Raw genomic sequence first — 144,179 nt, 5'->3', positions numbered from 1 at the left:
ACATGTTGTTTTGTTGCACACCTCCACAACTACTGAAAAAAAAGAAAGTTCTGATTTAAGATAATATTCTGCCTGGGTTCAGGGTATCCAAGAATCTTCACCTGAACCCAAAATATTCAACTATTGAATATTTTATCGTGAATTGACTATTCACTATAGGACACTGAGTTATACAAATTATTGTGAGTCACAAATCTGCCGAAATCATAATAAATTTCATTTATATGTATTATAAAAACCATTCAGGGTTTTGTGGAAAAAATGACTTACCCTGTAAAAAAAAAAATCTGTAAAGTGCAAACTTTTTGTGAATCATACTTGCCAGCTACATTAAATCCTGCCAATGACGCTAGTTTAACCACAAAAGATAAACTGTTGAATGTTGATCTCTTATCAAAACTCAATCAGAAAAAGTTCATTAATGGAGAAACGAGAACTTGCAGATTTTCTGGTATATTATTTTTTCTTTTTTCTTCCAAAAAACACACAGCTTGAGTGGTAATCCATGTAGAAAAGGTTTCAGAAAATACACTTTTGCAGCAAATCAGCATGTCTCTTAGATGCCTAATGCTGTTTCCTGATGCTGTTTCCCCTTGTGCTGTGTAAATATTGCTTGTGGTCAGGGACCCAAAACTAGAAAGAATCTCTTGCTGTCTTCTATCAGAAGTGGCCACTTCACAAATTCCTTGCATACATATATTCATGGCTATTTAGGAATATACTTAGATAGCATGATAACAGAGACATTACTCCTATCTAAGGAAGAATGGCAATAATGTCAAATTCATCCAGAATCAAACTGGGGTGGGTAAACTTCAAAAGCATATTTTAGTGAAGCTACTATCTTCCTGGAATCTTTCCTGAAAGATTTGCTAATGCTTGCTTTGCTAAACAGGACCACTGATACAACTGTATCAGTAGGGAACTTTTTGTGAGTTGTATTATATATTATTTTATATATTATTAGTCCAATCTCGGGTGGCTGCTTCGGTGCTCCTAAAGCCTTACTTCTCAGCACTAACAAGCATCAACAGTCAGTTACTGCTGCTGGAATTTAGCTGCAAAAATCACAGTACAAGGATGAAAGACCTTGAATTACAAACTGTCTGCCCTAATTTCCAGTACTGAGGTCCACAAAAAGCAGAACTCCAGATGTCTTAAATTTTGAAAGATAAATTTAGTTTTGGCTTGAAACCAAAACTTTAAACCAAAAATTGAAAATTTCTCGTGATGTGAGATTTGAAGAAAAACCTATTTGAGTTTGAAAAACTCTCCGCTGTTATCAACCAGGCAGTTAATGATGATAATAATGACAGTTAATCATTATGAAGTGGGACACAAGACTGTGCCTTTCATGGAACAACTCTGTCCATATTGAAACAGCTTTGTCCATATTATGGACTACCAAAATTATTCAGATCTTTTGCGGTTTTCTATCTCTGAATCTGGACAAACAAGTATGAAAGTTAAGAAAAGGAAAAAATCCATCCAGTACTGATACTGTATATTCCTTTTTGTCTTCACCTTCATTTTACTGGGCTCTTTGCCCTTTTGTTTGTATCAACCTTTTCTGCCAACTTTTTTCTTTTTCTATTTTAACACAAGATGGACACTTCAAACCCCACTGAACCGTAGCAGCTGCAGGTGGAATGGCACTTATCCAACATGTACCATTCTGGACTGTTCCTTGTGGTACATTCTCAAATGCTACAATATGTGCAGTATATTGGAGAGTTAATTAACTCACATCATCCCCTATTTCCCTTGGAAAATTATTATGCTGCTAATAAACCTTACATTTATGAGGCTATATGAACTTATAAACCTTGCAGCATTTTACTGTGTATGCACGGCTTTCTCAGTTGTTTCAACGCTTCTCACCTTAGCCACCCTTTCTCCCCGTGAACTCATGCCACAAAATAGTAACTATGTGACTGAAAGCGTACCAGCTTTATGTGCATTTTTGACTTCTATTACTAATTAAAGGGTTTGGGGATTTTTTTCCCTCTTTATGCTAAATGGAGCTATTCTGCCAGCAGCTGAGAGCTGGAGAGTTTGGTGTTTAACATGTTCTTGACTTACTCTTTGATATTCAGGTGAACCACTTAAACACCTAGTGATTTAATTTTACTGACTGTATAACAGAAGTAACAACGATCACGTACATTAAGATGTCTTCAAATGTTCCAATGAAAATACTACATAAAGGCATGCTGTCATTATTTACTGCAAACTTTTGAAGTTTCACAAAGAAAATCACCTGGGGCTATCCTAGAATATGCAGTGAGCTAAAGTTATTTTCAGAATAAAGTCTCTCAAAAGATCTGCTGTATAGTATGACAAAATTCTTACATCTGACTATCTACAGAATGGTTTATAGTTGCAATTCTTCTTCCTATATCCCACTGGGATGGCCACTCGGTAATGGGATTCAAGCTGTTGCTTACAACCGTAAATAGAAGCTGCCATTATGCCACCAACAAAAGGTGCTCACTGTCATGATGGCCTTCATCTACATGATTTCCACCAGTTGTGCAAAGCTGACAAAGTGCAATATTTTAAAATGCCTTTGCTCTCTAGACATGCCAGAGTTCAATTTGGACTACAAAACCTGCTTGTGGTGAGGGATGCGGGAAGTGAAACAACGGCTGCCTTCAGGAACAATACAAATTTTCTTGTCACTAATAGAGTAGAAAAATCACACCATTTGTCTTTTTGCACAAATGTGTAGGTGCTATGTGAACGTCCTTAAAGCTATGCTGCCCAAAGAGAAGTCTGAGGTAATATTATTTTTTCACCAGGGAATCTATTTTGAATTACCAATTTTACAAGACATTAATAGCTAAACAATTATCAAAGAACTTTTCGCTATCAATTATGAAGACTCACTCAAGGATAAAGGATAAATAAATAAATTTTTAAAAAATCCATGAACCAAAGCATTTTGCTCACAGCTGATTGACTCAGCTTACCAACAACCTTATCTTATTTCTACCACCTAAAAGGACATGGTCAAGTATTTCAACACATTGCAAATAAAAATTTCACCCATGTCTGCAGGGACCTTACAGAATAGTGCAAAATAAAGGATCTCAGATAAGTGAGATAAAACGGGAATTGGTCCATAGTTGTCCACATCACATTATCCTTCTTCATCTAAAAATATCCAGGAAATCTGATCTAGATCGCAAGTGTCTTAAGAACAACGCGGTGCTCTAAAGCATCACCCTGTGATTACTCAAGAGATTTTCCTTGAATTGATGATGTGATCATCACATCTTGGACATCTAGTCAATAGGCATAAATTTATTGGAAAATATATTTTTGTTCCATGAATTGTTTCCTTAACTAATGTGAATGTATCTGGCACTACGCATTTTTGAAATGTGGGACTGTTTTTTGTACTACAAATAGATGAAAAAAGTGTATCCAACATGACGCAAAGCAGAACTAACATGAAATTCACTCTACCCAATACATGGATATTTCTGCGTGCTAGACACATTGATTACCAGTGAATTTTGGGGACTTAGGCTTGAAAACATCTGGAATGACAACTGAACAAGTCCAGTGGCACCACTAAAGCGATATGTAGAGCAGAGAAATACATTGGGCTATGTCATTGAGCTATGTCTTTTTCCTACCTTTTTTTCTCTTCTTTGTTTTTGAAAAATAAAGAGATTTCAGAAAACAGATACTTATAATTGTTGCCTTTTTCTATAATGAAACTAATATTGGGAAACTAAATTTTGCTTCAGTGGCTCTTGAAATCAAGTAATACTATATGCCAGTCTGTGAAAGCTACTGTCGACTGACATTAGAAGTGCACATGTCTCTGCAGCATACTCAAGCTTTTCAACCTTTGGGGGATGGCTATAATCCAGACAGAAACTTCAGAAACTACAGAAGCAACATAATATAATAACATAATAATATAACATAAGCAGGCATCATAAGGGACAAAATAGGCTGACTAGTGACAGGGAAGAAAATGGATGCCAGAAACATTCTGTGCTGCAACTGAAGCTTGCAAGGAGAAAAAATTAAAAAAAAAAAAAGCAAACAATTTTCCATGATTTTTGTAAGTAATATATGGTGATGGTTTGCATTATCTTTCTTTCTAGAAGGAATTAAAGAGATGGTTGAAAAATAGAGGACAGGAATAATGTTTCTTTTTTTCTTTTCTTTTTTTTTTTTTTTGGAGTGTAGAGATGTAGTTTTGCCCTCAGAAAAGGATATAAAAATAGAATTTCTACTGATAAAATGATTGTTTCTTCAATATGTCATACTTGTTGCCAGTAACCCATCCTGTACTGAATTTTAATTCTTAGAATTTAGGAGTCCAAGAGTATAGCACATAATTAATTCTTCTGAAAATTATTCTTCACAGATCAAATAAATATTGCTTTTGCAAATTCTCTTATCTCGTGCCCCCAAGAGTAGATCTTTTGCTATCCCTGGCATGTGATTTCTCTCTCATTTCTCTGTTGAAGGGAATCTATTTTAGGCAGTTAAGCAGAAATAGTAACAATTTACTAAACTGAGAAGTTACCTCTAGATTGCTGTTGCTTACCTAAAGCATGGGAGACCTCAGTGGCCATTCCAGACCATCTCAGCTTTAGATTGCGCCTGTAGATTGTCCCTTGAGAAAGAAGGTGTATACCTTGTACAAAAAAAGTTTAACAGTCATATTCTATTCAGCCACGCTGATCACCATACCAATCCCCCACCAGACTGAAATCCAACACATTTAGATGCACAACACAGGCCTATAATGCATACGATAAAGTCCTACCCAGAAGCAGTAGTTTGCAGTTACATTTTTGTATGGCTTATCTAACAGTGCACTGTACAGCAGTGGAATTGGAGAACTTCTGGAAACCAAGAGTTTCTGCCATCCTTCTGGCAGTTGAGGGGGCCAGCCAGCACCATTCCATACCATGCAGTCACCTGTAAAACTAAAAAATGCGAAGTAGGAAGATTTGTGTAAGCTCTAGCAGAGATCTAAAGGAGCCTCTCAGCTGCCATTAGCTGCCATTAGAGACCACCTTTTTTGTACCAGCAGAATGCAAATATGCTCAAAAAGATTTGCGCGCCCCAGAGAATTTCACTGCTGTAAGAACAGCTTATACCAGTGTAAGCCTTGCTCCTACGGAGTCCCCCAGGAATGGCCTGCCAGGGATAGACAGTGTGTGGGAAATTATGCCTGGAGCAAAGGGGCTTTAAACCAGAGCACCTTGGCTGTGCTGTAACAGGGTAATTTGGTACTTTCCCACATGATCAGCCAGCTCTCCTGGCCAGCACAAGAGATATGTAGCAGAAACATCTTTCTTTTAAAGGATTACTCCTAGCTCTGGAGAGGTCTGTAATTTTTGGCAGGCCTCACATGGGCTGCACAAAGGGAAAAGGAACCTCTTTGCTCCCTCTCCCACACTGTAGCAAAGCAAGGCCCAGTAATAATGCAGCTCTTAATAAAGAAGCACAGATGTGCCCTGTAGGCACTTAGAGACTAAAAAAAAAAAAAAAGAAAAAGAAACAAAATGTTCCTGTGTATTTCATAAAGGGTATATAACTATAATGCAACTTACTATCCTAGATATAAAATGAAATATTCTAAAAAGCATTGAATCCTTTGTGAATTTCCTCAGTGGATCGGCATGAAGCTATTTAGCCCAGATGTTTCTATAATTCTGATGCATTAGGAGATACATGGTATTGTGGCCAAGTGTTAACATACTGAACTATAATATAAAACATGTAAAGATATTGGCTTCCAAAGTTATTAGAAGTTTCCACTGTAACCACTCTGCTTCCCTATGCAGCTATATTTCCTTTAGAATACATGCTTTTAGTGCACATGAGAGAAGAACAACCAACCCCCCATCAAAACCTAATTCTGTATGATCTCCAGAAGAACATGAGGGACAACTAAAGGCTGACAAAGTCTTTCACAAATGAAAACTTCAGCTCTGAACAGCAAAATTCATACTACAAGCAAATGCCAGGCCAGCAATCCACAGCTGGATACCACATGAGCAGGTGAAAAAGTGATGGCGAGATACTCGATGACAATTTGGTATCCATAATACAGAGTGAGTCACTGCATGGTTCTCATGTGCATCTGCAATGGATTTAGGTAATTGTAGAGGTAGTTTTAGAGATATTTAAGCAGGTGCAATATCTATTGAAGAAACAGTAATGGGAATACGAAGTAGCACAGAAAAGGTAATGGCATGTGCTCAGGATGTAAGATAAAGAGCGCAAGGAAATAAACTGGCATCCTCCATAGAAGAATAACGCAATGGAATACACTGCACTGACTCGGTTCAGAAAAATATTTGTAGCTATAATTATCCAGAAGAGTTTAAAAATATCGAAGTTCATATCTACATGATTTACCTGCTAGGATGTGAACCAAGAGTTTTGTGTTGCTTCAAGACCTTGTTTACATAAAAGGACAATCATAGTTCTAAATTAATCATAATTAAATCTTACTACAGCTTTGAACTCGCAGTTGCCAAGTTGTTTTAATTTGCATACTTACTACATCTCAGGCAGAAAACCTGCATCCAGTGGTGGAATAACTTCAGCTGGTTTGATTGAATTCTGTTTTTTTTTCTTTTTGGAAACAGAAACACACTGATACTTTAGTTTGGTCTGGAGTTTCGAGTTTAGGCTGTATGCAGTGTAGTAGTGTGATCTACCATGGAACATCACATCAATTGCTGACACGCTGATTATCCTCTATAATAAAGTAGGCCTTTGAGATTTTTGCTTTGCTGCTTAGAAGATAAATGTTTGGTAACCAAATTTCCTGTATGCCATTTGCCAACTATTTTGCTTTTTTCCCTGCGGCTGTGCAACAACTTATCATTAGATTATGTTTCCCAGCATAACTCTTTCAATTCACATTTTTGGTTATTGCTTCTATTTAAAAAAAAATATTGCGGGAGTTTCAATTAGTCTACTGAGAAACCTGTATTTTAACAAATAAGTCTGAAAAGCCATAACAGGTGGCAAAATTTCTCCTCCCGTACAAGAGTCTAATCCCAAACCCTGCATTATTCACATATAATTTAAACCATTCTGTACTTTTCAAGTTGGATACAATCCTTGGTAACTGTTGAACAAAAGCTGATGACATCTATAACCACTAGATAGCTCTCTTCTCTTTAACAACAAAAGAATTATAATGCACTTACGAATAAAGTCAAATATTCGGCATGCAGCAGATAGCTCTACTCTGTTTCTACATTCCTACTCTGTAACTTAAAATCTTTGTCCCATGTCATCTTTATTATTTGTCAGATCAAAGGTTAAAGAAAGGCAACAAGCGTTGCACATTATTTTATGTCATGACAATTTGAAAAACAAACATGATAATGAAAGTAAGCATAGTCTTAAACTATTTCTTTAATTAAAAAATGCTATTGAATAGCCATTAGTGTCGTGTTTATTTGTGAACTCAAAACTCCCAGACAGTTAATGACCTGGATATCATAATAATTATTTCTCTTATCTACTGGGTGCTTCAAATAACTCTGAAATGGATTTTAGAAGTTGTGACAAAAACAGAATATAAAATCATTAGGAATGAAACACATATTATCTGCGGATTTACTCGCTTCTTTCCTGATCTCTTGTTTTATAGTCTTTATTAAAGAAGTCTGTAAATTACTGTTTCCTAAACACAAAAGCTCCATAGGAAAGAATGCCCAAAGTCATGGCCTGAGGCCACACAACTTGAGTTCTGTTGAGAACTAAGCGTGCAGAAAACACAGGAAAACTACTCATCCTGCAAAGGCTACCTAATATGAGGTCTTGAAATTCTGGCCATTTTCTTAAATGTGAGTAGTTCCTGTTCTTGAAAATTAGCTGAAATGTGCTTTGGGAATGAGATTGATTCAATTCCCACAGTTTATCTATGGATAACAAATGCCGTGATCCAATACCTGATTATTTCATGTAGAAATGTCATATATTTTTTGAATCCTCAGTTCCAAAGAAAATCCAGACGAGTGAAATGCCAATTGAAATCACAATTGCTGAAGTATCTCAATTCTCTTTCTTCATACAAATAATAGACTACAAAGACCTTTTCAGAAATTGTCACTTCTGTTATCCAGTTCTGCACTTCATTTTGCAGAGTTATTCCTTTCCCATATAATTCTCACTAGTGCTCACCTAGCACCCAAATGGTCAAAAGAATCCAGATTGTTTAAATAGCTTTAGTTTCTTCTAGAATCCAATTGTTCTTGCAAAAAAGCATTTTCCTCACACATAGGCCAAACTTTTCTCTTCTAGTTTTATATGTGAAACACTAAGCCTAAAGAAAGAGGTTATTATTTCTGATTTCATGTAGTGACAGACAAAGGTATAGCAAAATAACTGCACAGAACAACTCCAACAGCTAAACTGAGAGAAGTTAATTCACTGATATTTCAAGAATACACATCTTGAAAGTATTGGAATGATCACAAGCAGACTCTACTAATGGGTATGCACATGTACCAAAACTTATTTTCTCTCATAAGAAAGGTAAGAAAATTTAATATAACCCAAAAAATACTTACATATGAGGCCAATATCATCTGTAGGCACTAAAGCTCCTGTCTTCATGATAAGCAGGCCTGTAGATTGATAAGTACATAATGGATCATCTTTCTTTTCATTTTCATTTAAAAATCACATATCTCTAGATTTTAGACATTGTTTCTTGAAATAAAATTCACTTAGACTTTACTTGGGTCCTAAGAGTACAAATTTACTCCTGAGGTATTCTACAATACTTCTTGCTTTGTTCATAAAAATGAAATGCAGAAATGATAGCATTGACTTTTGTCAATGCTCCCCAATGCATACATGCAGGAGAGTGCCACTTGTCTTATTAAAAAAAAAAAAAAAAAAGAGAGAGAGAGAGAGAAAAAGAGAAAAAAAAATCAGGGGGAATAACTGCAGTCACCCACCCACAGTGCCCTCATACTGGTTTTGGTACAGTTGATCCTGTCTTCAGGGGGTTAGCTGTAGTCTGTTTAAATCATTTTTTAGAACTTATTTAACAATATCTGACTTGCTTGTACCCATCAGATTCCACTGTAGATATTTTCCTATAAACTACTGATCTATTTTTGTATTTTTGTCAGTCTCAAAACTTTCATAGTACCATTTTCATCTTCAGCAAGGCAAAAGGAGCTTTCATTATATGTATTTATACCAGCAGCAGCCATTTTTAGAAGCATCAGGATACATTTTTATGGATTAGCTGCAATATTAGATCAGATCCGGGATGTTTAAAGTTCAAAAATCTTATACCTCTGTGCTGCTCCAATACATTGTTGCGGTTATTTCTCCCAAATGCTATTAGGGATCTGGGTTATAAAATATTCTGATTAAAAGTGGGAATATATGTCAGAGACACTACATCTAGTCAGTTTTATTTCTTCAGATATACCAACAGAGAAGGTTGATTTGATATAGTAGTCTCTTCTCATTACAAATCCATGCTTGTCACAGAGGTTTCTTACAGTGAAAGATGTACTTGGATAACAATACAGCCAGACACTACGTTATAATTTTTCAGGTTTGACATGTCTTCATTTCCTCTTTCTTGCCGCTGCCCTCTCGGGGATTTTGCAGATCCAGTAGGAGATTGCTCACCTGGAATATAAAATCCAGGCCTGATCGTTCTTCCATTAGAGTTCTTCTTCATATCCTTATTACATGCTAGCTACTGTGTCAGTCTTTGTCCTGGCTTTCCAAGATGCTGTTCTTGCCTCCCCCAAAACTTAGAGTGCAACAAACAGAAGTTGCCTTTCTTGCTCAGCATCTGATCATATCTCTTCCCCCTTCGAACAGGCTTAGCAGATGCTCATCTGCTGTCACATAAAAATCTGCCCACTTCAAAACCTGACACAGCTCTTTCCCCCTTTATTATCTACATTGTCAAGCTTTGCGCTGCCCTGCCCCTTCCAATCCATCTCTGAGTCTATTCTTGTCTATCTGTGTCAAATTGTCCGCTCCATGTCTCACTCCATGTGTCTTTTCCCACACAGAACTCATGCAAGACTCTGCCATATGACTAGCAGGGACTAAAATGGGTGTGTAATGCATATGTGTGTATGCAAGCCTATTAATTTTGGTCTCACAAACTGTATGACTATATTTGACTATGTAAAGCCTTTAGTAGTTATTTTCGTGAAAAGTGAAGGTCTCACCAAGGGCAAATTTCATATCGATTCTAAACAATGTAAACAAGAAGGAGCCAGGGAACTGAAGAGTTTGACAATCATCTGTCAACTGTCTAACTGTCTGCATTAAACTAATAGTACAGACTAGATGACCACTCAAAAATCTCTTAACCCTGACCTCATTCTCCTTAGAAAAATCTGTCCCTGTTTTGGGGTGTAAGAGAAGTTAGGTAACTATGAGTAGAAAAATAAAAATCAGAGTATCTAGATAAGTTTATAGACACACTGACTGATATCTATCTCTCTGCAAAGGGCAAAAACTTGTTCAAGCTAATGTAAGGGCACACACCTATCTTCAAAAGTTTGAGTGGGATTTTATACAGAACCTGTAAAGAACTCAGCAGCCACATGAAAGAGAGAGATTAAGGTCTTCACCCAGTTCTACACACCCTTGGAAGCTCACTTGGTGAAATTTGCCATCTGAGAATGTGAAAAAGGTCACATTTACAAAAGGAAGTGGAAGATCTTACCATATACTTGCTCTACCAGTGTCTTGCATAAAAACTCCCCTTCTCTAGATTGCCAGGCTCTATAGGCCTCATGGCTTAATGAAAAATTTGTGGTGAGTTAAACTAGACTCCAGTGTTACATATCTGGGCAGCATTACACAGTACAATCAAGGTTGAATGCAGCACAGTGTCACATCAAACGACAGAGGTAAATCTCCACGTTATATGGATTGAGGTAAGAAAAAAAAACTTCCGCCGCCTCAGTTCTGTATAATTCTGCCAATTTTCTGTCTTTTTGCCAATATTTAGTATGTGGGCTTAAGGAACTGAGGAGAACCTGCAGAGTTCTGCAGGGACAGTGAAGCTCCTCATGCCATAAGGGGACAGCAGGTATAGAGGCTAAGATATCTTTAACCTTACCAGGCTACGTCCAGAATTGGGAAAACACTCTGAACTTCCCTTCATGGATTTCTCAGTTCCCCTGGTGAGCCACTGTATTCAAGAAGATTTCTGCTATATCCAGTAAAAGGCCTCAGGCTCTGTACTGACCTAGCAGCGCAGGGACTTAAGACTTGTCTGGCCTTGTCCTGGCCTGAACCTGTTTTAGCCATGATGTCACTTTACCACTAGGCCATTGCTTAAGGCCTCACTTCTTTTCACCTAGCCCTGGGAAAATCATGCATGGGAAAGGACCGACACACATGGGTAGTCACTGCCTAACAAGCAGTAGGCCGATGTGTTCTCAGGATGTGACAAGTCATTGTAAACCCAAACTTCTTTCAGAGGAAGACTGAAGCTTTTGCCCTGAGGACCCAGAGAGACCTCGAAAGGGTGAACATAACACCAGAGAACAGTGGTAGAAAATTGGCTTTCTTCTATAATTTTACCATACCATTAATGAGACTTTTCTGTATTAATTAAATATACTTGAATTAAATATACTTACTATAGTAATAACTAGAATGACAATAAGTTTTTGGATCAAGAACTTATGCTGGCTTTTGTGAATAACAGTATTTTGAGTCTTACAGCCGTTTCTTAAGAAAACAGGTAGGTCAAAATACACACATTCATTCATAGTTAAATATCTAAAATAATATCTAAATATTTAAATATTTAAATATCTAAAAGGTTAATTTCTGTGATGCATCTCTCCTTTTCTCATTCAATATCTTCTGCCAAACAAACTTCAGTGACTCATATCACTAAGTTTTACAACATTTTCAGGACAGCTGTGGTTGACATACGAATTTCTCATCACATCATAGGAGGTGTAAGAAAGCTCATTTGCCATAATTTGTCATCTAAGAATGTGAAAATAGGTGAAGTTAATAAAAGAAAGTGTGAGATTCTTATCACGTGTTTTGTCAGCCAATGACTTGTATGAAATCTCTATAAATGCAATGTGAGTATATCCAGATATAGACTATGGGGCAACAGAACTTCAGCTATCAATTATTTAAGGAAAGTCTGCCTCGAGACAGTCATGCCAAGCACCTGAATCCACTTTAATGGTGGAAGTGGACACATATGCTTGGGGACTTCAAATCCTTTATGAGTAACACTCACTTATGATATATGAACAGAGAACAAACTTTAAGAAAGATTGTAGTAAGAAGGTGGTGTTTAAAGGAGCATACAGTTTAACCATCATTACTTAGCATGGCTGTGTTGTGGCTGTTATCATTTAGCAAAGCTTAAAATTTACATTTTGATTTGTTGTTGCACAGATGAAAAGTCAGGACTTTCAAATGATCTGTCATAAACAAACACTTCCATATCACAGTTGCTTACTTTAATAGTACTTACACTAGAAGGCTCAATGAAAAATGTAAGTGAATAATGCTGCATGTGAAAAAATACTCCTTTTAACAAAGTGATTAACTAGAAAGTCTCCACCACCATTTCCTGGAATCATTCCCAGGAAAATCTCTTGTGTTCTGCTGTTCTTCATCCTAGATAAATAAACAAACACAAAACATTACTCAAATACGGAGAAAGTTGTTTTCAACAACTGATAGGAAGCATTTTGATAATACTGTGCTTGGTGTAAAAATAAACATATCTCAACATTTACATAGAAGACACCATTTCTTGTGTTATATTACTCTTAAAGTACTTCAAAGTCCCCTGTTTATTTTTCAAGCCCATCAAAAAACATAATACTTCAAAGACTTTAAATTCATTTGTATTACTTTTTCCTTTATCAAAATACACTACCTTATACCTTGAATTTTATGGCAGAAAAGAATTCTGTTTTGAGTAAATGGAGTTTGAAAACATTCAAGTCAACTCACACTTCTTTGATTAGACAGGATCTAAGTCCTCTGAGTTTCTTTTTCATGGAATATTATACAAGTTACCTGGAAGAAAACAATGCATTTACATTTGCTCTGAAAGGCAATCAAAATCAGCCAAAGCAATGAATAACTGGGGAGAAAAATATTAGACCAAAGGAAGCATCATGCATACACTAAAACTATAATTAAAAATAAATAAATAAAGTAGGCAAAAGCTGCAATAGATGGAACAAGAAAAAAGGGATTTCATAGAAGTGAAAGAGGAAAGACTAGAGAAAAGAGGAAAAATTTAAAGTGAGTGCTTAGAAGCAAAGAAAGAGGTCTGGCAATCCGCAAGCAAAATGCCTGGCAGGAGAAAAGCAGAAAGTTTGGCAGAAGAACTTGAAAGAAATGCCCCAGAGGGAATGAGCTGGGAGAAGGGGAAGGGAGGGGAAGAGCGAAAGGGATGAATTTTAGTCGTGCCTAACCACACACTAAAAACCTTCCCAGCCACATGTGCTGTGATGGCTAGCATGCAATGCAGATAAATATAACTCCTTTAAATTTGTCCAGGCAACATTTGGTTTGTGGGATGAAAACATTTGCAGTTCTTCTAGAAGAATCTAAACTGAGTTAGAATATGAGGGTTTTATTATGATTATGTCCCTAATTTTAGAGTTGTAACAATGGTCTAGGCCTGCCTGATGGTCCTGCTCTTATTCCAGTACAATTATCACTGCCCTTTTTTACCGCTTCCTGCCCTTCTATTCATCACTATCATGACCAGAGTAGCCAGATGCAGGCTCCCTGCTATGTAATTAACTCATTCCATGTTCTGGACTGTCAGATGCTTTCTTACATAAAATGACAGAGTTATGCTAAATACTCAGTTATGCTAAAATGCACAACAGCAAATTTCTCTGCAATGGGGTCTCAGAAGATAAAACTGCAAAAGATACTATAATATTATAAGATGAGGTCCCTTTCTTTAAAAAAATGCCAATCCCGAACAACGTAAAATGCATGTATGCAGAAGCAAGCTAAATTATCAGCGATTAATCTTTGGGATTCTACTACTTAGCTCTATGTGCCCCTCCATAGGTATATTGAAACACCAAAGATGAAAGAGCTATAGAGGTAGTTGATCTTTCCCCAAACACAGATGTGAGGACTGCTTCTACTGTTGTGCTTCAATCCTCCTCCCGCTGTTCCACTTCTGTTACTAGTAATGTGCTCAGTGCATCCTCAGCTTGAAATGTACTTTTCCTGCTCCGCCTGCAAAGTTTCATGGATTAGCCTGGTAACTTCTTGAGAAGCATTCTCCACTCGTATTGGACTATGATGTGTTGTGTTGCATGGATGCTTTTGGAGGATTTTATTGATAACAGTACTTTTTCCTCATGTGCAGTTGAGTAGCCATTCTTTCTGCAATCTTAGAATATGTTGCTTTTCTTAACCACAGCATTATGGAGGAAATTACATCTGCCTCTATGTTTACAGTTTGCTGAGGCTCATAAAAACATAGATGCATTATGAACGGAACATTCCTGTAACTGTACGAGGATTTGTTTGCTTCCTGGCTCCTCTTCAGCACTCAATGGTTAACAGGACCAGGCTGCCTGCAGTGAACACAGGAGATATTAACGGAACTCTTGGCCACGTACCACAAGCCCAATCTGATTCTAGAAATGTGCTGCATTTTGTAGGAGAGTGGGGAAGAAATACTACACTGAAGTCTTATTTGGCTCCTTTTAGTAAAGCTGACAAGCTGTTGTAGGCTGAGTGAATGGAGGCTGAATAAGTTGGCAAGAAAAGAGCACTGTTCTTCGAGCTTGATTCTGTCGCCAGGTCTGATGGGTAGCAAAACACACTGCATAGCCTCTAAGTCAGAATAAAACCCATAAAATGAAAAAAAAAATACACCATGTAGTCATCAAATCTATTCATACATTCAGGACTGGCTGCATAATCAAAGGAAAATTACTTCATTGGGCACAAAGCCCAGTAATGGGCTGGAAAGAGTGAGACTTCTATTTCTTGGATTTAATTGTAGGCAACAAGGATGATGCCTCTACTCCACAAAGCTCATGTTCTTTGAGCAGTTGATTATGACCTTTTTGTTTATCACAGTCCTGTAAATGTAACAACACAAAGCAAATCCAGAAAACAAATAATCCCAGCATCATGGAAAAACTGCACGTTTAAGGAGGAAAAATTTTCCTGATTTTAAACATAATTAATGTTTTGCATTTGCAGATTTTTTTTTCCAGACCACAATGTCTGCACAAGTTCAAGATAGATCAGAATTTTAACCTATATATCCTATCACTTTATGAATATTGCTCAACTTTTATTAGAATGTCTTAGGTCAAATTTGAATTCTTGGCTGAGGCAATATCATAAAGCAGACGTACTCCTTATGAATGCCTACTGTGCCCACTTAGCTTTCCCTTAGAAGAAAAAAGGCACACAGGCAGAGGAGATGCCAAGTTTCCCCAGTTTGTCCCAGCAGATCCTAGCAGTTTCCCCAGTCTGGATAATGAGAGGACAAGCTCCACACTGGACAAATGTACCACAGAGAACACCTACCCCAGAGCATAAATGAGGCCAAAACAACAGTTTTCTGTAACAGTACTTGAAAGTACAGAATGCTAGAAGATGACCTCAAACAGTCCACTAAGTCCATCACCAAGCACTGAGGCGGGACAAAAATACTGCCCAAAATCCTGGTCAATACTTGCCTAGCTTGATTTTAATAATCTCCAAAGAAAGAGCACCCAGGGCCACCTTACGTAGTTGTGTGTTTCAGGATATCAGCTCTTCCTGACATCAAAATATCTTTGCGCCACAATGTTCCCAACTACTTCATGTTTGGGGATGGGCAGAATCATTTAGCACCTTCCTTTTTACAGGCAACATTTCAAAACAGAAAAGCTGTACTTACTCTTCTACAAAAAAAATCAAAATCCTCCTATCTTCTAAAGCTCATACTGCCTTGACACTCTCCTCTGAACTTGTTTATCTTGAATGTTTTTAAACACCAAACCTAAGCTTTTACACTACAGACGACATTTACACAGTTTAACAGTCTATCTATTAACACACTCCACAGTGAAATCTACTGTTTTTGCAACAGCATCACACTGTTCACTCATTTTTGTGACCCATTAAATCTCCATTTTGATACTTTTCCACAGCATCATTCCCTGCACAGACAGCCCTTATTTTACACTTTTATGTTAGGTTTCTCCTTCAGCACCATTGTAACTTATACTTGTGCTTTGTATTTCATGTATTTATTTAACACCATTTCACCAACTTATCTAAAGTCTACAGTTTCATACTCTGAGTTGTTCCAAACCCCTCGTCCTATCTTGATTTTCTCCACAAATGTTTTATATCAGCCTTTTTCACTGGCCATGCTCCAAGTAATTACTGGAAATATTCAAGAGAAGTAGATTCAAAAACACCCTTAGATCCCCACCTGTGATGCCATTTCAGTTGATATCTACCAATTCACAACTGTTCTTTGGGCATATTTTCTCACTTGGTTGTGCATTCTTTATGGTTTAGAAGATGACACATTCCTATTCTGCTAGTAAGACCATTAAAGGAGAAAGATGTCAAAGTTCTTAGCAAAGTTAGAGCAATTTGACCCAGTTTATATAAGATATCGACATCACAGTTGTATGCTCTTGTTGCCAAGGTGTATTCAGTTAGCCCTTAATAAAATTTTACAGGTATCTAAGTAGGTACATCTAGTACAGGCCCAGAGGCAACACACTGGGCCACCCTGTATGTAGGACTTTGATGTACAAAAAGCCAAAGACCTAAATATAACTAGGGTGACATTCATATTCCCTAAATAGGAAATTCTGAACAGCAATACAAAGCAGTTACTTCTTCAATGACTAGAGTTCCCCAGCTGCTCCTTTTTCTTTCCCCTTAACACTAGTTCCTTTCTTTGTCTCAAATCTCCCCAGACTGTGCCAGCTGTCTATCAGTTCTTGGGGACAATCATTAAGTTCTCACAGAGACAGCTTCAGTTAATCTTCCGTGTACCCTACATTTCACTGAACTCCTGACAGATTCTGAAATTGGCTACCCATTCTTCAATGCGTTTTTCAATATTTTCATTTGTATTCTTAAGTCTTCGTTCTTAAAAGATGGTTAAGGATTGTATTTATTCTCAGTGTGCCAGATGAACTAAAATGAATGTCCACAACATGTAACAGTTCTTAAAAAGTAAAACTCAATCCTGGGACCAAAACAAAACGTACAAAAAAAAAATCTCCTCGTTGTCTCTTAATGAGAAACACTGATTATTTTTTATGTATCATTGGACAGTCTTCATCTTAATTAATTCTACATGGCGAAGTTAAATTATTCTAGTTGATGAAGATCATTCTAACTCCAAAATACAGTTATTAAATGAAATTAAAGCGTGGAGCTAAGCAGATAAATGAGCACATGTTACTAGTCAAACATACAAACCCTAACAATGAGATAATGACAGGTATGGTGACAGATACAAAGCACTACTATTTAAAGCTAGTAGAACGCTTTCCTAAAGGTAAAGAGCAATGAAGGTGCAAATCCCTAAAATCTTCAGAAAGAACATCCTTTGCTTTTTGAATTGTGTTTGCTTATATCTCAAAAATAAACATCTCTCTCTATGGAAAACTAAGATGATAACAATAGTAGTTTGGAAGGTTGTATAGTAGTTGGAAGGCAAGATTCACAGGGCTAAAACCATGGCTCATTGTTACATATTGAGTGCAGTTTTCTACTTATGACCAGTACATTTCCCAAGTTCCAGTATATACATCCAGCAAGCTATTTTCAAAAATACAGAAATCTGAATTAATTACTGTTTTCCACTGACATCTGCTAACTCAAGATATATTTGCTAGATCCTGAATCAAGACAATCCTCATGCATGCATGAGAAAAGCAATATGCAGGTAAGCAGCCCCAGCAAAACCTTCATTTTGGTGGCATGAAAATTTCTGATTTGGGCTTCAAAAGCTGTTTTTTGCTCAATGACAAGTGAGATGATTAAAACCAGAACTATTTGCTTTCTTCCTTTGCATAGATTGCTTGGTTCTTTTGTCTCTTGACAAAGTATTTATAATTTTTCCTGGCAAAACTCTGACAAAACAAATGGCTGAAGATTTACCAGTTCAAAACTGGTAAGGATGCAGGCACACGTAAACAATAACTTTGCTCTTATTGCAGCAAAGGAGATTTCTGGCCATAGTGCAGATACTTTTTGCAGGTCTGAGAAGACAGGAAGATACCTACAAGGCCTGTTCTTGGCCTTGAAGTATGAGTTTTGGACAGTAGGACAGGAAGAACGGCAGACATGTATAGCTCCCTAGTTTCTCTAATCACTCTTAAATGACTGGGTTTCACTGTTCTGGCGTATGCCAGAGCCTGCAGGGTTTTAGGAGATTGTACACAAATTCCTTCAGAGCTCAAGAAACCTTGCCTGCCCTAGATGCCTACCTAGTAGGTTCCCCCAGTGGCTGGGACAGTTATACAGTCTCTATAGGTAGCCCACTGGAAGCCACGCTAGGGAACCCATTCTTCCACCCCATACAGGTATGTTCAAGGACTCTCACAATTTAATTTCTTGCATGGCTTTTCCAAAATGAGACATGAAGCACAAAGTGTTATGCGCAAAGAAATCCGGTGGATTAAAGACCTGAATATAATTATTACTTTTGCATACCAATAACTCATGGATTCCTGGGAAGAAAAGGCAAATCCATCTTATGTTTCAGAGAAATTCAAGTCCTATGCTTCTCCTAATATACAAGAGGAAGTTCACCAAAATAATTTGCTCCCCAAAACACATTCCTTATCTCTGTTTTTAATTTTGCATGGGTTGTCTGACGATGTAATTAAATCTAGATCTTATCTTCCAGGAGCAAACACAGGTTATACATCAGAAAATAGGGTAGTGGTGTAGATGGAACAGTTGTTTGTACTGTACTGTTTTAAGGTCCTTCACATCTTACTAGTCTTTTGTGGCATAATGAAGTACACTGATTGCTATGCTTCCTGCTTGGAAGACATGAGAGCCTAAGATGATAAATAACATATAAGAGGACAGGAGACAGATGTAAATTGTTTCCAGTATTTAAATTCACATTTTTAAGTTCAGTAGTCTCATTCCCAGAATAATTTGCATCTGTATAGTTTCAGCCTGCATTTTTGGGTCTCCCACTGACACTCAGATAGAAGTTATAAACAGAGGAACATACAACTATTTGTTTAGATAGTTAAAGAACCTGGATACTTGTGCTTACATCTGTATCTGCAGTTCAGCACAGATATAAATTTTGACATGTCATTTTGACATGTCACATTTTTAATTATATAGGTTACTTGTGTACAAAAGTATAGATCTAATTATTTTCATTCTTTCTATAGGATGGCAGGCAAAATAAAGAGAATGATAGTCAACATAGTTATAACTTTCAATAAATTGTTCCAGGTTACCTTATCTGTTTACAACTAACAAAGTATTATATTTGCCATTTTTAGTCAGGAATTACTTTACACAGATAAGAACTGAAAAAAGATGATTCAAGATATCACTGTTGCTGTAGGTCTCTGATTGCATTCAAATTTTAATGGCATTTTTATCATTCTTGTCTCATTGATTTTCAGAAAATGTGATTTAAAAATCCTGCTGTCATAACACTCTTTTCATCACGGGCACATTCATTCCATCACAGTCAGACTATGCTGTACATTTCAGGAGTTCATATCCAAGCCCTTTGTCATTCAGTATGGGTCACTATTCTTCAAAGTGCACTTTGAACCTAGTGTGGATTTTATTGCTACTGTCATATTTTAAGAACTCATTAAGCTGTAGACTCATGAGAAGCCTGATTTATAATTTGTAGATTTTCCTATATGGTTGACAACACAATCATAAGACCCATTTTTTCACTTTCTGAATGCAACATCTACCAGTTATAAATGTGAAACTCCAAGATAGAAAGGCAGTTTAGAGATGCAACACATCATCTTATTGCTAACTGCAACACATACTTTACAAAAATTGTATGTTTCTATAACCAGCAGTGATTTACCCTGCCACTGTGCTAAATCATTCAGTAAATACAGTGTTTCATATGACCAGAATTCTTTGTAAATACATTATTTGGACAGAATCTTTCTCCTCAATAGTGCCTTAGAATAGCTGAACATAGATCCCTAAGCTAAAGGCCAGCCATGAACTGCAAGTGTAACACAAACTTGTTTTAGAGCCAGTGAGATTATTTGCTCAAGAATGAAAATACTTTTCTACAAACACTCAAGATATTACTTATTAGCAGCATACCAAAGTAAGTTGGGAACAAGGACATCATTGAATTAAAATAAAAAAGAAAACCTACCCAAAATAAAAACTCATCTTTTTCTTGAGATTTGAAAAGTCTAGCTGACCAATAAGATCTATGCACTTACCAATCTTGCTGTTCTTAGATGACTATTAAAGAGCCATTTTCCAAGTTGTCAGCTGCCAGCAGTAAGTAGATCTCCTGGAAGAAGCTCTTTAGGGTCTTGATGTGGTGGGATATCCCAAAGCTCTTTCTCCTCTGAACTGTCCTCTTCTACCAGTTCGAGTGTCGGATGGAAGAATGCAGCTAAGCAACTTCTACAAACTTTCATTCAATAGTAGGGTTCACTGTCATTTTACAAGGTCCACAGAAATAATCCTATGGAGATATTTGTTTCAGTGCCAACTCTTCAATATTTACCTCTGCTTTGTATCCTGAGGAGCAGATGACCTATGCTTATCCATAAAGGTCAGGTATCATTCATTGCTTCCGAGGGCACTGCAGCCTCTTACTGGCCTAAACCAGAACCTAATCTCAGATGTAGATCATTATCTGCAAAGTTCCTGTTTTAATGGAGAGTTTTCACTCTTTCGGTCCTGGAAAAAAAAAAAAAAAAAGAAGAAGAAGTTGAAATTCTAAATTGCTAATTCACCGGAGAGTTGAAACAAAACCTTCTTCAACACTTTCCTGTGAGTAAACCCTTTCACCACAATTTCTCATCATTTCTCTTCCCACATATCCCTCCTTTCTCCACTTGCACTTATTCTTGGGAATCTTCCAAAAGAGGGAATCAGTGATGAGACATTGCAACCTACACCCCTTTCTCTTAGGGACAGAAAAAAGTTGTGAAGACTTAGGGCTAAGCATGTAAAGACATGAAGAAGTCCTCATGGCTTGCTGTCACTGGAGGGTGAGCTTTGGCAACATAATATGGATGATTTATTACGCCAATAAGCTCTTCTATACCCTTTTGGGTGATAACACGACTGCGTAAGGTGCAAAATACCATGGAAGAGCCCAGAATAACTTACACGTGCAAATGTGAGACTGGAAAAGGCTACAACTCAAGGCAGAGTCAGACAAAAACACAAACGTTGAATCCTGGCATACCCAGGCTAAAGCAGGATTTGCCTGGCTCCATGTATCCAAGGTAAGATGTTCCTGGTTCAAGAGAGAGATTGCCCTGAATAGAGGTTGTGGAGCCATTTCAATGTCACAGAAAGATGCTATTTGTAGAACTGTTATCTTCTGAAGAAAAAATGCTGTGGTACTGAAACTGGATCATGTACAAGATGGGTGGTAGCCCACAGAGAGCCTAGAGGTCTATAAGTCTTCCAAGGTTTTACCAGAGTGCACTGCTCTCTGCCAAGATGAAACATGCCAATACAATCAATTTTCCCTCCCAGCATAAGACCAGTTACATTCACTTTGTTCAGGACAACACCTATGTTTTTTTTCCTCCACGTTCTGAACTAGGGGGATTTGGGAGGCACTGCCTCTAGCAAATGCACTCCTCAAACTGTGCTGCTCTGAATTTTTGGCCCAAACCAGCTGAGTCAAGACCTGCCCCTGCGTGAGCTTCAGCGCTTTGTTAATCAATTGGGTGGGATCCTTTTGTCTTTTCAGTAAACCCTATCAAGCTGTTGCTATCAGTTTGCATCTCCTTGTGTCATTAATACCACAAATTCAGCATATGTTCTCAGGTTAAGTACCTGGTGTTGTACATATACTACATTTTCTCTACATGAGGTTAGGCATAAATACTATTGTCACCCAAAAGAAGAGATATATTGAATATTGTAATATTTAGCATGTTCATATAAAGTAAACAGTCATTTGGTTTACTGCAGTACAGCATATATCCCAGTCAGAAATTCCTGTGTAGTATATTGATTTTCATTGAGTTTTTATCTCTAATATCCCTTTCACAGTCACCCAAACTTGTTATTAAAGAACTTTCTCTCAAAAACTTGGATCTGGACATCATGTTTACAAAATACTGTACTACACTGTGATTTGTCTAGTTAAGAATATGCAACAATTGACAGAAATCCATGAAGCTTTATTGATTTTAGGATAGTGGTGCCAATTCACTTGGATTTAGCTGTACTTTTTCAGCTGAAAAACATTTTTTTAAAAAACTGTCCAGATAAACTTTTGACCCCAATGTAAAAATAAAGGAAAACCAGATTGTATTTTTGTGATATAACTATTATTTTTTTTCCTTCTTTCAAACTCAAGACATAAAAATTGTTTTTCCTTTGAAAAAGTTGCTGGATGAGAATGTCTTATCCTTCCCATGACACAGCCGGACATGTTAACTAACTGTTGCAAAAAGAAGAACTAGTGTACTGTCCCTGCACTTCGATTTGAAAACAGCCAAATTTTGTCTATATTTTCTCCAAGAAATTTCCTTTTATTCATTTCAGCTCATCTTCCCTATGCATTCTTGGAACAAAACACAGAGTAAAATATCAAAAAAGGGAACATGAAGAATACAAAAATACCTTCTAGTCAAATGACTTAGATATATCTCACATTCCACTTAGTCATCTGTAAACTGAATCTTTAGTTGTAGTTAAAGGGAAGAACAGATCACAAAACCAGGTCTCAAACTAACCTTTTCTAAAAGCAGCTTGTATTAACAAGATTTATCAAATGCATGATAGCTGCATGTGAAGCCAAATCTTACCTCAAGATCTGCATACATACAGCTGTCCCTGACCTCAAGTGAACAAAGTATACAAGCCTGCAACTCTATTCTGCTCCTGAATAATCAAAATACTAGTTCTTCCAATGAGCATTTTTTTTTAATCTCTGTCAATGGCATTTACATGCTAACATTTAGAATATAATTAATTGACTCGCTAAATTAGGCCAGCGCTTATTTAGAAGTAAAAAAGTTATGAGTTGCAAGCTTGGTCTTTCAGACAATGAGGCATTGCATACAATGTACACTGTATTTTTTGCTAGCTTCAAATCACTGAAAACAAAAAACAATGGCTCAGTACTGCAGCAAAGTTACTTTTCATTTTGAGAGATACTTTTACCTCAAGACAAGCCAAGGGGATGCAGTTTTCTAAGCTATCCAGAGAGCAAACACATCTTGCAGAAAAATTTTAGTCAGAGACCCTATTTTCTGCTATATTTTCAGTAAATTACCCCATCTTCCCACTATGTATAGATAAATCATACTCACACTTCCTTAATTACTGTAAAGAGTGTATTATAAATTGTTCATTTTCCCAAGATCTACAACCTCATAAAATTAAAATAATATGCATCATCTCTCTTGCATAGCTTCTGGTATGTCACATTCAGCCTTCTTCCAGCATAATCAAATACTCTGTGGGATACTTGTAGTAACAGACATCAGTCTCTGTAATGAAAGATGCCTGCAAAAAATACAGCAGCTATCAGATGTTATTTCATTCTACTAAATCCTAATATTTTCCAAGTACATATGCTCTTTTTAATATGATTTAATTTGGCTATGTTTATTTGGCTTATATTAAACATTTCTATATTGGGTCATCGATACGGAAACTAAGACTATTCAGAGAAAGTAGGGATCTTTTATAGACAATTTTATTATTTTTTTCCACCACCAAATAACTGCATAGAGAGAATTCAGTATTTCCCATCAGGCCAGTGTGACTCACCTCTCAGAAAAGAGAAGACAGAGGTTTGTTAAACCTTGAACGACTGTCCAGGTAAATGAGGGCAGGGATCTTTGGGTTAACTGACCCAAATAAGGGACAGTGTGGAGTGGGGCTGCCCTCAAGTGAGATACTACAATCCCTTCTGTTCTTGAGGATGTCAGGACAGATTTGGCTGTGCAAGCAGACAAGTCTAAGGACTTCCCAGACTATAATTCACATGGATGATACCCGATTTTGCTTCAGAACCAGGAGTCAGGAGCTACCATCCATGGACCTTCAAATAAACAGAGCTAAAGGACAAAAAATATGCCACAGCACAGACTAAGAGTCTCATTTTTTCAAGGTCTGACCAGGATCTTGATGTCCTTCATAGGCTGAATGAGAATAAAGCTATAGAAATAAACTAGAAACACCAGGAAGAGGTGCTTTGTTTGTCACCATTCCAATCTCTGACTACTGGAGTGCCGCCAGGCAAAATCTAGTGCATTTGGATAGCCAAGGATCAGTCCTTAGAGATAACTGACCAGGCAATAGACTTTTAGCAACAGGGCAGGGGCAGCCACAGGCTATGAGATGATAGGCCTTAAATTTGAGGTAGAGGTCCAGATTTCTACCACCAGTATCAGTTTCTGTAAGGTCAGTTACAATGAAGGTGTTCACTGGAATTGCAGGGTACCAAAGCACGTTCAGCCCCAAAATTTCTGAAATCCAGATCCAAGCCGTGCTTTAGCTTTCATTTTGTCCAAGTCTAATTTGTGCCTTTATAGGCACTCATATACATCTAAGAAAAGACCATTCAACATTAGAGGAATATTCAATAAAACTGTCCAGAGAAATAGCTCAGGATCTTTTACTTTGGATGCTAGTCAGAAACTATGTCTAAATTACAGATCTCAGCATCTCACCATTGAGAAATGGCAATTAAAGAATACTTTTTAAATTACCTGCAACATACTTATGCATCTGCGCAAGAACTTACTCATTTGCAAGACTTTGCTCATTTACAATGACAAAAGTCTTGTTCTAGGATCCTCACTTTTTACCTCCAACTTTTACTGTAGCTACTCATTATATTCATTCTCCAGCATATTTTAGTGTCCAAATCACCATGCTAGAAACGAAGATAAGAGGAGTCTTTTGAGCTTCTCCACAACTCTGACAAACACCATATTTAATAAAATGACTCTATTGCATGATCCAGAACTTTGTTCTCCCTCTGAGCATGATTTATTCCGCATCTATGTAGTCAATCAAATGCCAAAATTACTTTTCTTTTATTACCCAGGGCTGGCAGAACAGTTTCAGTTAAAATAATTTATATCAACTGTTTCCGGTTAATGGAAATTCAAAGTGTTTAGACAGCCTTTTTATTTCTGGTGCTTAAATTCTCAGGAAAATAGTGAAATATAATTGGTACCACATGTTTTTTATTGTTTTCCACATGAAAGAATCATGATATTCAGTAGATCACTGAATTATGCTGTGGCATTGTGCCAAATCATCAAACAGCAAGGTCACATGTGATGAAGGTACAGCATTCAAAGTGGGAATAACATATATCATGTCTTTGAATCAGAGGTTAATTTCAGTTGGTCTGAGTAAATCCAGCCATCAAACGTTCTGATGTTTTTCCCACTCTCCAAAGTATCACCCTGTAAATTATTAAAACAAGTCCAAGAATATGGGCAAATATTCACCAATAAATAACAGAATAATATGACACTATCATTTCAAAGACTACATTACGTTAGATCTGAGTCAATTGGTTCAATCACTTTGGAAATGTTAATAACCACTGAATATGAAGATATCTATCATATTCCAGGAATATCACTGTCATAGAGAAATAATCTCTTTATCCCACAGTTGTGCTGGCTGAAGAAATATGTTCACTAATTATTTTTAATATTGTTAATGTATGAGCATTTGCTTTACAAAATCAGAGCTACCTTAAGAAAATCCTGTAAATTCTTCAGCTTTGTTTCTAAGGTCTTCTATTTTGTGTGCAAGTGTACATCAGTACTTGAAGCTTTTTATCATACTTTGACTTATTTTGTGATGCTATTTTGCATTCATTTCTGCTGCACCATTACAACCTGATAATTTGCTGGAAGGAGAATATACTCTTCAAAATATATGACTTACATGCTGGAGCAATTGGGTATGTACCAAGAATTAGAATTCTAGTACTAGGCAACAGTCAAAAAGCACGGAGGTTAGAACCACATATTACTGTTTCATTCCTGAAACCAAAATCCTTTCAGATAACATATAAATTAAAAGCTGCTAGACTTGAAAGATATAAGGTCCTTTTTGTCAGATCCAATTACTACTTGGTTCTTTTCTGGTAAAACTCCAAAATGGAGTTTTTCCATGCTTAACCTCCAAAAATTATGTTTTACCTAACATTCTGCCTACATTTTTTAAGCAAAATTGTTTTATAGCATAGGATTTATGAAAAAAAAAAACAGAAATGTAAAAATTGCAGACCTCAGATTTTCAAATGAGTTAAAAACAAACCAACAGAACATTTAAGCACTAAATTATATGAATTTTCTTAAGGTTTGCCACTAGTTGTGATGTCATTATAGTACTTCTAATTTGGACAGTGCTTTACATATAGAAAACAAATTTTTCATTCTCAGAAGGCTTGGTCCTCACATCAGACAACATACAGTCATATATACATACAGGGACGGGTCAGACAACAGGAATGTGTGGAGCTGTCATGACTAAAACTGCCCACAAAGGTTTTGCACATGAGTTTCTCATCATTGTAGCACCTCTTCTTTTTAATATGATTTTAGAAACTGCTTCCAGAGTAATGTATCTAACATCAGAAGAATTACTGTCAGTGGCTAAAGAATTAAAACTTTTAAGTAACAGTTCCCTGTTATGATAAAAATATTATCAATAAAAGTGTGATTGGCCTTTGTATCCAATGGCATGTTTTTGAAGAAAAACAGGAAACACAGCAGATTTTCTCTCTCAGTACTTCTCAGGCAGGAAATTTAATTTTTCGCTTTCTGGAAGAGTTTCAGTTGTAAAGACTTTTGAAGGAATACAATGGCAGTATGGGCGAAATTGATATTTGAAATGAGGAAACACTAAATTCATGGCAGTGACTATGTTATAATCCAGTACCTTGGCCTTTCCTGGAGACAGAACAAACATTGCTCTAGGATTTGAGTGATTCTGTGGATAATATTTGAATCTGTCAGCATAGCTCTTTGGGGCACAGATTAATTTATTAGAAAAGCAACCTCTCTAAAAACCTGAGAAGGCAAATGAGACAGGAAAGGCTTCCTTACTTCTTTCTGCACACAAACAAGATACAAAATGGCAAGCTGGCCATTTTAAAGTTCTCCCTACATTTTGCTTCTGTGGACACGCCATTCAGTTATAAATAAATTAGCAGTGTTAAAAGCTTCATTTACACCAGATCGGCAAAAAAACTTTGCAGAGACTATCTGATGAGCTTTTTGTAATGACAAGCTTCTCCATTAGAAAGAGCTTTATCTGCTGCTTAGGCAAGACATAGAAAGTGGAAATAGTGGGATGAAAAAAAAAACAAACAGAAATATTTTTAGTTGATGTGCATCTTGTAACATTTTTAGATCTGATCAAATGACCTTGTAAATTGGGCAACGCTACAATCGGTGACCTGCTGCTTCTCAGTCAGAATGTCAGATGCTTGGCTGGGTTGGCAATTCTCACTGGAATGATGTGAACCATTTTCAGTCTATCTTGAATCAACTCTTACACACTCTGGGTGCACTGTGTGAAGTGTTCTGCACACATGGGCATGGAATATTTTCACAGCTGTGAAGTTGGCAACCTTCTCTTCCCTACCTAAAGGCCCATCCTACAGCCATCTGACTGAGTGAATCAGAAGAGGACAAGTCATGAGGTTAAATCCCAAAAACACTTCAGAAATCCCAAATCCTGGGATTTGCTGGCAAATGGGAGATAGCTGCAGGATAGTAAAAGGCCCCAAGGCTTTCCATAGCAACAGAAGCAATTACACAACCTAGATATGTTACCTTTTCCTTCTACAGGATGTTCAAAGCAGGAGGAAAGCAAATGCTTCCTTTTTCTTGTGGGAGCAGTAAAATACCTAAGAGTCCTCCTCTTGATGAGAAAATCCACTAAATGTATTCATTCTTCACCTCCATAGAGAAGAATCTGTTGCAAGACGAGACTGGGCAAAAGTATAGCTTTTAGTAGGATGCACATAAGTGAGGTGCAAATCAAAAGTTGATCTGATACTCAATATGTACATGTACCTGTGCAAATATCAACTGCAAATATTTGTTTAATGACTAAGCTTTTACACTCAATACTTGCCTTCATTTTCTGGAATTGGTTGTGAATGCAGAATTACCATTATAGTCATCTTCACTTTACTTTTTCACCCTTACTTTTTAATTTATTTTTAATTACACTTTCCTGGGTATCTGCTTAAGGAGATTTGAAAGTTCTTGAAGAAAGGCAATGCTTGGGTCTTTCTCAACAATGGAAAATAGATTTTTTTTTTTGCTGGAAATTGCTACAGGGGGTGGAAAAAAGGATTGGGTAAGAATCTGAAGTATTTAAACCCATATAAGTCCAACTCCCTGTTGTGAGATCAGCAGCAGTTTACAGTCAGTTTTCATCTGTCTTGCCCTCATTTTTCCAAAAGAATTTGCATATATCTTAAACATAGCTCCAACCTTTAAAAACATAAAAACTTCTCAAAAATGAGCTTATGTGCAAATGCTATTGGATAAACAATAGTCAAGAAAGTTAGACAATGCAACAATACTTACAGATTATGACTACAGTCATGAAATACTTTTGCCACTGGCAAATAAACTAATAATCTTGCTGTTTTATGCCTTCACATCTTATGCAAAATGTTTTTCATTTAATATTTATGTAGCCATGTGCAATGAGATATAAAGCTTTGGATTCTATATAATCCCCTTGGGGGAAGCTTGTAGAACCAACATATCAAGGTTTTCTTTTGATGCTGTGTTCTGTAATGCCTTTTGTGTGTACTTCCTATCTCTATGTATATAAGATTAGAAGAAAACAGATCAATTTTGCAGAAAAATTCTTGCCACGTGGCTTGAGAGGTGACAATGCATATTGTTCCTCAGTGTGCCAGCACTCCACATTCCTTGAAATTTTTATTTGGAGGCAGGTTTTAGCAGCAATGATATGTGGCCATGATGAAGCATCACTTTTGCAACGCATTCCACTCCTGCAAGTGTATTCTGGGAATTTAGTAGGAGTGCCCAGGCTCAATATGCTTTCCAGCCTTGGGGATACACTATTTCTTTGCATTGGCATATATCTATTCTCACAGATAACCTGCAGTCTGTATTCCCACTTGTAACATAAAGCCCATCTGGAAATGCTTTCAATAGGACACCTTTCCTATTTCATTCTTAAGTATACTCAATAGAATGACCAAATCAAGTGGGAGGAAGCACAAACTTTAACCATAAATGAATGATGCATAAGACATTCTTTCTCAGATTTGTGTGGCTTGTTCAACCCCATCTAAGTAGTTGAAATAACAATGTATTTCATTGGATACCTGTGCAGTCTCTTATTTTTTGTTCACTTTTATGCGTATGATTTAGAGTAAAACATTTAAAATATTGTATAAATTTTGTGAAAAGAGCAACAGGTTCATCTTGCACTACCACACAGCCACTGCAGTTGATTAGTTTATTTGCATCATTTTTGCAGCCTGTACTGTAATGGCTCTGGACTGCCAGGCCAAGAGCACGAACGTGATTATCTCCCTTTTTACTTCACACTCTGCTACGAGAATATTCTGAGCCATCTGCTGTCATCAACACTAAGTCTACAGTCCCTATAAGTACGTAAATTAGTGCAGGTCAAAAAGTACGAACAATTCTTTCTCCAAATGGTGGCCACCATGTAGCCTTTCAAGCTATACCCATTACAATAATCTCATCCCAATTATGTTCTATAGTAACAAGTTGCATGGCTCTCAGATCCTAATTATTTAATTTAACTGTTAGGAAGAGCTGTCACTGTGGATTGTTTTGAATAATGAGTGATTTTTCCATTCATTTTTAAATGTGTTGCTGCATTGCTCAACTCTGCTGTAGTATCAAATTCACTTCAACGCAATTAATAAAAGGGGAAAAACTATCCCCAGAGAGCATGGAGGAATTCTTCCCTGCAACTGTCACCCTTGCTAACAGAACTGTCACCAAACAAGTAACCTTTAAATCTGAGCTGGGATTACAGACTCCTGGAGCAGCCATCTGAAAGTACATGATAGACGATATTTTCTACCTTAGCCACACTGTGGTAAGAATAATCCTGGTGACTTTGGCCCCAAACAGTTCCAGGCTTCAGTCAGATACAACAGGCTTAGTAAATCCCAGCGAGAATCTGCAGCTCGGGCTGCTTTTGCTAGAGTTGGTCAGATGGTGGTTTTAGCTTTCTTTTTCCTGACACAGGCAAACAACTATATCCATGAAGTCTACTGAAAAAAGCCAGGTGTTAGGGCATGCCATGCTCACTTTTGTAAACAGAGGATCAATTTGGAAGCAGGAAAACACTCCTTCCGCAGCAACACAGCTTAGCTGAGGGAAATGCAGATTCAGCTATAAATCAAAAAACCACCAAGTTCTCTCTGAAATGGAACTGGATTAGAATATTATCTTGCAATACCAGCGGGGAAGACTATATTAAATTTTGGCACTCAGAAACAAACTCTGCAGCACTAATGCTTTTTTTCTTTTTTTTTGGCTTATTTAGCCAATAGAGCTGCTTCAGCAATTAAATTTTCATTGCTGAGAAGTAATTATCTCTCCTACTTTTATTCATGATCATCAGAACAACTTCCAAACAAGTGCAGAAACTCTTTACAAGATTAATGTGATGGAGCAAATCTGAAATTCAGTGTCACAGTGCATCCAGAAACATCTGTAGGCCCAATGCTGCAAAAAGGAAAGTTCCCCACCTAACTATCCTTGTACTAAAAAAACTACCAATATAGATTGATAAATATATTGTTTTCCTAACAAAATGATGCAAATAAAACAGCTGGGGTATATTTAATGACATATGTAGATGGGATAAAATGAATAGATAAGCTAGAAATACAAAAAAAAAAAAAAAACCTGTTAAGAGGTCCAATTTTTGCTTGCTGGTTTGGGGATTTTTCTAAAGACATCTTTATAAAACTATAAATACCAAATAATGCTGATCATGGAATAGCTGTAGGAGGAATACTTCAATACTGGCACTATCCCATGAGATTTGGAAACTCATTTGATTACACTAATCCTGAAACAGATAAAACAGGAAACCATAAAAGGTATTTATAGCCAAAAGCTTTAGTGCCTGTAAATTGCAAAAGGATAGCCAGAATTCATGATTGCCAGATTGCACTACCAGATTTCCACACTTATACAGAAAGGTCAAATGAGTTTCATAAATTGGATGTTAAAACCTGAGTATGTTCAAGAAATAATTCCTGAGGCCTAATCATCTGAACATGCTTCAACTGTCCTATCATAAGTTGCCAGAAAAGTATTTTATAGCGTTGAAGAGCCTTAAACATCTTGTAGCAGTTCTCAAGAAAATTTTACTTGAGACTAACATCATCCAAAAGGCTTGAAATGCTCTATAAAGTACACAGATAAAACAGATAGATATAAATCTCACCCATTTCAACAAAAAAACATGAACACTTCAAGTAAGTCTACTTCCTCTCCTTTTAACATCTCCTTAGAGACACCCACTACTTACTGATACTACGTTCACAGTATATTTTATGCTGCAGACAAAACACTGCTAGCATGACCTATTGGTAATCAAAATATTTAGAAACAATGTCACAGTTAATACAAGTTGACTGACAGAAAACATTAAGTACACCTTTGCATCTTTTCTGTATTTTATCCATTCCTTTTCACTTAGTAGGGCATCCCCAACTCCAGCAACATCCTTTATTCATACACAGTATGAACTGCAATGGTTATGGTGTCTTAGCCTGAAGTGGAATAAATATCATAAGAAGAGATGGCAGAGGTTATAATTGGGATAATGAAAACAGGATATAAAAATTAAGAATAACAGTAGATAAATAACAAATTGAAGAGTAACTGTCATTGGCTTTTTTGAGGTAAGCACTCTCAGCATAAATTCTATACTCAGTTTCCCTTTTCTATCCACTCTGGTCCATTGAAAAAACATCAATCAATGCTCTTGGTCAGGACACCAATAACAATGTTTCTCCACGTAGGATTCAAGCATCAACATTCTCTTAGCAGCCACTGACAGGCTGCTTGTTTACAGAGTTACTTCATTTTCAATATTACACCTGTTGTCTGCAAAATCATGAATGATGTTATTTTTAAAGAGCAGTTATTGTCCTATCTCAACTCTACCTATAAGAATCTTCCTGAAATCTTTGATAGGAACAGACTTGAGACAACTGAGCACTTCTGTAAATGCCCTGCTCAAAGAAAGGAGGGAAGCACAAGCCACCATAACCACACTAGGAAATATCAAAAACACCTAACCTGTCTGTTGCAGAGATCTTTTCAAAATTAATACTCCAAGCCAGCGAGAATGATAGACAGACTTCTGCGCCCATGCGGAGATGATCACAGAAGTGTGGGCTGCGTTTCTAAATAAATCCTTATGTACTCTCCACAAAGACTACATAAAGCAAGGCAGAAGGCAGGAAAAAAGGAGGAGGGAAGGGGCAAAGAGCATTTTGTTCCATATTCTTCTATGCATATATCCACTTTGTTTTAAATCATCCAAGTCTTCTTTACTTTCAAGTCTTCTATCACCTTTGCTCCAAAACTATTAAGAAAAAGATACAACTATTACCCAGTTTCCAGATGAGCTGATATTGCACAATTTAAGGTTATGATAGGAAGACAAACATTCCTGTTATTACTTTTTTTTTCTGGTATTTCTTTTTTGCTTTTCTGGCAAAATATGGAGTTCACGAAGAGTGGAAACCATGCTCCCAACAGCTACTTACTCCATTAAAAGGCACAGCTCTGTAAGTGAGGAAAATGTACAACGCAGCACACATGGTGCTGCTATGAAAATCTTTCTTTCCTCTCTGACAGGGGACATGTGGGGAGGGAGCTCAACTGTCAAGCATTTGGTAGATATTCTACCAACATAAAAAGCAACTATCATGAAAAAGAATAAACCAAAATCCCATTTTCTGTCAAAAAAAAAAAAAAAAAAAAGTGCCATTAGAAAATCTTCTCTCAGCCTTTACACGGATGACTATGTGCCCCTGCGAGTGAAACGCAGTTGCTTAAGCACAAGTGCCTGGTGCCATTTTAGCAGCCTTAGGGCATGTGAATGTGTCTCCATGGGGCTGGCAGGCAGGATTGAGAGGAAACGCCCCTGCAGGCTGAAATGGCAACTGGAAGCCAACTGGGTTGCTCTAGGGCATCTTAAAGAGCACAATACGGCTATGCTTAGGTAACTGAACCCCACTCACAGCGTATGTCTCACCACTAGCAGGGTCTCTGTATTCACATCTCTTTGACTACTTTTTTTTTTCCCCCTCATGGAAGGGAAGTAACTTGACGAGAGAGCAAAATGTCTAAGTGAGGCACTAAAGGACTAGAAAATACAAAAAGAAGTGAAGAGAGAAAAATAAGCAGGGGCAAAACAAGCATCAGAAGAACAACACTGGAAGATTTACTGAAGTCTCCAGTCCTAAGATTTCCAGACATTGATCCTGAGGCATGAAAACCTCTATGAAAAGTGCTCCTCTGCAGCCATCCACTCATGGATTTGTCATTCACTCCTGCAATTGTCATACACATTTGCACCCTTTCTATCTCGCCTACCGAAGTAGAGAACAGAACAGAATCTGAATGTTGCACAATGGCAACAGGTGGTGATAATCCCATGGATTTCCTCGAAGATATTATGGGAAATTAAATTTTTACTGCCTGGCCCATGCTACTAATATAAAAATGCAAACAAAGAGTAGAGGGGAGAGCTTGGGTGGGGGGGAATGTCTGCTTCTGATTAGAGGAATACAGTACGCTTTGCCTGAACCTTCCAGGGCCAGAAATCATCCCACGTGTCAATGCCTGCATCTCCCTCTGAATTTTAATGGTATTTATTCCTTAGCCACCTAATTCCACTTGTGCTTCCTGAGCAGTGAATGTATGTAGTGTCAGCTGATAGATGAAAAGAGCTGTTCTTCAGACACATGTTGTGCTTTGCACACAGTAATGCCTATCTGCTTTGGAATCGCCGTGCTTTTCCTGCACCTGAAAAAAAATGGAGCGACTTCAGTATCTGTAAAGAATTTATTTCTTTGCTCATACTTTATGAATGATAACACTGATATCTTCAAGTTATGAACAGACTTGTTTCCCAAGAAATACCTTATGTGTTACTTCACAGAATCACACAGAACTACAGAAACGTTAAGGTTGGAAGGGACCTCTAGATATAATTTAGTGCAACCCCCTTGCTCTAGCAGGGACACCCAGAGCACGTGGCACAGGGTGGTGTCCAGGCAGGTTTGGAAGATCTCCAGAGAAGGAGACTCCACAACCTCTCTGGGCAGCCTGTTCCAGGGCTCTGTCACCCCCAGTACTTCAGAGCTTTTTTCTAAGAGATCACCACAGTTTAGAGTCAAAATAAATTTCACACTTCTTTACTGTACATAGGCCCTACATTAAATGGCCACTTTCATCTGAAAAAAACACAGGCATTACATATGTATATGCCATAGGTTCCTCAAATTAATTATTTTTAAGCAAAGGCAGAATACTACAGTCCTCATTCACCATTTCTGCCCATACTGTACAGCATGTATCAAGATTACCTACTGAAGTACAATATTAGCAAGGCAGCAAGAATCCCAGTAGCTACTTATGGAGGCTGGGCAGCCTATCTAGGATACTCGCCACAGTCGCTTTGCATTGAAAGTACCACTAAATTCATTAATGTAGACAGAGGCAGAAAAAGAAAACCACATTTAAAGCTGGATAGCATATGCCAGGGGTTTTACATCCACTTGCAGTGGTATAAAATGGAGAAACAACGATTCAGTCCTTCAGCATGACACCTGCGCTCTAACAAAAGGACCTACCTAACAGACAACGTAACCTCACTGTATTTCTAGCACTGAAAAACATCTTCCTCCTCCAAGGAAAGCATAGAGGGATTTTACCTTGCACAGTGGAGCACACAGCAGACCCCAAAGCTTCCAGTGAGTGAGCTAGCTCCACACCTGGGAAACCATATAGTTGAGACTGTATTTTCTCCAAATGAAGATGAGTAGAAAAGGGCATTTGCTACCTCAGACCAAGAGCTATGGTCTGCTGCTTCTAGCATCAGTGCTAGTTTATCTGTATGGTACTGAGTTGCACCTTATGGCCTCTCTAATTCAAGTCTAGCTCAGAGGTCTTTGTCTTTTTCTCCTTACTATTGCCCTAATTATAAGCCCAAATTCAGAGACACACTAAGCAGCAAGCATAGGGAGTTCATCATAAAGCACTGGACTCAATAGGTACAAATTCTGCTTAGTTCAAGAGAAAAGATGCTAAATTCATAGTATGCTAACTTCAAGTTAAGTAATACAGAAATTATTCTTTTAATGTATCTGTCACAAGCTGTATAAGAATTCTTACAGACAACTTACTAACACGTTCAGGAGGAAAACAAGAGCTTTCTTGCACAGAGTAAACAAAGGCCCACACTTGTACAGAAACATGAAGAAAAGACTTCTTTACATGCATTTCACCCTCTACAATTCCCTATATCTTGGGCATAGGTTTTCAAAGGCATCTTTTCATTCTGGAGTGCGCACAGCGATGTGCAGACTCCAAATACAGTGATACAGCTCCAAATGGGAGCCTCTTCCTTTCCTTACTTACTATCTTGCAAGTCTTTAAACACCAGTTGGCTGCACTGCAAGCCATATCACATCAGAAAAGTTGTCAGCACTTTCCCAGTGCCAAGAAGTTCATCTCAGTTTTTCAGATTGTCTCTGGATAGGAGCTTTTTCCTTTTACAACAGGAAAAAATAAATAAAAAGGAAAAGAAAAAAAAGGAAAGGAAAAAAAAAGAAAAAAGAAAAAACCCCACCTCAATCTGAGGTCTATGTTCCCAAAGTTAAAAGGTAGTCTTTTAAGGTATTCCTCAGTTTTCAACTACAACTCTTAATGCAAAATACCATGCACAAAACCTACTAGGTCAAAATGGTATCCTTAGCTGGCCAGAGACAACATTCTTTAGATGTTCAAGCACATCAGTGCAGTTTTGAGACATGCTTCAAATGCAAGATTATTGCCACTAACATTCAATACTTAAAAAGAGGATTCTATTACTCTACAGAGAAGATGCTACATGAACATTAATGGACTACATAAAGCATGAAAGAAGGAGCAAAAAACCTCTGTTTTTCTTATGGCTATATTTATCCAAAGCATCACACTGGTCTCGGACAGATGACTTTGTCTCTACTCTGAGTAACACTGGAATAACTGTAATTTCTGGTAAGAATAAATATTTATGAGATTCTAACTATGGATTCTGGGAAGTTTTAACTTCATATTCCTATTTTTTTCCATCTCTCTCCCACTGCTCTTTAATTCAATATGTAGCATAAATGGAGATCTGGCACAGATTATCAACACAGCTCAATGTCTAGTTTTTAATTCTAAAAGGGAACACTGTTCTGGATATTTGACAAGTGTGAAGGTCTTCTGCAAAATCCGTCTTTTAATCATTTGTGCAAAACCAAATACAGTGAAGTACTTCAAAAAGGAATCTGAGCTCTAGAATGGTCTTCCTCATTTATTATTATATTATTTCATTATCTGTCTACTGATATTTAATGTATGAGACTGGTGGTAAGACACATTCAGTGCATATCACCAGATCTACAAATTCAACAAACTGATCACAGAAAATAAACAAAAAATCCAGCTGCTGGTAATTGTGCCATCTTCCTCAAACCTCAATCCAGTTAAGAGATTCTGGTTCAGACTATTGCAATACAAAGCATTGATGGTGCTACAGCCAAAAAAATAGAGACATTATTAACTTCATGTCCTTATCTTAAATGCCTTTTGTCCAGTCCTTTGATGTAGATACTAAATACATGTCATTCAATTTCATTTCAGTGCTCAAGTTTACTTTTCTCCTTACTTTACATATAACATATGTTCAGTTATTAGAGTTTTTCTGCATATTACATCACTTTTACTAGTGACCTCATGAACTCACACTGCTGATTCAAAAGGATTAGCGACATTTGTTTGACATTTCTTTGAACTTATGTCTACTGAAGGATGGGCTGTTGAACAGAAGTTCATCCTGCTGCAAAAATAATAGAAAATAGACTTTGGTATCTGTTAAAAACATGTGTATCAGCAGGCAATCTCCTCTTACAACAGGGAATTACTTTTGATAATGCAAAAAACTTTGATCAAACCCTTATACTGTGTAGCAATACATTCACTCCTACTGCCTTACTTGGTTCCAGTGGCTAAGCTACTTCAGATTCAATTACTGCAGCCTGACTCTGATAGATAACAGGATAAAGTAGCTGCAGTAAATTATGCAGAGTTCTAGATTGTCTGTCTCCAAGGTACTCCCACTGAACTTGAGGAAAGTTTAAGGTATTCAGTGGACAACAACCTTCAAACAACTGGAATAGTATTACTGACAACTGAAACATTTCCAGCTTTACGAAGCAGTTAAATACGGCTTCAAAGAGCCACAAATTTTAGGCCTACTTCTGAGTATTAACAAGATCATTCTATTTGTACATATTTTCTAGAAAATTACAGTAAATAAAATACAGTTCCTTTTTACATATGTGGAATTAAAATATATCCATATTTTTGGCCTTGCCTCATCTTTTTTTTAAAAAAAAAAAAAAAAATTTACTTTTATTTACATCCAGTATTTTATGGAACAGAACCCCTCTTTAATCTCATGTTCCAGATTCACCTGTTCACAGACAAGATATATGTTCTGCAAACATATGTATTTCCCATCTTAGTTTATGAGATCTTTAATTCACTACATCATGTTTACTTGACATAGACAGGACCATTAATGTCACTAGGAGAGAAATGTAACTCAAGTGAAAAATAAGCAATGGCATGGCAAGAACAAAAGTTTGTTTTCACACATATATTACAAAGAAAAAAGATAGAAAATGTGCCTTCAGAAAGCACACACACTGTTTTCTCCAATTGTTCACTTCTAGCTCTTGTTTCTCTCCTTCAGGGAAGCTAGAGAAAGGCTACCTTTCTTTTGTGTTCCTAGTTGCAGCAGTCAATGTACTCAAGGCTTTACTGAAATGCAAAGTACAAACAAAAAGAGATGATGGAACACACACAGCCTTATTCAACAATTCTCTAGACAGAGCATTTTTCCTAAAACAATCAGCCTTTTAGTGAAGCATGTACTTTTCACTTATTTGTTATGTTTAACAAAATTTGTTTTAGATAAGTAGATAGGAGAGTGCACTTGTGTGCACACACATGCATGTGTTAATATTAACTGTCACGTCAGTCCAGGAATTTGGCACAAAACAATACAGTACACTATTATCCTATAAATCTAACCCCCCTTGGAAATCAGCCAGGGCTGCACTATTTAAAATACAGTTTGCATATTGTCATATATTTTAAAAAATACATGGCTAATAACATACATCAAAGCCATCTTTTCTTCACATGGGAAAAATAAAATAAAGGAAAAAATAATTGCAAAACCATAGCCAAATTTTAAGTTAACCAAAAAAATCCATAGAATAATCTCTAAGCAATCATAAATTATGTGGTATCCTCATTCAGTTGAATAGTCACCGCTGCATCTACGACTTCGGGTTGCAGGGGGAGTGGGGGGAAGAGCATGCTGGTAGTCGAACAAATCACAAAACTTAATGCATGTCTTATTCTACTCAGTTTATTTGAACAGATAATGTTGGCTGAAAAAGTTACTTCATCCCCTTGGTCAAGTGCTGTCAAGTGCTTTCTTATCATCTACCCTTAGATGCTGCTGGCAGGATATAGGTAATGCCCAGTACTCTGTGCCTCTCTTATTCAGTGAAGGCTGACCAAACTAGAGAACATCTCTTTCCATGCTGAAGGTTTTACCTACCAAGTGTTTCTTCATTTTAATGACTATATAAGTAACTATAATGACAGTGTGCTTTACAATTCTGCTCAGTTTAGAATATAAAAGAAACTTATATTTTTATATATTTCCAGCCCTATTATGTACAAAATAAAAAATAAAAAAATAAAAATTAACAGCACACCCTCCTGCACCCATCCAACCTATTCCATCCTACCCCCCCAAAAAAGACAAAATACAATGAAGCTGTCCTATTACTAATTCACAGATGGACCAACTCCAGTCTTCTGTTTGAAGCTGAGCAAGTTTTGGGGGTAAGCAGTGTCTAGGTCCCTTTGCTTGAGTCAGAGAAACAGATCTGCAGCTAGGAAAAATTCAAAACAATTCCCTTGAACTCCGTGCACACGTTAATTTACTCACTGCCCATAACAAAAGCTGACAGCTTCATTTTGCAATTCAGTCTGCTGAATTTTCTGTCTTTAAGAAAAACTTTTACCCTTTTAGCCTGGATGTAATTTCCTTGAAAATTTTTATAACAAGATGGAACTTTCACAGGCTGTAACTAATCCTAAAGAAATCTCTTAACTGGTAAGGCTTGAAAATATCAGGGAGGGGGAGCTTTTAAAGCTGTTAAGAAATGTTTCAGAATCAAATGCCAAAAACAGGATCAGATCAGTGTTTAGATATGTGATTTTCAAGGCAATTTAACACTTTTGAAATGGCGAGCCTTATAAGAAATGCTTGAGGAGTTCTTTGATCGACTACCTCTTTCTGAAATCTTACTGTGCTTGGCAACTTTGCGTTTCTACAGTGAGATACAACTGAAAAATACTATTTGAAGGAAATGGGTTTGTCTTGAATGTACTTACATCAAAAGATGTCCAACGACAGCTGGAAAAATAATGTCAAGCAAGCTCTGCAAATAATTATGTTTCCACGAGTTTGCTGGAACATGAGTTTGCCTATTACAACATTTGATTTACCACTTTTATCTGTCAAGAGACTAACCGGCAAACAGATTTCAAAATTACAAGCCTGACTATATGAAGAAGACAAATTTTTCATCACCCACAAACACTGACTGTATTCATACATTTATCCAATAGAAAACAGAAACAGTGCCATGTGACTTACCGGAAATTCAATACTATTTGAATTTCAAATATTAGATTAACACACTAAAAACTGCAACCACAAATGCCTGCATTAAGCAGGCAAGAAAAAATATTCTGCCTCACAGATATTCTTTCAGAGGATACATAACTTAAATTACTCAAAAAACTATTCATTATAGATTTTTCATTCAGATCTAGTTAAAACATAAATAACCCTTGAAAATTTAGTTTGTTTTTCCACTTCCTGTGTTATGCAATGCACTCAAGTTACACAAGGCTGTTTTTTCAGCTGGATCTCAACATGGTAGCATTTGCAGACCAGTGCTGATGTTTCATTAATGATCTCCACCACAAGAAGATCATTGTTTTCTTTTATGTAAATGCTGGCTAAATTGCAATCACATCTTAAACATTCTTTTTTGGTGGCCCAGTATCACAGAGAAAACATGTTTCTTACCAGTAAGAATGGTCAAACTGCGTGTAGGCCACTTTAGTACCTGGTGATTAAAAAGGCCACGTAGTTAATGAAGTCTGTCAGTAAAATAAGAAAACTTAGTTGTTCATGTCAAAACAAAAACCTGGTTTGCTAGGTGATACTCAAACTGCTCAATATGAAAAAAAGTTTTCAACAGTTGAACCTCTTCTAGCCAAGCACACAGATCTAATAGCTGACTTAGAAGATTCAATTTCAAATGTCAGCCTTGTCACAAACTTCACAGCATGGTTAAGCCAATTAATTATTTTATTGCTCAGTTATCAACTATAAAATAGGGACAGTATTTTCCTTCCATTTTCTCAACTACAGATCTACACTGTAAGGTCACAAATTAGGAATCACCTCTTTATATGAGTGCAAACAATACCAAGTAAAATGGGATCAGAGACTATGAGCGAGACCATAATGACCACAGGCCACACATTTATGGCCTCGAACAAACATTATATTTTTTAGCGCAACATTTTCAGTTGACAGTCTGCGAGGTTTAAGTTCACAAGACACTCAGGAAACATCTTTTCCCAAATCAAAACCTTTTATCAAGCTAAGAATTATCATACTAAGAAAAATCACACTCTGTACTGTCAAACTTGCTTTCGCACAGAAACCAACACAAAAATGCCAGCTTCTCATGTAATAGCTAAAGACTATCCCAGGCATTCAGAAAAAAAATGTTGCTTTACATTCTAAGCACTAATTTTATGGAACAAGGAAACATGCATAAAACCCCCCCTGACACCCTCATGTGCACAGGCTGACTGGCATTTATAAAATAGCATTTACACAAACTGCAAATGCTTTTGGGAGAAACAGCCACACCAAATATGCCAGACCACACCACACAAATAAAATATCTGCAATGAACAAATAAGTTCTGTTCCCAAAAAAGCTAAAACTAAATGAGAACATTATTAATAAATGCTTTTAATAAATACACCGACAATTAGCCCTTGTCTTTGCTTATTTCATGAGTCACCAGGAATGTTCAGAAAATGCTGCCGCTAGCTGCAGTCCAGCTTCTGGGAAAGCACTCCTACACGGACACAACGTCTAATCACCTGACACGTGAATACCGAGGGCCTCAGCTTTCCTTTTGGAAATATTCAATGTCAGGTAACTAAATATGTAGTTATGAACTAAATACCTCACTACATATGTTCCCACTCACTGCTTAGTCCCATAAAAACATAGCCAGGCTCAAGTATTCTTCTGAATCATTCTGATGAGTTACTGCTCACTATCTGTGTTCTTGCAGCACTGAAAACATTAGCAAAATCTTGATTTAAAAAGAACAGTAGTTAAGCAGAGTTTAGCAGTTCAACGAAACAGCTATATTTACACTCAGGAAATATTGATAAACAGTAACATTGCATCAGAGTTTAAAATATCTTATGAAGTGCCTCAAAAACACAAGAACACAGTATCTTGACTACTAATTACAAACTTAGATGCAAAGAAACTGTAAATTTTTCTCTACAGAAAAACATGCTTCTCCTTATACCTCTTGCAGTCACACTTTCCTAAGTAACATCTTATTCTAGCAGTGCAAAGCAGTGCACGGCTGCATGATCAAGATCTGACAGATGTCTCCAGAGGAAACCTTCCACAAACACTGTGAAAAATGCTGGTTCAAGTTGCAAAATCAGCTGTGAAGACATCACTTATTTTGTACTTTTGTTCTTCCGCTTGGAAGAAAAGTAGATGAGTACATCTTTCCAAATTTCTTGGAGAAAGATCTAAACAATGAGAAAGACAGCCAGAAAGGGAAACGCTGCAACAGCAACAACAACAAAAACAACAACAACAAAAAAAAAAAAAAAAAAAAAAAAGGAGGGAAAATTACTAGAGAAACAAATTTTGCATAGTACCTGATCAGCTCCAAGAATTCAGTCTGGGACTGACCTGATTTACTAAAATTAATGAAAAAAAAAAAAAGTTTAATAGATGTGTGCAGCTAAGAATACAATGGTAAAAACTGTGACTGAAGAATTGTGCTGGCTTTTGCTAATGCTTTTGCAATAGACAAAATTCCAGTTCCGTCTGTATCACGTTCAAAACTATTCCCACTCAAGATGAAATGATGAGTTCCTGTGAGCCTCCCTTCCTTTATTTACTGTCCCGGATACTCTCTCATCAGTTTACATTCAGAACTAGGGAAATCAACCTGAAGTTCAACACGCTTTGCCTTTCTGCCCATAACCTAAGCTTTTCTTAAGAGCCCCTCAGCACATAAGGCTGCATTTGCTTTTACTAAGAGGTTAAATACACCAAATCTGAAACGTCCCTCCCTTAGAAATTGTGATTTGTTAATGGTCTCCCTCCAGCTACAACCACACAAACACTTGAGCTGTTTCTGATATCAGAAAGCAAAGACTGTTTAAACAAGTTTCCCAAGTCCGGGCAGGTAACCCAGTTAATAGTGGCAGCTGGGGCAATAAACCCGAGCTGTCAAGAAAAGAAAAGCCACTCTGTCATTGAACATCTTTATTTCTACTGATTCCAGTGTCAAATGTGGAGTCAAAAAGATGTGGTCATTAGTGGCAGACCAGATTAAAATTCACTAAGATGGGTGATAGTTGTATAAAGTCAAAAAGGCTGCTTTTTTTTTAACCCAAAGCAAGACACCATAGCAAGTCACTTCAAAACCTGAACTACATAGGCAAAAAAGGTTCATTGGTTATCTTTCGGCAGAACCACAGAATGTGAATTACAGAAAAAGAGCTTCACAGGGTATATTTCTGGGCAGAACTGTGCATGCCAAACAAGAAGGCAAAACAACAGAAAAGTAAGAGAAAAGAGTATAAAAGCCAGCAAGGAAGTCAGAGAAAGCATTATGCAATATTCCTGAGATAAAGCTTGCATGGAAAAAAAAGCTTTTTATAATGGCTGGTGTTGAAAAATTCCTAAAACTGAATTCAAAGATATTCCATATTCAGGAAAACACAGAATTTTGCACTTTCCCTGTAATTTAGTAAGATTTCACTGAAGATTTTCTTCATATTACTGTCAGTTTCCAAAACCCCATATGTTGTGCAATATCTTTTGCAGGAGAGCAATAGCACAGAACAACATTGCAGCATTAGAGCAACAACACAGATCTAAGGGAAAAAAAACAGGCTTTGAAGAGGTAAATTTATGTCACAGAAAACATACAACATATTGAAGTAAAAAATTTTCTGCAGAGTTACCAATGCCTACAGTGCTAAACTCAGGAGAGGAAGAAAAAAAGGATAAAAACAAAACAAACCCAAGAGCTAGATCAGGAGCTGGAGATCTCACAGAAGGAAATCAAACTTGTATTTAGATTCCTCTCAGAAGAAAAGCCTGAATGACGAGTTGCGTGGAATAATAAAGCCTCCCTCATTCAGCTTTCTCCTTACGTGATATGATGCCCACTAAAAGGGCTAAAAAGACCTGATATACTCAATGTTCTCCACCAATATGAAGCTAAATCCAGAGAAGTATGGAGCATTTCCGAAAGAAAACCATCTACCTTTTGTACACCCGCAGTGAACTGGGAATTACCACTGACCAAAACTCACCAAAACTGTACAGAAGCTATCTCCACAGGCACTCCCAGATGCACGAAGTTCTGTATGTCTCTGCTGTAACTACAGAAGGTTTATTAGTGGGTTTGTCAATATTATAAGGCCACAGTTCATCAGAATGATTTAGGATTTTCAATGCTAAAAAAGGCCCTTTAGACTGGACACAGATGCTACTGCTTAGTGGTCTGTGGCAGTGTCAGCACAAAACATTAAATATTTCAGGGAGAACACATTATAGGAGAAGTCCATGTCTGACAAAAGCAAGTTAGTACATCACCTGGAAAGAACTCATGGGAGAGATTAAATCCGTAGACCCACCGATATTGCCAACTTGTCAAATATCCAGTAGCTCTGCTGTGCTGCATTTCTGTAGCTCTGAGACCTGACCACACACTCAGTGACAGAGATGCAAATGATGTGGTTGGTAGAGGCAGCCTTTCAGTACATATTCATTTATATCTGTGTGAACTGTGCATTACATGCTGACGTGGTGGAAGGCTACAGAGATTTAGACTAGATTTAGGTGCCGCCTCTCTGATAATGCAGATGCTGCCCCTCTTGCTAGGTTTCATGTGGGCTTGCACATGACTCAGCTCTGTGTAGCTTCTCTGTGGCTTCTCACATCAGTCACTTGGGGCCAAAGAGGAACTGCAGTGCTGAGCTAGGAAGTTTCAAATTGCCAGGGCCTTTGCAAGGAAGCTTAATATGAGGAAATCCAAGACCCATCTTTTCTCTGTTCCCCTCCTTAAATCTGTGCCTAAACCTCCATTCCGTTCTGTTCTGAATCACCAAGGATGTTCAGCAGATCAGATATAATGAGCTTGATTCATTAGTATCTGCAAATCCTGTGTATATCAACAAAAGATGTAAATATGGGGATTATCGGCAAATAGGGCAATTGGTCACCTTGTGCTTCAACTTCCACATCCATAAAATAAGGTAAATGACTCAACTCCACCTAAAGCACAAACAGTCTTGCATGAAAATTGCTGCCAAGGTACCATTATCCCTCTTTCCTACAGACGATGACAGCGTGTCACTGTGTCAGTTGCTCCATCCTGTACTGCCTGGCTGGTTGCATCTCTGTATAATGAAACACACAAGAGCAACCTAACCACTCCTAACCACTCTTTCTTCCATCTCGTGTGTCTTCCCACATGGCTACTTACGCCACCCTGACTGCTACCTCCTGCTTTTTAGACAGCTGTTCTGCCGCTGAGGAAAAGAGGATGAGAAAGCAAAAAAAAACCTTCAGAAAGCATATTCGGGAGTAATGGTGATTGGAATATTATTTTATCCTGCCAGATAATTACAAGGAAATGGCTGCACGTCAAAGTTATGAGTTGGGTAGGAGGCAGCCCTGTTAGCAAATATGATAGTCCTAGCAGGCCACATTCAGCAGCTCTTTTACTGTAAAAATATTATTTCACTGAAGTGAAACATCCAGGCCTTATTCCAGTAATAACCAAGATGAGCTACTGTTGCTTCGGAAGGAATTTTTGCTCAATGTAATGGAAGAAGCCAATGTCTACCCATGAAAAAATTCAGCGGAAGCATCTTTTTATTCTAATAACCCGGGATAAGCCTCAATTTCTCTCTCTGCTGACAAAAAAAAAAAAAAAAAAAAGAATGTTCTGCAAATGGAACCTGGGCAGCAGACAGTGGTTTAAATATATGTTGCACTGTTTGGCTTACTGCCTTTTAAAATAGCTAGACATCTTCATACAGCCATCACATCTGTCTGGTTTTACTCTTCGAGTCTACTAAATTCACCTAAAAGAATCTATAGAGTGCAAAAGTTAGATCTAGTCAGAGGGCATACATTTTACTGCTGGAATCTGCTGGGTAACTTGGAAATTCTGATACTATAACCTAAGAGCATAAGATTAATATAAATAATAAAAATACTTTGAGAATTAGACTGGCAAGATTGTTTCTCTACACACCTGTGCAAATCTGTCAAGCAGAAAACACTAATGGAATACAGTTAGATATTCAAATGTACATCCTAGGCCTCTGCATCAATTTTTTGATGGCCAGGACACTGAATAGGAAACATGGGTGGTTTGTGGAAATAGAAGACAGGCAAGAACTGGTCAGAGAGATGCTGCTGCGCTCTCCCACTTCCTGGCTTGTCACTCACTCTGCTACCTCATATAAAGCAACACTGGGCAACAATTAAATAGGGCTGCTATTCACCACTAACTTTGTAAAGAGAAAGAAATGAAAGAACTTTCCCAGGTTGCAGTAGTTCCAGATTGCCTCTCAAAGGGCTGCATCAATTACTGTCACTTATTTGTCAGCAGTACACCATGATTAATTGTCAAGATCCACATTACTGCATGCCTTACGTCACACACAGCTCTGCTCCCCCATCTGTTTTTATTGGTGTTATAGACCAAAACGTTCCACTCCATGTACCCTGTCAAACCTGTATTAATGTCTCACAATGGACCCAAGCTAAAACAACTTAAACCCCCCCAGATTACCTAAATGCGATGAAAATAAAGATGTAAAGAGAGGTGACTGAAAGATTTAGTAGGACAGCAAGTTGAGGTGCACAAAAAGGGCAACAGACTTTAACCTTTCCTCAGCAAAATGAGAATGTTATGATTGCAGAATAAGGGACTTTGTTGTTAGTACTAAAATATGTGGAAAGGTTTTTATCACTAATTCAGAATAAGCAGTACTTTATAAAAACAAAACAAGGTAATTAGAGTAAAATGTTACTTAGAAATAACAAGTCTGTCAAAACAGCCATAAGTTTCACTTCTTCATATCCTTCTTTTCCTATTTAGGATATGTGTTCATACCTCTTCCTTATATTTTAAAACCATCTGAGTCCTCTGCACTCTCATGGGTGTCAGATACACATATAAATGGTTTATTGATGAAAAGACACATACATATGCGATACGCACAGCAAGACAACATATGATGAAACACAAACTTTTAATAAAGTCTTAATCATTAAAACACTGTGTAGAGATGAATGCACTAAAAATAAGTAAATAAATAAGCATACATTATTTTCAATCTAGCCTTGACAGCTAGAAATATCTCCTGGGAGAGATATTACTACTCTTTTACTAGCTAGGTTAAATATATTTCTGTTAATAGCAGCAAATTCTCCCTACAGCTCCAAGTGCTTTTATAAAAATGATAAAACTTTTATGAATAGAACAACCTACTCTGAACATCTCTGTATTTATTCAGCTCAGAATCCTGGTGCTAAATTGACAGAAGAAAAAAAATAAAACAAACAACAACAACAAAAAAACATAGGTAAGATGACCGGCTTATCAGTTAGAGCTGGCTTTATAGTTCCAGGAGATCCAGGTGATCTGTAATTTCAAATACAACTAACAAAACTTGGCTTGCATTTCTAAACAGCAGGATAACAGTGTCTTCTTGGGGCCAGAAGTAATGGGCTACATGATCTCTACAAAAAATACAAAGCAGTGTACGGTTACTCACTCTCTCGTATTTTCTGATCTTTATTACTGTTATGAGTAGCAACTCATCATAACCAGCAAGTTATTACTCCCAACTTCACTAAAGTCACCTCTAACGTCTTTGGCATCACTTACAGGCATGAGAAAGATCATAGTCATAATAATAATAATAATAAAGTAAGAAAAAAAGCACCACTACTTTTTGACTTATGCTATTTTGGAGGTTAAGAATCAGGCAACATCAGTGCATCACAAAGGCTTGGTTAGCCATGAGAAATAGATTTTCAGTCTTTGAATATTTGTTGTTCATTTCTCAAGAACAGAAAAAAGTATTCTGCAAAAGGAGAGCAAGAAGGCCGAGACACTTGGAGTGTCCGCAGGCCCCACGCTCCTGTGACGCCTGTGTCCCCAAGGGCTGCAGAGAGGTCAGCGTCGCTCTGTAGGATGGCAGGGGGGCCCCCACAACTGCTCAGCCACCCTGCTCTCTCAGTAGGACAAAGCCTGACTCGGGCAGACCTGCTCTTTGTCTGAGGGCTTAATGGTCGCCGAATGCAGGCCCTGCTTTTGTGAGGGTCAATGAGTTGCTCTGGTTTCTCCAAAGGTGTCATCAGCACCTTGGACAGGGTGAGCCCGGGCACCAGAAGTGGCAAATGCAGCTTCACAAACACAAAATATAGACAGATCAAACCCTGCGGCAGTTGGTCTCACTCACATGATGTCTCAGGGACATCTACATTATGACTTTTTTAACCAAATTTTCAATACAGGTCCCAGAAATACATAAAACTTGTCCAGAAGATCAGTTCTGCATGCACCCAAAAAAAGAACACGATTCAAACAGAGTAAAAAAAAAAAAAGAAAAAGAAAAAAAGAAAAAGAAAAAAGAATCAAGATTCTGCCAGTGACTAGCTGAGCTGCTGATGGCCAAGCCTTCTGGAACGCTCCCTGCTACTTGCACACCTCTCTCTAGGAAGCTGAGAAATCTACTTTAAATTTCTACCAGAGAATGCACTTTTCACATTTGTTTTTTAATGTCTGACTTCGATCTTACGCTTGTTATCTCCTCTTTCTTGCCCTTTGGCTATTATATTTCCACATATATGAGCCAAGAGTCAGTGTAAGTTGCCTTGTGTTCACCATTATATTGCCACAACTATACTGTCTGATAGGTCATTTTACATTATTCAAGTTTTTCTGTTCCAGGGTGTACACTAAGAACATACCACAAATCTTTATTTTATAGCAAAATTCAAAGCTACAGGATCTAAAACTGGCTTAAAAAACAGAAACACAATGAGAGTGATCCACAAACTGAGTGACAGAAAATCACAGACCGAATGACTACTTTTTTTGAATGGGAATAAAATGCTTGATTCCAGTATTTTTACATTATGGAGTGTACTTCAGCTTGCAGCTTTACAATTTGGATATTTTCAGTACAGGTAGTGATCCCTGGCCTCCAGCTTTGAGGGTCTACCTCTTCTGCACATACAGCAACATTCTAGGTACCACTACGCAGTACTGGCAAAATGCTATACTGTGAAAGGCTCTGATTTCTTTATTTCATAACCTTAGGAAAATATTTGCAAAGCTCTGAATAAATCCATGCTATTTCATACGTCTCAACCTTATTTCTTAATTCATGTTTCCTGACACAGTCAAATTTGGAAGAGCAACCCTGTGAGAATAAGAGGATGAGAAATTAGAACAATCTGTAAAGGATCTGGCATTCATGTCACTTTAACAAATATGCTTTAAAAACAGAATCAAATAGCTTCCCTAGCCAAAGATAGGTCTAATCACCTTTTAGTCAAACACTATTCTGAAATACAGCAGAATCCTAGAAAATGCAGATGCATATTTTTTCTAGATAATGCAAATTAATCATAAGAACACTATGAAAGACTTGCAGTCTTAAAACCTAGATAATATAAATTACACAGCACTTAATACATTTCGAATCCACGAGAGGGCAGGAGCACAGGTGAACTGGTCGATATGGAAAAGACACACAAACAAGGTAAAAAGAAGCTAGACCATATGTTGCTCAAGACCCTGGTATTCTAAAATATGTGGGTTTTTTAAAAGGAAAATTTTACCACTTACTAGGGGAAACTTGGTTCATAACTGCATTTATGTTCCTGGTTCCATTTACGTAAACATGTAACCTTGCCATATGGTGAAAATATGAACTCTATTAACCAGCTTCAGACAATTCTTCACTTATTCTGAAACTGGCCTGCTCTGGTTCCACAGATAATCAAAATGACCACAATTTTAGTCATTCATATTTGTGCACTGATTTCAGCTGGAAAGTTGCTAATCACTGCCAATGATATAATGCCTTTAAAAGCATGCAGAGGAAGCCTGCATCCCCTTCTTGGCAGTGATACGATCAGTTTGCGCTACAGTTAGTCCCACTCAAACACAGTTGCAACTGGAAGTTTTCTTACATATTGTATCAGAAGCTGTTTGCTAACAGGATTTAAACAAATTGTGCAAAATTGTCCCAAGTGCTGTATGAAGCCTAAAATTAATCTTCAAAGGACATTCAAGCATTCTGGACTACAGCCCTAAAAAGACTTGGTGACTGACATACCTAACTCTTAGAAGTTCTTTCAACCAGCAGAACCTGCAGTCCCAAATTACATGCCAAGTCCCATCTTGTGAAACACATGGAAAGAATTAGATAAGAAAGCACAGCAGGGAAGTTGCTTCATGTAATTAGTATATAGTCAGAAGAAAGATTAGGCTCTTCTTTTTGAAGTAGGTAAGCACAGACTCCATTAGGCACTCTAAATCCTGTATGGCAACCAAGTAAAGCCAAAATTATACCAGAGAGAAACCTGCTCACTACAAATGCTCTGATATCATTTACCATCCAGGCCACAGGGCCAGCATTGCAAGCATGCAACTACCCAGGTCTCAAAAAGCCTGAGAGCAAATGTAGGCTCAGTTGCCACATGCCAATTACATTCCTTTTGCATCATATTTACATGGATAAGTCTCTAGTTTATCTAAGTTTTTGCTACTGGTCAAGCACATAAAAGCATATGGTCAAGTTCAGAAAAGCACTTACAACTTTGAAACTCTAGAACACTTAAAAAAAAAAAAAAAAAAAAAAAAAAACAGAAGTTTTTTTTCCACACTTTGGAAAAGTCTAATCATACGTAGGAATGCTTCTGTCAATCTCTAGATCCAGAATCCATATTCTGTGCCTTTTTAATCAGCAATAAACCTTACCAATGAAAGATCCTTCTTATTTCTGCCAGCTTTTCCTCATGAACACAAGGCAGAAACAGAAAACCCCCAGGCTAATATGCAGACAAGGTTTTCATCCATTCAGATATATATCCAGATTTCTTATATCAATACATAAAACTTAGACTATAAATATAACAAACCTTTCCTGCTGTGTGCAAATTCTGATCTGTTCACATGCATGCATACTTATATTTCTTACATATATTTCTTGTGCCTATTCTAAATAGTGAACTCTAAATATGTACTTGCATACACACTTACTATATTCCCTTCTTTTCCTACATCATTATAAATTAGCTTCTTGAAGTTAAGTTAAGATAGTATGAGATGAGCACAAGAAAACATTTTTAGTTTTCTCACATAGCTTGTCTCTGAATATATTCCCAAAATCTACAGCAGCTGTGGATTCATGTAAGGTAAGTCTGAAACGAAACATAGAGCAAAGGACTCATCTGTGATCTATTTTGCTTTTTTTTTTTTTATTAATAAAATATTGTTCTTTGTGTCTTCTCAAAATATGTCATGAGGGATACTGAGTGGAAAAAGAGATGGCAAAAACAGGCACTTTATCCAGCCAGGATCTGCTTTTAGAAAAAGAAAAGGCTAATGCCACAACGATTTTGAATTCAGAGCAAATATGTAGCTCTAAATTATTTTAGAGTAAATGTCTTCATAAGTAATTTTTATCCTTCTGAAAAGATCTGATATGAAACATGCAGTGACAAAGTTCACTACTGACTAGGCTTTTATATTCACATAAGAAGTTACTAGCAATTATGAAAGAAGTCTGGAAGAAAAAAATAATAATAAAGAGATGTTATGCTTCCTTAGATTTAACGCATTTATTCATCCTACTAGGTAACCTACTACAGTGATTAGGACTATGCTCAGCAGTAAAAATTATGACTAAGGATTCCACAATCTGACTCTCAGTTTTCTTTTTCTGGAAAAATCATGCCTTGTAACATTTTTTAAAATTGAAAACTAGTTGCTTTACTTGATCTAAGAGCTGCACTTCTGCTTACCGATTCTGCTTATCGATGTATGTTCAGGTTTGAATGAGAAAATACCATCTCATGTTGTTAGTCCCTTATAAAGACTAAGGCAGTCCCTTCACCACCTCTTGGTGATTAGTTGACTGGCAGTCAGAGTTTTGTGGTGACATGGTATCTGCTTTCTACCAAATGATTTTGAGAATCAGAAAAACAAACCTAAAGCCCAAATCATGAATTTCATAGTTTTTCCCACTTTAATCCTCATTTGAATTCTAAGACCATATCCGTTTTACTGTAATTGCTAACTTGATGGAAAGTATCAGAGCAAGAAGAAATTAAGAAATTATGCTTTGCAGACATATTTTCTCCACTGAAAAAGAAGGGGCAGAAATTTAACAGATGCTTTGTTTTCTATAGTTCAATGACAGCTGGCCTTGTTCACAGCTTGAACCAATGGCTTGTTGATCTTATGGTCTTTTCCAATAGAGAAGAGCAAAACCCTGCCACCCCACTGAGTGAGGATATACTTTTAAAAGCGATCACCTTACCTGCTTTAGCCTTACTCACAGTTATTCTCAAGGCACAAATGACTTTCTCCTTCATCCAATGAAAAAGAGCATTAGACCAGGGCAATGCGAAGAATCAAAGGATTTCCAACAGACAAATGAAGTAGCACAGGAAGAAATTTAACAGAACAGGTTCCTACTTGAGTCAAGGATGCTCAAATCCCAAGCAAAGGGTATGATAGCTCAAAACCTCAGCTCCCCACCCAGAAAAAATTCAATAATCTTGTCATTAGTGTAAAAAGAAAACAAAGCAAATTTCCTCTGTGTAAGCTGTCCACATGATCTGATAAGATTTAGTTGCAGTAAACTAAATAAACTAAAAATAGTCTAGGTGATAGAGAAAAAGGGAGAAAACAAAGCAAAAACATGATCTGTAATAACAAAACATTTCAGCTCTGTCCTAAGCAGAATTATTATTTAATTTCAAATTGCTACTGTCTTTTCCATTTTGAAATGGTCCGTTACACTGTTTCATCTCATTGGATTCAATCTCCCATCCACCCTCTATGAAACTGAACAAATCACATGCAGATGTGGAAGATGACTTAGAGATTAAACACTGATTTTTTATCTTTTTATCACAGTATAAATTGACCTCTGTTAAAAAGTAAGCATATACCACAAAAAAGAAAAGAAAAGAAAAAAAAAAAGAGGCAGATGAACTTTCAAGTTTTAAAATGCCTACGGGGGGAAAAAAAAAAAAAAAGGCATTTTCCTAATAATTTTGGTACTTTTGCAAGTTGATTTATGATCAGCCTTGAATTTGGCAGTTATCATTTGTTATGGAATATTTTGAAGTTTGAGGCATGTCTTGGATAGAAAACAACTATAATATTAAGACCAAAGAGTTAACTTGGGTAATGTTGCAGTGAAGGTCCCTAATCTAGCAGCAACATTACCTGTTGTAGTACTTCCTCCTAGCTTTGTTTGAACAGCTGTTAAACTGTAAATAAACTTGTGGATATAGGGGCTTATGGTCTTTCTTTTACAGAAGTGCAAAAAATCAAAAAAATGTTTATTAACAATCCCTTTTTGCTAAATGCCCTTCTCAAAGAAAAGCACAAATGAAAACAACCTTTTTTCTGTTACTATTCAGCCAACAGCATAGATGCTTCAAAATGCAGTGAATGGAAGCATAAAAATGTGAAATAATTCTTCACAGTTTACTAATTGCTGGATCCACCTGATGCTATTTGCTGTACAAACACACTGAAAGACACTTTCATTACTTTGGGGAGTTTACAGTCAAAGGCTATGAACACATGACCAAATGTGTTTGAACTGTAGCTGCTGAGGAAGTTAATTACATTGCTCAGCAGCTACACCACCATAACTAAGTATGCATATGCTCTTAAATGCCTAGGAATCTTGCATAGACAGAACAAATATCACATATTACATAAAAGCCCTCAGATCCAGAGTTTTGCCTGCTTTTCTTAACAACACTTTTTTTTTAAGCCATTTCAGACTAGTGAATTTTTGGGTGTTTGCAGTCACATTAAATTCACAGCTCTCAACTTCCCATTTTCCAGTGCGATTCTGATACTGGGTATCAGGCAATGCTCCTATTATTGCTATTAATTTTATTACAGCAACCCATCAAAGACAAGTGCAAATGGCTTAAAGAGAGAAGAGATTTTGTCTTGAAGATCTCTAAGCCTAACAAGGAAAGAGCAGTGATGAGACAAGAAAGCAAAGAGATACAGCAGTTTGTCCAAGCAGTACTCAGCTCACAGCGAAATCCTGAAATATAATACACTTCCTCCCCTGAGTTCCTCACATGACTTCTCTCTTGAGCCCAGTATTTTTTCAGAAAGTGAAAAAGTCTCAATCTGTCTCAATCTTTATATTAAAATATCTTCTCAGAGGTAGTTTATCGTATTTTTAAAGACAAACATTTCAACTCCCTTCTAACCTGCACTCAAGTGCCTCTGTTGACTCACAGAGGAACTGTTGTCCATCTACACTTAGATTTGCTTTGAACTGAGTTCCTGATTACCAGAGCATCCTGCTAAGCAAAACATCTAACAATATAACAAAATCCTGCAATTTGCTTGAATGCCATTGATTTTAAGGAGTAGACAGAGAATCAGGCTTCAGAGCTCTAGAGAACTTCTGTCTCATGTTTTCAAGCTAGACTGTCTTTTATACATCTTATTAAAATAACAGTATTTGCATATTTGTCTATGAACACTTGTGCAACCAGCCTGTTCCGGAAACCTAAGCAAAAACTCTACTACTTTTCTGCCATTTGAATGGAAGAAAGCCAATGCTTTCCTATGATCTGATGTACTAATCTCAGGACAGTGGGTTTTTTTTTTTCTTCTCTTTCAAAGTCATCCCATCTCAGATTTCTGTACACAGAGTAAACATAGTGATCAGTATTAGACGGTTTCACTTTGTATGTATCAGGTATTTCACGTGCATTACTAACTTACGTCTTCTTAAAATTCTATTCCACTGAGGACACAGAGTGACCTAGAGCAATGGGAGCCCTCATCAACATTCAGCTGATGCTGGCTACGACTGCTCATTGCATAGACAAAGCAAAATGACCATGTCGATCAGAATTTCAAGAAAACTGGTGAAAGCTTCTCTTTTTTAAAAAAAAAAAATCTACAGATTTTTCTGAGAGGATCAGGCCCAGAACACATGCAGTGATGGAGATCCAAGAAAGCTTTCTTGCCTACCTCAGCTGCAATCCATGGAGAGAAATGAATCCTCCAGCCTATTTCCTTCTCTCTTCCACCTCTGATATGGGTGATTGTTTCTTTCTGGCTTCTTTCACCACCGCAGGGCAATGAAAGTGCATGCCATCCACAGCCTCTGATCACACTTCTGTTGCCATGTGAGACATTGCTGAGGTTAGCAACTCAAAAATAAATGTTACTTAAACATAACAAATAGGGTATGATGAAAGTGACGCTTAGCATTCACCAAATGCTCTGCAATATCAAGGATGCTAGTGTACCATTTGCTCATATTTACAGGTTATTATAGATTCATAAGGAGCTTACGAGGGAAGGGGAAATAAAATAGATTTTAAAAGACAATAGATATTTAACAGAATTAAGACTATCAGTCCCAGGTTGAAATGTCAAACCAATGATTTTCCAAGTTGAATAGACTGCTTATCAGTGACAGTTTCTCGATTCTTACTGAATATCCTTAAATTACTACATCTTCTTGATATGCCACAGTATATACAAGAGATCAAAAAATAGGTTGACAGAATTCAACTGTGTTCAATGAATATAGCTCTACAGCTGCAACAACTATCAAATTCTGAGCTAGCACTGGCTTCCTAGGGAATGATTATCCACATTACATAGTCAAAAATATATAGTCTATCAGAGAAAAATCACAGCCCTATCCGCGTACCTTTTGGTATATCAATTACCTTTGGCTAAGAGAAGACAGCATTTGTACTGCCTCTGCTTAGGTTAAGGAGCTATGTGGGGTCCTTTCTGCCTCCCTGAGTCATTCTCATTCTCCCCTCCACCCCAGGTATGCATGTAAGTGAATGCAGAGAGGTCTGCGCACTTCTGTTTCCTCAGAAGTTACTTGGCTATCTATTCCTTATTTAGTAGAATTACATTAAGAAAAACAACAGGTAGAGTACAAATCTTACTGACAGGAAAATTCCCATAATTTTGTGCAAGAAATAATTAGATAATTGAATTTTGAATGTTTTAATATTGCTTGGTTATATACTGAGAGCAGTACCCTGGGCTCACCCTTCCTTAAGGGTAATGCTTTGGAGGGACTGATAATGCTATGTTTTTCGAAGCATAATTCCCATGAGTGCCTGCCAAAATAACTGATGGAGGAAGGTCCACTTGCAAAGGATATTTAAAGCAGACACAATAGACCAAAGCATCTCAGATTACACTTGCATAGAACAACATCACAAATTAACTCATAGAACATACAAACATTTTGACTAAACTACATCCGCATGTTCATACATATATATATACGTGCAATATATAACAAAATAAAATGCCATGTTCACTTATCCTATTTTCTTATTTTTCTGATTTCTACTTAGGAGCTCTTACAGTAAACTAAAGTATAAATTAAGTTATTCAGAATCATATACACAAAAGAGAATTATAAAATACAATTTGTGCTTGCTAATGTTACCTGATTAATAATTTGTAACAGTTTTTGGCTATTTATCTGAACGAAACAGAAAGAATAAGGAAGAAGTGTGTTTGCAGCTGTTATGAGTGATGGAGCTCTCTCCAGGAACAGTTAACTACAATGGAAAAGAGAACAAATTGAATGTTATACTCAGCAGAAAATTATATGATGCAGAGGAAAAAAATCACAGCCTTTTCAAATAGTTGTGTCTACATGTTATCTCAATATTGGCTCTAGCTTTTCATGTTATCCTCCAAGACACAAATTATTAAGGAAAAGTCAATATTTCAACTAAAGAGGATTTTTGTGACTTGCCATATTAAACAGTGAATAAACATGAAAATCAGCACTTATCTTTCTGCTAATAAGTTTCAATTTCTCATTTCTCAAAATTGGCTGAAGGGAATTTTCTGCCTTTTCCACAGATCATTCTGAGTGGGAGGCAGTTAATGGAAAGTGTTCTTCAAACTTTAAGAAATCTATGACCAAATAGAAATATATTTTATATTGCTATGCTTTTACTGCATATAAAAGCCAACGTACAGTTCACCATTACCACTCCAGTAATCTGGATCACATTACCTCTCACTGAATGAAATAAAAGCACGGCAGTTCTCATGGCAAGAATACCTGCAGCTGCTGGGACAGGTGCTGCTTCTGCATTAGCTCAGGCACTGCTCTCTAACTGCTTTAGCTCACAAGGTGGGGTTCTGGTAGACTCAATTATAAGTCACCAATTGGAAGAAAGCTTCATCCTGTACATTACTTCCTGCACCGACTTCTTGTGTTTTCCATACGGGTCTTAACCCGCATGCTGATCCTGTCTATCCTTCATTCTGTTGAGGCATTAACAAGATCACAGCTACAGTTAGTTAAGGTGCCACTACAGATTACATTCAGCAAGATTAATCTCAATATACAAAGAATAATTTACCCCATAGTCATTTTAAAAGTACGTTAACTCTCCTGTTTATGTACTTTTTTTGTTGTTTCATTTTCTTCCTGCTGTTACCTATTATTTAGTTTAAATTGATTAGAGGAAAGAAGGAAAAATATAAGAAAAGACAAGTAAAAGAAAATACAATCTCAAACTTCCCACAACTAAATTCTTGATTTTATTGTTATCAAAACAGCAAAACAACAACAACAAAGTAACTTTGTAACCAATCTAATTCTCCTTGCAGATAATTAAGAATGTGTAATTAAAAATTAAAATACCCCGTGAGACATCTCAGCATACAGTATACATTGCTTCTGCTGCTTGAACAGTTTAACATTGTTAACTTTTCTAATAATCATAGGAATACATTAATTAAAAATCTCTGGTCCTGTAAGTATTTTATTCTGATAAATTCTAACAAAATCTCTGCAGAGAAGAAGTATACAGATTTCCAAGCAGAAAGGCAAGGCCTTGAGGAAAAGTCCACATTCAGACTCTCTTAAATAGATCTTGCATTTACAATTATCCTCATTAGTGGTAGGCTTTCCTTTAGTTCTGAGAAAAGCATTAAATAAGCTTATTTTCTGGAGAAGTAATGGATTTGGAATGAATTAATATTGGGATCCAGTACTGGGTCTCAAAATTGAACACACAATGTGTAAATGGCAAAGGTATCCAAACTACCAGTATGGAAAAAAAAAGAGTATAGGCTAAATACCAAATATATTAACATTTTCTATTGCTAACCTCGGTTCCTCTACGATTGAAAATCTACCATGTGATAAACAGATGCCAGTAGAAAGTCTATCATAAGATAAAGAGTAAAAATGATGCAACTGAGCCCCTGGAGTAGTGCAGCATGAAGTTGATTTTTTTTTTCCCATGGAAACCATCAGAATCAAGATGTGCTGTTATGAGTTCATTTTAAAAAACACTGAATGGTCCAAAATGAATGTGCCATTGCAGCAATGACAGAGACTTAATATAAACTGCAGATAACTCAGGAATTGCAAATGGAATCACCCTTTTAAGTTGCACTATTAAGCGTACTTTCAGATAAAAATCTGTGGGACCTGTGGGAACTCAACAAATAGAAAAGAACCACAGCAAATAACTCTTAATAGGATATCTGAAATAATTTGATTGTTACTTAGCTGTAAAGCAGTATTTTTCCCAATGCTCATTAACAGGAATAAGAAAACAAGTTTAATGAATATGAAAAAAACTAGGGCATCTGATTTAGCAGAAGAAAACATCCTGAAACAGCAGTTTACAAAGAAATTAAATACAAGTTAACTGCTCTGTAATCTAGCATAAGTCACTCTTAAAATTCCACTTGCCTTTGCAGTCACAACGATGATTATGAATATATTAGCTAAACTGCTCAATTTTGTACTTTGGACTTGTTTCATGTTATCAGAGGAAATTACAACCTTCTCAAAGCTCATTCAGAACAATTAAGAGAAAAGATTTCTGCAGCTTCTGCACCCACACCTTTCAGCATGTAGAGAACCAATTCAAGTCAAAAAGCTGTAAGTAAAATGAGACAAAATTATGTTACAATAAAACACAGCACCAAGATCTGAATAAATATGCCAAGATGTAATCAGTAGTCAATCTAATGACAATAAATTCCAACTTCAGCATTTTAATGGTGTCTTGAAACATAGATACAGACTTAGACTTGCAAACAGCCATGGGTTCAATTGTAAAATGTCCAAACTTTACAGGTAATGCCACCAATATCTATGCTACTAAGGCTGCAAGTGAAGAGGTGCATTTTATTTAAACTTTTTTTTTTTTTTTTTTTTACAGAAAAGCTTCCCAAACTTTTGTTATCTTTACCTGTTCATTTTCAAATTGATTTGTTACTTTAGGTGATTTTTTTAAAATCAACTAGTAGAATACAAAAAAAAAAAGCAGGAAAATCAATATGTGAAGACATTACAGTTGTTTCTCCTGACTACGTTCACTGGTCAGGTGGGAAACCTGGAGTCTGTACATGTACAAACGGAGCACTTTGGAACATGAGAACTAGTTTTCCTGTGCAAGCTGTAATTAGCTGTCAGTTTCCCCATGTACATTTTCCATGTGCACTTTGAGGTAATCATTTCTTGTAAACTTCTTGTGGCAAAGCTGGCACTCTGCCATCGGGCGATTGGGGTTGTGAGTCAGCTTGTGTCGGATCAGCATCTTCTTCAAGCTGAAGGACAGATCACAAACCTAAGGCAGTTAAGACAAAAGAGGTTTTAAATACTCAATTGCATAAAGCACTCATTATTTTACAACAGTGAGGCCACAGACACACAAATTTGCAACACTTAATCAATGTGTTAAGGCACTGGAAGAATAACTCCTTAGCAGAATACTATGGATTGTTAGTCTGGCTAGTATTTTACAATGTCTTATGTTAAAGTGGTACCACAGACACAGGGTGGGAAAACGGGGAATTGGGGAAGCAGCTCCATTCCTCAAAATATCAATATGCTAAAGTGCCCAATTACATCAGCTTTTAAAAACACATTATTCTATCTGGGATGCTGCAAAAATTATGACAAAGCCACAAAACCTCTGCCAACTTGACCTCAAATGGAACGTTTCCTTCCTGATCTCCAGAAAGGGATCTGTGGGTTCCTAAAAAAATCTGTTCATATTGCTCAGTTACAGGAGGGAAGGCAGGAAGAGAAGAGCAGTCATTTCTTCAGGAGAAAGAAGTCATTTCTGAAGAGCAGTCATTTCTTTAACAAGACCCTGTACCAAAGCCAAAATGAAAAGTTAAGAATAGACTCAGTCAAGAAAGGTTAGAAAGTAAAGTAGGAATGTAAACAAAACAAGCAGTGCTCAAATTATTAGACAAAAATGAAGAGACAGGCTTTGGATCTTAGAATTCTAAGTTAATTTTAGAGAAAAAAAGTCTTCCATAGTGAAGAAAGTCCAAATTCAGCAGAACTGTGGAAAACTTTTGGAAAATCTTCTGGAAAACTCTCCTTCAAAGAGCAGTAACAGGTTTATGAAGCATGACATCTTTCTGCATACATCAGACGGATTCCTATTTCAAAAGGTGTGCATGTTTACTAAGTGTACTTTCACATTATTTCTTACCATTTACTCAAAACACAAGGCAAATGTATTCCTCCTCACTATCAGACACTCCTTCTAGATCCCTTTTTTAAAGTTGTTATCACATTCTTTTTGCAAGAAGACCATCTCAGGCAAGTGGCTAGTCAGACACTTCCCAGGTGTTTCTGAATCAAGGCATATGACTCCGAAGTAAATCCTCTATTTTTAAAGTAAATGGTCTATAATAGTCCTCCCCCACCCTCCCATTTACTATGTTCATCTAACAACTGGCTTTAGTAGAATGAGTCCTGCTTATGCTTCAAGACTCTAAAACATTCTACTACGTATCTCCTTCGAAAACAGCAGGGAAAGCATAGGATCATTACTTCAATATATGATATGTATTGTGATGTGCTCATGTATACAAGTTTTTTTTTTCTTTTTCCTTTTTTTAGGAGTTCACTTGGCATTTTAATTTAATAAGGCAGTTTGCTGTTTTATGCTGGATTTACAGCCATCCTTGCTTAGGCACAATCTCTTCAAAATGATCAAACTTTTGTTCAAGTAGGGAGAATGGAGGTAACTGACACTTAAAGGTAAGTGTAGGGTCAACAAAAGGCACCGTGTAGGTAACATTCTGTATTGGAAATAAGCCAGGATAGGAAGTACTTGACCTTTCTGCCCCCAAAGAAAAATCTGTTGTTTCTGAACTGAAATTCAGAGAAAAAAAAATTAGAAGATGAAAATCAGGCTGGTCTTCAAAGAACAGAACACTAATATTTTCTTTCTCCCACCTGTTACACACAGGAGAGCACTACAGGCCTTGGGCAACTGAGTATTATACGAATGAACAGTAAAGGCCAACTCATGTGCGTCCAAACCCTGAAAAGTAGCAATCTCTGCAGTGTGCAGGTAGCAAAAAGCAAGTGCTTAAAAGTAATTTTGTTGAAAGAAGACATTAATCTAAACTCTAAAAAGTCCTCCAGAAGAGAAGGCACCTAGGAATTCTCAGAGGAAATGCAGTTCTGTGTATACAGTTCCAATTAATAAGAAGGATCAGCAGCAGCAAACAGAACAGTGAACTTACATGCAGCTCTATTTTAAATTAAAGGGAAGGAAAAGACCAAACATAACAAAACCCCCAACTGGGTTTCAGAAAGCATATAGCAAAGCTAAGAGCAGACTACTGATCTTACCTAAAACAGTATGGGAAAAACTTGCACTTAATTGCAAGCAAGCCAATAACAGATAAACAGTACAGCAATCCTAAAACTAAAAAAGTTACTGGCTATGATTTGGAATCAGATAAATCCTCCAGTACTACCTATAGCCAGACTGAGATTATTGCAAAAGAATTTTGCAAATCTCCTTCTTACAATTTCATTAAATTGTTACTATTATACATGAAATTATTTCTGAAATGAATAAAATTTATTCTCAGTGAAACATCACCACTTTTTGAAAGTCAGACCAATTAACAGAACCTTGAAAATTTCATGCCAAATAGTTATTCTACTTTTGCATCTAATTTAGGAAGTTTGTGAACAATGACAACTATTCAGACTGAGCCATTTAGGATATAACTGAAAATGGGTAGACTTCAGAGGACTAATTTATGAAGAACTAGAATCTCAAAACAAAACACCTACACTAATCTTACAACTGGCCCTTCTCTAACCCCTTGAGCATCACCTCAAATTCTGGCAATTGATAATTCTGATGACATTCTTTTAAATATGCAGGTACTTCCTGCATATTTAGCATTCCTACATACTCTCTAATTGTTCTGAGATACACTGTGTAAGGATGGGGCTTGCTGACTGCAAGGTACTTGACAGGAACCTATGAACTATAATATGACATGCTACATTCCAGCCCTGCAAGCATATTTAGTATTACTTATTTCCTCAGTGAATAAAATAAACAACATGAACAGAACCTAAAAAGACCAGTTTTCATTAAACAAATTGGAAACCATAACAGAAGCATTCAGATTCCATGCAATGAATTGATTAACTTCTCCTGTACAGGCTAATCTCCAAACATTAACTTGTCATATAACACCAAGAGATCCCAAATGCCATGAATTTGTACACTGTAACATCCAAATTGTATTAAGAATGGCGAAAATAACTCTTCAGGGATTTAAAAGCATAAAATAAAAGTGTATGCAATGCTCTTGGTAAGTAAAAATGGTACATAAAATTCCCCAAATGGTCTTTCAATAGTTAGGAAATTAAAGACCATCAGAGGTACAACTTTATGCCACAGACAACGGGTTCAAGGCCAATATTCGCATTAAAAATTGCATCTTAATCCTGCACCAAAGTCGAGAAGGCAAAAGGATGGACCAACTCACATCACACTGAAAAGGCTTCTCTCCAGTGTGGGTTCGCATGTGCTCATCGAGGCCGCGCTTCTGACTGAAAGCCTTGTTGCACTCAGAACATTGGTACGGCTTTTCCTGCACAGAATGGCGACAGGGAGTGAGAGAGGGTGGAAGTGAGTGAACACAGAGCACAAGTCATTTAGGAAGCAAAACTCCATGCTACATGGTGCAGGTTTTATGTTCTCTCTAAGGGATTATAGTCAGTGAAAACAACAGAAAAGGAGTTTCAAATGATGAAGTGAAAGCTGGGAAAGCTGTGGCCTGACAGTTTCCACTTCAACACCCACTTACAAATCAATTGTCTGTTCCAGTCTTTCAAATCCACCCATTTCGGGAGCCTGTTTTTCCATATTGTGAGAGGCACAAATAAATAAATATATAAATAATATTCCAATGTACTTTCCTTGATTCTCCATAAAAGCTTAAAGTTAGATGCCTAAAAACCTCAAGCTTGTAAGCAGGTTTCCAAGCGGAGGGAGAGGCGAGGGGAGGAAATGTTGGGGGAGGAACAACACAAGGAAAGATTATAGAAGAGAAATACCTTACTTTGAAAAGTGGTGACAGAAGGTTAATCACAAATTTATTGCAGAATCTCAAAAGAACTGGAGATTGCAACCAAGCCATCTATATTTTTATTAGAACTATTGGTTAGCAGTTACTGTAACACATGATGTTATAAGAGTTGCAAGCCTACTGACCTCAAATAAATAGATATGCATGGGCAACCACTTATATACTGATTTTCTTCCCTTAAAGTTCTTCTTTAATATAGGAAGTTTTGCATACAGTACAATTCATTCTGCATTAACACACTTAAACAAATTAATTTAATATAAAACTTAGTCTTATGGCACTGCCTGCTGTTTCCCTAAAGATTTTGATGCTCTGGAGGCACTGCTATATTTTCATAGTCAAATGTAAGAAATATATTTCTGAATGTATAATGAATATAATTATATTTCTTTCACACTACTTCTTTTGTGTGTTCTCTCATTCCAATTGCTCAAGTTCAAAAGATGTACATTTTAGACAACAAAGTAAATAAGGAGGACTTTAAAGTGACATTAAACTAAAAACAAAGACAATAAAGCAATAGGTAATAGAAAAACTACTTCCCTGAATTAACAAATAATAGGCATTATTATTTTTTTGGGACATGCTGTGTAATCCAAGGATAAGTGCAGGTAAGAACTCAAATCATGAATTAAAGTTATGAAGTAATGAAATTCTCTGGTTACTCAGTGTCCCTATGTAGAGGGCAACGAGGGCTCCTTATATTGCTCAATCAGGTGCTCAGCATAAACTACACAAGTAGTGAAATGGACTCTTAACCAGTGCCATGTAGCCAAAGTCCCAAGTTCTGTCTTCAGGGCAGGTCTCTGCAGCGTTCAGAGATCTCTCCAAGGATAAAAACTGGTCTTTGCATTTTGCAAGTCATTGTGGAGGTTTCCAGGAGGAGGTTTCCTAGAAAAGGAAGCGTCATGGACCCCAATCTCTCAGCTTGTAGTGACAGCAATACTCCAGCTCACCAAGACAAGGATATAAGCTGCGCCCAGAGGGAATATTATTTTTTCCATCAATTTTAATTTTAGATGAAAGTAAGTTAGGACATAAAGTACATTTCAGTATGATATGAGAAAAATCTTTTTATTTAAACAGCACAAAATGACCAGTTGTACACAAATAAACTGGTCTAAAGGGAAGCCAATAATGAAGTTTTCTATATAAAACTCTCCTTACTCAGTGTTTGTCTCATGGCTTTTAATTATCTTAACCTTGTAATTCCCATAGTTCTTCACTTCAGGGGATAACACAAACTTACAGACAAACAATGATTTTTTTTTCAAAATGCTCACCTAGATTAAATCTTTATGTCCAAGAGATTTCTGTGGGACTTTTGTTCATGAAGCAGACCTAGAATTTCTAACAAAATGTATGGATAAACCATATGAAAAGCAAGATTCTGCTTGATTGGTTTTGCATTACAGTCAACATAAGCCACATTTTCTATGAGTTCTCTGAAAAAAAATCTTTACTTTCTGTGTAAGCAAGCACAAAGTTTGTGATCTGTACATCTTAAATACCTATGAAAACATTCATTATGGCAAACTGCACCAGCTGTACTGGCTTCCATTTTATTGTTTTGTTCTACAGGAAACTGATGAGTTAACTCCATTATAATTATCTTATCCATTTCAAAGTTAAATGTAGTTCAGGAACAACTCAATTCCATTTTAGAGAAAGAGCTATAATAATCTCTGTGAAGCTAAAGTCACAAATCTGGGCTGGAATACCTCCCTGTTATTTGTATTATTATCTGCTCCAAAAAGGGCTTCTAACCATCCTCTTGGCATTTATATTTGAATTCACATATGTATTGCATGAAACTTATCCATAGCTGTCTTTGATCTAATTTTAAATCTCTTTACATCTGTATATTCCACTGACTTCAGCAGATGCGCTCTTGATTCACATCAGGCCCTTCTCCCCTCTCTCTCCACTAAGATGCCATTTGCACAATCACAACCTTTACAGTAAAATCAGCAGAGCTGTCTGGCCTTGAGCTTCCCTCAAGAGCTACAGGTCTTTGCTAGCTTCAGAGAGGGTATCAACCTCAAAGACTAATTTCTTCAAAACAAAATATTCTGTGCTTTTTTTCTTTCCTCTTTCCATCCCCTACCTCCGTTCCCTTCAAACTTAGCTTCCATTGCACTAGACTAGTATTTGGAGGGGGCTACATTTGAAACATGGAGAAGAAAATGCTGGTTTGGCATAATTACCACTCCTCTACAGAAAACACAAGTAAAATTCATGGTAACAAGTCTGAAAGACTATTAATGCCACTACAAAAAGACAACAGATACAATGATGAAATTACAAGAAAGCTAGACAGATTTGAAATATGAAGCTAAATGAAAAACCTGCTAAATGTCAACAAAATGGAAGGTCATTGGGAAGATCGTGTATGTCTAACTTCAGAGGAGACTGCAACTGCTGGTACTATAAATCCATTCTCTGTTCAGAAAGCATCTGCCAGACCATGGCTATGGTGACAGGAAAGCCAAAGGATTACATGTGTTTTCTTTTATTGATGACATAAGTGAGGAAGGGAGCAGGGAGAGTGAGAGAGACAGGATGTAGCTGATACTGAAGTGATTTAATATCATACTTTTAAGTATATCAGTTATAAATAGACACATGGAGATCATGTTTTACAATCTTCTGGCCTCTAAGCTAAGAGTGGCCAACCCAGCTGGGACTTGGCACTCGGGGAGATGCTTGGCAAAACAGTAGGCCAATTCCCAAGTTCCAATTCCTTACAGTTTTTACTTCATTATGTTAAAAGCATAAGTGCAATTCAGTGTTTTAACTGCTGTGACAAATAAAACAGTGCCTTCTCTGAATCATGAACAACTATTTTCGATCCTATGCAAACAGTGTCTTGCATTAGAAAAAATTCAGAATAAGACCAATTCTCAAGGACACTTACCACCACCTTTAACAGATTGACAGAACACGTGTACAGCCTATGCTACAAGTATGGCAGATGGAAATACTTAAAAGCAGAATATCTGCACTGCTAACTGTTGCTGCAGCTGCCTACATCTCCCCTAAGACATATAAATACATTCTGTGTATTAACTTGTACACAGAATGTAATTGGCATGCAGGGTTATCTGTAATAAACATACTGCAATTGATTACACAAGATAAAAGGTACCAAAATAAAGGATAACAGGGAAATCTGGAGGTAAACATGAAGTGTTTAAGAAAAAATAAAAATAAGGCTGTGATTGATGGTCCTAGAACTTACATGAGGTTTGTCAGTAAAACCTGCATAAGCATGGGCAGCTCTCAACCTGTTTCTTGGCAAACAGCAGGTACAGACCTTTGCTGGAGGAGATTTATACTTATTAAAGAGCTTTTTTTTTTTTTTTTTTTTTTTTAAATCAGCTTGTATTTTTGATACTGAAATACTTAAAAATGCATATTTTGACAGATCCTCCTTTATTTCATATGGTTTTAATTCTTGCCTGTTGTTTTTAAATTGCTTTAATTGCTCTAAAGCAAAGAGATTTCTTTTGCTGCCAAAGCAAAAGTCTCTTAATGCCAACATGCAAGATGCACATGCAGTAATGCTATCTGGAACTGGCATGGAACTTGAGTGGGGTAACAAAGACAGTACAATACTTTCTGCAGTAAGGGCTGCTTATGCTGCTGAAGTTTAAATTTACATTTCAGCCTTATAAAATCTATTAAGCTAATTAATATCAAGAAAGCCACAGCGGCGATATTTTCAGCTAGGTAGTAACACATCTGCTGTTGAGAATAGAGACTAAGGCACCTAAGATCACAGATGGTGACAGTTAATGGAGTCCAGTGTTGTATCTAACTGTGAAGAATATGAAAGAACTAACAAGATGCTCTCTTAGAAATTACAAATTTTTTGGGAAACTGTAACAAGTAGCTTTCCCACATCCAGAGGCCTACTTAAATGATCAGACTTGCATTAAATTATTTAAGTAATGTTGACATGGAAAGACAAAGTTGATGAAAATTTGTAACTCTCCAGAATTTGCAGGGTATTGAATCTTATGGTGATTAAAATTCAATAAATGAGAAATGCAGTTAATAAAACGCTTTAGAAGTAAAAACTTTCCAACACAAAAATTTTTTGCCCCTAAGATATAACGGAGTTATTTAATCGGGCATGAGAACTGAACACATGCTGATCTGCTCGTGGTAGAACGGTAGCAATACAAAAATATTTTCTCTTTATCAGGGCAAAAAGATCACCAGTCCACATTACAACAAAAAAAAAAGAGATTGTGAAAAAATACAGGTGAAGTAGTATTCAAACATTCTATATTCTGTATACGAACAGGGATTTCACAAGCAAAGAAAGCATACCACTGGCAAAACCATCATCTTCAAGCACACAGATGTTTGGGAATTCAGTTATGTCTCACCTACGGGGAAATATAGAGAGAATCTAATATCGAAAAAAAGCAAAACTCAATCTACACCTCATATATTATTTCATGACAAACTGTCTTGTGCATACAAGACTATATATTTTTAGGGACAGAGTGAGGGGGGAATGGCATGGAAAGTCTTTTCTAGACCATATGTTTTTTAAAGCTTTCTTAAGCCCGAATATTTCCTAGGAAATACAGAACAAAGAAAATTATGACATTCTTCAATATTTTCTTCTTGTATTAAAGATTATTTTTTCTGGAATAAAAAAATCCCATTAAAGAAAAAAAAACTGTCCAATTTCAAATGAGTGTTCTGAAGAGAGCTTTTCACCCAACTCCAAGATGAAGACAGTTTGCTGCCCGTATGATCCTGGCAGCAAACTAAAACACTGACTTGGAAGGAAAACCTTAGCAAAGACTAAGCTCCATGTTCACTTGTACTATTTCCATTGAATTCTTTAATGAAACTCCAAACTAACTCAGTTAACTGTTGAACATAATGCAGTCAGGCCTTCAGTCCTCACCTTCTGTAGATAACTTTAAGCTGAAGGCACTCATGTGTCTGTAGCCTGAGCAGACACTCAGCCACTACTAAGCATAGGATTAAGGAACTGAGGAGCAGGCTCCAAAATATACCCAATATAGGCCACTAGACCAGACCAATCCTTGCATTACAGAGACTGCACTGCTAAAGGTATCCAGGCTGCCAATTTAGAAGGAACCAGTAAAAATAAGAGGTGAAGCCCCTGAAACGGGGTTGTAGGTAAGGATAACTAAAGTATCCAGAAGCTATGTAACAGCAACAGCCTATTAACCAGTCCCACGCAATATACATAGAAATAGGTAGTTAGACGGGTAGATATCAATACTGGCCAAGCATTTCAAATGCGGACAAGTCAGTTACATGATTACAAAAACAGGTTTGTTGCTTCTTTTGCTGGGCAGGAGAAGGGAATTGTTGCTATGTGTGCATTTGTTTTACAACGCACATCGCTTGACTCGATCTATTTCTTATAGAGTAGGCTGCATATTAGGCGTTTTAAGCATGCTGAAACAGATGATTTTCAACCACCAGAACTCTGATTTTTAAACAAGCTATTACACCTTGTAATTATAAAAATAAAATATTTAATTCAAGTGACAAAAACACTTGTAATGGCTTCTATTCTTACAGTTTCCATCACTGCCCTGTAATACCCTTCATGTAATAAAACAACATTTTCAGATGCAAAAACATTGATTTAACATGATAATAATTTTGGATACATATATAGTGTTACATTTTAAAATGTTAACAATTATATTACAGTAAAATACAGTATTTTTTCCTCCATGTTAAAGCTCAAAGTACTTAATATACATAGAGATATACATATATCTTTAAAGCTGACATAGTTTGTAAATGCATTTCACCAAGACATTCAATAAGTTCCACATTTATGTTTGAAATGTTTTACTTCTTTTTCTTCAGGGAAAAAAAAATCACATCTATTTTTATAGAAGAAAATCAGTACTCAGGTGACATTTTAATACTAAGTGGTTGGTATTTTCTTCCCCTTACATTGTCAGTAGGAGTTTTGACTTACCTTCTCTGTTTACTCCAGCATTAGAGCTGACACCTGTGGCCACCCAGGTTGCTCTCAGTTTGGCAGCTGCCAGACCTAAATCAACTTTCTACAATGGTTTTTCCAGCAGCCTCCCCGATCCACAGGATCAAGTTTGGCACTTAATCCCACTGGTAAAATATAGATTTGATCTCTGCAATGACATTTGCCTTGTTGAATGTCATATTTATTACATTTAAGCTACTTCACAATCTGCTGACCAAAATCTTTTTCAAGATTTCTGCTAGTATGGCTGTTGAAGAAGGGTGCTATGAATGTTTTGGGTGTTTTTTTTTTCTTCTTTTTTCCTACTCTGATAGGCTTAACCAATTCAAAAAATATTTTCTGGATTTATACCCTATTCTCTGAATAATTGTGCTGCAGTAGGCATGCGAGAAAAAAATCAAATGAAAATGTAAGTGTAAGAAAGGATAAGAAAAGGAAAATAATAAAACACGTTGTATTTTCCCATTACATAATAATACATAACACTAAGTTTAAAACATTCAATTCAGAAATTCAGAGATGATGCAACAGAATATATTTACATATATATAATCTTTTGAGATTTTATAAGGAATTCTGTGTGCTATACTAAATAGGTATTAAACTAAATTCTGAATCTCCTGTGAACCAGGTAATCCAAATTAAAGATTCTCAATGACCCAATCGTTGATTGCAAGAAGTGGTATAGTCACAGTTTGCTGGATCTACTGAAGAAAAGCATTGCAAATGCTTTGCATTATTATTACATTACGCAGTTTTCTTATGTGGGGAAAAAAAAAAGGGGGGAAAAAAAGGGAATATAACTTAAATATGCTAAGCAGCTATCCATAAGCATATGAAATGAAAAGGAAGTTGCACTTTTCTTGTGCTAGGGAACCCAAGAAAAGTTGTTAATTAAGAACTCCTGTCATGGCATTACCCCTCTACCAGTGAATCTCCAGGCAGCATTAGAGAAACTACCAATTACTTCCAAACTTAAGTTTGGGGTATGATAGGTAATACTTTATCAATGACCTCCAGCTAATACGCTGAAGACTTGGGTAGAATGAAAGAAATTTAAAGAAAAAAACAGCCTTGAACTATTTTTTTAATCTTTGTTTTTTTAATCTTAGCAGTAAATTATTGCATGTGTGTATTAGCATATGGAGACCACTAACTTCAGTCCCAGTTTCCTCATATTCTAATGGATAGGGAACTTGCTGGTTTGGCCTCAAGGCTGCCTTAACTTCTGTAAGCAGTTAACAGTTCCCAAGGGATTACTTGGGATAGCCTTATCCAAAGGATAAAGGCTATAATTTGCTTTTTCTTTTTTCCCCAGTGGGTGAATGGGGAAGCCAGAGGGAGGTAGGATGCAGAATGCAGACTGGCTTTACTTTTGCTACAGATTTCCCTTTATTAAGGGAATTCACAGCTGTCTGCTTAAAGGCAGCTTTCAGTTTCCTTGCTGGAAAGGAATAAGCAATAGCTGAGTGGAGTTGAGATCTTGCCTTTGTCCTCTAGCAAATGTACATGCATGACAAGCTGTTTATTTTAGAACAAGAACCTCTGTTGTAACTGAGACTTGAAGTTCAAGAATGATCTTGGAGACATCTAAAACTTCCCTTTTACTTTGCCATCAGTTAATTCACCAAGTTGTTTTACAGCTTAATATTTGTCATCAATTAATAAAGTATAGCCTTTTGTAGAAAAGCTCACAGTGACTGGATTTGAACAACGACAGTAAGAAACATAGCACTGAATATTCAGGTTTCAATGGTGAAGCCTTTATAGAATTTTTTCCCAGTGAAAAATGAAAACATTTCTTATATGTATAGATGAAGACAGATTACAGGAAGGAATTAGTGCTATTATTATATTACATACAAGAAATTGAACACATTAAAAATAGAAGGTCAGTAAGGAGAAACAAAATCGGAATTTAACAGTTAATGACTGAAATCTTTTCCTCTTCTTTTGAGGAGTATAACGTATCTTGGTTGATACAGCCTTATCTCTATATAAACAGCAGTAACTTATTTCCCCCCTACACACAATTCATAGACAAGTAAACACAAAAAACTACACTTACCCTTCTGTAGGACTTACCCTTGTGTGAGTGCGAATATGCATCTTTAATCCATCATTCTTGCTGAAAGCTTTGTCACAGTAAGGACACTGATAAGGACGCTCACCTGAAAGTAATAAAAGTATCAGAATCTACTTATGCAGCCTCAGCACATGAAGGCCTCGCAGCATGTTATCTGTCAAACTGAGGTCCATGTTCCTGCCCTTGTCTTCATGCTCAGTTCAAATAAAAAGAAAGATTTGAGCACTAGGAAAATTACACAAAAATTCGGGACTGGATCAAAATATTTCCCTTAGCTACTTGATTTTGTCCTAGCAAGGTATGAATACACACAAAGAGAATTTAAATAATACACCAAGCCTTCTACCCCCCAGCCCACAAACCATATTCTGTAGGGGCTTGCACATAGTCATTTTTATGGTTTAGGCATTAACTGCTCCCAAATATTTCTCTTATTTCACATCTGGTCATTATTAGAGTCCTCTGGGCATCCAGAATCCTATTTAAACATAAAATACAGTCTTGTTTTAATGTGTGTCTGACCTAAGTGTGTTAAAAGCTAGTTAATATCTTTCCATGAATGTTTCAGCATCTTTTGTGTCACAATTTATGACTGAAATGAAAGCAGAAGGCACCCAGCACCTCCCCTGCAGCATCCCAAATCTTAAAAGTATTTGGTTTTAATGCTCCATTAAACTGGTGTCATTTAGCACTCATTTTGCTGATCTAATGAAACACACGTCACTGCAATGGCAATACTGGGCCACATATAACCACACAATGAAGAGCTTCTGCGTTTTAAAAGTTTTAAAGTTTTATAAATCCCCGAGGGTATTTTACTTTTGAAGCTTTTAGGCAATGAGATTTTAGGCAACTAGATTTACTAGAATCTAACTCTAGTATCTTCCTGTATACAAAGATTTAAGAACAAATACCAGATTGTTTCTTTTTACAAAAACACAGTTCAACAAGTTAACATACAACTACTACTTTCCATGAACAAAATGGCATCTGTTCTGCACAATGGTATTGCTGAAGGAGTAACAAGCCTTTATTTGAAAATACAAGTGAAACAAAGCCACTTCTACCAGTCAATGCTGAGAACTCTGCCCATGAAAGAATCCTTGCCTATACAGAGATATTTCACATACTCTATATGTCAGACAAACACTAATTAACACTCAATTTCAATCCTGGAAAATAGGTAAGCAAATAAGATTATCTACATTTTACCAATAGTATCACATATTAAGAGCTCCTTCACTGGTAAGGCAAAGATCAGAGTGCAAGGGAGACTAACAAAGATCAGTATTTAAAGCTTCACAGTCCGTAATAATGGGGACACGAGTCTTGGCTTGGAGAAAGGAAGCCTCATCCCTCTTCCCAGCTTTTTTTCAAATGAGCTGTTCCCTCTACGATTGTTCAGTGAGAAGATACTGAATGATTTGTTTCTTGGGAACAAAATGTCAAAGAACGGCTAGAAGCACAGACTGCCTCAGAAACAGTTCTTCAAAAGGACTCAATGTGAATTAAATACAGGTGATACACCAGTAGTCACTGTCTTACTTCAAACCTCCACACAGTCACAGAGAATGCAGAGATTTGAGGGCAGTTGTCATTAGAAGATTATTCAAGTAAGGGATAAAAAACATGTTTTAGTGGAAGATTCTGCTCTTTTATTATCAGAAAACTTTGTTAATGACAGGAGCAGAAAAATGCATAGTGAAATACTTGGGAAATATATTTTTTTCCTTCTTCTGCCATCGTTTTATAAGCAAAATTGTGTGAATTGTGTGAACAGTTACCATGTCATAGTTGTATTCTCAATGAGAAGTTTCACATCTGCTTGAAACATGACACTATCTCTCTTGTGACCCTTGCAGTCTTAAAACCATGCCTGAATCCTTCAAATACTCCAGCAGTTGTCAGTGCTCAAGCATTTAATTAATTCAGCTGACATTTTTATGTTTGAGGCCTTTTGAATGCAGAGAGTAAAGTTTTCAGCAGTTTGTAAGCAGATGAGTGTTGACAAGTAGGAATTGTATCCCCCTCCTCCTCTTCTCTCGCCCCCCATCCCTAACTTTCTTTAAACACAAAGTCTTCTGCTTTCAAGGGAAGTTTTTGAGTTTGTCTGAAGTCCATTAACTATGTTCTTCAGCAATGAATCATGCAGATTATGATGCTGGACAAATAAGTCTGCAATAGCTTTTGGCAGGTGCCAGCAGAAGGCAACACAATGACTTCAGATCAATGTCTTACCTGACAAAAGACTTGCTTGGAGTAGCTATTTTGTACTACAGATTTGATTTTTTTTCTATTGCTCCAGAATTCCGCATTACAATATAACATGTAAGCTCTGGGTTGACATTGATACTTGGTGACTTGTATTTTTCTATATTATGCAAACAACCCCGTGTTAGTAGTAATTGTCGGTAAAACAGCTTAAGGATGATCCAAAATCATTTCACTCTTGCTCTTATTTTTGGTTAATCTCTTTCAGCTAAACTTGTAGCCTGTAGTTTTCATGCCCCATATATACATATACATGTATATATACTTTTAAGACGATCATATCTTCCCCTCATTTGACAACAGGCATTTAAAAGCAAGATGTCTAAATTAAACTAGTTGTTTTGCATTGCACTGAAATCAAGGATGAAAGAAAGTTGGGATGAATTGCTCGGGAATGGACCTAACTTATCTGCCTCTCATATAGCAGAATGAACTGTCTTTTATCAATGCCTCTTTTTACTGTAGAATGAGACTAGGCATCTAGTTCAGATTAGATGCCTAAACTTTTGGACAGAAGATTTTGACAAGATTACAAATTAATCTTGTACATGTTAATTTTTACCAGGGACACAGAAATTAATTTCCATCCTTGCTTTGGATTAAACTAAACAATATTACTCCTTCTACTAGTCAGCTGTTCCAAAAAAAAAAAAAAAAAAAAAAAAAGACCCAATTATCTTTAGTGAAACTGCTTGGGAAGTAGGTGCTTCCCAGTGGGAGTCTTATACGGTCTATCTTACTCTTTGTCTACAAGATAAACATGAGCAGCAGTCACTTTCTCTAATACTGCACTACATGAACAGCACACAAAGACAAGTGAAAAACACGGAGCTGAAATGATGAATCTTCCCATACGTTTTCCATGGTTTGCTGAAGTGCAAAGTTTCATGCAGGACTACTGTAGTAGTCTAAAAATGAGAGGCTTTTGTATTCCAAAGAAGTTAAAATGTGTTGTTATGAAAAATGGGAGAAGTGCAATGTGACACAAGTACTTAGCAAGGTAACTCACCCATCAGTGCTTTCATGTTTTTCAACTTCCAAACACTCGCAAGCTTTAAACCTGACACTTCACATTTGAAAAATATCTGACAGCAAACATTAGCGAGACAATATGAGTTGCATTCCTTGCTATTAACATTTTCTTAGGCTTTCGTACAGTATCGGCATCCAGTAGGCACATCAAATACATCTAAATTTGTCAGTTTGTCCAGGGAATGTAGCCAGAAGTAGTGTTGTGAATACAACAAAAAATAAAGAACAATTTCTATCATTAAAAGCAGCAAAACAGTCAAGTAACACTGTAGTAATAAATGCTATGGCCCTGCAATTACAGTTGATTGTCACAACCCTGATGTCCATGAACAAATTGCTCACCACATTAATGGCCTTTCTGCACAAATATCTACAAATAAGTAATCCTTAAATAAATTGTAGTGGATTTAATATAATTCAAAGTCTAGACATTCTACTTATAGACTTGATATGAATAAAAGCAAAGCTTTTAACATAATAAAAATAAATTTAACCCTAATACAAGGATTATGAATAGCAATTCCATGACTGAAAACCATATGGGAACATGATCTGAAAAGTAAGATGTCATGAGAGAAAAGCGTTTCTTTTTTCAAGCATTTACATATCTAGCTTGAGATTGTTCACAATACTTACTGGACCTTAACAAAGCACAAAAAGTTGAATTTAAACACCAGATTTTTTCATTTGAATTCAAGAGCAACAAAAAAGATTTGCATGGGAAACAGTCTCACAGAACTCCTCCAAACTGTAGATTGGAATTACTTGATTCTGTTAGATTTTGGGTTAAATTAACCACCTCCATGTGTCTTCCTCTGTCACAGGTATAAAATTCTCAATTGTATATGTGAACACTCACTTATGAATCATATAGTTTTCTACATCCTTATTGGAACTAAACTGCTGCATTAAAGAATAGAGAATTTGAGATACACAATGAAACTACTTTTTTTTTTTTAATCTGTGTTTCTGGGTCATTGGGAGGATTTAGCACAACAGGTCTAGGTCAACATGCACTGACATCAAAAAGACTTATCACAAACTGTACTGAACCTCAGATCATAAGAAGGAATTATTTTCTTTCCTTTTAAGAATATTAATGGATAATTACGGCATTTTGGCCCCTCAAAATCTTCTACACACCATCTTCTACAGACATCTAAATATGTTGGTGTTGGACTAGTCAAAACAATGATTAGAAAATGATTTATAAATAAATAACTGAGCCCATTTTTTAAAGTCAGTCTTCAGAAAGTTATGCTGAAGTACAACTCTGTTTAAACACCTATCTTGAGAGCACCCAAATATTGGATGGGGGGGGGCTGGGGGAGTGGATGCAAAGAATCCACCAACACAAACTCCAGTAAAAGGAAGACAGTTCTCCTGAGGAGGAATTTGGAAGCAAAAGGGCCATCTGGATCACACATGCAACACTCCACACCAGGTGATCAACAGGGCAGCCCAGAAAGGGAATTGCAAGAGCCCTTTCTAGTCAGAGATAATCTGGGGTGATGACAGCACTCAACAGCAAGTAAGGATGGGCAAAAGGTTAACGGATAGGACAAAATTATAACCTGTGACATATGCTTTAGAATGTTATCTGGTCATATGGAGCATTTGACAACTTTACACATTTATTCTCCGCTGCTGTTGCTCTACATTTGAGCTCCTATTAAAGAAAAAAAAAAGTTTGTGCCCTTAACAATATAGAGATTCAGTTAATGTGTTATACTAACATTTGCACACAAATAGAGGCAAAGAAACACAAGTAAAATAAATTCAAGAATCAAATTTCTTCCAAATGAAGCAATCTTCATAAGGAATAGAAATTAATTTTTAAAAAAAATCTTAAATAAGAAAGTGTCGCAAAAAATGGATTACTGAGTAAAGACTAAGCATCTGCAGTTAAGGAAAACATTTGGCAAAATACACCATCTATGTGCTGTAGAGCACATCAAATGGATTTAAAGGAGACAGACACTTTCTTTTTCAAAATCAGAAATTTCCTTCCTTGTGCAAGTGTCAATTTTTTAGATACCAAGTAACATTCTCAGAAGTGTTTAATATCCTAGGTCTTTTAAGCATTTCAGAAATTTAACCAAGGACTCCAGGGAGGGTAAGTGATGGGACAGTGATGAAGACTGGCAAACCACAGCAACAAAATGCTCTCTTTAGAAGCACCCCCACACACACACCCATTCCAAATAATGTGGGCTAGACAACACGCAGGAGTGCTCTGCCTTACCCAGAACTCTGGCCTGCTCAATTCAGCCTCAACCTTTAAAGTTACCACTCCTAATTTAGCAGGTTTGAATGCATACAAGTACCCATCCAGGAATAGCTCCCTCACAGCAAGAACTTAATAATTTAATAACTTGAAAGATTAAGTACTTCTGGACCTCAGCTAGGACAAAACCCGGAAACACCAAACACACGTGTAATTATATACTGCTAGTCAGCCAGATAAAGAAGTGAGATTTCTTGCCCGATGTGAGGAGATCAGTCCTGTACAGGCCATAGATGTTGCATGAGAGAAATAGAGGACCAGCACCTAGGTATGGCTTAGAGACGTTTCTTATCCATCCATCCTTCATTTTAAGTGACATTCAAACTCGTAGACTTAAGACATTAATTATTTCTGCATTTGTTCTTCTTCACCGATGATTAAAATCCATCAGCCTGTGCATCATGAATGCTTTCTAACTGAGATCCAACACTTGTGCATTCTTCAGACGCAGGGGAGAACTAGGGCCGGTTTTATGAGATTCAACCAGATGCATTTCCATCCACTCCCAAAGGTCACATTTACCAAGGAAAAAAAATGAACACTATTCTTTTCAAAAGAAAATAAATATAGATTGCTTTAACCAATTATTGTTTTTACTCATCTTTATTGCAATTACTTAGAGGTATATCTTATTCTTTGAGGTATGGAAGTGATACTTTTATAGTTCAGGAGGTTTGTTTACCAGAAGTACCTATTTGCTCTGAGCTATAAATAAAATGTTTGTCCCATATAGTCCAACACAAACTTTGTGATACAATGGTTTTGTCTCTCACTAAAGGAAAGACTAGCATGAACCCTGCAAAATAAAGAAGGTTATCTGAATCCTTACAATGAAACACAAACTACCATTATTAATTAATTAGATTCTTACGAGTTCTAAAATAGTATTAAAAATTTTATTTACAAACAAAAACTTCTCATGCTCATTTAAGGGTTGATTCTTTGCATCTAACCGTGGAATGAAATGATTTTGTTTCACCATGAAAGGAGCATTAAAACCTGCTACTTCAGTGAAGGCAGTGTTGAAACATACATTTTAGATTATGCACATTAACCAATCAGGTAAGAGGAATAATAAATTTGACCTAAGATGTCACTAGCATTCAAATAAGGTATCCCTCGAAAGAACGTTCCTTCATCATTCTTGGAAGCAGAGAACAAGAAGCTGACAGCTGCCTGACACTTTACAGGTACTTTTGAAGAATTAACTCTTGTCTCAAGATAAATAGGACAATGATGTATAAACTGAAAGGTTTAGAAATGCAGAATCCTTACCTTTGAGGCAAGCTTTTCTTTTTTTAGCTCAGTAGATAAGAGAGGGAGATTGTCTATAAGTTATTGAATAGAAAGAACCTATCTGTAGACATCAGCAAGCTGTTCACTGACTAGATACAGACACACTTTTGCACATGCTTCATTGCGCTATGAGAAGTTCCTTCAAGATTCCCTGGCATCTTTTGTTTTTTAAAGTAGGAATACATAAGTTATAATACAATTTGCCAGAAGATATGTTAAATTGAGTACCCCTGGATGTATATCTTTTTTTATGTATATCGATTCATAGCTAGCTGTTCAGATATTAAAATTATATGTATAATATGAGAGTATTGGAAGGAATTAGGTCATGGCTTAAATAAGAAAAGCATTAAATAAAATATCAGTATTTGGGGAAAATATTTAAGACTGATCTAAGTCATAGTTGTTCTATTGGCTTTGTATTGGGGCCTTAACTAAGCGTAGCAGAAAAAACAGACAAACGAACAAAACAAAACAAAAATGCTTTCTTGTTTTTTAACCTACCTTTGTGTGTATAAATATTTTCTGAAAGACTTCTATGGTTATCAGTTGTCCCTCACCAGTCCCTAAACTATGTAATAGGGCAGATAAAAGATAGCATGGAGAGGACAGAACTAGGTAAAATAGACTCAATTCTCTTAGAAAGTGAACAGCAAATACAAACTACCTCACATGAATTTCCACTGCTCTACAAGTTGATGTGCTCTGTGCCAAAGACGGCAGGTATTAACATACAACGAGTTAGGAAAGCAACAAGTATTAGATTAAATGCACTGTTAATACACATGGCATAGACACAGACGAAAATATTCACAAACATACACGAAGGACAACAATTAACAGATTTAAATATCTATGTATAAGACAGCTGATGGAAAAGCATAAGCCACAGGCAGCAACTGTTAACACTGAAAGCTGCTTGAAACATCAGGCAAGTAATTAACCTTTGGCACACAGTTTCAAGCCCAAAAAGCAGTTCACAGAATTTCTTTCAGAATTTATGAACAACCCATGGAATTTATATCACAGACAGAGGATTCTTCAGCTGAATTAACCCCAGTTCCCTCTGACCTTAAAAAGCCATAAAACCAACAGGATACACCAGAGGGAGAATGTGCTATAGTGTTTCAGCTGACCTACAGAGTGCTGCCTCTGTCATTCCAAGGCTGCAAACCCAGATGATGAATTACAGAACAACATGCTAGGTTCAGATACAAAACATCGATGTCTCCCTCCATACATGCACATGCAGACATGCTCACTCACCCCAAACCAACTCAGTTTCTGCCAAAGGCCAAGTACTGCTAGGTCTCATTTACAGAGGTTTACTCTGAGATAAAAAAGGAGGAAAATTGCTTATTAAGGAAGCATGCATACACCCGTAAGTAATGACATTTACGGCCTGGTGCCATGTATTAAATAAGAGACAGAAAAGCCTATTTACACTGAGCTTCTCTTTCTGCATATGGATTGTTAAGCATATTAAAAATATGATTCTAAAGCAGAACAAGGAAAACTCCCAAGAACTCTGACAACCAGGTTTGTAAATGAAAACATTATGTAAAATGATAAAAAGTGATACACAAGTCTTCTAAAAGAACTTGGCCTGGCTTGCTTTTATGAATACAGAACAGAGACTCTATTAAGTGTGTGTGTGTGTGTCTGTGTGTGTGTGTGTGTGTGTGTCCCAAAAAAAAAAAAAAAAAAGCTGACCATGCACACAGAAAGTGAGACAACTCAAAAGTCTGAACCAGGATTCAAACCGAATCAGCTGCAATCACTAAGAGACACCAAGTTTTTCCCAATATCTACACCTATGTGGACTGTTTAGTCTCTTCTAAAGCAGCAGGCTTATTCACAAAGATGAACTACCTCATGAAAATGGACAGTGTTTAGTTATCTAACTTCTGCTCAGGATGAAAAGTGATATTTAGATGTCTGCCCAGGGACAGTTTTGAATTGGTCAGTTCAAAACCACAACATTTAATGGATACTAAGAGCATGAAATATTCAACATAGAATCATTTAGAAAATAAGCTTGTCACTCCATTGTCTGGTGAGCTGAAGACTTCTTATTGTTCAGAAACAGAACAGTTGTCAAAGATTTTCATGATGCAGTGAACTTTGGTGGCTAAGAGCCATCAAATAAATATATATTTTTTTGCAGATGACAGATTCTCTTCACCAACTATACATTCTGCCATGAAGAAAACCATCCCTCAGAAAAGGTCACCTCACTGACCCATTGAACACACTAGAAAAACACAACTTCTCCACATTATGCAACAATTTCTTCCAATGGATTTGTATGCATTTATTATGATTGTGAACAACTTAGCTTAGGTCTTTAGTTACAACACAAGTCAAAAATACCTCTTCAAAAGTGCAATGTAACAATATTTTTCCCATCTGTATTCCCTCAGGATAACCAGAAAGTGGTCAAGAGAACATCATAAGAGCTCATAAGAGAACATAACAACCAACTGTGAAAACATATTTAAGTCAATTCCCACTGTGAAGGATGTGACTTACAAAACTCATCAAAAATGTGATTGGCATCACAATAGTAACCAGACTGGAAGATGAAAGTTTTGGAGTTACATCATTATAAATGAATTTACTGAGCCATTTTTCTTGAATTATGACTTTAAAAGAGGCTTTTATATAAGGTCTTGAAAGTTCTGTTCCTTTTCTTCTCCACTGAAATTCTTTCATAAACTATTTTACAGTAAATATTGCATTAATTCCAACCTGTATCGTCCCCTCATCATCATCATCAGCTTCTCTCACCACATTTAATTCACAAGTTTACTTAAAATCCTGGTTGCCTCTCTACGTATAACTCATCTTAGCCTAACTTAGAAAAACCTAAGAGCACTGAAACATTAAGTGTCACTGGTATTGGCACATGTGTGAAAAGCATTTTCTCGCAGACAGCTGTAACAACTTTTCCCTCAAGAGCTATCTGCTCTATCAGCTTGAAACATGAAGGCGCCTCTGCTCTGTGCAAGTTAGTGTCTAAAATTGGTAACACACAAAAAGTCTACCTCAAATTTAAGAAAAAGATCTGTGAAATATGAAAAAACAAAACCAGTCAACTAGGAAATGTAAAGACAATGACATATGCAACACAGCAGAATGTGAATCCAGAGATTCTAGACAGAATTAGAGTAATATTCTGCTATTCCTTTAAGCACTGGGAAATTTATAAAAAGTCCTAATTTTCCTGGAAATCCAGTCTTGTATGTGAAAATACAGAAGAATTTAACGGTAACATGCTTTCTGATTGGATGACAAAGTGAAGTTAAAAAATTATCCTTACTTTAAAAAACAATATAGCATCAAAACCAAACTTAATACAGTTTAGAAATTAACATAGTCACATTCATAGAAGTGGACTGATGAGCTGAATGGCCAACTAACGATGCCGTCTAACTGCTTCCCTATACTCCTGCCTACCTGGTTCTTGGAAGCCAAGTTAAGGCAGGTGTCTGGTCCTTCAAGAGGACACAGCCCCCAAAGATTCTCTTAACCCTTATTCTACCTGCTCTTCTGTTTGTGCTCTTCTACACTTCTTGTAGACCACACAGAAAAGACAACGGGGCAGGAGACTGAAGAGAAAAACACAGCAGGTGAGTTTGTTCAGAAAGGACTTGGAAAAGAGTTGAGAAGATGAAGTTACAGAAGAAAGAGCAAGCAGAAAGAGGAGGAATGGACAAAACTGCTGCATCATGATTCTGTATCTTGCCAGCTTTGAACTTCAGTTTGGTGCCTGCCATTATTGATTATTGTATATAGTAATCATCTGAACGGAATCTCTATATGTAGGTGTAAATGTACACGTTACATAGAATTTAGCAAAGAGCTAAAGATACAAATCAATTCTAGCCTTTTATCTCGACTGCAAGACGACTAAAATTGCTAGCATCTGTGGCAGCTGTATTCAAATTTATAAAATATATCAAAATGAAACCAACTTTTAATCTTAATAGACTTTTATTGGACAATGTAGAAAGCCAAAAGATTAGAAACACCAAATCTGCCATATCCTTGCAAATCAAATTTGCTTATGCAAAAATAAATAGAATATCACAGCAGGGCTATTTGTCACCTGATGCTTTTTCTGTCAAAACCAAACTATCATAGCACCCCCTTTCAGTTACATCCCATTTATTTGAAATGGAAAGAAACTCAGGTAACAAACTGACCTACATGTCCATTTTTTTTTTCAGTGAGTTTATAGAAACGCATATGTAACATGACGGGGAAACAGTATTACAATCTGGGTCACCACAGGACTATTGCAACAGAAATCTAATTTTAAGTGTACTCAAAGTAGAACATTCTAATCTGGGTAAGATAAAGGCTGTGATAAATGCAGAAGTTACACCAATATGAAACTAGAGTTTCAAGACTTCACAGAAGCCCTAAAAACTTATTTTAACTTTTAAACTTATTTAAACTTATCTTCATTTCACTGACAACTGAAAAGGCGTAGATAAGAGCTCATGATTTGGGTGGTATTCTCATTTTTAGAAATTAATCAGTAGGATCAGTTCTGTAAAACAGCACCTGATTATCTTGCAAAATCTTTCTCTAGTGACTTAATAATGTTCAAACTTTTTTTAGAAAAGCAGAAGCATCACTGTTAGAGTGGATCATCTTTTATCTTCTGGGATAGCATCCATCATCTCTTTTTAACATTCTATAGGAATTACACGACCAATGAAGAAACAGAACCAATGATGCCTTTGCAGCAAAATTATTCATATGAACAGACAAAACATCTAAAATTGATTTCTGCTTTAACTGATATTTTTCACTCAGAAATCACTGATACATATCTATCAGCATACCTTTTAAATACTTATTTTGTATAGCATGCCATGGCCAGCATATGCACTGTCTATCAGTGTTTCAAATCAAAAAAGACAATTCCTATTCATGTCACAGGAGTAAATCTTTTGTGGGTAAAAATAGTCATGGCTCCAATGAAATCACTTAACCAAACAGAATAGGTGGCAGGTTTAAACTTTATGCAACCAAACACAAATCTAACTTAGTAAGTGGCAGGTTCTTGTGAGCAAACAGAAGGATAACCTAACAGAATTTTAACCATCATTCATATATACTTATAGTTGATAATAGAATATGGTTTTACCCATAGAATATCTGAAAAAGAAGGTGCATTAGCCCAATCTATCTTGTAAAATTGTATTTCTGCCTGTAGATAGATGAAGCAACTGTACACACAGTTACCTTTCTATATACACAGAAAAACATCTCCATCCTTCACAGTAAATACGACTGTACCTGTATGGCTTCGAATATGAACTCTCAGTGTTCCATTGCTTGCAAACTTCTGTCCACAATATGGACAAATTTTCTCTTTTTCTCCTGTGTGAGTCTACATGGGATGCAGAAAGACAGGAATGAAAGTTTTAGCACAGCTTTAAAGAAATGAAATATAGAATGGATTAACTGTACTTGATATTACCCATTATTCTCTCCAACAACCATCATGTATTTTATTCAATCACATAATATCATTCTAAGTAACCACACCTGTTCATTCAATTCATTTCTGAACTTTCTAAACCAATCTTATTAACAACTGTGAAATAAACTGGCTTTTGAGTTCATCAGTTTACAATTTCCTGAACAGTTATTATTACAAACACCCTATTCATCTTTGTGTGTTTTCATAATTGCAAGAATAAACCACCTATTTTTCAGTTTGATTTCTGTTATAGAAGTGGCTAAACCAGTGAACAATAATTTGGTTACTTAATAAAATTAACCTTAATAAATTAGATTATTTTTAAAGGATTATATTTTTACAATTATAATTATAAATTTACAATTTATTTAATCAAATGCAGTGGAAAGAGTTTTACATTATTTATTTTAACTTCTCCCATTCTAAGACAGGATTTGAGCTGGATCTTTAAAAGGCCTCTATGAAGATTTGTGCATATGATTTCTGACTATTTCACAAATTCGAAACAGCCATCCACTCATCTAATTTATGATAGACAGTGATCCCTCAAAATGCAAATTTTCAGTGATTTCAATCAATACAAATTACATAATTTAATTCTACCTATTTTGCAGTAAATGCTACAATCAGATTACATATGCAGCATTGATAATGAGAAGTGTATCAAGTCTTTTAAGACCAGAATGCCTTACTGTTTAAGAAAGTACCACCCCAGTTTGCACTCACTTATTTTACAGATATGTATGAAGTACAGGGCCAAAAATACATGCATTATGTTTTCTAATGAACTCTCACAGCCTGCATCTGATGCAGTTGATTTATTCCCAATTCAGTTATTTTCCTTGCATTTTTTTCCTGTTAACATCTATTTAAATCTTACGTGTAAGCAGGCCATTTCTTCCAGAGTTGACCCTGCTGCCAGTCTGGAGTTTGGTATACAGGCATGTGATTAGGGCAGCGCAGCAAGTCCTATCTGCTATATGCCTGATGCTGGAGTACTGCATGGGACTTAGACATATTTACCCCCTACAGATTCTGGCTGCCACCAATAACCCTGTTATTGTAATAAGCATGCTAGGATGTTATGTACTATTGCAGTTTTCGAATGAAAAGTTAGAAATACAGAAGCATCTGGTGATTTTGTTTTCAGTCACGATATTACGGACATAAAAGGAAAGAAGATGAAATTGAAAGAGCTGATTCTACTCACTTTCTTATGGCTTTTTAGAACAGAGGGTGTCACAAAAGCTTTGGCACATAGATCACATTTATATTTCTTATGACCATCGTGGACAACTTGAATATGAACATTTAATGTGTCCTTTCTTTTGAAGGTAGCATCACAATGATCACACTTGAAGGTCCTCTCACCTTATAAAAACAAAAATTGAGGTTTAAAGACACCCGTTTTTTGTCACAATCATGTTAGTGCTCATTATTTCAGAAAAAATGAATATATGCGGCAAGAACAGACAACTGAAGAGCTGGGTCCTGAGAACTGAAAGTGAAGGAACACCACATCAGATAGAAAAAAAAGTCATTAGGAAATTAAGAAAGTGGAACTCACTCATGACAAAATCACAGATGGGAAATTAAGCTCTACAGCCAAAGATGAAATGGAATTTTAAATGGCTGACAGTAGAAAGAAGCACATTTCTCCTGCACCTAGTCACAAAAAATGATGAAATAGTTTTCATCTTCTGCAACCTAAGTGATAAGAGGCATCCTTCTGAATTTAAGAGAGGGTTGAAAGCGAGCAAACTTTGAGTAAACTCTCTCATTCACTTCAGCAAAAGGCAAACTCAGACAAAAAAGACAAAATTTAAGGGCTTTATATACCAGCGTATTGTTCAACCAATGGTGATGTGGTTGAAGGTTATGAGAGAGGCAAGATTAATATTACCAGTTGTTTTAAACTTTAATAAAGTATGTAAGGGAAGCAACATATTGTTTAAAGTTGCATATATTTTTTCAATGGTTTCAGTGAAAAGAAAAAAAAAGAACAAAATCAAAGGCAGATGATGATGGAGGGTAATTATTACAATGAACTTTCTTCTAATCAGTATCACACATGCAGAGGAGAATCTCTTCATTTTTAACTGTTAACTACTAGATTAAGATCACAAATTAATTCGTTCAGCAATCACAGATGCTTAAGATTTCTCCAGAACAACACATGCTGTAACCTGAAAATCAGGTGCCCCTATCCCAGAATACTTTCCAACAAATTACACTACAAAGAAGCACTATAAGAATTATTCTCCACCACTCATTTTTCGCATCAGAGATCCGATTCACATGAATAAGGCAAAAGTTTGTATAAGAGTGCGTACTTTTTTCAGTATAAGTATACACACACGGAGCTAAACTCCTTTTTTCAATACAACTCATGGAAGGATGAAACTGTCCTTTGTCCTAGTTCAATCCAAACTCCAGTGTGAATAAAACTGATTTCTGTAAGCTCTATGTTAAAGCTCATCTGATGCTACATGCTCAGGCACTAAAAACCATATTTTATTACATGTGAAACAAACAACACATAAGTGAAGTTTATGTTGCCCACAGAAAGACCAAAAACACATCAACATTCTCAAACCTATAAGAAAGGTTTTATTCTCCTACAAATCAACAAATCAACCATTTAAAGAAATAAATGTAATGATAATAAAAAACTTGAAATCTCTCATTTATTTTCTGTTTGGAAACAGAAGCAGCTTTTTTTTGGACAAGCCAAAAACGTGCTTTCATGGTATTTAGAGTACAGATTGCCTTATTTCCTCAATACTTCAGTCTAGTTATTAGGAAGAAGAAATTTCAAGATAAATGGCAATACATTTTAGTAAGCTGTTAGGTGGCAGTTCAGTCCTGGTACTGCTTCTAACTGCTGGGTGAATTTCTTCAGTCCTAGTCTTGGGAATACGTGATTACTGTGCTAACTGCAAGTGAACTCATTACTGCTTTCACTTAGGTAATGTGCAAGTTTCGAATACTTCAACAAACGAAAATAAAATACATTTCTTTTAGAAGTTACTTTTTATAAAAATTTCTATGCTTTATGGAATATTTCATTCCAATTGGCCTTTATTTTCCCTCTCTATTCTTTTTCTTACAGAAATACTTATGTATTTGGTATTTGAGTTCTATGAGAGGAACTATCATCCAGCTGTAGCATGACAATGCCAAGGCTCTGAGTTATTTCAAATATGAGAAACTCATTATCATGGCAATACAACCTGTCAGTCTCAGAGTTAGGTCATGAGGGGAAGAGCTCTGCATTTCTTCACCTGAAACAAGCACTTGAAACAGCAGAGTCGCTTTTTTAATCACAATCTTGATCTGAAAACTGTTTATTCTTCTGTTCATTCTTGTAATGACTTGCACTTTGCTAGTGCTCTGTCAACACTTCTTTTATAAAGGGACTACACATAAGGAAAATGAGGGGCTGCAGTAGGACCATATAGGCTTTTTACTCCATATTCCACTGTATAATAGACTAATGTCAAGACAGTTTTAATTACTGGCTTGGGATATTCTGCAAATGAAAAAGTCTAAATCTTTACATGCATGGAACACACTCTGAAAAGGATTTTAATATTATAATTTCATCACAGGATATAGATTTTACAAAATTCAGTATAAATTCATGAAATTACAGAATCACTCTTGTTCCAATAATTTATCTATCAGAAATACTGGAACACTGAACAAAAAAAAAGTTTATCTTTTTAAATTGCACTGGTGCAAATATAGCCAAAAAAATCAATGCACTCTTTTCATAGCTACAGGGATTTCAGATCATGAATAAGTTCAAAAATTTAAAAGGCTGTCATTCGCATGCTGATGATAGTTTAGGGCTCTTTTGATAGTTTAGGGCTCTTTTAATAACAGAGTTCCACAGAAAATAAATATTACTACCACCCAAAAGCAAGGAAAGAGCACATCTCCAAAATTTCTGAAGGAGGAAGAACCTTAAAATGCTGAATTAAGCAACAACATACAATGTCAAGAGCAAGTTACTCATAAAGGAAAAAGGGCATTGGATTCCTCTGGGCAGCTACTTCTATTCTACTGCCAGGAAGCACTATCCTAAGGTCAAACCTGGCCTACGAGACATATTATCAGTTCTAAGCTTTAAAACAGATTACCCACTAAGTAAGACACCTAGCTGTCTTTCCTTCCGTTTATCCTTCCTTAAAATTATGTTAATACTATCAGCTAGTGCAGAAAGAAATGCTTTGTCAACAGATCTCAAATTATCGCTAGATTTTCTACAATAATTTGAATTTGTAATTAAGTGTATTTAAAGACAAGGTTTCAATTTCACCATGAATTTGCTAACTCCCAGGGTTCAGAGATGAATTTTAATTTTACTGTAGCACAGCAAGTGGCATATTGGAGCAAGGTGCCATACATATGAGAACTCAGTTCTTTTTCTTCTCTGAGCTAGCACTTACTATTATGAATTAGCAGATGTCTTTGTAGAGAGAATGGGGTTCGGAACAAAGCCTTGCATTCTTCACACTGGAATGGTCTCTCTTCAGAATGGGTCTGCAGATGAAAAACAACATGTCAGAGGAGAGATCGAGGAAATTACTAGCTGTGCTTGCTACGGTAATTACAGCTAATTTTCCAAACTGGATTCAGGAGGGGATATTAGAGTAATACAAAATATCAGGGGTAAAGTGGAACCCTGAAACTCAGCATAGCAGCAAAACAATATATTTATCATCGAAGTCCTCATAAGTGTTATACGGAGAGTATGTAAATAGAAACAAAAATACAGAATAACAAAGAGGAAAACAGTTTGTTCAGTTCCATTGCTTCATCAGTACTAATACTTGCCTTAAGTACTTAGTAATACTAACAAGCCCCTTAAAATTCAATGTCTGTACACAAAACCTGCATATTTTGTCATCTGAGTTTAAGTACAAAACCGACCCAGTTATTTCAAGGGGGAACTTTAAAGTTCAAATAAAATTTCTCAGATCATGGTACTAGTCTTACACATCCACATCTCAGCTTCACATATTAAAAAATAAATAAATAAATAACAGAAGTATCAGAATTTGGATTTTTGTTTGCTGCAGTAAAAAACTCACCATAGCTGACAAATAGTCCCATCAAAGCCATAAACAAGCCAGAAAGCCAAGCTTAGATGAAATTTGCAAACATGCTGCACAGTTGCTGGAGAAGATTTGTGGATCTTGGGAAAGATCCAACTTCTACTTCACCAAATTTAAAAGCACTTTGCCTTTCATAGTGTTATTATTATCCCACTGTAGACAGTAAACTCATCTTTACAATTTGTTATCTATCCATTTTCTACTCTCTTTCAAAGAAAAGCAAGTTGTTAAAGCATCAGTGTGTGAATACTGTATTAGCTTATGAAGGCCTTAAGTAAAAGCTGCAGTGTCAACGGGCGAATGGGAGGGACAGTAAGTGTTTTACGGTATGTAAGGATTATGTCAACAAAAAAGTTATGCAAATTAGTTAATTTGGTAGCCTAAAGGTACTTATTAGCATTGTATACAAGTTTATAATCCATTTCTGTTTAGAGTAGAAAAGTTCATAATACCATAAAACATTTATAGCTTATTCCTAAAACTGGGTAGAGAAGAAAAGGAGCTGTGGGAAGTCAGCAAAATTAGACGTAGACTCAGGATTTTGAACTCAGACTGTTTTTAATCTAAATGTTCTTTCAAAACAGTACCAAAACATTAGTGTACTTGCAATGGGATAGAGGTTTCAGACTCAAAGTCAGCTCCTTGGCCCCAGCCAGAGGCACTTACAGCAAAAAGGCAACTGGAGTAACTGTCAGATGTGTGGAGTATGCTACATGTTACACAAACGTGCCAACTATTTCAATCCAGCTCATGGTTAACATAGAGGTTTGCGTTAGTTGACACCCTGCTTGGCAGTCTCAGCAGTCAGGCCAACGATTGACAGGACATGAAGAGACTGAACTACCTTCTCACCTCAATAGGTGGTTCCTCCAGAACAGGGTTGAGACATATTGATGAGACACTGTGGGGAAGCTCGCAGTGCTGTTGTCTGTGCTGTACCTGTTCTGTGGATAAATAGAAGGGTTCAGTCTCTAGGGCTGTCAATCTGGCACCTTTCACGAGCGCAAAATTCATGTTGTTTATTTCAAAAATGCCTTTTTTTAGAACATTCACCATTTGAGTGATAGCTCTGAAGAGCACAGTGATTCACACAGATTTCCTTTTTAGTATCCCCTTGTCAGCTCTTTTAATCTTTTGACCAAAACGCAAGTATTCATCTGCGTTTTTTTAAGTTCACTAAGGAGACAAATGCTTATCTAGTTGTACGCACATTTACGGGTACACAGATATCCCAAATCCTCTCCCACTTTTCTGAATGACCCAGAATTAAGTTAGGTCTATTTCAAAAACCCATGTAAATCTTAAGAGCGAGCAACATCCCTCAAACAAATCTATTAACTCTAACACTGTGCTCTTTTGAACCACATATAGGCTCTAGATGAGAGAGGGTTTCCATTCAACCAGAGCAGGCCCGAAAGTTTCAGCTGTCAAGCCATGTCCCATCAGTAAGGCATGAATCAACACCATCATCACATCTTTTCACATTCAGTTACATGAGTTTGGGATGAGCTATTAAGAGTACATTTAACCTATAGAAATCCAGATTACAAAGGTATGCTAGTATTTGCAGTGCTTAAATTATATCTTTAAATTCAGCTAGACAGGTTACTAGAAGCTATTAAAAGAGATGCTATGTTATATAGAATGTTATACAGAATATCCATGCAATCTGCTGGATAAGTTGGTATGTCTGCATCTGATAGCAGGTACGCAGTGCACACACAAACTAGGTTTTAAGTTTTATGCTACATATTTAATATATACATAGCAATAAACAAAGCAAAGAACTACTCTACACTTGGATGATGACATGCCCGATTGTATTCTCCGAAACATGTCCCACCAGCAACATGCCAAATGCAGGGGCCAGCTCTTCATTTGCTATCCTATAGAATAGATTGCAGCCACTCTTCTGTGAGGCACCCTCTAGAGCTGCATTTCACTCAAATAAGACAAAGTAGCCAATACAAAAGTTTGTAGCATCTAAATTCAAAAAGAAAGCGATCAAAAGGTAAGCTGAATTTGCTGTTTTAAGGCCCAGAGAAATACAAGCAGTATGCAACGCCAACAATGCAGTTAGTTTCAATGGCTTGATGTTCTTCAGCTGAGTGAAAGCTTTAGGCATTTTTCTATACTGTTCAAAGCTTTTTCTGCAAGTCAGTTGTGGCTTAGTCTTGAACTACATTAAATGTTTGGACACATTCCTGAAAACCTTTGTAAGTGTAGTAGCAAGAGAAACATTCTATTTACATTGAGAAAATATCATTATATTTTTTACTCTGTTACTGTTTCACCGCATATTTCCACCAAACTGGGACACAGAAAATAAAGCACAAACCAAGAACATGTTTTTACTGCAGTCTTTTCTAGAGCAGGTCTCTACTGTCAAATGAACTGTTTTACTGTTAAAATGCCAGTAAGACCATAAACAACAGCAAAAACAAACAAAAATCCTTCCAGATATACACATTTTCAATGACATACATATTCATTACACAGAAATCAACAATGTTCAATTCGTCTAAAAAACATAACCATATCTTCTCTTTAAATTCTTTTCTATGTTTATATCCCACTTAAATCCCACAGAGCAATCACTTTCTTTTTAAATTTTCATGTTTTCTATCAGGCAACCAGTGACTATGTCGACAGTGTTATGAAAGTGTCAGAATTCTTAGACCCTAGAGTAGGCTCATTTGGAAACAGTGCAGACATTAGCACCTGGCATCAAAAAAAAACTATACATGAAGTGCGATGCCACACAGAAACTATTCCTCTAGGGCTTCAAGGTTTAGTAATGGCTAATTTTATAAGGATTCAGTGCACTTTTTGAACAGTAGCATGATCAAAGCATCTAAGGACACACCCAATGACAGCCTTTCTTACCACAGCCTTTCTGGAAGTTCAAATCCAGTTATTCCCAGAAGAGAAGCTGAGGGAATGCAATTGTTAAAATTCATTATGCTCCCCAGGACCAGATAACCCTAGATTAACTATAAACCCGTTAAAACCCTGTGTCTGCTGACCTACTTCTGCTCACTCGTCATATCATCATATTTTTTTCTCTGAATGCATCCCATACACATAGTAACAAAGGGGCAGATGGAACAAAAGCTCAGTTCTCTCCTGTATAGAAAAAATATGTAATAAACAGCACAGAATATGCACTTTAATCAGTCTAGCCTAGATGAAAGGTGACTGGTGTTATCTGTAGCATAATCCAATGCTATGTGTACTTCTTAATTTCAAATACAACTGCCTACCTTCGCCACAAGAATGGAACTACATTTTTGATCGCTTGGTCATTTAGCCTGAGCTTTTTCAAGATCCCCAAACTAGTTCTGCATTGCATAAAGGTTTTCAGCACTGACACCTCCAAGCTTGTGCCAGAGCAAGTCCATACATGCACCCACGCAGAGCAGCGCAGGGCTCCTGCGCAGAAGCCACGCCTCAGAGCCAGCACGTCCTTCCTCGCAGCTCTCTAGCTATAGTGGCTTGGTAGCCAAGGGCTAAGGTAGAGTTCCTGACACAGTGCTCCATGGAGAAGAGTAGAAGTAGACTCATAGGGAAAACCACTGCCAATCTCCCAATGAAGGCAGCAGAATGTGATAACCTAAACTTCTTCTGCCCCTTTGAAATGATCCAGTAACGCCCAATGACCCAGCAACCTGCACCTCAGAGATGTTTAAAAACATGTGCTGTGGGAGCCAAGTTGCGGGAGCCAAGATTTGATCAACATGTTGAAGTACCTGAGGGGTGATTGTAGGGAAGATGGGGCTAGGCTCTTCTCCGTGGTGGCCAGTTACAGGACAAGGGGTAACGGGTGTAAGTTGAAACACAGGAAGTTTAATCTCCATATGAGAAAGAAGTTCTTTACTGCGTGGGTGACAGGGCCTCTCTAGAGGCCCCTTCCAACCTTAACCATTTTGTGATTCTGTAATTTGCAAGATTCTGCCGCATGTTTTTAACAGTCTTAACACATAAGACAATCACAACATACATGGGAGCAAATCTCATCTTTGAATAGGCTTCTGCATGTTTTCTGTTTTAGGTAGTCATCTCTGCTTCATCCTACTTGAGGCATTATTACTACTCTCATACGATTAATAGCTCTAAGTGCAAGAGATAGTACAAAGATCCTATGCACGATTCCTGGATGGCCACACTGTGTAAAATCTGTTAAGCAGAAATACGTTGGTTGTATCAAAGAGAAGTGGAAGGAAGAGGGAAAACAGGAAAACGAAACAAAAAGAGTTCCAAATACTGCACAGAGTATCACACAGGTAACATTTCTACAGTCTTGTAATTCTGAAACAGCATTCATCGATGCGGCTTTGCTACTGAAAATGTAACCTCTGGTTAAAAGTAATGACAAATACTACAGAAATTATGCCAGGCTGACTTGAGCTTTAAATCAACAGAAGCAGAGCATTGCTTCATGACCATATTCCTCCAGTAATGTGTCTTCTGATGTTGTAATTTGTTACCCAGGGCAAATCCAGTACTGTTTGACAGCAGTCCCTGGTAAGTCCAATAATTAGGAATGACTGCAACAAGACTATACTTAAGCTTTATTCAAATATAGTATTTTTAAAGAAAAAAAGGACATTTTAGATCTGTTAAAACATAACTTGATAACCTAATACTAAAAAATAATAAATAAATAATCAAAATTGGGATTTATGTGATGTTTCTAACAAAGAAACTGTGGTTTGCTTTTGCCTATTCTGCTTTTTTAATAATAGAATTCATTTAGAGATTCATTTGAGATTTTAATTATAACAAAGAACACTAGCAAATGCATTTTCTAAAGCTTTAATCCCATGTTTTTAAGCATGCCAGAGCTTAATGATCAACCATTTAAAGGAAAAATAGCTGCAAATCTGAGGCTGGCAGACCTGTAAACAACAACAGCAGAATGCTTTACCTTCTTGTGATTCTTGTATACATTTCTGTGGGCAAATCCCTTTCCACAAAGCTTGCATTTATAAGGTTTATCTTCACTGTGTATTATTTTGTGTGCAGTCACTTGATCAAGTCGTTTGAAGGACTTATTGCAAACCTCGCAGGTGTAGGGGCGTTTTTCTGCAGAAAATGAGTGGGGGACATTTAATCTCCTGTTTATACAGGGGGAGAAGATGAAAGGCAGAGACAGTCATCTCCTCAGAGAGATTTCTGCAATTAAGTCAACCCAATTAAGATTAAACCAATTAGAAAGACATCTAATGCCCTTTATGTTAGACAGTTAAGTCACTTCACAAAAGATGAGCCATAGTGTATCTCAAGAAATTGGCACATTCTTTGCAATAACCATTGCTAAAACTAAATTCTGATTAATTAGCTTAAATCAAAAGAGAATGACTTCAAAGAAGAAAACCCTGTTTCCAGATTACAAATGTGAAAGAGGGCATGACAGTTTAAATATTTTAAAACTTAATTAACAATATACATATTAGCTTCCAAAACCAAAAGTTGCTATACAAAAAGCCTTTATGCTTCAACTGGTGACTGCAACTTAACTACATTAATGCTCATTCAAAAGTGTTAAAAGCAAGCTAATAGCCTCTGAGATAAAGGTTATGTTATGAGAAACAATTTTTCAGTTTGGACTGATAAAAAGAAAATAATTCAATTACCAGTTTGTGCAGCTGTAAAATCCTGCATTTTTTTTTAAAAAGTGTTAACGTATTTGACCATGTTTGTGTTTTCATTGTGTTGGCTGATGTTTCTAAACACTGGTGAAAGCAATAGAAATGCTAGTTTCCAGCAATTGGAAATCTTGGCCAAGCCAATTTCATCCGCCTGCCAAACCTGCAGACAGAGGTCACTACTGTTCATGGTGACCCGTTCTAGCAGAGGACCAACATGATGAAACGCTTATGTGTGCCCTATGAAACAGTGGATTATGAACTGCTTTTCTCTGACCATAAACTCTATGCTAAAAAAAACAAGTCTAAATATTTCCCCTTTCATCACAGATCTCTCTGGCTGACATCTTACCTCAGCTCCCATCCTTTCACCTTTAACATGAAATTTCACTCACTAGCCTTTCTCCTTCATAAATCAAACAGCAACCTTTTTTCCCATCCCCATACAACTGACACATTCTGCACCAGCCACCATGAAAGAACAGCTTGACAAAGCAGCACAGGGAAGAAGACTACAGCATTACATTTGGATTTCCTAAAGCCTTAAAAACAATAACTCGAATGGTTTCGTCTTGGAACCTGAAATTTGCTTGAACAGCTCAGGACAATGTAGAATACCTCAAGCTGTCTGTAAGAAAATAATTCAGGTAAAATTCAGTAGTCACAAAATAGATATACATATATATGTGTATATATATATGCACGCACACCCTACATAGATTTGTCTGTGTTATTTTTATATTTTACCTGAATGAGTTATCATATGGCGCTTTAGTTGATTAGCTGAAATAAATTTCTTATCACATTCTTGGCATTCAAAGATCTCATGAACCTGAAAAATGAGTGTTTAATGACAATTAATGTGCGTCCAAAACAAGGTGACACTTCTTATACACACAGAAATTCTCTAACAGACATTAATTCTTACTTAGCCAGAAGCTATACCAATACTTCTGGATATATTGCAATTTCTCCAATACTACAACCTTGTTGATCATCCTCTCAAAAAATTAATTAATATCAAGGCTATTAGCACACTAATGTGGCATCTTTGTGGAAACCACAAAAAAAATGTTCAGCTAGGGAATCCACCTAAATAGGAACAAAAAACAAAACTCCAAAAAGTTTCTCCATGTGAATTTTTTCTCACACTTTGCACTTCACCATGATTTGTGCTACTACTTCCAAATCAACTTTAAAGCAAATTACATTTTTTAATAAACCAAAGAGAGGTTATGTCTTTTTCTAAAGCTTCTGCATACTTGTGCAGTTTTCACACTCATGCTTAGCCAAATGCTTAACCAGAATCAGATGGTAAACTCAAGTTAAAAATAATTCACTCTAAAGATCATGCTTACCTAAGTTCATTTCATATTCATTTCTTCTATATGCATAGACAATCTACTACTCTATCCTTTCCCAACAATCTTGATTTTGACTTAAATTTTAAAGTTTGCATAATTATGTAACTAAACACTATCAGAACCCCCCCCCCCCCCCTTACCTCAATTACTTGAAATTGCTTTTTAGGTACTCTCTGGCATGAGATAACACAAACCTATAGAAAGGAGGTTTTTACAACAAACCCTTTCATTTTACTAGCCAGTCTTCTGTGAGTTCCTGCATGACATTTTCTGAATAGTTTCTGAATAGTTCTGCTGGGGTTTATGTTATACTCCCACATTACTTATCAGCCCAAATAATGGCTTATTATAGCTACTGAATAAAAGGACGGAAGATAACACAAAAGAGAACATATGGGCATAGACACAAGGATACTGCTCACCATTAAAAGCAATGATGCCACCAGATTAGTATCATAATTCTTGTTAAAGTTTTGCAGGCATCATGCAGAAGGAGGGTTGTATCAGCATAAATGGCTTTGGAAAACCACTAGAAAGGAAAATATATATGATCTATAGTGTGTGTCAACTATAGAATGAAAACACTTAGAAAAAGGAACTGAACTTTGAAAAGAAAGATGCATGAAGGAAGGTTGAGGCAATTGTGTTTGTACAGTCTAGAAAAGACAAATGGAGTTCATAACAGTTATGCAGAATGCTAATGTGTTATAAAGAAGTCAGTGGATATTTTTTCCCTGGACATTTTCTGCAATAGGACAAAGAGCTATAGATTCAATGTGCAGTAAAGAAAATTTAAGTAGGACATCAGAAAAACACCCTAGCAGTAACTAAAAAGCACATTCAAAAAACACAGTGGTACTAAACTTGGAAGTCAGAAATAAAAATGATAAATATTGAAATGGTAGAATTTTCTTCATTGGAACTTTTTACAAGATGAGAGGGCATTTATCTAGGATGATTCAGGTATATTTTTACTCTCCCTTGTAAAACAGTATGGGCTAGAAAACCCCCTAGGGTCCAAAGGTCTCTCCAGCCCTACATTTACTTGAAATTATTGTCATAAAGAAAAAAAACAGCAAAGGGTTGCAGTAAATATCTGTGTGGTAAATTCAGAAGGGTAAAAAATAATAAGACTAATAGGCAGATGATGACAGCAGAGTTAGAAAGTGAATGGCTAAGAAAGAGCTTATATTTACAAATTTAAGACAGAAGCCATCTACAAGATCTGAAAAGCAAAACGACAAAACCAAAAAAACAACAACAATTTAACACCAAAAATGAAATGAAGGTTCCAAGCCTGAATAACAGACTTGCAGAGAAAGAAGGTAGACAGGATGGCCAAAGAAGGGTTAAGAGATGTGATTAAGCGAAGGGACTATCAGCTTTCCCTCTGTATTCCTACTGCTCAGGATTATTTGCTGTTATCTCATATATCTTACCTTCCTATTTCCTAGTTCTATTTCTTTATATTGTCATTTTTGGATTCTCTCTTTATTTCATTTTTCATCTATTCCTTTCTTACTCTTTTCCCAACCTCGCCCAAGTCTAAATACTTTTGGTGATGTTGGTGATTGCTTCAAGGCACCACACTCCCAAAGCACAATAGTTCAAACACCCAGAAAGCACAAGTCCTATATGCAACTCCCTTCTCTTTCTAATGCAGATTTGTGAATCTGGAACACTTATTTTCTGCATATTTTAAAGAAGGAACGAAGCAAGAAGCAAGATTTTATGCATAAAACGTTCAAGGGGGCTCTTAATGTAAGTGCTCAATCTCCTTACTAATCAATGCCACCAATAAAAGCTGTAAGTTTTTGTCCAAGTGTCTGCATGGAATGGTAACTTGAGACACAAAACAACATTTTCATAAAATGGACACACTTAAACTACGATATTTTGCACTTTCAGGCATCATCACTGGTGATTAAGAACTGTGATGATCTGAGGGTAGGCATACTACGATTCGGTCGAGCATTCACAATGCACAGACCTGTTAGCCAAAAAGGCAGGGTATTTTATTACAAGAAAGGAAAATGCTAATAATAATAAAAAGAGGGGTCCCACCATTCTGTTCACAACAACATGTATTCACTGATATCATCTACATCTTCACTGGATTCAGGTTATAACCAGGGTATTATTAAGGACTCACAGTTAATCTGATAAACAGTACAATGCAGGTTTTTGTAAAAACAGATCTCCTGGGTTTTAGAGATTTATCAAATTAATCTTGCAGGGACTTCCTTTGAGTATAATGGATTCAGAATCTCATACTCATAGTCCACCTGTATTTCTATATGAACTCCCTTATTTCCAATACATGTTTTTTTTTTTTATCTATTAACTCTTCTTGTTCTGGTTGTAAAAGATTATGTACAAAATAAGATGACAATTAAAATTTCTTTTTCAAGGATACAATTTCTATACTACTACATAGCTAAACTGCAAATAACTCCCTACTGCCACATTATAGAATATTAAGAAAGATTGACATCATTTTGCACATAATTTAAGACTCATGGATCATACATTGAATTTGTACATAAAATGAAGGCTATTACTGTCTGCATTATCATATTAGTATATAACATACTTTTACATTTTGCTTACTTTTTAACAATGCAGCTAAAGAACAGCTGGTAACCTTGGTTTAGCATGGGAATGCAGAAGGTAAAACCATTTTTATATTTGGTAAATGACACTCTAAAAATATAGGAAGATTTCTGGCTTAAACACTTGTGATTATATCAATAAATTCACATAGTAAAAGACACTGGTTTTGTAACCATGAAAAAGATTACCCCAAGTTTAGCATTACATCAATTTTCAAGTGACCTAGGCACTACAGTCTTACATCTTAGCTGAGTCAAAGCCTGCTGTGAGTTGGCCTTCATCTTACTGACCTTTCGATGTTCTTGGAGATTTGTTGCTGAGGAACACTTCTTATTGCACACTGAACACATCAGCTTCTTCCTAGAATTTCCTGGAACAGACACAAAATACCAGCAACATCTTAGAAAGGAAGTACTAAGAAAGAATCTAAATATTTCTCTGAAGTTTGTGATTTTTCCACAGGTCATTTGACTGACACAAGATTTTTACATTTGTACCCAATTTTCAAAGTACAGGGTATCAGGAGTTCTCTGTGGGTGTCCAACAAACCAGTTACTGATGGAATGTAAACTCAGGAGAAGTAGAGCAATAAAGCAAGCAAACCTTAAAACAGATATTTTCACATGTTAACAATCAACTACGAAGAGCACAATTCACTTTAATACTAAGAACAATTAACATTAGAACAAAGCTGTTATTTTGTTCAGAAGCAGTCATCTATATCCTCAAAAATATCAGGCTAGTTGTTTAAACAGATTTTTTCGTGATAGAATCAGTGCAGCAATGACAAAAAAGATCCCATACTGAAATCAAAACCACTGTTTCTCATTTTTCTTTATTCAGAAAGCATTAAGCATTCCACTGTATAAAATAACATACCATTAATACTTTTATAATTAAGTAATTTGTATTAGCACCAGATAAAGAATTCAAAACTAGTCTATAACGCAAATTACAAACCATGCTGAAGATCAGCTACTAGATGTATTTTCCTTCCTCTTCACGGTTGCTTTAAAAAGTGACAGAGCATTTAATTGGGTTTGTCTGTTATTTACCATGGTTTCAAATTCATTTTAGTACCCCACAAAGCTGTTTTATTAGAGGTAAAGACACCACTAGGCTAATTCTTTGTTTATAACAGTATGTCTATGCAAGGTATTTCCCAGCTTTTGTAAAAGATTTTCATAATACACTAAAGACAGACGCAGAGGCAGAACAGAGATAAGTACTGCTTAGTCAAAGCAAAGAGGTAGTATGGAACACAAAACTCATGAGACACCCTCCGATTCAGTATTCCAGACTCAGAGTACCCTATATCATTCCTGCTTCTGCTGTCCTAAAGAATTCATACTTATGTTGATTTTAGTTATTTAGTTTTCTCATTAATTCAGAGGGTTTTTTTTTTTTGTCTGATAAAAAGCCTGGCCTTATTTTTCCTTCCCTCAAAAACTAAATTATGTTAATAACACTCTCTCCATTTATCTATTTCAATGCTAAAAAAGTCCTATAAGATCTCATGCATTGCTTTAGAATATAAATTACAACATACGTATGGACAAAATAACCAAATAAACATGGTTAACAAGGCTGGTCTTGAGAGTGCTCAGCCCAAGATGCAACAGTGTACTCAGAACTTTGGTGGATGAAGCAGAAAAGAGGCAGACCGAACAACTGGGACTGCAACAAGTAAGCTTGTGCGCCAAATTCTCATAGACATAATCAAAGGGATATCACTAAACGGCTTCTGAAACTGCAAGAAAGTCATGCAGGACCATCAGCAATTGCCCTGAACAAGGGAGTCTGGTCTTCCTAGACCCTTCACACATTCAACATTGTAGACGTGCTGACTCATGATAGAACTGCTCATTAGAGAAAACCAACGCTCTGTCTTATTACACCTCGTTAGCAGACAACGTGAGCAGATTAGTCACTTTATATTCCTTTGGTTTCTAAAATAAAAGGTAAAAAATACATAGTTTTTTCTTTTTTGCTAATTGCAATTATACATGCAATCCTGTTCCACACGCTCTAGGTGACCCTATGTGTGCAGGGGGATTGGACTAGATGATCTCTAGAGGTCCCTTCCAACCTTAAGGATTCTATGATTCTACATCCTTCCAGTTGGTGATTTTTCCATCTACTGATGCCAAGAGGGTGCACATAAACACTTTGTAAGACTCCAGACTCTTTAATGTTAATGTAAACATTGCTGCTTTTACAAAAGTAATTTTTATGCAAATGCATTATCTTCCAAATGAGACTGGTAAAACACTTTAAATACATTATTTTTCTTGTCAAAATAAAATTGTGTGTTAAAAACTGTAGGAATATATGTAACTATATTTTGCCAAAAGATGTTGAAATTACTTCTAATCTCAAATGAACCATGGAGCCCTGTAACTAGATACAAACATTTCTTAGTCCTCAGGGACTACATCTACAAAACATGTCCTAAACTTCTGTGCTTCCATCTGCTGAAGACTGAGTAGGATCAAACTAAAGCGGCTAAGCTAGAAAACAAAGGTTACGTATGTTGTAGCAATATACCACAGTCTGTAGTGAATGGAATAACTTGTAGAGAATGTTATTAGTTTCTAAACCATCTTAATAAATTCACAGCTTTATTTCCAAATCAAGAATGGTATTTCTGATAAACATTTTATGTAAAGGTATGAAAAAATCTAACAGCATGTTTAAGAACATAGAGGATTTCAAAGATTTTGAAAGCAAACTCAGTACACCCAGCTTAGGTCACACTGTCGCAATGGATCAGACGCGTCGGAAACGATCTTGAAGAAGGCTGCCCATGTGTAGTGAGCAGACAGTGAAAGCAGTATACAAAATATTCCTCTTACTACAGCACACCCAGTCAGTTGGTTCTTCAGTATTTAAATTTGTAGTAGGGAAAAAGAAAAAAAAGTCTATTCCCTTCATGTCTATTCCCAACCATATCTGAGAGGCTATACAAGAGAGGAACTGCAGAAGTTCTACACCTCTACATAACTTGAAAAAAGCTGAACTTAAACAAAACAATACTCACAAATGAGTAAAAATGTTACTGTGGGAAAGAAAGAAAAAAATAGAAAAGGAAAAAAAAGAGAGATAATCTAAGAATAGTTCTGGAATTTCTGTACATTGTAAGAGATTGGCAGAAGAATAACTTCATGCAGTGAAAGCTTTACAAAGCATCACAGTATTCTCATAATTAACTGAAGACTGTTTTCTTTGCTCGTGGGTATTCTGCTGTCCCCATACATACTGATCTTTCATTGACACCGAGAAGGGGACGTGCAGAGAGAGCATAATGCCAGAGCTGAGATCTGCATTTGGACCCGAGAGAAGCATTTTGCCTTTTCATGAAAACAGAGTCAAGTTTGCTTGAAAACTACTGATATGTGCAAAGATATAAAAATGCTAGTGCCTAAAAGGACTAGCACACTGTCCAGTTTGGTTTTCTGCGCAACAGAGGCTGTAGAATTTCATGCATTACTCTCATCAAGCCTAATCATTTGTGAAGCATGTCTTCTAGAAAGACATCCCATTGTGTCCTGAAATTACCAAAAAAATCAAGAACTCGACACTTCCTGGGGTAGTCTGTGCCAGTGATTAATTTTCCTCACTACTGAAATGTTGTGTTTTATCTATTACTTGTCTTGTTTAAACCTCCCTGGATTCCTATCACACTTTCTGCAGTAGACCAATGAGTCATCTGGTGTACAGTAATTTCTTCTTGTGGGAGAAGGAATACTTACTCTTGTAGTTAGTTACTTCTTATTTTTCTCTTTGATACAAATGAATACATTAAAAAGGAAATCAAAGACAATGCACATATCAGAATTTTTATTGCTCATTTGTTTGTTTTTTGAGGAAACATTAAACTGTTTCTTACCACTGTGAACATTTTCCTTATGTTTTTTCAGGGCATCCTTACTCTTGAACCTCTTCCCGCAGCTGTCTGCCTTGCATATGAACCTGGCATCCCCTCTGCATGCCTCTTTGTGCTGTTCATAACTATATGGGATAACCAAAAAGGAAAAACAATGCATGAACATCTAGAGAAATCAAACACGTACCCAGCACTCTGAGCTTAACACATGCTACAGTGCAGAGTTCCAAGGCCACCTCATGCATTACTTACAGCAAATAGGAATGAAAGCATTTGACTTCTTTCACTGTTAGGATTCACATAAACTAACAAGCTTGAAAGCTAGCATGCAAAGGGAGGCCAGCAATGATATGACAGCAGTCCAGTAACTCAGACACAAAACCTCGATTCTGAGCTGAAGGAAGTATTGCAAACAGAACACTGAAAACTTCTTGAAGAGTCTCCTGGGCTGATGTTCTCTGTGCATTGAAGTACACTAAAAAACAAAACAAAATAAAATATAGTCATTTTACAATTTACACAGGATTGCAGTAACTAAAAATGCAGGTCCAGTTCTACAACTCTTTATATAAAAAAAAACAGTTCAATTAATGCTTGAGGTATCCTGGAATTCATGGGGACTAATCACATGCATACACAGCAACGGTTGGAGCCATACTACTGTATTCTTTGTCAGGTAAACTCTGCGTGATGTAAAGATGTATCTAACTGGCCATACTACACAAATCCAAATCCTACCACAGATCAGAAGAAACAAATACATTTTCAACAGAAAATATTTAATTACCATCACCAAATATTTCTCCACAATACAATTCTTTTATTTATTTCCATGAAAGAGCACAGAACTTATAAAACAGCTAATAGTTTTAAGACTAATAATGTTATTTAAATGTAAGAAACAGAAAAATTCATTACAGCAACAGTCTTAATAGCACTCTATGCAATATGAGTCTGTTCCTTCCTGATATGAGAGAATTAAATGTAGTACTATGTATAATTAAAAGCAATATATTCATTTAGTTATAAGCACAAACATATATAAAAAATACAAAACAAATTCAACTACATTTTTCTATGACATCCTCAGCTACAGTACCATTTCCTAATTTTCCATACAGACCACCATTACAGACCAACAGTTCTGCACCAAACAGCTCTGATCTATCTGTAATTTATAATTAAAAAAAATATATTTATTGCATTTCTGTGACAAGAAATTCTCAAGAAATACAGGAAGTCAACATATTAAAAAAGTGAATGTAATGAATGAACTATACGTGTGAGCAATTCAAATAGTAAAGGCAATAGTATTTACTGTACCTCTTAGCCTCTTAAGTATTATGGAGCGGGTTCAAATAAATAGGCATAAAAATTAAAGCTAAAATTATGCATAAGCCAGGAGAAATTGATAACTTAAAAGGTCACTGATAAGCAATCTTGTTCCTACTCACTGTCTCTGTAGAGCTTGTTTAACAGGGAATTTCTTTCCACAGTTTCGGCACTTAAATTCCTTCTCTTCACTGGGTTTTTGGTGCAATGTCTGAAGATGTTCAGCTAGGATCTCCTGGCTGGCAAAACTGGATTCACAGTTTGGGCATGCATGGTCCTCTTTACAGCTGAGGGGATCTGCATCAATGAAGGAAAAGGAGAAAACAATGAGGGGACAGTGTTCACAGAACATTTTGGTTACATTAAGAGATACACTCAGTCAAAAACAGATTATGCAAAATGGTATCATAAAATTCATGACAGGCATTGCCTCTCAATGGATTATCCACACAAAGTGCCAGGAGGTAAAGGGTTAATCTTACCTTCAGTTTTATCAAAAAATGGATGCGAAGTATAAAGACAGATGTGATTTAGGCTGTTAGTCTACACTGATCATCCTGGCTGTAAATTCACCACAGCAATTCAGATCACCTGTCATTTCTTTGACATCTTAGCTTAAGACTGGCTGAACTGCTTTATGGAAAAGTTTATTTCATAAAGTAATTTCATCACGTATGACAAAAGAAATTTGCCCCTCTCAGATTAAAAACTCAGCTTTCGTGAAGCTATAGGCAGGTGAGAAAATCCATTGTAAGTTTAAAAAGTATTGATAACTTGTCACAAAATGTAGGCTCACTCACTCTTTCAGTAACACATGGCAGTTGCTTTCCCATACTAGGCAAAAGGAACCCCAACCCAAAGCGAATCCACAAGACACAAAGTCATACAAGTAATTTCAAACTACACTTGAGGACTCTTCAAATTTTCCAGTGTTATAAAACTGGTTTTCTTTCTCTTCATTACTACTTTCAAGCTCTCAGTTTATCTTTTCACACACTGCCCACCTACCTGCACTTTTTTCACCAACTGGTTGTACTTCTTTGTTGTTGTTACTGTCTTCATCTTCCTGGATAACAGTGACCTCTTCTTCCTCCTCTTCCTCTTCTTCCATGTCACTGTCCAAGTAGCCAATCAGAAGTTCTGTGTCTGTTTCAATATCTTCCACGGCCAGATAGAAAATATTTTCCCCTTCCTGTTGCAAAAAGTGGAATGACTGATTTTGAGCATGAATGTCCAAATGTCTGACAGAATAACTGTACAGATGATTGACTATCAATGAATGACTATATCAGAAAATGTGAAATATAGAGCTACATTTGGAAGCCTGAACTAATATGAGCCCTCAGGGAGAAGAGAGTTGGAATAGCCCTTCTGAGATTTCTTTCCTAGCGTGGCTGCACAGATAAATTGCTCTTGTATGCTGAAATATGCCCTCTGTCTCCCCTGTGAGACTTTTACAATTTGTGCTGCAGCCTAGACCAGGATGAAATGGTCTTAAACACTCTCTGCCTGACAAGAACTTCAGAGTTAGAAAATAAAACATTCAAGAACTGGGAAGAAAAAAAAAAAAAAAAAAAAAAAAAGCTTAAGTAATCAATACAGCCTTATCTCTGTCTCCTACTGCCTATATGGATTATATATTGGGAGGCAAGGGAGGGGAAGAGTTTTCTGCTCATCTTTTTTGTTTTTGTTTTTTTTTTCCTTAGAAGATTCAGACTTTTTAAAGAAGGTCAGCACCTTTATTACCAAGTTGGCAGGCATCTCTCTATAAAACATATTTTAAAGTAAAAACCCTCTTCGGGTTTAACCTGGTGCTGATATGCAGATCCATAGAGGGTAGAGGATACAGCTGAGATTCTGCTGAGAGAACAGTGCAGGGAACGATAAGGCCCCAAAACTTCTCCACAATGAATAAATGAGCTTCCAAATAGATACATAAGCCAACAACTTTGTCTTCAAAAATGTTTAATTAAAGTTCCTGGGGGAGGAAGGAAGCAGCTGTCTTCTAAGTTGATATATAGAGTTGTTTTTTTCTGCCATATGTGAACCAAGTGGTTTGGGTACTACCCAAAGCACCAAAAGCAGACTCATGTTTACGTAATGAAGACTTCCAAGTACTGCCATAAATCTTAAAGCTTATCTGATTAACATTCAGGCAAGCTAATTGAGGCTTCTTTACAGTACATCTAGCCATATATTTTGTAATAGACTTCACAGCATGAGGACAAGATAATGATTTTTAATTTTTGTAATATACTAAGATTAATTTAAACTGTCAACAGGCATGTAGTATTCCTCATGCTTTGGAAGTCTATAATGTATTACACAAGTTACTGTCACACACAGGGAAACCTATTTAACAGATTCAGCAGCAGCTGCAGTCTTCAAGAACCTACCACTTTTCCCTCCTTATCTCAATGACAGTGTTTGAAAAAATAATTACACATTTTCTTCAAGATAGACTAGACAGACTCCGCAATCCAGATACCCATCAGCATGCCATCCTAACTTCTGCTTCCATGTAAAAGTTGCTATTTTTTGTATACCTGTTTCGAGAGTTTCAGAAAACTTTAATTTACTACAGTCTAAATTCAAATCACATCATCTGCAAAGCTGATCTGAGAAAAGGTGAAAGCTCTTCCCACATTCATTCTCCACATGGGCTAAAACCATTGACACATTTTACACTGCCCAGTAAACCTGGGGGAGCAACAACCTGTTCAGATTATTAGGTTTGCCTACACCAAGTAGATGCATCCCAACAGCTGAACACTTATCAGAACAACTGCATCTCAACCACCTTCACACCTCTCCATTTGCCCACAGCTCTCAGTGCCAAAAATTGTCTCACCTCTTTCCCATTTGTGTACTTTCAGTTCATTATAAGATTAATGAAAAAGTACTACAGAGCCCGAGGGCTCTGCTTCATCAATCTGATGCTTCACTAATCTTTGCTGCATTTTCATTGAAAAGGATTTAGTTCGGGTTCTGACCCAAACTAAACCAGTTCAAGCACATTATTCCTCCACGGCTAATTTGTCTGGCTTTTCCACCTACACTAATTATCAGGTAATCAGAGCACTAATTAGTCCAGATATTCCCTCACCACTGCAGCTCCATGAGTAGGCTTTTCACTGAAACAAATGAAAGTGATCCAGAAACCACAAATGAAGGTATTTAAATCTTTCCTTCCATCCATGGCCAATAGCACCCGCATGAAATACATTTATCTACATGCTTGAAGACAGCGATGCAGTGGACACAGTAAAAGATTTTACAGATTATTTAATAACCTTCCCATTCACGAAGAACACATCTGTCTGCCCATCTAGTTAGGCCATCCTGGGCCATTTGTTTTTTTCATCTGCTGTAGGTCACAAGGGTCCTGGAGGGGAAATTCATAATGCTCATTGGCATCAGGACCTCCCTTCCACCCTTTCTTCCCTATTCCTAGTTTGTTATTCCACACTGTTTCTCTGCCTCTTTCCTTGAATTCCTTTTCTCCTTTCTGCACCCTTTCTGCTGTGCATCATAGACTACCACCACTCCCCCCACCAGCAAATATATATTTTTTTGTTCAACTAACTCTTGCTGTTCCATTTTTATTCAGCCACTACTGCTTTGTCTATTAAGATTCTTGCTCTTTCCATAGAGCTATATACCTTCCTATATGTGCTTTGGAGGACAGCATACAGGGTGCCAATGCATAACAAGTTAATCATTCCTTTGTAGTGTGTAAGCCACATTTCAGAAACTCCCAAAACTGTCCTGTAATACACAAATTTATGGAACAGCTTCTTACAGTTTGTCCTTGCTTTCCCTGTACTTTCTCCGCTTCCTCTTACCTGCTAGGTGGACATTTATATGAAAGACAGTGCTATAATAATTATAGCCCTGTTTTGCTATAGTTATATGGTGCTGTCTCTCATACACTAATCTTCTTCCATTACATTTGTGAAGTACAACTTAAACTCCCACTTCACAGTAAATATCGTCCCTTTCAAATTAACTTTTGCTATTTCATTATTCTAACTCATGGTATTCTGAGTTACACTAGACAATCTCAGTGTCTGCTTACAAATGAAAGTGCATTTGAATTTAAAGTTCAAGTTGAATTTAAAGTAGCGGGCTGCAATTCTGTTTATAAAATAGTTTTAACCACAACAGGATCTTTGTTGTATATTCATCTCCAGCAGAGACTGTTTAATAAAAATACAACTGACAAATACATAAACACATTCATTCAGGATTAAATAATATTGAAAATATAATACTCTAAAAGCTAAAAACAAAACAACTCACCTCCTGCAGAAATACTTGATAGGAGACATTTCCTTCTGATTATCACAAATACAGTACATTTTTGCTACACATCAAATATCATAGTTGTAAGTAAATCGTTAGAAACAGGGGGAGGGTTGGACTAGATGACCTCTAGAGGTCCCTTCCAACCTTAAGCATTCTATGATTCTATGAGAAATGGCTGGGGGCAAAAGAGATTACAATTCATACAGTTCATATAATGTTTGCTAGTGCAGGAGTTGCAATTTTACAGTTCCATGAAACACAGCAGAGGACTAGCTCATTCAGTTGCTACATGAAATAAGTTAGAGGAGCCTCCAGCAATTCAGCTATGCAAAATACACAGGAAAAAAAAACAGGACATATGCAGGTACCTTCAAACATTTCAGTGCATTTCTAGCAGTCGCATATAGATATTACTTACAGAACAGCTGTTTAAAACCCTTCCCATGTGTTCCAAATGAAAGAACATCAAAACATCACTATCCCGTGCTAGAGGTGTAACATAATTCAGAATTCAGAAGCTAGAATGCTTGCCACAATATCAGCAACAGCTTTCACCTGAACTACCCTTTATTAGACAGGTAACATCTCAGCTACTTAAAAAAAAAAAAAATCTTATGTACTATAAATTGCCTTTTGACTATAGGAAGGATTTTGTACAGGATCCAAGTAGGATGTGCGGATTCAACTGACCAATGATGAGCTATTCGTATCTTCCTGCAAAGCCCAGGATGTGACTTTATTTATCTGCATGCATTTATCTACATGCATTTAGGTCCACTTCAACCTCTTCTAAATTAAGTGCCACACACTAAATAGTAAACAGTGAACTGATGATCCATCACTTTATTTGGGATACAAGATTATGATGTTTATCACTACCGCAGTAACACAATAAAGTTTAGAGGTGTTCTCAGAGTATGCTCCAATTGCAGTATTTGAAGACTGGAAAGAGGACTGGTGAGAAGGAAGGAGGGAGTAATTTAGCTTCCATTCACCTCTTTATATACATAAAATCTCATAGTAAATTTCTAGAGGGCATCTGTCAAACACACAACTAGTGTTAAGTTCTTAGGCATTCTTTGAACAGGCTTGGGACAGCTTAGGACAGGCTTGTTCTCCAGCTTTGGTTTATTTTATTTTGGGTGGTTTGCTAAAGGAATAGCATAGTTTTAGGATTTACATTTCACTTTGTTAACTTGGGATCAAATCCTGCAGAGACACAGGGGTATATTTATTTATACTGAACACAAGTAAAACCTATTCGTGTTATGTGTAATTAAATACATATATATATATATATATATATATAAATGTATGCAACTATGTATATGTATGTGTGCATACACACATAGCATCATGCTCAACTGGCAAGTGATTATTGCTCATACCTATCAAAAAAGAGAGAATTTAGTAAATCCTTGTTTGTTTTCCAAGATTTTCTTTCCTATACCTTTCATTATTTTAAATATGTAAATCATTTTTACTTTATTTTTCTTTTAAATTTACTCTTTTTTTAATGGAAGCTTCTATAGGGCTCTCATATTCTTGCTACTTTTTAAACTATTCTTTAACTCCACTTTTATCCTTTAAAAAGGCATGCAAAAAGCACTAGGCATATTCTAAGTAAGGCATATTACGATGCAATATAGCTATATAGTAGTTTAATATAATACCTGGAAAAAAAAAAAAAAGAAAACCTGGCACAAACTGGATATAGTAATTAATTAGGAATTCCCTACATCAAACTAAAAGGATTCAGTTTTATTCCGTAACAGTGGATTAATGCAAGTGCTTCAAGGAAAACAAAATTCTAAATGAGGACCTCTTCAGTCCTTCACCCTAACAATGTCTTATTTTTGGTATCACATTTAAGCACAAGAGTTTATTTTCAATAATAAAGGTGGGAAAGGGAAAGCAGCATAATTGCTGCAGTTCTCATAACCTGCAGGTTAACTGCAAGAGATAAAGACTAAATAAGAGACCAACATATTAAATTAGTAACAGGAGGAAGATGGTAGGAATCCACCAAGCCTACCTGGATGGCTGCCAGGTTCTTTTGTTCCTGTGAGGGAGCCTCATGGACAAAACGCAGCCAATTAGAATGGCGTGGATTGCTTGCATCCAAGATATAAAGGACTTCGCCTTTACTCCCACGAACCTGGAACATTAATAAGAATAGCTAAAATTAAAACTGCTTACAGTATCTACCAAATAAACAGAAGCATTGGCAGACACACATGAACACATAAATTGCTAAGGCAGGTTGATGCTCAACAGCTGCACCAGTTGTTGAATGCAGCAGGAACTCCCAGCTACAGTGCCACTCACCTATTTGCAGAAGCACATTTACCTCTGAATAAGCATGCAACACAAACCCAGCAACTGCTGTCAGTTTCCTTTTTTGAATTCTCTCTTTGCTTAGTCTTTTCCTAACTGATTATCTCTGTATCATGACTCTCCAATCCATCTGTATGATTGCTCAGCCTCATGTTCTTTTCTTCCCCTTTTTCTTTCAAATCCTCCTCTCCTTATGATCTTTCCAGACACTGATAAAACCTGAGGTCCTTTTCCCTTCCACCCCCATCATCCCTTTTCCAGATTTCCCAAGTTCTCCTCCTTTGCATGTTTTGATGTCAGTATTTTACTCCTACAGTCTACCTAGTTCCTCCTCTTCTGTCCCAGTCTGTCATCATTCAGTCTCTCTCATTGCTTCCTGAGTACTTGGATTTGAAGGTCACCTGCTTCCTTTTCCCTTCCTCACAACTGACTGTTTCCTCTTCTTTTCGTAAACTACTGTCCAAGAGCGAATCATTTTCTTCTGTGACCTGCATGTGTTCTCCAAGTTTCTCATCAACTTACTGTGTCATGTTTCTCTTTTACTGTAACTTCAGAGAATACCAGCAATAACTTTCTGCTAAACATAAGGGGTAGGATTTTCTCTAATCCTATGCTATTTCGACCATCATTTGTTTACAATACAAGGGCATTCAGGCTCTTTCTCCTGTATTTCTCTCCTCCTGTTTCTGCATTCCTGCAATCATTCATTTCATGTTTGCATCTCAGTGATTCTTGATTTGATAATTCTTCATCTTTCACTTTTTTTTTTCAGATAGATTCTTACATATTATTTTTCCTGTGCCCCTTATATTCTCCAGTTTCCCAAATTAGTTATTTCTATAGTTTCACCATGTCCAGAAGTACTTCAGCTTTAAACAACAACCACTGACAAGAGCATATATCCAAATATAAACCCATCTTTTTCTCTGTCTTTGATTGCAGCTTTCCTCTTTTGTAGTTATGCCAATTTCTCAATCAGCTCCCAAATCAAACCATGAATGATTCTCTGCCTCTATTGCTATAACTCTGTTAGTAATATCTATTATCACCAAATATATTTTTCTTCATCCTAATTCCAAATCTGGTAGATATGCTTTCATTACTGTTAGCTCTCAATGCTCCAGTGACAATCTTATCCTTCCAGAAACTTATAAATCACTCTTTGAAAACTATCTTCCTCTTTTCTATTTCAAGTCTTCTACGTTTTCTGCTCCTTTAGCACTTCAAGAGATTGTTTGGATCCAGAACCAATAAAACTGCAAATACCTATTCTGTAGCTCATATTTTACTGCTCGTTTAGACATCTTTCATATACACATGCTTCCTTTAAAGATGTATATGTGTCCTTAATGTGTATCAGTTACTCAAACTATGCTCGGCTGAAATTTTATCAGAATATGAGATGATTTCAGTAACATGAAATTAGCATATTATGTAGGTGAAGGACTGTAAAATATTTAGCATGGGAAACAAATATATATGTGAAGAAGTTGCTTTTTAAAACTTCTCTGTAGAATAAAAAACAGATGTGAGCGTCACAAACTTAACTAATAAGTGAAGTGTTCCACACTTCACATACTGGTAGTAGAATCTTTCCAAAAAATATTGACTGATAATTATACTGCTAGATATAGCAAACTGTCCAATATTTCTCTGCTAGACACTATTTTGAAGAAAGAATATTGATATTGATATTACCTCCATGTGAGGAAATTCTTGTTTTCATTACAGATCCATAGCATTTTTACAACTGCGCCTGAATTTCAACTTACGTTGACAAAAATACTAGAAATAGAAACTTAGTTTTAACTGAGTCTTTCTTCCCTCTCAAAACACAAAGAAATACTGCTGACAAAATATAGCTGCCACTTTCACTACATGAAAAATGGCCTTTTGTAATAGTATATCCATTAAATCTCCTCTGAGATAGAGGATATAGAGCTACAAAAGAAGGTCACATCGCAGCACTATTATTCCCTATGATTTATTTATATAAGGAACATATTTTCTTTATCTGTCAACAAGAAGTGTCCACTGTAGGTATTTTCTAAGAACTAGGGATTTCCCCTGTGCAAGACCAAAATTAGACTGTCATCATGGCTTTGCATTTAAATTGCTCAATTCTTGCTCTATTTGTTTCCCATAGATGCACTATCATATGTTTTCAGTATGACTGCTTAAGTTACCTAAACTTTTAAGATACTACTAGAAAGAAAAACTGTATTCCATTACAATAATAGCTGATGACAGCATGTTGTTCTCGGATTAAAACAAAAAGATTACCTTAGTTTTACAAATAAAATCCTTCAAAATGTATTACTGTCCTTCCAAGGAAGATGGTTCTCACATCATGAAAAGATGCCAGTATTTCTAACTTTAAAAGTTTACCTTCAAACACCCGGACTAACCATATAGCACACTGAACAGTATCAAAGCTATATATTTAAATGTAGGTTTTGACCTGAAAATAATAGTATCTTACACTATTCTATTTGCCAATGCCAATTCATTATTGGAACAGTTAGTTTCATTAGGAATACAAGCAAAATGAATGCAAACAAATCACAAAAGAAAGCTTCAAATTCACATTCACATGCTCACTAATCATATACCTAGTTCCTGAAAAGGCCCATCAAGTATTAGAGATGTGCTGCATTGATTACACTATAATAATAATTTAATTCTAAATATGTAACTTTCCTAGTAGAACAGCATCATTCTTGGTGACAATGGTTAACAGTACTATCTTTGCGTTAACTCGAGTCAAGATACTGGCTTGCTATTCAGCAACAGCTACCCAGAGCATAGGCTAGAGGGACCTATCATGCAGGTCCTGCAAAATTTTCATCAGTTCTCGACTTAGGTTGCAAAGAGAAACAATCAAGATCCTAGTATAAAACTGTATGTTCTTCTCAATGCTACACAGTAATCTCAGCTGCGCTTTCTCAGTATCTGCCTACCCATGAAAACGTATCAATATACAAAGAAGACTTGACACATAAGGGAACTATTGACAAAAGAATATGACTAAGCCCGTAGAGACAGATGTTACACTTTGCATGACTTTTTTCATCTCGTAAAGAAATAATACTACATTAAATATGTATATGCAAAGAAATAAAAGCCACAAAAAAGACAAAAACACTTCCCCAGACTGAAAGTCAGTACAAGGTAATAATGGTGGTTAAATAAGTCTGGGCTGTACATCTTTAGTATAAAATAAGCATATCTAACTCTTATTTATATCAAATTATGACTACTTTGAAATGTCAGAAAGTATGCTCTCTCCAATAACAGTCCACTAGATTCCTCAGCCATATCCTTGCCTTGTGGTGTTAGCATGTAACAAGAGAATCAGTTCAATTATGAAACACATCAATAAACACAAGCCCAAACACTTAAGCCTGGTCTCTGCTTGTAAAACTGTTCACATATCCAAGGAGACAGGGTCAAAAATTCTGTCACTCAGACAGATGTTGCACTGCAGGCACCTACGATTCCGCTGGCTACAGCAACAAGACATTTTCCCTCTCACATTTGTCATCACTGACACTGGAAAAGATGAGAAATGAATAGTGTAGCCTCAGTATTTCCTCCCAGCCACGGAAGCTTCTCCAGCTATAAAGCAAGGAAGAACACAAGATTAATGTGTCAAGCTACGTTCATCCTTTTCAAAAAATTTAGAGATAATGCAATTTATCTTTCTATTCCACAGAGTTATAAAGCAGTAAGTTGGTTTCTGGAGCACCACATCTTATATGAACTAGGGCTTCCTAGCTTTTTTATTTCAGAGAATCTTCTTTTACAAGGACGCACGTACATAACCTTACCACTCACCCCATACAGCAAACTAGAGGGAGCAAGAGTCATTCTGAAAGAAAATTTCAAATTCTCTTGCAAAGAACTCCTTTCAAATTGCTCAGCAGCTTCACCAGGAATAGTCAGGACAACCTGACTGCCGCAACCATTGATGGCAGGAAATTGTAGAAAATGAAAAATACTTTTGTGTATCACAGACTAAGAAAACCTTCAAAGAAACTTACTAAAGCGCCTGCAAGTCAATTATTGCATTTTCTGCCAAACATTTATCTGAATTGCATTTTTTTATGTAAATAGCTGTAGAATACTTAAAGACCATGTATTTTACTAGCATGTTCCCTTCCAGAAAACCCCATCAGCAACACAAAAATTCTATTAAAGTGCTTGACTTGTCAGATCCCACTCTTACATGTAAGGGCTCTGATGTAAAGCTGGTCGAAGTCAACTAAGTTTTCTACCAACTTTGCATGTATTTAGGGAGGTTTATAGAATTGAAAATCATTGTATTGCAAAAATATTTAGCATTAAGTAGTAGAAAAATAACTTCACTTCACTTGCTAATAAAAATAAGCATGAGCTTCCACAGAAAGACTCTCTAGCATGTTTCTATTCTTCTCGTATTTAATTTATAGCAATGAAGAAAATATAATCTTGGAAGATAGACAGAAACCACACCTAAAATACGCAGCATTCAGTGTTACACAGCATGTGCCATCTTATCCTGACCAACATTTCTTTGAATTTGAAAAAAAGACCAAGTCTTTCCAGTCCTCCTCATTTTAACATTTGCCAAAGTCATCAATGGAAGTATATGCTTGCTGCAATCCAACAGTATTGAAATGAATGCCACTTTCTTGGTTTGGACAATAAGGAAAAATTCTACACATATCTTCCCCTCGCAGCCTGAAGAAAATAATAAGTCTTAGAAGCTTCCAGAAGCAAAAATTTCTGTGAAAATTAATGCCTAAAGTATATTCTGTTCTCAACTCAAAGCACTTGTTCTTCCTGCAAATACATGTAAGTTTAAAATTGCTAGCACAAGTATAACACTAATTCATATTAACAAGGCAGCACTTCATCAAGGTATTTGTGGGACAGTAAAAACACACACACACACACACACACACTCACACACACACACAAGCAAACTCTCACATCATCACCAGAACTAGCTGCATACTTAACCATTAGACACCCAATTCAGTTTGAGAAAAAATAGTGGGGAAAGAAAAGGGGGGGTGGGGAGGAGGAGAAAAAAGCTAGCAGGATGTTTTGCTGTTTTTTGTTTGTTTGTTTGTTTTAAATTTATTCCTGACTATATTGCAATCACAGTTTTCTGGGAATTCCTGTTTGTTTTCCACTCACTTCACTTTCAAGTAAAATTTTCAGCATGTAACTCTTTACAAAGACAAGGACAGCAAGATGAAGGATGTTTTTGTTTCAATCTTCTAAAGACTCTTGAATGAGCAAGTGCAAACCTTTAATTCCTTCAAAATTATGCAGACTAATGACATTCAGCTATATTTAATTTAATCACAACTGTAATGTTCTCATAACTTTATTTAATAAAATCACCAGACACCAATAAACTTCCTAAGATTGCTTCCAAGTTACATGTCTTCCAAAAGACCAAAAATATTGCAATGGCTGCATTTCTGTTTCAATGCAACCTCTTAAAGACGCCAGCTCACAATGCTAATCTCAGAGGAGAAGGCATAGCTTGATCACAAAAGACTACAACATAAGCCACTAGCTACTCCAGACCACTAGAAAGGCATACAGTAAATTTCCTTACAGAAGGCCATACCAAAAAAAAATTGGAAGCTGAGACCATAGATATCATATGCAAATAAAATATTATTCCATTAATGTTCATTTTACATGATCCATGAAAATGCAAAAGCTCTACTTTTTAGCCTTCTTTCTAGAGGTATCCTCCCCAAAAATCCGATTTTTTGACTGCGATCAGACCGTGAAGTCAGGCGTTACTGTACCCTCATCCAATAGTCACCCAAATAATTATTTTTAATATATTCAGTACAGCTAAATATGCACAAACTTGGCTAGTAGCTATGACTGCCTCCCATAGTCTCTGGAATAACCATCCACATGGACTACTCAACTTCTTTATACCTCCTGCATTCCTGGTCTCAATTTTCAATGTAAGACTACTCTCAGCATGATTTAAATTATATTATAAAGTCTGTGTTCAGATCAACTTCAGTAAATATGAACAAGTTGGGTTCAAACATTCAGGAAGTCATAAAATTTGGTATGCAGAAATCTTTTCAAGGCTCTCAAACTAGGTTACAATAAGATATTATGAAAAGGTCTTAGAACAGCTCATAAAAAACTAATTTTCTGCTTTGCTGTCAATGGGGTCACATCAGTGTCATCAATAAATACGTGTATTTCACTTTTATTTTCTGCTTTATAAAGAACAGACAAATTCCATTTAATCATCAGCAATGAGACATTTGGAAGATCATATGGCTTTCCAAGCAACATAAATTAAAAGACCTTCTCATTGGTATAATCCACCCACCATCCATCCTAGAGTCCTTGTTGTAGTTCAGAAATGTTATTGATTTAAAATAACCTGCAGAAGCCTCCTGAAAAGGAAAGGGAGTCATGGCATAGCAACACGTGCTGTATTCTGCAAGAATAAAAGCACATTGTATCCTTTTGTTTTCAGCTGAGAATAAACAAAATGAAACAAGTTTCTCTGTACATAACCAAAGAAGACACAGAAATGACAAGTCCACACCTCCTTTGGGGAAGTGGGCATTTTGAGAACACCTCACAGATAAAAAGAAAGAATAAAAATGAAAAAAAGAAAAAAAAAGGAAAAATGGAAAAATTGAAAAGGAGTGATTCAAAGAGAAGGGCAAAAAAAAGCAAGGAGCACAGATTCAGAGACTTGAGTGAAAAATCATCTAGAAATAAACCGCACGCCATTGCTAGATTTAAATCGAGTTTGGGGTTAATGACATGGGCTTTTAATATTATTTTACAAATTGTTTCACTATGTAGAATCTATTTTTAGCTGTGTTAAGATCACATCAATACTATGCTCTCTTGATGAACAGTTCAGTGATGTTAATGCTAGAGTTTTTGTTGCTTTTTATTTAATAAAGATTTCCCTTGTAATAAACACAAAGTGCTTTAAAAGAGAAACAAAATACAAGCCTTTTTGCACACTGCCACACAACATACAAGTTGCAGTCATCTGGCTGAGGAAAAAAAAGGAAAAATCTAAAGGGAATTCTGGAAAGAATCGAAGACTGGAAAGAACAGGAAAAAATGAAAAATTGAAGAACAGTTTTTTTGAACAAGTTGTGAAGCTTGGTTATAGCAAGTATTTTTCAGTCAAAATGTATCTCTTCAACTGAAGAATGCAGACAGGATTTTCCTACAGGTAAACACAGCTAGGACAAGAGAAATTTGTATGGTTTAAGATCCTGATTATAACGTCTAGCACATGAACTGTAGTTCCGTTCAATATATATATAGGAGTTTTAAAAAATCCTGAAATTCCCTATGCCTTCATCTGCTCAGGGCACAAGGTTTTCATTCTGCTAAAGCATTGCAGCTATTCATTGCATTATAAATTTTACTATAATGTAAAAGCTTTCTTTATACAAATGCTAAACCCTCACACAAATGTCACAGCAGGGAATGTTCTACATTGTAGTTGGAAGAACCTATGATCTGATATCTGTCAGTCCCCATAAATAAGCATCACAGTAAAATCAGTAACCACCTTTCCATATTAAAACTTTAATAATTTTAACTATTTTTATATGTTCACCATTTTTTCACATGAGTATATTTTATTTTTCCTGGCTTGATGCTTTTGACACTTCATTGCTTGTTGTCATTTGCTATTTCTTTCTTTAAAGAAGTCAGTTTACACTCAAAAGAAGCTTACTCTGAAATGACCAATAAGTACAAAATCTAACTACAGCTTCTTTAGCTGTTAAAAAAAAAGGATTTATTATAGTAATGACATAATACTGGGAACACATTTTACTAGGTGTGATGTCATTATGGACTACTCACCTCCCACATGAGCCTGCAATCTGTGTCCTCATCCAGTTCCTGAGGCAATCTCTTCTCCCCTGCAAAGGGGCCAAATTTTTCACCCTATGGAATGATGAGAAAAGAAAATAAACCGAATGATCATAAAAAAGAATAAGTTAGTGAAAAAAGCAAGTGTATTTCTCCCAAACTGCTGGAAAGGTATCAATTTTAGCTTCAAATGGAAAAGAACAATTTTCCTGCCTTACTCCTATCTTCCTAAAAGGTGCACATCCTTGAGGAGTCATATGCTTGAGGATTCAAGTTTAGTACCACTTCTCAAATTTGCTTAGTGGCTGACTTAAAAACAGTTACAGGTAGCAGTATGTAACAACATGATTTTTGTAAGGCTTTCCAATTCTTTTCATAGCTTTTCACATCTCTTAGAACTATACCTTTCCTCTACATATTTATTTTCCTTGTAGCAAGCATAATTTCTCTTTATTTTAAATAAGGTTGAAATTTACATGTCAGATTTCTCACATCTTTTAAGTTTTTCAGGAGGCATTTTGCAATAGCCATCCCACTAAAGCGCAAAGTATTTGGCAACCATAAAGTTTGCATTAGATTTACTTAAAAGATTATTTGCAACACTATTTTGGAAGTGCCACAAATCAAAATACTGAATAGTTATGAGGTTCTGAATATACTGAGAGATTCATTTAAAAAAAAAAAAAAAAAAAAACAGGGAGTATGCACATGTCTATGAATTAATCAAGCCTCCATAAACAAAACAAAAATGTTATACCACCTGCTAGCCCTAACACGTGCTGTGAAAGCATCCATTGACATGGCCTTCCAAAAGCTTGGTTTTCTGGGACTGTTTCCTTTACAGACGTTGCATTAGCAGCAGACCAAATTAATTAAACTAGAACTTTCTTCTTACATAGGTCTAACTTTTTTCTATCCTGAGTCTTTACATGCAGTGACAAAGTCTACAAGCTGGAATGCAGAATGCTATTTCCCTTCAGGCAATATTCAGATGGAAAAGCTCTATGTACTTGAATGCATTAGAGAGTATAACTATACAATAAAAATTACAGTGTTTCTTTTCAAATATTTGTACCAATATTTGCACCAAAATTGTACCAAATATTTGTACCAAAACATTGTACCAAGGTCTACATGCCCATTCCTCCATATATGTTCCACTTCTCAGGAACAGCCTGCTCCCCGTTCCTTAGGGTTAACAAACTGTCTCCTGGTAGAAGGGAGAGGAAGAAGGGGAATGGAAAACTTTCAGGGCTAGAGACAATCAAGCAAATAAAATATTCTGGTATTTAAAATTAAACTTGAAGTATGCAAGAGGTAATAAACAATTGAAAAGAAAACTGAAGCTGTACAAGAAAGTAAAAACGTGGGATCTTTTTTTTTTTTAAACATGCACAAGGAATATTCCATTAGAAAAAGCAGAAAACAAAAGAAGGCAAAAAGACAAGAACAGCAACAATATAATCTGGCACTGCAGGCCTTCATATTCCTCACTTCTCACTGATCTTCATACCAAATTTCATCATTTTGCTAAACAAATAAATTTTTCTAATCTGATGGTTATGCAAAGCTTGGGATTTGACATCAAAGCTGAAATTTCTTCCTTCCTTCATCTCATTGATAACGAAGGTGGTATTAGGCCACTGCAATTAAATGCGTGCAGCTCTCGGTGTTCTCGTATCAGAAGCAGCAAACACACTGTTATCTAATAGGGGATCCCCAGATACCTTACAAAGAAGCACCTACAAGACTAATTTTACCCATCACTGAAGCATACATAACATCTGAGTGAAGCACAACAGCTTAACATTACCCCCTGTTCAGAACAAGAAATACCATGTGATTTCTACCCTCACTCCTCTAAACTAGTAAATTTCTACTGCAATATATATTTAAGACCCCCCAGAAGTTCAAAGAAATACAAAAAGCAAAAGGCAAGATGTCCAGCTCCAATAAGAAAGTATTGTAAGAGTAGGTGATTCAGACCTACAAACATTAAAAGAAAAAAAAAAAAGTCAAATTTGAATAGAAAACAGAAATTAGAGACCACTAAACCTGATGTCTTACACACAAAGTGTAAAAAAAAACATATAAGTCTATTTGGTTAGACTTCCAGAGGACTTTCTTCAGATCTTTATATATATTTACTAGTCCTAGTTACAAGATATACTGTCATACATCAACATATATTGATCGAAACCATACTAAGACTTCAATAAAACTGAGGTATGAAACCTAGAGTCAACAACAAAAATGATTGAAGATACAAAAGATGTATCATCCAAATGTCAAAAAAAGCTGCTTTCAACAGCTGCTTTCTTTAAAGTGACTAATCTTGTTCCAGTCCCTGCAAACATGGAAGAATGTAGCAGCTCTCTCTTATAATTATACCAAGAGTCTTGTGAAACTGGGGCTGGAACTGAAAGCCAGCTGTTAGAGAAAAGAAATTACACAAGAATCACAGCTTTTGTTAAGGTAACAAAACAAAAAAAGTTTCCACCTTTTATGATTACAGACAAAAGCTTGAAAACATGGCATAATGCCCAACGGCACAAAAGCAGATGGCAGACAACAAAAGTTCAAAATACATCATTACCAGAACTTTGCTAATACCATAATCTTCAGAGGCCTACTTCATGCTTACTTAACATTTGCAGAGTTGTTACTCAATTCCTGATTATAAGATTATCTAAATTTGTTACTTTCAATAAATACAATTGCTGTTGTGTGTTTAGACAAAAGAGAGAAAATGGCGCAGTATTTACTACTCAGGAATATAGATCATATTTCACAATTAGTGCCATATTCAACATCTTCTGCCAACGTGAGCTCCAAGGCATTATTTAATAGCTGTTAACTACACTACAATAGCCATGCAGCACAGTGCTGCTGTCTCCCTACCAGCCACGAGGAAATAGATTTGATTTTGATTTCTATCCAGGTGTCAGCTGTGTTATTTATGCACTCCTGGATCTTTGAACAGTATGTGGTCATATGCAATTCTTATATCTCCGAATGTTTTCAGGAATACCCGATCCCATCGGGGCCCAATCCCCCACAGCAATGCAACTGGTTCCTCATCCTACTGAGACCATATCTTCCTGTTGGACACAGACTTGTGAGCAGGGCTCTGTGTAACGAGATTTTCTGCACAACCAGAACAGAGAATTCACTCCCGAACAGAGAGGCCCATAACAGACACTGTGACCACATACTTCTAATATGACATACCTCAATTACAACTGCCTCCATCTTCCCCTTCCATGTCGCAAATGCATCACCAGTTGTACTTACAACATCATAGTTTTACTGAGATATCCTGTATGAAGAGCTCAGCTTAGCTACACAGGTAGACCTCTTCTCTCACATCCTTGACCACAGAAGCGTGTCAGCCACAGCTGACAGCATATACCTTGCCCATACCTAAATACAGTTAAAGGATCACTAGGTGACATCTGCAACACAGAAGAACTCGGGCAACAATAAAGAAGGACTACTTTTCCTTGTGCGCAGCTCCAAAAGTTCAATTTACAACAATAGGAAGGAAGGAAGGAAGTCTCAGACCCTGAATTCTATATGGACACTCAAAACTGATATTACCATGCAGGTGATCATTCTAGTGAGCTTCACTCTATTTTGGTGAGTCCAGGAATTAATGCATGCTAGTAGTCCAAAATCATCTCTGATATGTCAATTCACAAAGTTTTCCAATAAAAGTTCTGAACTTCACTGGAGGAAATTTAAGCTAGCCAATAATAAGTTTGGATTTCCTCTTTCCCCTTTAACTCCTGGACTCCTCAAATGTGAGATGCCCCAATGCCAAGGTGGGTGAAACCACCTCGCCATTACAAGGCAGCCTTAGGAAACTAATCAGAGTCAAAAGCAGGACAAAGACATAAAGCGAAAATAAAAAATATAAAACAACTAGAGTTTTACACTAATGCAGAAGAATTTAAGGTATGCCTTTAGCTGTTTGAGTTCGCTGTTCAAACAATCTGCCTGAAAAACTATAAACTACTGTTCTTTCAGATAAGCAAGAGATGTTCAATTCAATAAGGAAGCATAAGGGGACATGACTTTCTTGGGACAACAGCGATTTAAAAGATAATAGCAGCACCGCCTCGTTCACAGGCCGGGCTTCACTACCCCACAAAGAGGAGGGAAGCCGCCCGCCCTGCCCCTGCCACGCTGGAGGGGCGGCAAAGTGACAGGAGCCTGCGGGGGAGCCCGGGGCACGGCCCGCAGAGCTGCCTTGTGCTCCAGGGGATCAGTCCTGCCGGAGAAGCTTTCCCCGCTCAAAACAAAGCCATAAACGCGGATAAAACTAAATAAAAAGTTAAAGAAAAGGGGGACACCCAGAGGCACAGCCTCCACCCTCCCCACGGGGCGCTGGGCCCAGCGGCAGCTGCCTCCCCCCGGCCCCCGCGCCCCCTCTCCGGGCCGGGAGGCCCCGCTGGCTGCAGGCAGGGTGACGGGGCGGGGGGCTGCCTGCCCCGAGGAGAGGGGGCCCGGACGGAAGCGGAGGCAGCGGCGGCCGAGGTGAAGCCCGAGCGCGGAGGCGGAGGAGCCGCCCCGCTCGCCGGTGATACGTGGCAGCCGCGGCGGGCCGGGCCGGGCGGCCGTTAAACCGCTCGCCCAACGGCCGGCGCGCGGCACGGCGGGGGGGTGGGGGGGTGCGTGCAAGGGGAGAGGGAGGCGGCCACCCACCTTTTTAACTCTGCGGGCCGTGTAGAGCCCCATCCCGTCCTGCACTTTTGACGACTTCAGGGCGAACCTGTCCGGCACGTACATGCCCAGCATGGTCCACCGGCCTGCGGCCGCCGGCCGCTAGCGGCACGGAGGCTCCCCGGGGGCTCCCATGGCCGCGGCGGGCGGGGGTCGCGCAGGGGGCAGGCAGAGGGGCTGCTCGCGGGGCTCCGCCGGCTCCCGAGGAAGAGGGGAGGAGCCAGGAGCCGCGAGGCGCCCGCCGGGGTGCGGGGCAGCGGGGGCGGCCGGGCCGGGGCGGCTACAGAGGGCGCGCGCGCCCCGCGGGGCAGCGGCCGTTAGCGGCGGTTGGAGGGCAGGGCGGGGCGGGCGCGCGCGCGGGACGTTGTCCGGGCGTTTGGGGCGTTCAAAGCGCCGTGGGTGCTGCTGGCGCAAGCATCGTGAGGGAAAGAAAAGCCCTTTCATGCCTTTAAAAGCCAGTGTGGCGGCCTGGTGGTGAACCCTGGCTGCTCGAAGGGGTGACCACTTGGTGCGTCTGTTGTCATCAACTAAAAAGCAGGGAGAAGAGAGAAGAAGAGAGTTTTCCTCACCCACAACTTTGCTAACAAGAGCAATTAGCTTCTTCACGGGCCTCATGCTACAATGTTGTTTTGATGATCAGCCTTTATCAACACGTGTGCTTTGCCCTCTGGTTTCTGCACTACCATAGAGGCACTTGTGAAAGGAGAGGTAAGCTGACAGCACTAGGGCTCAACCTTGAGCCATGGAGCCGATCATGAAGCCTGACAGATGGAGCTGGGCTTTGCTCAGGCACAAACCCCCAAATGCAGGTTTTGGAGACCTTGGATTGCCCACAAGGCTTGTAAATACCTGCTGAAATACCTTCCTGCTAGTATTTACAGGAACAGTCACTTGAAAGGAGCCCTTAGCTGCACTGATAACCAAACAGGCTTCATGCTCCCACCACTGCCCCTGAGCCCTGCATTTGAATTTGTTCCATCACCCTAGTACAGGAATGTGGAAATCCAGGCTTACTGTCACTTTTGAAATAGAAAATCCTTTTAAAAATTGTTATAAATAAGATTTTCAAGCTAATTCAGAGGGAACACCAGAAATGGGGGAGAAAAAAAAAAAACTCAAAATAGTACTTTTTGTCTAAAAAGCAAAAGCTGATATATCTTTACAATTTACCCAGACAGGATATTACACTCTAAACAAAACAGCACACAATCCAGTTTCAACAGTGGGAAAGTTAACTTTTAGGAGGTTCCTAGGATCAAACCAAAACTGTCCTCTTCAGTGAGGCTATAATGTCCAAACATTGAACTTTTTCTACAACATTGATTAATTTTAACTGGGAATCAAGTCCACATCAGCTTATTTTATTAGAGCAAACACCATGTATGTGAAGTAGAGAATGCTGTAGTTGGCAGAACAACATGCCCTGTCAAGGTATTTGTTTACAGCAAGGCTAAAGGCAGCTGAAGCAAGTGTCAGGGAAAGAAAAACAAGGGAACATTGTGATTAAAGACTGCTATGCTTCTGATACTAAGAAGCAGAGAATATTGTTTTATTAATACATCTAACCAAACAACTTTAATTTTTTTCTTAATATTCTTCCAGAAACCTTAATAGATATATAGAGATGTATTAATAGGTGTATAGATAGTATTAGAAATAGATATATGTCAATGGAAGGGAATAAAAAAATAGATGTCCAAGTACTTAGTTTGAACATGACAGTGATCATCATCAAAGTGTGATTTTTTTCAGATCAGCTGTGTTCTAAACCAGTATCCTGTTGACAACAGCTGAAATCTCCTATCCCTAGGCAGACATCTTAAGCAGAATAAAAATGGGGCTAATTGTATAGAAAATTCCCTTTATCTACTTTTCCCTTTATCTATAAGTGTTCTTATTCAGTGTGCACAGTCTTGCCTTTATGTGGTTAATATCTGCAGAGTTGCACTCTAGGTATCATATGGCTTTTAAAAAATTTAACAGAGATACTATATAGGTGTAAGCGTGTGGTGGGGGTATATGTGTACACTGCTGCAGGATGTCATTCAATACATGAATGACAGATGCAGGAAGTTAGACACTGCTGCCACTGAAAAGACAGAGAATCACATTTATGGTTAGAAGAGTAATTGAGAATAAAAACAGACACACAGTTTTAAGTCTAGATTGACAGCCCAGACAATTTCATTTACAAATTTGACAAAAAAAATAGTATCTAAATTTATGTAAACAAGAATTCTAACAACTCAAAAATGTACATTGCATAGAGAAGAAACAAAGGGGCCTGTAGATTCAGTTTTAGGACTAATAGCAAAATCCAATTATTCTGTTAATTAGATCCAGCCCCAAAGCTTCCAGATGCATAGCTAAGCATGCTTAAACATATTTCTAGCCTAGCCTAGTCTAAGGCTTTCTTGTATTGTAGCCAATGTGTTTTAATAAATGATTTAGATGTCAGACACTTTCCCTTGCTTTGATTCTTCATAATCAAAAATTAATTTAAAATTAATTTTAAAATTAATTTCCAAATTTCCGCTTTACAATGGCCTAAACATTTCTTTATTAAAACAACATTAAAAAAAAAACACTTAAAATATTGGGCTAGTGAGAATAGTAAAGATCAGATCAGACTTGAAAGAGCGCTTCATTTACACCTTGTAAGATTACATTTAGCTTCACAGAACAGGAATAGCACCGCATAATTTGAAACTAACATGTTTGTTTTTAAGTCCTAAAAGTAGGTATGATTAAGTTATTTCCGTTTATAAACTTCATCTATCAGCATTCTAAAATGAAATGTGGTTACTTGTATCTCATTTAAGAAAAGCAAAAACAAAAGGTGCTAGTGTTGGACAAGTCAGAGAAACCAGTCTCTCCATTTTTGGTGTAATAGGTGTTGTCATATTTATAGAATACTTAAAACTGCCTGATCACCCTCACCCACACCAGCATTTTTTGGTGAGTTAATTAGTCAGCCATTTGCCATAAGGCATTATAAATTAGCTTCAGGTGCTGTTGGTATTTGTCTTTCCTGGTTCATAAAATGGCCACCGGGGGGATAGATTCAGCTTTATTGAGCATAAAGCTGACAACTGCTGTTAACAGCAGACAGTTATGTTACAGAACTGTTCCTTTTTGTCATATCTGCAGTTGCAAGGAAGCTGAGGTTTCAGATATCCAACTAAATTTCTTGAACAGACCAAATATGAAAGACATTTTATCACACTAGATGTATGAATGTCAAGAGCAAAGCACTTTAAGTTTCAACATAAACCTCCCTTTTATATTTGGTACATATTATGAGTGTATGGAATCTCCTGTAGTCTTCCATAATGAAGATAATTGATTTCAGAAGTGCCTATGAGTGCAAAATCTTTAGCTATTGCTAAGTCATCTCCAAAATGACCATGTGACCCAGTGAATACACTGTTTATTACCATAGCTGCACATACACCAGGGTTTGCTGCATAGCAGGCAGCAACTTGGGAGCATGAAAAAGTCATGCCATGCAACAGCTACACTGGCAGAACAACTCATTGCTGACCTAAAAATTGCAAACAGCTGTCGGAGAGCATGGGACAGCCGAATAGCTTTATATTCCTCAAGACAAACTCAATTGAACAAATGAAGGGAAAACAGTTTGTCAGCCCATTTCCAGAGTAGTGTGTCTTTGTGTGCACTCTCCAAAAGCACTTCTATCAAGAGATTCAGCCTCTATATTAAGATTTACATTGGTTTACTTTCAAAAAGTCACTGCCAAGCATTAAATTATTTTTGCACTAAATACCTCAGTATGTAGTGTCTATCCTGTACAGTTAAATCCCCATGCCTAATGGACTTCTTCCTTCAACTCCTCCCTGCTAAGCAACAGAAACCAATGCCAAAGTCATTTTCTTTCCTCTGTTTTCAAGGATTGTTTTCTTGGCACATGCACAAAAAGCAGGTGAAATTGAGGGGAGGGAGAACCATCCCAGGAGCATTTGCACAGAACAACCAGCCTCATTGCTAAGAGGTAGAGCACTCAGTGTAGCTTAACTAAATTGATGGGTGGCAGTCCTGCTTTAAAAGTGCCTGAAGAACTGGTTTGTGTGCACAACTTGGACAAAACATTCACATGCAAAAGTCATATTCACCCAGAGAAAACCTAAATGACTGATCTGAGTCTCTTCAATCCAGAATAATGTGAACAGTTTCTGTAATATTATTCAGGGGAGCTGATCTACCTCAGCTGGGCTGAGAGCAGTAGATGTTGTTCCGTAAGTAGGAAGAAAGTAGCTTTGATACCTACACAAAATAAGGTTGAGATCATACAATTAAGAATAGGCAAACCAAATAAGGCCCTGCAAGAATTTCAAAGATCAGTCGCCTCTTTGCCATAGTCCTGAGAAAATGGGCTGTAATGGAATCCAGTTTGGATGGAGTCTGAACATGAAGACACACATTTTACTTGATGTTTTAAATTAGAATTAATCCCATGTACTGAAAGAAAACACAGTTGAAATGATAGGATGAAATACATAGAAAAAGGGAAAATGCTACTTACGTTCATTGTGAAATCTTTAAACAAATGAATAAAACAACCATGGATAGACTTGCCTGAAAACTCCATAAACCTGCCCTTCTTTCTGAGGGAACACAGAATTTGTAAGGAAATGTGAAACTGGATGAGCTTCACGTGTTCACTGCACATTATATATGGTATGTACATGAGCATATTCACTATTTTAGATGTGTAAAACACATCACGATTAACCCAACTAGAACCTTTAAAGACTTCTTAAGCTTACTGCTTAAGAACAAGGCTTATATACAGAGGGTTTGCTTTTTCTCCCTCTCCCCTTTCTGCTTTAAGATAGAGGAGCAGTTGCTTGCAGCAGGCCAGCATATGACTTGTGGAAAAGTCTTACACTCTTACAGATAACTTACCTCAGTGTTTGCCCAGTTGCTACTATGCAGGGGTTGCTAGTTCATTAAAGTTTTAATTATTTCATGTATACAATTGTAATGCATTTTGTCTCCTACTATTACTTCAGTAACATCACTTTTGTATTTAGCTAGCTGTGCATACTTTTGCTATTTACAAAATATAATTACAAAAGATATGGAAAGAAATACAAGCATCATGGGGACAGCTGGGTTCAGTTTTCTTTGGCAAATTCTTTAAATAAAAATGCTTTGATAGTTTTAGTGCTGGTTCCAACTGAATCAGATTGTTGGGAACCAAGAAAAAGTTGGGAAGCATGCCTCAGTAGAACAAGGCATTCAGAATTAATACATTAAAGAGGGAAAAACAACAACCACCAAAAAGGCATTTTTGTAGTAACTTTAGGCAGATAGTCAGCATGTAAATAAAGAATAATGCAGCACAAGTAACAAAGACATAATATATAAAATTTGAGCTGTTATAACTTAATACAAATGCTAGTCCTTGCAAGTTTTATACTTGTAATTCCTAAGATTCATTAACTTTTTACAAGAGTCTTGGGAGATCACTTCTATTTTCTTACCTCTAAAATAAAGATACATTTATATATCTCTGGTAGATGCATATGCATCTTATTTTGCAGATGATACCTCTCATAACTTGCTTTCCTGTTTTTCTGTTTTCTTCCTCCTTCTTCCTAAATTGTTTGGTAATACAGCAAGTTGATTTTACCTTGGTTACTGTAGTGTCATAAAGCTTTCTGTGACTTATCCTAGAGCATATCAATCTGCACAATGCCAAACAGCTGAAGAAGCTCACACCCCTCTAAGAACAAACATCAAGGTATAACTCATTTGTAATCTAGCACAGAGAGAAACTGGACTTGTAAGGCCAGTGTTTTTATGTTGTTCTGTAGCTAATTGTTTATAACTGTATGGAACACTAAGGAGAAACACAAGGGCATCAAGCAATCTTCAAATTGCTTGCAATTCACTGTCAAATTTGACAGTGTCAAAAACCACTTACATAACATCCTTGGAAAGAGAAAAGTCACTCAGGAGGTATTTTCAGGAGAAAGCTCTCATGCAGGCATGGAAGCTGCTACATCCAAAATGAAATGCCATGGAACAAATCCATGTGTGGTGACAAACAAAATAATTACAAGAGTTATTTGTCTGGAGTTATAATGCTTGTTGCAACATCATACCAGAACCACGGTATGATTCTCCCTCCACCCCAGGAACATTTAATTGAGGGTCATACTTAATAAGCTAGCATGTCAAAATATAACTAGAAACAGAAAGATTTAAGGCAGAATCATCTTTAAGATTCCGGTAGTAACAGGCCAGAAACTGAAGTATCCCACAGCTTAGAAATAAAAGCTGTTCTCCAGAAGAAAGGATAGCTTTTCATAGCTAATCCATTGTTCAGATGGTATAGCTTCATCCTTAAATGTTTTCAGGGACTTCACATTTCTTCCCTCCTCCTGCCCCTCAAGTAGCTGGAATTAAATCAGAGGCAAATGCTCTTTTATCCTTTTAATTGTTCCTTGCAGCCTTCAATACTAGAGTATCAGCTGTTGCTGCAACTATAGTGATCCCAGAATTTGTTCTGGCATTCAACTGAAGTCCCAGAAGGGATGTTGTTCATGATAATGGTCCCTTCCCACCCTCAGACTATATTTATAAGATTAACAAAGTTGGCAGATATGTTTTGAAAACTTCGCTTCTGGATTGTGTATCTCCTTTACAATCTCATCCACTTCCTTCTAACCTGGTAAAAACAGGACTTAAAATACAGGAGCACTTTAAATACAATCTTGGCTAACTTGTTAAATACCTCATTTACAAGACACTTAAATGTCAGCCTACTTCCTTATACATGTGTATCTGCACTTTTCCATTGTGAAAATGTTTAGCTTTGAGCAGGTATTCACGGTTTCAGTCAGATAACTCCCTGGAATTGACAAGCAAGGTTCTCTGATCAGGTACAAGGTCATCAACTTCATATGCAATCATGATTGCTTTTCATTTTCCAAACCTTATGCACACCAGCGTACTTGGAGCAAGATGGAAAAAAGGCTTTGCACTCTCCTAGTTGCATTTGAGTTTTCAGGAAGACAGCATTTTAGCTTGTGTTAACGGTAGAACTAGAGGGGAAGATGGGAAGAATACAGGACTCTTGGTTTTGTTCTTTTTTCAGTTATACAGAGATCATCCTAAAAATATTTGAGTTTTTCTTGACTACCTTCCTTAAAAAACAGGCAAATATATATGGGAAGGATCCCCTCTTTAATGCCAATAGCAGCAGTTTGGTAGAAAACACTGACAAGCTGAATATAAAAATCATATTGCTGTTACCCATACAGCATGCCAGTGCATGTGGACATATTGATAATTCAATTACTGGAAAAAGCATAAAACCCTCTAATGAAACATTTGGAAACAGAACCAATAAATTAATTAGAGAGCTTTTTAAGAAATATGTAATCCCTTAGAGTCTGCCCTGCTTTGAGAACAGTGGCTGCCTTTCTATTAGTAATCTCCGGACACAGTGGCTGTATTTTGAGGTTCAGCATCTTACTGCTTGATAACTTCTGAAAACACACTGATCCTAAGGTGCTAGAGGGACCCACCAAAATGTAACAAGGGGTCCTAGCTAAGTAGTAGTCCTGAAGAAAACTCAGTTTGTCCCCCAGTACATGTCTTTGATCAAGATCCACTAGACTGAACTGACAATTTCACATGAATGGTTCATGTGCAATGACCTCCAATCAAATGAGCTGCCTTTTGGAGGAGAGCTGTCACAAGAAAGCCAGCTGCTGACAAATATTGCAAATGGCTTCACATTTTTAATATAATTTTACATTAATACAGTGAAAAACTTTTTCGGTTAGCATGAATCAGCACAGTAACAGTGTCTATTGGCAGCTGAACCTCCTTAAGCCAACCTGGGCACAACATGGACTTAAAAATGGCGATAAAAAAAGCAGACAATCCTGCTCTCTATTGAAAACACTAATTCAGCTAACTATCCTCCCCTAACAATATACAAAATAGGCACCTTCTGAAAACTGACACAGGATGAATGGAAGAGCTGTGATCAAAAAAATCCTGTAAACCAGGGATATGAGAAAGATTTTTTTCCATTATGGCTGTTGTCGGCTTGTCTAAGAACTAACGATCTTTCTAGGTATCAAATTTTCTTGCCCCACAAGAAAGCTCATTCTAAACAGAGTAGATATCAACCAGGGAGGGAATAGGGTTAACAGTGCAATAGCAGTAAAATTCACACTAGCTCAAGGGCTTTGAGAAGGGGAAGGAAAGTTATTCACAGAGGGGTAAATTCCATGGGTTTGAAGGATTCATTCAGAGACCAAAATGAAGCTGGGACTGGGGAGAGATGTCAGGAAAGGAGATGAGGGAAGCAGGTCTAGATTAAATCTTAGGGAAAGTAACAAGGGAGGGAAAGAATTGCAGCAATGAATTTGTTAGCGCTGTTCCCAGAAGTTCAGTTACAACATTTTCATGTCTAACTTTCCTATGTCTTTGCTGTGGCTATTTCTTCAACCGCTTCCACTGGGTGAAGCCTTTCACTGATTCTATCTGGGAAACCTTATTTCTTGTGGCAGCATGTACTGTAGAGCGGGCGCTGTTAACACAGCCCAAACATTGCTAGGGAGGACTGACATAGTTCAGGCCCCCAGAAAAGCACCCATGGACATACTTCTCCAGCTGGTATACCATAGGCTGCTCCATCTACTATTGCAGCTGCTATCTCTTCCAGCAACTTAATTACTGTGGCTGTTATTTCCGCAGCTATGCCAACTAGTTAGTCTTTGCCAAGCCAATTGAATTTTTGTTTTAAGTGACATTAAACAACTTTTTATATATAAAGTGCACTTAAGCTATAAGCATGGAATCAACTATTAAAGTAAGTGCATTTGCAAGGAAAAAAAAGTAGAACTTGAGGGTTTCCCCTTCCATTATCTCTCAAAGATATTTAGGTCAAAAACCACCATACTCAACAGGCTAGCATCCTACAGGCATCTCCCAAGTTCCAAACGTAACAGTTACTCAGTTCTGCTGTCTCCTGTTATTCCCTCATGAGTGGGTTTCCTCTATCCTTACAGAATAAGCAAGTATTTAAAAGAAAAAGTGGGGTCATTTCAGGCCAGAAGCAGAAAAAGTCACACAAAGGGCCTTTTGCATCTTCCATATATCTTTGTGAAATATTTTGTCTCAAGAAGACTTGATTATTTTTCTGTCTGGTGATAGCAAGGACAGTTAGATACAAAGAACCTGGACTGATTGTGTTGCAATGGAGTCAAGATAAATCATATGTTACACTACTGATTAGAAACCTCAGTCTCAGAATGAGGACAATGTATTTTCCTACACAATTAAACAGTCTTTTGTAAATATGACTGCAAGCCCCTTCCACTCACTGTCTCTTTTTTTTCTCCTCCCATTTTAACAGTGTTTGTTTTGTCTGGGTTTTTTGGTGATCTGAAAACCCTAAAGTTATTCTTTCCTTAATGTACTTTGATTTGCTACGGAAAATTCCTTCCAAAGCTATTTTTAAGGACTGCTTTCTTTTTTTGTGGCCTGGTGTTTTTTCTAAACCCCTTAATTCAAAGCTTTCTGAATTCAGGCTAAAAGTTATTCTTTTACCAAAGTTTTATTCCAGTCAATACACAGTTGACTTCTTTGGCTTTTCTGTAAACTAAACCAGTACAGATTTCTTGTGTTATGATACTCAAGGTCATGTAAGGCAGTATATGGTAGGATTAACGTTCAACTTACGTTTCTACTTACACGCCCGGAGTGGTTACTGTCAGTTTTCTTCTCAGATACTTGAAGTCTTGGAAGTTAGTCTTTAGGAGCCCACAATTAAAACAAGTCTACTTCCCCTGAAAAATATATATATTAGAATGCATACATGTGCTTCCTTTTCCATTGTTAAGCTGATTGCATATTACTTTTTTTTTTTAAATTCCTATAATTTCACTGGTTAAACTAGATTTTTTTAAAAAAAGCTTGAATTTAAGTAAATTATACTAGATTCAGCTAGTTACTCAAGTTTCATAATTCTAAGTAATGATCACTTGATTCATTCATGTCACACTGTTCTGAAGGAAGAATAATATAATTTGACTATAGTAAGTTTTTTGTCCTTATTCATGTGACAGTTTCATGTAAGCAATACATAGAAGCCTAAAGAAATAGTATAAATGGCTAAGAACCTTAAGCATTCTGAGTAGCAATCATTGAAATACAGGAGGATACCACGTGGGTCTGACTTGAGCCCTGTGGTATTTATATTTACATCTTGACAAATGGGAGGTGTGATCAGAAGAAACAGGCTGCAGTTCAGTAATTAAGAGCTCTTATAGCTAAAAAGCATCAGCAACAGGAATAGAAAACAATTGCTTAAGTAGCATCTCTTTTAAAAGAGATTTAGAAACTATAGCAGATCAAACTAGAGTCAAAGTTATTTTACTGTTGTGAAAATGTCAAATACAGGGATGTTCTGTTTTTCCAAGTCTCAACAGAGTTACCCTAAACTTAAGATTTGTTTTTGTCGCTTGCAAAAAATCTTTGGCGATACCTTCTCAAAGCAACAATTTCTTAACAGTGAGGGTGACAGAGCACTGGAACAGGCTGCCCAGAGAGGTTGTGGAGTCTCCTTCTCTGGAGATCTTCAAGGTCTGCTTGGACCTTGTCCCTGTGCCACGTGCTCTAGGTGACCCTGCGTGTGCAGGGGGGTTGGACTAAATGATCTCTAAAGGCCTCTTCCAACCTTAAGGATTCTATGATTCTATGAAATACGCTCTTGTTTATACATCCCAGCCCAACACTGCAAGATAAAATCATCAGCATTAGCTAAGCCTCAGCTGGAGAACTAGAATAATTTTGAGGCATCATGTGTCTAGAAGGAAGTGGGACAGCTGACAAATAATTGCTAACATGTCTTTGTCAAGAAAAAATCACATCAAGTATATTTAATTTCTTTTATGGCAGTTACAGGCTTTATGAACAAAGTAGAAGCAAAGTCTGAATGAAAGCAGTACACATTGATCAAACTCTAACAAACATGGGCTGAAAGGAAAGATTGAAGATACCTGAGTGTTTAGTCCAGAGAAAGAAAGACTTCAAGCACATATTTGTATTTAATACACATTTTTAATAAAACTAGGAAAAAATTTAAATGCCCACTATGGATTTAACAAGTTTGAAAACAAACTGAATCAAGTCAGTATTCAGACATTGCAAATACTTTCTGACTTGCGCAGACCTCGTGCCTAGGGAGCCCAAAGCTGTCATCAAGCTGTCTTTAAGAAGAGACTAATCAAGGGTATGAAGTGACACAGGTATAGCTCATACTTGACAAAATCCTATACCAGCTGATTTCCTGAGGTCTTTTACAGCCATTTCCTATGATTCCATACATTTGGAGAGATAGATGAGAGTGATGGTGGGCTTATAGATGAAGTACTGGAACAGAGGTAACAAGTTCAAGGTAGTTTTCCTTGATGATGTTGAATTATTGAGATCGAATGAATTACATAGTTTATGTAGAACCACCAGCTGTGATTAGAGCCCTTCAGTGACCAAGCCTGTGGTATTTCAGAGTCTGGGGAAACAGATTCACCTCATTAACTCAGTGCTGTCATAGGCAGACCCTTCTAAGCCAGGCAGAAAACAGGAATTTTCCGAGGTACGTAAACTTTAGAGTTTACTTACTCCTTACACTCATCTATGGAACACATCTGTGCCTAAGACTCCCTATTGCATAATAGAAAACAAGTCTTTTTCTTGCTTCAAAGCCTTAGCTTCAAAGGCTGCTCACAGGCCTACATGTTGGGCCTGGGAATGCCAGAGACCAGCGTCCATGCCACTCAACAGGGACATTAAAGACTGACCTCAGATGCTAGCTGAGCATCTTCTCTGATTTGACTTTGATTCTTTTTCTAAGCCCACGCTGTTTGTGGAAGCCGATAGCTTTAAGTGAAAAGAAGAAAATGATTTTTAAGCTCTCATAGCTCTAACAGTTTGCATAGGTTCAAATGCTTACTCTGCTCACTGGTGTAAGAGTCTATTGAAGCTTATTACATTGATAGAATGAACATGGAAGACCTTGGAAACTCAGAAATTAGAGCACTATATATAATTTTGAATATACTCTGTAAGCCATTTGCCAATACTTTCTTCAGTGGCAGGAACTGGCATAATCACTTTATACTGTATACAAAAGAACTTGTAGTATCCTGTCCTTAAGAGTCCTAATGGTATGTTCTACCACTCAGTGATATCCTATTTCAGCCTGAGAGCTATTTCCTATACTGATCTCACCCACCTTGTTTTTTTTCTGTCAGGCCCTTCAGGATCAACCCTCCCTTCTTTTTTTCTTCATTAATGGAAAGTGACTTTCCAGATCCAGCTTTTCCCTGGAGAGCTACTTCCTTCAATCCTAACCATTTACATACATGCCCCATCACATAGAGGTCATACCTTCCCAGATCGCATTTCCCTTAGGCCTAGCACTCAGTTGATCATATGCTCCTTCTGGGAACAATAAGTGTTAAACTTACTTCTTTCCTTTCCTACTTGCAGCCTAATCTGGAGAGGGATCTTCACATAACACAAGCTTTGTCACTAAGCTGATTCCTATTCTTCACAACTATTGATATTTGTTAAGAAAACACATAGAAATTAAGCTGCCTTTCAATACCTGCTATATGCCTATCATTTAACTCACCACATTTGCTAATGTAACCACACCATAAATTCTTTATAGAACCTTGAAAGAGCTTTAATACTGTCAAGTATTTTTCCAATGTTTCTAAATGGAACAGAGAAGCTGGATCACTGTGTTGAGTTTTCCTGTAACAGGAAGACAGCTGACTATACTGTGCTATGAACTTATAGTGGTTTTGTTAATATTATTGCAGCAGATGGATGATGACTTTCATTACTGACCTCTACCTTTCATGTCTGCTACGTGATGCTGGTTATTCAGACTTCCAAGCCCTTTCAGTTCTCTGTGAAGCTTGTAAGGTATCATAAAACTTCCATGCTGAATATTTTTAATTCCTTGGAGAATGGCTATATGTACAGAAAACTTTTCAGAACCACCAGATATGGGAACTTCATTTTGACACACCAACCACATTTTCAAAATCTGTCCTGCCGGTTGGTCAGAAATTGTCTCAGGACATCTTTCACTTAGTTACTGTGCTCTTCGGCCTCACTATCTTCCTCTTATTCTCAGGAAACCAGAACTAACTTTACTTCACTTTCAACAATATAAACATTCACCATCTACCTATCTGTGTTATGTTTAGTTGCATCCATAAGCACCAATCCGGGTTTAAATTCCCTAATTATCCACATTACATACAAGTTAGTTTCTTCCTGGCCTTTGAGGTGATGCAATTTAATCCCCTTTGTCAAGGGGACCTTGTATGTAATAGAAACAAGGAATATTTTGCTCCAAGGCCTATATTAAACACATAGGCTTACATTACTTATTGAGGGAAGTAAGACTAAACCCATGGTCCACCTGAGACACTTAGATAGCCTTAGTCATCTTAGATCAGATCCTATGTTGAAGTATTGCCTTAATGTACTGCAGCCTACATACCCGCTACGGACTTCTCTGAAAGGGATGGACTCCTTTTCATCCTCTTAACCCACAACTTGTTTTCATTCCTGTGTCATTCTTCTAGTATGCCTTTCTGCTAAACAAACAAAAAAAACAAACAAATAAAAAAACTCAATTCCACCAAACAAATGCTTATTTTTCTTCTTTCAAAAGATTTAAAATCCATTTATTCATAAATCTCCCTCAGTGCACTACAGGTGTCACCATCACTTCAGTCTGTCTGGTGGACTTGAAATTCAAAGAGATCATAAGTTGCAATGACAGGCACACAGCTCCAGTGTTTCCAGACCCCCTATTTTTTTTCTCCTTTTATGAAGTGTTGAATTCACAGCTATCGATGGTATGTAACCTGAGGTGTTAAACAAAAGCCCAGGTGGCCAAAGTATTAGGGGTGGGGAGTAATAGATATGAAGTGCAAGGTGAATTCTCATTGACTTCAATCACACTCTAAGATACTGGACCCTTGAGGATGTTGTTGGTTTGTTTGGTTGTTTAGAACAGCCAAAACCAAGACACGATCATATGAGGAGTATCTCTCAAGAGGCAGTAATCAGCCACATAAATGAAGTTTTGCTCTTTTTGTTCGAGTCCCATGCACAATACTATGTCCTATTGCTGTTTTTGTGTTGAGCTCTGCTTACAATGAAAGCTCATACTACAAACATCCCCATACTATTCCCTTGTTTTCCTGTAAGCCTCATTTAAAGTCATAGTGGACTTGCATTAATTCTGTGCCATCCATATATAGAAATATAGAATATAGAATGCGAGAAACCTAGCTCACTACAGCTAACAGTATTTCATTTCTTTGCATGTTTACCACATTTAGGTACATGCCCTCCAACCTCCCTTTGGTATTTGTAATTTGTATCATTCTACGTTTTTCTGCTTATGTGTGTTTATTTATATTTTAAAAAAGGAAAAGTGTACATGCAGCCATATGGCCTATAGTTTTGCAGAACACCAGATTTAGCAGAAGAATCATACAAAGAACTAGACTTTGCCTTAGCAACGTTTAAAAAACAATTTTCATAACATTGAGAAGCTTACTTCAATAACAATAAATCTGATTTATGGTCATTCACAGAATAGCATAAATTTCTGTAAAATTAAGTTATGCCCCTCTCAGATGTTCTTTTTATCTGTTTTTTTTTTTTTTTTTTAATGCTTACTTCAGATTGCAGCTATCTAAACTGAATTTCACTATTCACTATAGGGTGCAGATTTCTGGCTGTGGCATTTTTGTAGACACTGTATTTTTGGTAGCATTAGTTGAGATACCATGATGTAGAGAATTGTGAAAGGCACCATTTCGGAAGTTATTTATGTGCAAGACTCAAGAGACTGCCTGATTTTTTCTCCTTTGGACACAGTCAGAATATAAACTAAAAAAAAATAGACATTGGAGTCTTATTAAAAATAAAAGTTGCACAAGATAATCTTTCGCAATACTTGGTAGGATACTTTGCTTCACCATAGGAATTACTGATTCTCATTTCCAAGTCTTATACAAGATATCAGACTAGACCTTCAGTAAAATCCTTTCTGGCTCAAAAACCCATGACAAGCAGTAATTATCAAATATACAACTCTGGCTCCAATGACTTTCCAATATCTTTGCCAAGATCTATAATATACATTAGAAAAATAAACAAATATTCCTTAATTTTCCCTTATTTTTTAAAAGATTATAAAATATATCATTACAACTATTTTATGTGACTTAACATTGCTTAGTGAAGGTGCTCAGTGCCTTCAACACTAGAAAGATTAGAAAGTCACTTTTTTTTCTTTTGACTCCCCTCATTTTTATATTTGCCAGACTGAGAAGGAACTAAGAAATATGGCTGTCTTCCTCATGGGCAGTGAAAGAACAATTCAAAACTCATGTACAGTCTCCTAACTAAACTTTATAGATCTACTTGGCTTCATTAAGCAGGGAAGAGGTCTAAAGATAGTGAAACAATTAGGGGAAAAGGATCTTACGTTGCACCCTTTCAGGAACTGCTTTCTCTGTTCAAAGAGACTAGCAAAAGGTCCATAGATTCCTGTAAACCCATACTTTGGGGCAAAAGTTGATTCTAAGAGCAGAAGAAAAGACTCCTTGCTAGCTTTAATAGTTCTGTAACTATCCAAACTGGATAGAGAAGAAGGACCAAGGAGAAAAGGGAGTGGGCAGGCATGTATATGCATTTGTGTACACAAGTTAATTTAATAAGACAAGTCTTCTTTGAGTAAGTGCAGAAAAGAAATAACTATAGAAGTTAGATACTTGCCACTGTATATTGCTTCCTTTTTGAACTGTTAATCCTTGGTTAACAAGATAAACACATCCTACAGCTCAGTCTGCAGCTGCAGCTAGTTCTACCCCATGCAAAGTCTGCCTTTGCTTTCCCTTAGCTCCAGCGCGTTCTCCTGGCTGACATTTCAGGGAAGACAATGGCCCCCCGCTGGGTCAGGCTGTAGAGTTTGGGTTTGATACTGTTTGTGAGACGCTGTCCTGTTTATCACACAGTGGGGTTTCTGTTTATCCATCGGTCCTATTGTGTTAAGTCACACTGCTTTTTAAAGCTACATTTTAAGTTATAGCCTGTCACGCACCCTCAGGCATCTAGACACTGGCGTCCCATAAATTTAAAGTTATTACTGTTCAGTATTGCCGTAAATGAGTTAGTCATCTTTTCTCATAAAGCAGCAAGGGAATGGACTGAAAATGCAATGCAGCTGCATCTTATTTAAAAGTGTGTCTTTCAAGAGGTAGAAGACATCAACATCTCCTTTTTAAAACTGTATAGAAGTCTACCCAAGCTATGATAACTCACAACAGAAAGGCCAAATGAAGCCCTGGCTGCCTGCACTTGAGCTGCAGCCGTAGATGGCCAGTGTGGTACAACGTGGCTGTGGGCGGCCTACATAGAATGAAAGCATAGCCAAGACATATATGGACAAAAATTTTGTTGCATCGTTTTGGAGGAAACAGCTAACATGGTTTTGCCTGACCTGCTTCTAAATGGGGTTATTCTTACAGCAGGAAAACTGCAGAGGTGGGCAGAGAGAGAAAGGGAAGCACACTGCATGAAGGGCAATCAGTGTGCCACTCCCGCCATGGTCATGTCAGTTCAACCAGTGGTTTTGGACCTTTGCTCATCATGGCTCATCATGTAAGCAGAGACACTCAGAGCTGCTGAAGAGCAACTAAGCAGGAGAAGCCCTGCTCTTACAAGGACTGCCTTTTTTTTTTCCCCCTTTTAAATCATTAGGTTCTGTCCTTTGTGCAATAGTTTCTGAAACAGTTACTTCCATTTAGTTTAAAACCACAGTGTTACTGGGTACACGTGGAACATTAATTCTGATAAAACACTATCAGAGTGGCAATAGTTATTCAGACTCACAGTCACATCTAGAGACTCACAGTCATTAGGCAAAATTCATTATTTCTAATGAAGTTTTAAAAGCTGGAGTCTATTTCCAATAACTAACATTGATTCATGATGGCAACTATTGGGGAAAAAAGAAAAATACAACAGTCACATACAGAGTGGTGGGAAGCACAACCTTAAGTAGTCAGAGGTGAAGCATTTGTCCACTGCAAGAATTTCTACTCTTAATTGCATTCAACCAAGGAAGGCTATAAATCTTTAACTAAAGCTCCCAAGTTGGGTTTTGCAGATGGTATTAACAGATATTGTTATGAAAAATTAAACTTATTAACCCTCTGATGTAAGAATCAGGTGGTGGTTTGACCTGATAGATCCCAATGAAAGCTGCTAGCAAGTAGTATGAATTTAAAATGTTTCATTAAACTAATACATGTAAGTCTGAAGTATTCATAAAAATCTATTCCTCTGTAGAAGGTTTAGGAAGGGACACCTACTAATTTCTCTATCATCCCACATGATCATTTTCAATATCTAAAAAAGGAACAAAAAATCTAGGCATGATAAATAAGACACCTACCACTTTCTAATACAGTATTACCATGGCAAGTGCTACAACAGCCAGCGTCAACAGGAACTTGAGGTAGCTTAAACCCAGTTTAGAGGCAAGGAATTCTCAGTAGACTCTAAGCATACTTGTTAGAACATGACATTTAACAACAATTTTGTTCCCTCTCTTCTCATCCCCACCTTCATCCCATAAAAGGAAAGACAGCGAATGAATGAAATTCACACTGAAGTGTAGAGGATAGCAGGGAGCATAGGCTTCCTCTGGGACATGGCCTGAGTAACCTGCAAACTTTTGCTTGTTTACTGAAACAGCCCTTATAGAGCAGATACCCACAGGCCCTGTCCAAGAAGCGGACATTTGGGCTGCATTAAGCTTCCAGGGGGTATATTCACAAAAACCAGCATAAAATTCCTATTAAAAGGCTACACGTTTGGTACTTCTGTGGTTTGTCAGAAAGGTCATTGTTTAAGATGGTTTCATTTAATGAAAATGTGTCTCTATTCATGTTACTGTTGTTCAGTTGTTTCTCTCCCATATGTTCCTCCTCCTCCTCAGGATCATTGTTTGGTATCAGGTTTTGAAGTACCTTGCTGTTCCTCTAGTTGTCACGTAACTGGCTAGACGCTTGTGTAACTTCTCATTACACTAGTGGTAAATTTGGGCATGCTTCTGCTGTAATTTCTGAAATCTTTATGTAGTTTTGGACTGGAATAGGATGAAAGCAACCAAAATCATTGCATGGAATAGTGCACAAGCTGCACTGCAGTTTCCAGTTTCTCCTTTTCTTCTTAATCTGATCCACATACCTCCATTAAGTAGACCTTTCCACAAAGGTGGTCCAATACAGCAGTACCAACATGAGCAGAATGATTCACATCATGCAGAAAAAATACCAAACATGGAACGTTTAGTCCTCATTACGAACAGCACATCTGCTGACCTAGCAGAAATGGGCAGCCTAGACCATGAAAATAGCAATTAGGGACTCCACAGAATAAACCCAAATTCCAGTGGAGGTACCAGGCAGTCTCCAGAGAGACTCCAAACCCACCATAACACAACCTGGAGATGCAGTAACTGCAAAGTACTAACTTTCTCCCTGCCACAATTCTCTAACATTCTTTTCCATCTAAAAAAAATGAGAATGAAGGAGGCGTTTGCAAGTTGCCATATAATGAAGACATACAGAGCAGCATACCATTTTAGAAGATAGCCAGAAAGCATTAACAGATGAGTTAACAACTAGCTAAATATTTACATGGCACATTTCACTTTTATCACAACATACTCTTCCAGAAGAGGAAAGTCTCTGTTACGGACTGAGACAAACAGTATTTATTTATTTCGCTTTTGACGTGGCACCTTTATTTAAGAGCTACTGCACGTGCTCATGGCAGGGGAGAAGCAAACAGCAAGGAGGTAGGAGTCCATAGTTGAGGCTCAGGAGACGCTGAGAGCTGCAGGAAGAGCTAGAGTAGAGCCTCAGTAGCAACAGAGAAAAAAGTCACCAGGCACCCAAGTGAACTTGCAGTCTGCTTCAACCCCATAAGCCACACAGTCGACTGAAACCAAGGCTGAGAGCAGGGACAAAGTAAGCAGCAGGAGAGTTGTTTATAAACTGGTCCCTGTGTCTAGTCTGTGTTTTCTCTCACTTGTCTCTATTAAGAGGCTTCTCTGATGTAGGCTGTTTAAAGAGAACCTGAGGTTTAAGTCTGAAAGCTCTTTGGGACAAGGGGCCTGGAGAGACCTACCTCAAAGCTGTGGTCAGCCCAGAATAAGTTTTGTTTTGTTTTAGAGCTGTTTTGATGTCTCACTTAATCAAGATGATAAAACATCCAAGTGCTGTGTGCAGCATACTAGTAGTGCCTTCATCAACTGCTACCTCTTAAAGAAGGATGCTTCAAACTTCACATGCTGTGCACAAGCCCATTGCCTGACCTCCGCAACAGTGATGATCCCAGAAGCAATTCCTTCACACTTGGATGTAAAGTCAGCAAGAGGCTCTGCTGAAGAGTATTTCATAGGTTTCCAGTCTTTCCTCACTTCTCTCATCTTTCATTCACCCTAGGAACCACTGATCAAATTCTCCATGCACAGGCTCGTGTAATGCATGCTGTGAATGCTAGATTGAGCCATTTTATGATCTGCTGTAGTGCCACACAAGGAGAAAGTGATCAGACATCTCCAGAACAGGATGGAATGAGACTCTCGTTATTAGCACAGACAACGACTCTAGAATAAACAGGGTCCAGAAAGAGTAATAACTTGCTTTAACTTGTTGCTCAAATACTTTAGGGCTGAAGTAGCAAGCACTGCATCCTGCCCATGTCCTTCCTGGTCTGCTCACCTGCTCCGAGGAAGGTGTGAGCCAGGCTGCCCAGCACTCAGCAGCCAGAGGAAGGAGATCCACCACACCGTGCGTCCACACGGTGCCATCTGCCCACAAACCACGTTGCGCCAGCGACTGTTGCTCTGTTGTGCTCCCCGGCAGCCGGCTATGCAGCCGGAACAAGGCAGCCTGAGAGAACATGAGGAAGCCATTAGAGGTTAGGAGCAGTTGCCCAACGCGGCTGGAGGAAGGGGTCCGAGCGGAGCCACGCATGAGCAGCCTTCCTTCCGGTCAACATCTGCAGCCTCTACCAGCCCGCCAGAGCGGCACAGCACACGCCGTCGCTTATAAGTCCCTTTGCATTAGTTTAAGCAGAATGACCATTAAGAAAAGTTTATGAAAGGATAGCTACTAAGATGGAATAAACAGTGCTCAGAAAAAAAGAAAAACCAAGAGCAGCAATGCCTCACTATCTAATGATCAAGAGAAACAGTTGTCTCCAGCTTCTAATTAGTGCCATGCAAAGTAGATGTATTTGTGTTTATTTTCCATTCAGCTCCCCAGATGTGTGTGATGGGGAATTGAGGAGAATAAACACAATAATAATGGGGCTGGATTACAGCTGGCACATGCACGGCTGTGTGGGAGGAAAAAGAGCAGGAGTGCCCACAGCCTGTGCACAGGCCCTGCCCACACTCAGCAGGGTCTTCATCCTTGTGTCCTCAAAGAATTAATTCCCCGGGACAAAGGGGATGAGTAAGTTCTGATTCCACCAAAGAGCCAATTTTTAACCACCACATTAAACTGCTTGAAAGGAAACACCCTTTCACCATCATCTCTCCTCCCCAGCAATAAGTTGACTGGCTTTCAGATGTAACATCCCTTCTTAATAGACATACTATTTTGTGCCTATAAATACGACTGTTC

At 37.1% G+C, this 144,179-nt stretch overlaps 1 protein-coding gene across 1 annotated transcript; it reads right to left on the bottom strand.

The window, feature by feature from the left end:
* Positions 1-59,604: 59,604 nt before the first annotated feature.
* PRDM5 (PR/SET domain 5) lies at positions 59,605-123,511 on the bottom strand. The gene is made up of 17 exons (XM_088527693.1): positions 123,367-123,511; positions 118,651-118,734; positions 110,468-110,590; positions 105,133-105,316; positions 104,247-104,421; positions 103,175-103,267; positions 102,796-102,917; positions 99,197-99,276; positions 95,677-95,761; positions 94,209-94,366; positions 90,134-90,220; positions 88,613-88,706; positions 85,369-85,529; positions 83,972-84,065; positions 71,772-71,857; positions 63,068-63,172; positions 59,605-59,871 (listed from the first exon to the last, which is right to left on the bottom strand). Exons 1-17 carry the CDS (start codon positions 123,457-123,459, stop codon positions 59,707-59,709), a joined length of 1,989 nt encoding a protein of 662 aa, XP_088383819.1. The 5' UTR covers positions 123,460-123,511; the 3' UTR covers positions 59,605-59,706.
* Positions 123,512-144,179: the final 20,668 nt, after the last annotated feature.

Source organism: Tinamus guttatus, unplaced genomic scaffold (genome assembly GCF_059628265.1).
Source record: "Tinamus guttatus ecotype Peru unplaced genomic scaffold, ASM5962826v1 Tinamus_guttatus_pri_ptg000288l, whole genome shotgun sequence".
In the NCBI taxonomy this organism is placed as follows: Eukaryota; Metazoa; Chordata; class Aves; order Tinamiformes; family Tinamidae; genus Tinamus; species Tinamus guttatus.
Note: the sequence above shows the minus strand (reverse complement) of the source record. Positions and strands in the feature narration are given on the sequence as shown.

Excerpts from the sequence above, each read along its gene's own strand:
- PRDM5 (XM_088527693.1), bottom strand. The coding sequence starts at position 123,459 with ATGCTGGGCATGTACGTGCCGGACAGGTTCGCCCTGAAGTCGTCAAAA. Across the intron at positions 95,762-99,196 it reads ATCTCCAAGAACATCGAAAG|GTTCATGAGATCTTTGAATG; the intron begins GTCAGTAAGATG and ends CTCATTTTTCAG. Across the intron at positions 90,221-94,208 it reads TATACAAGAATCACAAGAAG|GTACAGCACAGACAACAGCA; the intron begins GTAAAGCATTCT and ends TCCACAGAACAG.